General features: G+C 49.2%; 1 protein-coding gene across 2 annotated transcripts; it reads right to left on the bottom strand.

Annotated features, from left to right (window-relative positions):
• Positions 1-55,962: 55,962 nt before the first annotated feature.
• BMP7 (bone morphogenetic protein 7) lies at positions 55,963-140,537 on the bottom strand. 2 transcript variants are annotated; one of them, XM_055544637.1, is made up of 7 exons: positions 139,983-140,537; positions 107,845-108,037; positions 84,075-84,223; positions 65,669-65,866; positions 60,267-60,343; positions 58,312-58,422; positions 55,963-56,597 (listed from the first exon to the last, which is right to left on the bottom strand). In XM_055544637.1, the coding sequence occupies exons 1-7, from the start codon at positions 140,398-140,400 to the stop codon at positions 56,448-56,450; spliced, it is 1,296 nt and encodes a 431-aa protein (XP_055400612.1). In that variant the 5' UTR covers positions 140,401-140,537; the 3' UTR covers positions 55,963-56,447. The 2 variants fall into 2 exon arrangements, with proteins under 2 accessions (XP_055400612.1, XP_055400613.1); XM_055544638.1 differs by lacking the exons at positions 55,963-56,597; positions 58,312-58,422; positions 60,267-60,343 and adding an exon at positions 64,700-64,830.
• Between the last annotated feature and the right edge of the window lie 3,642 nt (positions 140,538-144,179).

The raw sequence follows: 144,179 nt of genomic DNA, 5'->3' as shown, positions 1-144,179 counted from the left end.
CCCTGGGTCAGGAAGATCCCCTGGAGAAGGAAATGGCAACCCACTCTAATATTCTTGCCTGGAGAATCCCATAGACAGAGAAGCCTGGTGGGTTACAGTCCATGGGGTCGCAGAGTTGGACATGACTGAGAGACTAGCACTTTGAACTCTTTTCTCTTATGAACAGCCTTGAATTCCTCAGGAAAGTGGCTTTAAATAACAACAATTCCTAATGGAGCCACGGGCATGGGATTAAGGAGGGGAAATGGAACTTTGACTGTTTCTGTAATAATTTAGTCCTTTTTCAAACAAATCCGGAAGTCAGTAACACAGATATTCATAACATTAGTATCTAAAGTATTTTAAAAAGAGACAAAGCATGAGGGCCACATCCTGGCTTTAACAAGGGTCCTGTGCTGCAGCCTGGAGCGACCCCAACTTCCATCTTTTCAACCCGTCATAATGACCATCCAACCGCAGGAGCAGGCATTTGAGTTTTTCCTTATCAGTTTTAAATGTCAGTGTTAGTCAACCAACTTTTGAAGTTACTCATTGAATAGGCTAACAAACACATGAAAAGATGCTCAACATCACTCATCAGAGAAATGCAAATCAAAACCACAATGAGGTACCGTTTTATGCCAGTCAGAATGGCTGTGATCCAAAAATCTACAAGCAATAAATGCTGGAAAGGATGTGGAGAAAAGGGAACCCTCTTACACTGTTGGTGGGAATGCAAACTAGTAGAACCACTATGGAGAACAGTGTGGAGATTCCTTAAAAAACTGGAAATAGAACTGCCATACGACCTAGCAATCCCACTGCTGGGCATACACACTGAGGAAACCAGAAGGGAAAGAGACACGTGTACCCCAATGTTCATCGCAGCACTGTTTATAATAGCCAGGACATGGAAGCAACCTAGATGTTCATCAGCAGATGAATGGATAAGAAAGCTGTGGTACATATACACAATGGACTATTACTCAGCCATTAAAAAGAATACATTTGAATCAGTTCTAATGAGGTGGATGAAACTGGAGCCTATTATACAGAGTGAAGTAAGCCAGAAAGAAAAACACCAATACAGTATACTAACGCATATATATGGAATTTAGAAAGATGGTAATGATAACCCTGTATGCGAGACAGCAAAAGAGACACAGATGTATAGAACAGTCTTTTGGACTCTGTGGGAGAGGGACGGGGTGGGATGATTTGGGAGAATGGCATTAAAACATGTATAATATCATATAAGAAACGAATTGCCAGTCCAGGTTCAATGCAGGATACAGGAAGCTTGGGGCTGGTGCACTGGGATGACCCAGAGGGATGGTATGGGGAGGGAGGTGGGAGGGGGGTTCAGGATGGGGAACACGTGTATACCTGTGGCGGATTCATGTTGATGTATGGCAAAACCAATACAATATTGTAAAGTAAAAAAAAAAAAAAAAGAAAAAAAGACATCTAGTATCCAGAATATGTAAAGAACTCCTACAACTCAATAACCGAAAGAAAACCATTTCCCTAATGACAGGTGATGCTGAGTGTCTTTTTAGGTGCCCATTGACCATGTGTATATATTCTTTGGAGAAATGTCAAGTCCTTTGCTCATTTTTTTTGTGTGGCCAAAGTCAGTGGTAGAAGGGCAATTTCTCAGGAAAAATGGGACACTTTCACCATGGAAAGAAACCAGGGAAATGAACACTGCACAGAAAAAGAGTGGATTTGTGACTCTAACTGTGAAATAGGCTGTAATACCAAGCAAGATGACATTTCTTATTATTTTAATTGAAGGATAATTGATTTACAGAATTTTGTTGGTTTCTGTTGACGTATGGCAGAAACCAATAAGATGACATTTCTTAATTGAGACAGAATTCACATACTATAATACGCATCATTTTAAAGTATACAATTAGTGGTTTTCAGCATGTTGACAAGGCTGTGCAACTCTCACCACCATCTAAATCCAGAACTTTCATCACTCCCCACAAATAATGCCTGTACCCACTAGCAATCACTCCTCATTTCTCCTCCTACCCCCATCCCTACCCCCGGTCCCTGGTGCAACTTATTATTTTATTTTTAACTTTTAATTTTGTATTGGGGTACAGCTGATTAACAATGTTGTGATGGTTTCAGGTGAACAGCGAAGGGATTCAACCATACACATACATGTATCACAACATTTTAAATCCTGGTAAATGGCATCACAGATAGTGTGAAATTCCCATTGTGCGTTTGAAGGATGGACAATAGCTGAAGGGACCTGCCATCAGCACCCGGTAGACACACTCTCCCTTCCTGATGGAAACTATTCCTGGCTTAAGTGATTTCTGGGGTGAATGCCAGCCATGAGGACTTGGCAGAGTGTAATAAAGTGAGTCTCTTAGGAACCAGCTGTTCAGAATAAAAAACGAAGTCAATCAAACTGCTATTCAGATCAGGTGCAATGGTTGACTAGATCTCTGCATGGTGAGGCTAGAAAGAAATCATACCTTGAGACCTGTGCTGATCTAAGAAGCCTGGAGGCAGGAGCTGAAAGTCAGATAAGGGGCTCTTAGGGGAGGGTATATAGAGAGAGGGCACTGAAGTCAGGTCGTGCCTTTGTGCGACCCGAAGTCATTTCAGTCGTGTCTGACTCTGTGCAACCCTATGGACCATAGCCCACCAGGCTCCTCTGTCCACGGGATTCTGTGGGCAAGAATACTGAAGTGAGTTGTCAATTCCTCCTCCAGGGGATCTTCCCAACCCAGGGATTTATATGTCGATCTCCTTGTGTCTCCTGTGTGGGCAGGCAGGTTCTTTACCACTAGCGCCACCTGGGAAGCCTGATGTCAGGTCGACCTGAATTCAAACCCACCACTTGCCTGTGTGCGACCTTCACTTCTCTGGGCCTTAGTTTCCTCCTCGATAAGGTGGAAATGTTCATACCACCCATCCCAAGGGGAGCAGACAAGTTCACGAGTGGCCCTTGCTCTATCAAGCCCTCAGTGCCTGTTTATCCTCACCTCTGTAGTCTGCTCTCCTGCGTTCATTTTACAGATGAGAAAACGGAGGCTCAGATACAGGTGAAGAGCATCAAAGAGCACCTGCCCATTTCAAGAGGGCTGTTCAAAAATAGCCCAGCTCACTATTTCTGTGAGCACTTCCCTGCCTTCTCGGGGTGGGGTGTGGCCGGGTTATTTGCTTTGACTGTATCCTCTTTTGCCTCACATCTGGCTACTGGCCACAACTGAGAGAGTGGCTGCTCTGTCTGCCTGGGTCCCTGGGTGCCCATGGTGAGCACTGTCCCTCTGCTGCTCTGCGATGGGCAGGTGTTATGGATGAGAGGTACACTTTGTAGTTTGAGTTATTTAGATGTGGGACTGTTTGTTACCACAGCATAACCCATTCCACCCTAATGGACAGTCACGTGATCAAAAGCTGAGATTGATGCCCCTGTCCATCTGACTCCCAGTCTCAGTCCCCAGCTCCCTGCCTTGATAAAGAGTTTGAGGCTTTCTCAGGCTCCTAGCTGGCGCTTCTGAGGCCTGGCATTGGCAAGTGCCCCTGAAAGTCCACTAAGTACCATGAAGAAAGAGCAAGCAGACATAATTTTAGGATGACCCCTTAGCATAGTCATCAGCATCAGGAGCTGGGCCTGTGGACAGATATGTTATGGGCCTTAAGAAGTGACCTTAAGAAGCGCTTCCCAGGTGGCACTAGTGGTAAAGAACCCGCCTGCCAATGCAGGAGACATAAGGGATGTGGGTTTGATCCCTGGGTCAGGAAGATCCCCTGGAGGAGGAAATGACAACCCTCTCCAGTATTCTTGCCTGGAGAATCCCCTGGACAGTGAAGCCTTGGGTTACAGTCCATGGGGCTGCAGAGAGTCAGACACAACTGAAGCAGCTTAGCACGACCTTAAGAAAGGAGCTGGTTCTCAGTGGGCCTGATCCGACCAGATGAACCCTGGAAAGAGACAAGATCTTTCCTGAACAACCCACAGAAAGAATTTAACACACAGGAGATTCTCTATTGGCAGCTTTGAAAGCAGAAGGGGCCATGTCGCCAGGATGGGACTGATGGCCAGTGAGGACACAGGGCTTGAGTCCTTCCACCATCAGAGATGGATCTTGCTACAACTCTGTGTGCTGGAAAAAGAAATGAGAGCTTCTAAGGAGAAGACAGGCTGGCTGATACCTCAAGTTCAGCCTGGGAGACATTGAGAGGGGGCCCTGGTTATACTGTGAACTCCAGTCCTACAGAAATGAGAGCAAATAGGTGGTGCTGTTTCAAGCCGCCATCTGTGGCCATTCATTATGCAGCCCTGAAAACTAAAACAAAAGCATATCCTTTCACAGTTCCATTGGGCTGGAAGGAAGCTCCCCGAGGCCCCAGGCTCCCCACTGTCCTCAGCCTCCCTTCCCCCAGCGCACCCCGAGACCCCTTCCCCCTCCCCTGCTTTCCTTCCTGTTTCTGTCCTAATTCCACTTTCATCCCCTTCTACCTGCTCCACAAATGGGTTGTGTGACACAGAGCTCTCCTTGCAAGGAGTGGGAAAAAAAATGAACTTAAGCTCCCAAATGCAGGCTTGTAGTCAGAGCTGGACATACCAGGCCGGGTTGGCACAAGGAATGCCAGCTCCTTGCCAACATAGTTGAAAGAGGTTTTTTTAGTCTCAAACAAAGCTCCCCCTTTGAGGATTAACTGCCAACAGGGAGTTCTTTGTTTTGAGTAGAATTTAAGATGATTGCTGAGATAGAAAAGGGGAGAAAGGTGACACCTCCAAGACTGCACCGTGTAAATCCTGGATCATGCAAAACATCATTTTTTTTTTCTTTAACTTGTTGGCAAATATGGCCGTGTATCATGCCAAGGCTCCAAGACGTCCGTCTGATGTGGGGCCCTGTCTCTGGTCTCCAGTTTCATGGCAGGTGATCACAGTTGAGATACAGACGGGTGGGTCTGGACATAGATGGGTCCTTCTCACTTGTCAGCGTTTTATGTTGTTAGAGAAAAAGGAAAGCAAATCTTTCAAATAACGGCCCTGGTGTTGTTTCCTCAAGGTGGAAAACTCTGCAGGTGGGAGGGAAGTGTGGGTGATTCCGACACGGGGCTAAAAGCTTCTGTTCACAAACAATCCCTGGCCTGGTGTTCATGGCTGCTTATAATACACCACCTTGCGCTTTCCGCTTTGTGAACGGAGCCTGCCAGGGTGAAGGGGCTGCCTGGTCACGGCACTCTCACACCTCAAGGCTTGGCTCCCATCTGGCTCAGAATAAACTCCAATGTCCTATTCTTGGGCCAGTGTCCTCATGACTCGACTTTCCTGCTGCACCTCTGATCCACCTCCCAGCGCTCTGCTCCACCCAGCCACTGCTGTGCTTAGAGCCTAGTGAGCACGTTGCTGCCCCAGGGCCTTTGCACAGCTGCTTACTCCACTGGGGATTTTGTTTCCCCAAATATCCACCTGGCTGACTTTGTTTTGAATTTTTTATTTAATGAGTCCATCTTTCATTGTATGTAAAGCTTTTCTCCTTCACTTGCAAAATAAACCTAACTCCTATAGCGGGAGGGAAAGATGTTCTCCATTTTTTGTTTGTGTTTTTTTTTAATGAAACTTCATATCTTTTATTTACTGAGCTAGAATTTATGTGTAGTAAAAGTAGAGTTTTATTTTGTTAGTAAATGTACTTTTGACAAACACGGTAATGTAACAGCCCCCATAATTGAGATGCAGAGTTCCACGCCCCCTCCACCCTGCACAAACTCCCTTGGTTGTGTGTGGTCTTCATTTAACCTTCGCATCAACCCTGAGAGACCCCCAGGCTGTAAGCACCAGGCAGGGGTTCTGCCCTCTTGTGCATTCTGACCACTGCTCAGCAGAGTGCCAGGCATATGGTAGCTGGTCAATACATGTTAGTCAGATGACTCAGTGAATGACATTGGTATATTGCTATGACCAGTTTAAAAGTGAGGACAGAGGTTTATGGAATATAGGTATCATGACCGATAAGACACGGACCCGGGAGGTAACCACAAGTCTGTTGTTTGCATTTTCAGCCCCAATCAGAGGCTCTCAGATCCAGAATTCCCTAGTGTGGGACTCCAAGGTCCACCTGGACCAGACCACTTTGCACAGCCTCGTAAGAATCCAGCCTAATTGCTTTGAAACCCTGACCCTGTCTCCTTTGCTTCTCAAGTTTATGGACATTCACGTAAAATATGCTTGGGGTGGGAACAAGGCCAGCTGACCCTCCTCACTACAAGGAAGAGGAAGGAATCCTAAACTGGGACTCTGCATCTTCATGTCCAGTCCTGACTCAGACATGATTTGCTGTGTGACCTCATGTGAGTATCTTGGCCTCTCTGGGCCAATGACAGAAAACCCTGCTCACACTGGGTTAGGGAAGGACAAGGGAGATATTTTCCTGGCTAATCGGGGTGTTAGGAAGTATACTGATATACATATAGCTTGATCCAAGGGCTCTGACTATATCATCCAGACTCAAGCTCCCCCCACTCTTTCCCTAGGTGTGTGTCTGGTGTGAGAAGGGTGCCAGGTACCCGCCCACCCCTCCCCATTTCTCATTCTCCAGGTGGCCAGCTCCAGCTTATATCCAGCAGAGGCAGGCATCTAAGAATCAGAGTGGAAGTGTGCAAGGCCTCTCATGGCCTAGGGCTGGTACCGCATGCATAAGACTTGTCCAAAGCTAGTCACAGGCCAGCCCAGATTCCAGGAGGCAGGACAGACCCCACCTGTTAGTGGGAGGTGCCACCCAGTCACAGCAAAGGGTGAGGCTAGAGGGAGTGATGGGGAATGGGGCCACTTAAAAAATCTACTGCAAGGAGGAGGAATTTGAGAACCTGCCCTGGGACTTCTATTTCTGTCTGCACCTCTGTCTGCAGGAGAACCTCCAACACACATCACTCATGTTCCAGGTCTGATCACTCTGGGAAATCCTTCCTCTGGCAAGGTCTCCCTGCCCTTGCCTTCTGCTGCATCCTCTCTCATTCCTTTGCTGGGCCAACTTGACTCTCTGCAGCCAAGGAAAGAGCCACAGGACCCCTTCTGGGCTCATGCCTCCACAGCCCTGGAGGTTCCCGGCCACTGGGCCAGTTCGCTGCTGGCTCACAGGGAGCCAAGAGCATCTCTCGGCCCGACTCTGATTTTTTCAGCCACCGAGTCATAAAAACTTCTGTGGAAATGGCAGGGAGAGCCCAGAGCCCTTTCACAGGGCTGGTGTCTGGGCTGGACTGAGCAACGGGGATCTTTCTGGATATGCAGTAAACCCTGACCTTTGGTTCAACCCGGCTTAATGAGTGTGTGAGGCTGACAAAGGGCCGGCAAGGTCCCCAGAGCTGCTTTGGGGTGAGGCCTCTGGCTGTGGGGCGGCCCCTCCCCGTGATCTCAGTGCCCCCTCCCAGTCCCCACAGAGCTGGGGAGGGGGGCAGCTGCGAGGCGGCAGTTTGGGGAAGTGAATGTAGAGATGTGGAGAGCTGGGGAGCCCGAGGTGACGTCTGGCAGGCCTATGGAGGGCTTGGAGGGGCCGGGGGCCTCAGAACCACTCTCATTAGTATTCATGGTGTGCCTGTTTCGGGGTGGGTCTCAGTCACGTGGGTGCCCCGCTGGCCTCTCACCAGCTCCGCCATATGAGCAGATGGCTTAACCTCTCTGTGTGCACAGGGGTCATTGTCAGGAAGGGGTTAAGGCCACCCACTGCCAGGGCTGCTGTGAAGAGGAAGAAGAGGCCTGGAGAAGTGCTCAATAAATATTAGACCTAATTGTTCTCGTGGGCTCAGGCACACCTCGGGAAGCTGGAAGGCGCGGGGAAGAAGCCCACGCCCAGCCTGAGCGATGAGAAAGCCGTGTTCTCATTCCATTCTGATGCTGAGAGGCTGGGGAGACACGCCCTGGAAAAGAGGACTCACCCCCTCTATCAGCAACGAGAGCGGCCAAGAGAGGCCACGAGCTGTGCCCAGGGCCACCCGGCTAGAGGGTGGGGCCCAGTCTCAGGGTACAGACAGCACCCAGCGACCAACCACCCACCGGGGCCAGTCAGCAGACTGGAACTTCACCTCGTCCTCTCAGCTCATGGTCACCACCCCTCGCTGTCGCGTGGATGAGGAAGTGGGGTCTAGCAGGGCAGGAACCCTGCCTGGGCTCTGGAGTCTGTGAACACGTGTCTGGGTACTGAGCACTTGCTTAGACGAGGTTCCTTGTCGGGAGTGGGCTTCAGGGGTCGAAGCGACTCAGCTCCTGCAAATGAGTTCTGCTCCCGATTTAGAAAAAAATCTTCAGAAAATGGGAGCTTCCACTTTTGGGACCCTGGGACCAGAAAAAGCAAGATGGCTCCTAGAGACAGCTTTCCTTTGACCCCCCATTTCATCTTCCATGCACAGGTCATGATGGTGATGATAATGCAACAATAGAAGCAGCAAGAGCAGCTACAATTTTTTAAAATTAATTTTTATTGGAATATAGTTACTTTACAATATTGCATTAGTTTTTGCTGTACAGCAAAGTGAATTGGTTATACGTGTGTGTGTGTGTGTGTATCTAATATATATCCCCTCCCTTCTGGCCTTCCTTCCCATGCAGGTCACCACAGAGCAATGAGTCGATTCCCTGTGCTGTACAGAACGTTCTCATTGTGTGTTTGTGCTCAGTTGTGCCTGACTGTCTGCAACCTAATGGACTGTAGCCTGTTAGGCTCCTCTGTCCATGGGATTTTCCAGGCAAGAATACTGGAGTAGGTTGCCATTTCCTCCTCCAGGGGATCTTCCCAACCCAAGGATCAAACCCACATCTGCATCTCCACCATTGCAGGCAGATTTTTTTTTTTTTTACCACTGAGCCAGCGGGGAAGCCCGTGTTCTCATTAGTTATCTGTTTTACATATAGTATCAATAGTGTATATGTGTCAATTCCAGTCTTCCAATTCCTCCCACCACCACCCCCATCTTTCCCCTTGGTACTCATATATTTGTTCTCTACCCCTGTGTCTCTGTTTCTGCTTTGCAAATAAGATCATCTGTACCACTTTTCTGGTAGCTCAAACAGTAAAGAATCTGTGTGCCATGTGGGAGACCTGGGTTCGATCCCTGGGTCGGGAAGATCTCCTGGAGAAGGGAATGGTAATCGCCTCCAGTATTCTTGCCTGGAGAATTCCATGGACAGAGGAGCCTGGCGGGCTATATTCCATGGGGTCGCGAAGAGTTGGACTGAGCGACTAACACACTACACCATTTTTCTAGATTCCACATATATATATATTACTACATGATATTTAAAAAGAGCTACAGTTTGCTGAGACTTGACTTGATGTGAGCCAGGCATTCAGTATTCTATCTGCATCATCCCTCTTTCCCCCACCTCAGCCGCAGGAGTGAGGTACTGTCTTTAACTCCCATTTTACAGAAAGGGAAACTGAAGCCCAATGCAGCTAGGTCATTGGCTCCAGGACCTCAGCCAGGAAATAGCAGAGTCGGACTCAGAGCCAGATCCCCACACCCCATCCTGCCCTGCCTGAGGCCAAGGGCCTCACACCCCTCCCAATGCCCAGGAGGTGCTGATGAGAACTCTTTCCAGGGTGTGGTTCTGCAGTTCGCCTGGCCCCACTCTCGGAGCTGAAGGTGCAGCCGTAGAGAGTCATGGGTTGTGAGGTGGCTGGGAGCGTAGGTTCTGTAACAGGGTTGCCTGGGTTCCCGTCACCTACACTCAGGAGCCACTCCAATCCTCCATTTTATGAAATTCATAACAGAGATGATGGAGCCGTTACGAGGATCAGAATTGCACTTGGCACATGGTAAACGCTCAACAAATGGTTATTACCTAGTCTGGTCTGTTCTCACACAGGGATAGTGTGTGAAAAGTCCTGGAGGCAAAGCAGAACACAGTATCCTTGGGGAAGGACAAGCAGCTAAAGACAGGGCGGCCAATGGTGGACTTGCTCGGGCCGTGCCCTGGACATTATCTTAGGGCAAAGATGAGTCCTCAAGGGTTTGGGCAGGGCTTGGATGGGGACATGTCTGTGTGTTTAGAAGTCCACCTGGCAAGGCTGGCAGCGGGGAGAGGGGAGGGGAGACAGCTGGGGTCGTCCAGGAGAGACAGGATGGTGCCCAGGACCAGGTGGATGCTGGGGATGCGGAGATGGGGGGCCAAGATATGTCTTAGACAGGAAGCCACAAGCTACTTGATCTTATTTGCTTATCGTTTAAGCACCTGCATTTTCACTTATATTATGGTTGACCACTATATAAACACAGGCCAACGTTTGAACTGCGTGACGTCACCAATATTCAGCTATGTTGGTCAACAGAGACAAGAATGCCATATTGTCTGACCAGGCACATCACTGGTTTCCAAGAATTAGCTGGTATTCTCTTTTGTGACTGTGCTACTTTTAAAAAAATGTCCCTTCTTATGAACATCTCTGGTATTTTCAGTTTGGGTCTATTCTGAGCCCCGCCACACTGCATGGTATTTTTTCTGTTATCTTTGTGTGCCAGTCCCGTTATTTCAGAGCTTTCTTTACCATGTGTGCTCTGCTGGGCCTGCTGAATGCCAAAGGCCAGTGGAAGGGCACAAGTTGATTCTAAGATTTACCCAGATGCTTGCTTCCCTGGTGGCTCAGAGGGTAAAGAATCCACTTGCAACGTAGGAGACTCAGGTTCAATCCTTGAGTTGGAGAAGGGAATGGCTACCCACTCCAGTATTCTTGCCTGGAGAACTCCATGGACAGAGAAGCCTGGAAAGCTACAGTCCACTGGGTCACAGAGAGTCAGACACGACTGAGCAACTAACAGTTCCCCATTTCTGACCCCTTCATTCCCAGCCAGGAGCCCCTCCCCGCCTGACGAGGGGGCTCCAGGAAGCTGAACGCTCATCCCTGCCTGGGAAGGGATCATCCCACGTGTGAAGTGGAATGGCAGGCGCTGGAGCCCTGAAAGTTAAATTCCAAGTCTCCTGGGTTGATGGCTCCCTCCCAGGCCTCCTCCCTTTCTGCGTGGAAATAGGAGCTCTCCAAGGGCTGAAACACACTGACCTCTGCCCTTACACTGCCAGCTCCCTGCTTTGCTTCCTTGCACGCTCAGCACCTGTGGTCACGTGTAGATGTGATCTGGCCTGGAGGAGGGGGCTGAGGATGCAGCCAGGCACAGCTGTGAGCACGGAGGATGCACGGAGCCCACAGTCTTTGCCTCCTGTCCAGCTGGGTTCCATCACCATCTGGGAGTGAAAGGTTCCCACACACACACGTCTTTCACCCTGAGTTATGGGGGACCAGGGAGGGCAGTTCGTTTGGGAACTAAAGGAAAGGAGGTGGACACAGGGTGGCCAGCAGAGATGGCTGTGTTTGCTGAGCACCTGCCCTGGGGGAGGCTCTGGTTGCTGCCTCAGGGGGAGCCTTTAGAGTCCCAGGGGCTTCTGATGGGAAGGTTAGGGTTCTGAGTGCCACTGGGGCTTCAGGTGAAAGATTACTGGGACCCAAGCTGGGCAGAGCCCTTCAGAACTTTGGGGTGGGGGGTGACAGGGCGGGAAGGGGGAAGGCTGAGATGGGAGAGGATAAGCAGTGGGAGGGGCTGACAGTCAAACCACAGAACCCGACATCCACTGCAGCCAAGGCCCAGAGATGGGCACAGACCCTGGGTATCACCTGGACGGGAGGAATCCAGGAAATCCCATGTCTGTTTTTATTAGAGATGTGTATTTATATTCAAAATGAGAAAAAATTTATGTTCTCATAGAAACTCACACACACACACACACCATTTTTTTTTTTTTTTTTGGTGGCTATGCTGCAAAGCTTGTGGTAGGATCTTAGTTCCCCAACCAGGTATTGGTCCCAGGTCCTCAGCAGTGAAAGCTCTGAGTCCTAACCACTGGACCACTAGGGAATTCCCTCATGCACACCTCTTAACCATCCTGGACAAGCTCCACCATGAGTCAGACACACATGGCGTACCCTAGAAGGAAACGCCAGCCTCCTTTTCCATAACTCCCCTCCTTGCTGCCTGAAGCCCACATTCCAAGGAAGTCAGGAATTTACTCTTGGTCTGTCAGGCCAGGAGCTCCCCATTCACCCCGGGTGCTTCTGTCAGCGGTGGAGCCTACTTTTCTGGAGGCCTCCCACGGGCTGCTGTGTTGCAGGTGGGAGCACATGGGTCTCTGGTCACCATCTCTGTAGGCCAGTATCTGCTTATCTCACAGGACCCTACCTGCCCCAGAATAACAAACAAGAGGCCATATCATACCTAGAGGCCCTCTCAGTGCAGAACTGGGAACATTCCTAAGAAAAGAACTGCTTTTTTTTCCCCTGAGATTCAGAGATTATTCCACTGCCTATCACCTGCCCAGGAATCCTGCTTCCCAGCAAAGGTGCCTGTAATTTCAGCCTTTAAAAAATGTCTCCTGGTAAGCAGGAGACAAAAACAGTGACCGAGACAAAGAGCTAAAATATTCACCACCAGACCATCCTGTATGTCTATCAACAGGAAAATGATTCCATCAGAACTTGTTCCTGAAATGATTGTTTCCCGTGTACTATAGAGGTCTACTGAAAGCTACGTTAAAACAGCAACAGCTTCTCCTTTCAAAGGGATGCTGGAATGTGGCTGGCATTTGGGAGGGTTTTTTGGTTTGTTTTTAGTTTTTGTTGTGTGTTTGTTTGGGGTTTTGTGGTGCTATGTAGCTAAAGAGAGAGAGAAAAATGGGGTATATTAAAGCCTTAACAGGCGCTGCAGAAGAATCGCCTGCAAACTTGTCATCCCAGGCTTTGCTTTTTTTGTTTTGTTTGTTTGTTTGTTTCTTAGAGAGGCATAGAATGGGGTGGACTTTAGGGTTCAGTACACCTGGACTTCAATACAGATATTCTCTACACATCAGGGTTTTACAAGAGGACTAAATGGCCTGACACATAGTATTTGCTCAATAAATGGTAGGTGTTTTTTTTTTTTTAATCATCTTTGTGGTGATTAAGATTTATGATGTGGACATGTTTCTGCTGCATCCTGACATCCCCAAATTAATTCAAAATGATGTATTTGCCAGATGTTTGGGAATGAAAATTTGAAGAATGGGGCAAGTGAAGGGATCAAAACCTGGGACCAAAGTGGCTATCACTTACCTAGAAAAGCCATCAATCCACATAATGAAGAGCCACCAAAGAGGAGGAATGGGGAGATGTTAGCATTTGACACAGATGGTAAAGAATTCATCTGCATTGTGGGAGACCTGGGTTCGATCCCTGGGTTGGGAAGATACCCTGGAGGAGGAAATGGCAAATCACTCCAGTATTCTTGCCTGGAGAATTCCCATGAAAGAGGAGCCTGGCAGGCTACAGCCCATGGGGTCGCAAAGAGTCCGACACGACTGAGCGACTAAGCACAGCAAGGGTTTGACATGCCTGGACGCAGGTGAGAGGCTGGCTCCAGAGCAGCAGAAGGGGCTGGGAGGTTGGGAGCAAAGACGTGAGAATCTGAGAAATGAGGCTGTGGGTTGTAACCTGGACCCTTTCTTATGTTCTTTTTTAGATGCCGATGAATGTCAATTCCTTTCAAATAACTTTTGGTCCCTGGACTGTGCTTCCTCATATGAGACTCTGTTCTGAGACTGGGCCATCAGCAGGGGCCCAGTTGTTAGGGTTACAATGCTGATTCTTTTTAGCATACAGAGGTCACTCCAGATGATAGGGATCTGTTTTCAGGATACTCTTGCAGTGAGAAAGGGAGAAAACAGTTGTAAGAGCTGGCATACAGCCTGAGAAACTTGTTCAGGATTCCAGATGACTCTAGGGTCCTGGTTACAGGAGTTCACACGTAGAAATGGGCTTGTCATATCCCTCTCCTAAGGGGTCACCACTGTGAGTTGGTCACAGACTCCTCCTCTTTTGAAGGCTTCTTTTTTCAACTCCCTGAAATGATCTGGTTGCTTGGTCGTCACCAACAGTTCTGTGTGTCCCTGATGGGCATAGCTGTCTCAGGCAGAGGGACACCAGGATCCTGGTGGCCAGGCCACCAACGGCCTCTGCTGAGATCATCGTCTAGGCCTGTAGGGAATACCAGTGTGTGCCACTGACAGTCTCCTCTTAGGGTTGTTGGGGTGCCGATGACTGATAATTCTTAGCTGAGCCCCTCTCCAGGAACTACTTTCAGCCCCTGACAGCCACAACCCCCAAGGTCAGGCCCCTTCTTTGGTTGCCTGCCTCCAATGACTGGCCGAAGACAAGGAATAAATGTCCAAACCCATTGTCCATGTCCAAGACCATTCTACAGGGCATCCAACTCCAGAGTTCCCTAGGGGTCAGTGGGGACTTTGTTGTGACTGCATGACAACCCAACATCTCCCAGATACGTGGTCATCCCCAAAACTCTCCCAGCAACCTTCCCGCACAGGATCAGGATCCTGATCTGTAACCATCCTTACTCCAGCTTTTGAACCATGGTGTTGGAGAAGACCCCTGAAAGTCCCTTGGGCTGCAAGGACATCAAACCAGTCAGTCTTAAAGGAAATCAACCCTGAATATTCATTGGAAGGACTGATGCTGAAGCTGAAGCTCTAATACTTTGGCCATCTGATGCTAAGAGATGACTTGTTAGAAAAGACCCTCATTCTGGGAAAGATTGAAGGCAGGAGGAGAAGGGGATGACAGAGGATGAGATGGTTGGATGGCATCACCAACTGAATGGACATGAGTTTGAGCAAGCTCTGGGAGATGGTGAAGGACAGGGAAGCCTGGTGTGTTGCAGTCCATGGGGGTGCAAAGAGTCAGACACGACTGAGCAACTGAACACAACCAGCTACCGAGATGAGGTGGGTTCTAGGTTTGTCAGATTTAGTATATAAAAACGCAAGAATCCCAGTTAAATGTGAATTTTAGATTAACAGTGAATAATGTTTTAGTATAAATATGTCTCGTGTGACTTAGGGACTAAACAACAACATGTGACATTTGGAACATATTCACACTGTAACATTATTTGTTGTTGATCTAAAGTTCAAATCTGAGAATTCTTTATTTTATCTGGCAAATCTAGTAGGATCATGAAGTATAGAATATGGGGTCTAGGTCCACATGGGTCAGGAACGATGGCACATTCAGAGCAATGCACACTCCTATCCGACATGCAAATCAGCTTGGAATTCTCTTGTGAGAGATGTAGCCCTCACATGTGACCCTACTTTTCCTTGAAAGAATAATGAGAACAGTAACTACTGTATATTGAATACTAACTTTGTCCCAGACCATGTACTAAGCGTTTAAAGCTGTTCACCCAACTCTTAACCCATTTAATCTCCACAAAAAGCTTTTGAGGTAAATGTATCCATTTAGGGTCAAGTCCAATATAAATGAGAGAAAATTCAAACTATCAGTGGTTTCGAGAAAATTTAAAAATTCAGAAGTAAGCAAGGCAAAGCTGGGATTGGTAGACTCCTCACTCCTTCCTTCTTGTTCTACCATGTGTGACCTCCATTCCTAAGATCACCTTGATGGTCCAGGAGGGCTGCTGGTGATCCAGCCATTACATAAAATTCCAGCCAGCAAGGAGGAAGAAGCAACAAAGAAGGGCACGCTCCCTCCCTAAGCACACTTTCTGGAAGTTGCACAGCATATCAGTCTATGTCCCTTTTAGCCTAATTCAGTCATGTGACTTTGGTGTAAGAAAAGCTGCAATAGATAGTGTTTATTCCAGCTGGTTGTAGGACCAGGTAATAATCAGGGTTTTTCTTGCTAAGGGAGAAGGGGAGAAGCATAGTGAGAGATAATCAGCAGATTTTGCGAAAAATAGATACTATTATTATCCTCATTTTTGGATGAAATTGAGGCTCAGGTAGATTAAATAACTTAACCAGGGGGCAGCGGCCGAGACGAGCTACTCCACATTCAAGGTCAGGAGGGGGCGACCTCATCCAAGGTAAGGAGCAGCGGCTGCACTTTGCTGGAGCAGCTGTGAAGAGATAACTCACGTCCAAAGTAAGAGAAACCCAAGTGAGACGGGAGGTGCGCAAGAGGGCATCAGAGGGCAGACACACTGAAACCATAATCACAGAAAACTAGCCAATCTGATCACACGGACCACAGCCTTGTCTATCTCAATGAAACTAAGCCATGCCCGTGGGGCCACCCAAGATGGACAGGTCATGGTGGAGAGGCCTGACAGAATGTGGTCCACTGGAGAAGGGAATGGCAAACCACTTCAGTATTCTTTCCTGAGAACCCCATGAACAGTATGAAAAGGCAAAATGTTAGGATACTGAAAGAGAAACTCCCCAGGTCGTTAGGTGCCCAATATGCTACAGGAGATGAGTGGAGAAATAACTCCAGAAAGAATGAAGGCATGGAGCCAAAGCAAAAACAATACCCAGTTGTGGATGTGACTGGTGATAGAAGCGAGGTCCAATGCTATAAAGAGCAATATTGCATAGGAACCTGAAATGTTAGGTCCATGAATCAAGGCAAATTGGAAGTGGTCAAACAAGAGATGGCAAGAGTGAACATCAACATTCTAGGAATCAGTGAACTAAAATGGACTGGAATGGGTGAATTTAACTCAGATGACCATTATATCTACTATTGTGGGCAGGAATCCCTTAGAAGAAATGGAGTAGCCATCATGGTCAACAAGAGAGTCTGAAATGCACTACTTGGATGCAATCTCAAAAATGACAGAATGATCTCTGTTTGTTCCCAAGGCAAGCCATTCAATATCATGGTGACCCAAGCCTATGCCCCATCCAGTAACACTGAAGAAGCTGAAGTTGAATGGTTCTATGAAGACCTACAAGACCTTTTAGAACTAACACCCAAAAAAGATGTCCTTTTCATTATAGGGGACTGGAATGCAAAAGTAGGAAGTCAAGAAACACCTGGAGTAATAGGCAAATTTGGCCTTGGAATACTGAATGGAACAGGGCAAAGGCTAATAGAGTTTTGCCAAGAGAATGCACCGGTCATAGCAAACACCCTCTTCCAACAACACAAGAGAAGACTCTACACATGGACATCACCAGATGGTCAACACCGAAATCAGATTGATTATATTCTTTGCAGCCAAAGATGGAGAAGCTCTATACAATCAGCAAAAACAAGATCAGGAGCTGACTGTGGCTCAGATCATGAACTCAGTATAGTCAAATTCAGACTTAAATTGAAGAAAGTAGGGAAAACCACTAGACCATTCAGGTATGACCTAAATCAAATCCCTTATGATTATACAGTGGAAGTGAGAAATAGATTTAAGGGACTAGATCTGATAGAGTGCCTATCTGATGGAGGTCTGATGGACAGAGGTTCATGACATTGTACAGAAGGCAGGGATCAAGACCATCCCCATGGAAAAGAAATGCAAAAAAAGCAAAATGGCTATCTGAGGAGGCCTTACAAATAGCTGTGAAAAGAAGGGAAGCAAAAAGCAAAGGAGAAAAGGAAAGATATTCCCATTTGAATGCAGAGTTTCAAAGAATAGCAAGGAGAAATAAGAAAGCCTTCCTCAGCGATCAATGCAAAGAAATAGAGGAAAACAACAGAATGGGAAAGACTAGAGATCTCTTCAAGAAAATTAGAGATACCAAGGGAACATTTCATGCAAAGATGGGCTCGATAAAGGACAGAAATGGTATGGACTTAACAGAAGCAGAAGATATTAAGAAGAGGTGGCAAGAATACACAGACTGCTACTGCTGCTGCTGCTAAGTCGCTTCAGTCGTGTCCGACTCTGTGCAACCCCATAGACGGCAGCTTACAGAAGAACAGTACAAAAAAGATCTTCACGACCAAGATCATCACGATGATGTGATCACTCACCTAGAGCCAGACATCCTGGAATGTGAAGTCAAGTGGGCCATAGAAAGCATCACTACAAAGCTAGTGGAGATGATGGAATTCCAGTTGAGCTATTTCAAATCCTGAAAGATGATGCTGTGAAAGTGCTGCACTCAATATGCCAGCAAATTTGGAAAACTCAGCAGTGGCCACTGGACTGGAAAAGGTCAGTTTTCATTCCAATCCCAAAGAAAGGCAATGCCGAAGAATGCTCAAACTACGGCACAATTGCACTCATCTCACACGCTAGTAAAGTGATGCTCAAAATTCTCCAAATCAGGCTTCAGCAATACGTGAACCGTGAACTTCCAGATGTTCAAGCTGGTTTTAGAAAAGGAAGAGGAACCAGAGATCAAATTGCCAACATCCGCTGGGTCATGGAAAAAGCAAGAGAGTTCCAGAAAAACATCTATTTCTGCTTTATTGACTATGCCAAAGCCTTTGACTGTGTGGATCACAATAAACTGTGGGAAATTCTGAAAGAGATGGGAATACCAGACCACCTGACCTGCCTCTTGAGAAACCTATATGCAGATCAGGAAACAACAGTTAGAACTGGACATGGAACAACAGACTGGTTCCAAATAGGAAAAGGAGTATGTCAAGGCTGTATATTGTCACCCTGCTTATTTAACTTCTATGCAGAGTACATCATAAGAAACGCTGGGCTGGAAGAAGCACAAGCTGGAATCAAGATTGCCGGGAGAAATATCAATAACCTCAGATATGCAGATGACACCACCCTTATGGCAGAAAGTGAAGAGGAACTAAAAAGTCTCTTGATGAAAGTGAAAGAGGAGAGTGAAAAAGTTGGCTTAAAGCTCAACATTCAGAAAACGAAGATCATGGCATCTGGTCCCATCACTTCATGGAAAATAGATGGGGAAACAGTGGAAACAGTGTCAGACTTTATTTTTTGGGGCTCCAAAATCACTGCAGATGGTGGTTGCAGCCATGAAATTAAAAGACGCTGACTCCTTGGAAGGAAAGTTATGACCAACCTAGATAGCATATTAAAAAGCAGAGATATTACTTTGCCAACAAAGGTTCGTCTAGTCAAGGCTATGGTTTTTCCTGTGGTCATGTATGGATGTGAGAGTTGGACTGTGAAGAAAGCTGAGCGCCGAAGAATTGATGCTTTTGAACTGTGGTGTTGGAGAAGACTCTTGAGAGTCCCTTGGACAGCAAGGAGATCCAACCAGTCCATCCTAAAGGAGACCAGTCCTGGGTGTTCATTGGAAGGACTGATGCTGAGGCTGAAACTCCAGTACTTCGGCCACCTCATGCGAAGAGTTGACTCTTTGGAAAAGACCCTGATGCTGGGAGGGATTGGGGGCAGGAGGAGAAGGGGATGACAGAGGATAAGATGGCTGGATGGCATCACCGACTCGATGCACATGAATTTGGGTGAACTCCAGGAGTTGGTGATGGACAGGGAGGCCTGGCGTGCTGTGATTCATGGGGTCGCAGAGTCAGACATGACTGAGCGACTGAACTGAACTGAAGGTCACTCAGCTGACCGCCTGCCCCCAGTGCCTCTGCCTGTAATAACCACTGTCACACAATTTGATTTATTAACTTCTTAAATACCAGTTATGTAAGTAGGATTTGATGATTGTCAGATCCTGTTTTTTAAAAATATAACATTTAAACAAATCAGACATTCAAATATCAGCAGTTCATAAAACAATCGATGATTATAGCAAGTGCAGAAAAACTTGGGCAAAAAATGTTTATATGACACACATGTAGAGATGAAAGAGAAAAGACCAGTTTTCAGAGATCAGTAGTCCTACCAGGGAAGAGAAGCTCATCCCGTGTCCCAGGAGTCCGTTTAACTGGGATTATTAAAAAGAAGAAATGAGAGACTTCCCTGGTGGTCCAGTGGTTGAGACTTTTCCTTCCAGTGCAGGTGGTACAGATTCGATCCTGGGGAGCTAAGATCCCACGTGGCTCATGGCCAAAAAACAAAAACATAAAATAGGTGCAATATTGTAACAAATTCAATAAAGACTTTAAAAATAGTCTACAAAAAAAAATCTCAAAAAAAAGAGAGAAACAAATGTATAAATAGGTAAAGTGGCTGTGAGGGAGGAGAGGGAAGGCTTGAAATAAGTGAGAACACAAGTGTGAGCCCATGGGTGTGAATGAATATTCAGTGGGCTCTGTGGGTTTAAGAAATAGAGCTGAACAACACCCTGTGATGTCTGTGAACTCCTGGAACCCAGCAAAATGGCCTTGGGAATGAGACACTTCTCCAAAAGAAATATTATTTGTATTCCACGGTTCTAAAGCGAATAGCCCTTTCCCTACCCCAAACCAGAGGAAGGGAAAATTGAAACGTGTAATTGAGAAGCTGGGCTACAAGAGGCTGGGGGTCTGCCTCCCAGGTAAAGATGCCTGGGGATTTCTTTTGGTGGGTCTAGAGGCTGAGTCACTGTAATCATTGGAAGAAACATTCTGAGATTTCACAGCGTGGTTGCACTCCATCCTGCTAAGATTAGATTGTTTGCATAATCAGAGCTTCATAGAACGCAATAAATAAAATAGAGCTCCAAGGCTGTCTAGGCCTCCGAATTCAGCTGGGTCTCATCTTGGGGCTTACCCCTTCGATGGCAGTGGCTGCCTGGAGCGCTGCACCGAGCAAGTATTCCAGCTGAACTGAATTAAATGAGATGGAGTGCTCTGCTGCGATTGATTGGTTATGGTCCAGGGGAAGCCTGAGTGCTGTGTTAGAATTCTGACTCTGAACCTAGGGAAGCCCTTTATTTTATAGAGGATGTAAATGAGGCTCTTTGAGGAAAAGTAAATTGCTCTGAGCCTTTTGGTAACTGAGTAGGAACAGGTGATCATTTTCCCTGAATTTTAGTCCTATCTCCTTTTACTGTTAGCATCAGATGTTGTCAACTGGAATTTTCTACAGAACAACTGCTAGTGGACATCCTCATTCCACTCAGAGAAGAATCTCTGGGGCTTCCCTGGTGGCTCAGGGGTAAAGAATCTGCCTGCCAATGCAGGAGACAATGGATTTGATTCCTGGTCAGGGAAGATCCCCGGAGAAGGCAATGGCACCCTACTCCAGTACTCTTGCCTGGAAAATCCCATGGACGGAGGAGCCTGGTGGGCTGCAGTCCATGGGGTCACTAAGAGTTGGTCATGACTGAGCGACTTCACTTTCACTTTTCACTTTCGTGTGTTGGAGAAGGAAATGGCAACCCACTCCAGTGTTCTTGCCTGGAGAATCCCAGGGACGGGGGAGCCCAGTAGGCTGCCGTCTATGGTGTCACACAGAGTTGGACACGACTGAAGCGACTTAGCAGAAGCAGCAGCAGGGAAGAACCCACATGCCTTTGAGCAATGAAGCTCATGCACCACAACTATTGAGTCTGTGCTCTGGAGCCCGAGAACCGCAACTACTGAGCCCACGTGCCACAGCTACTAAAGCCTGGGTGCCCTAGAGCCTGTGCTCTGCAAACAGAGAAGCCACGGCAACAAGAAGCCCATTCACAGCAACTAGAAAGTAACTCCCACTCACTACAGTGAGAGGAAAGCCCACATAGCAACAAAGACCCAGTACAGCCAAAAATCATCCATAAATAAAACTATTTAAAGCGGAATCTCTGTCCTTCCAAGAAAGTTTATTTCACTTTTCTTTGATTTGTGTTCAGGTCTGAGCATGGCATAATTAGAAGATGGAGATGTTCAATACTGGTAGTCAACCTTACTATACAGGTAGTCAATACAGGTAGTCAACCCTGCTACTGCTAAGTCACTTCAGTCGTGTCCGACTCTGTGCGACCCCATAGATGGCAGCCCACCAGGCTCCGCCATCGCTGGGATTCTCCAGGCAAGAACACTGGAGTGGGCTGCCATTTCCTTCTCCAATGCATGAAAGTGAAAAGTGAAAGTGAAGTCGTTCAGTCGTGTCCGACTCTTAGCAACCCCATGGACTGCAGCCTACCAGGCTCCTCCATCCATGGGATTCTCCAGGCAAGAGTACTGGAGCGGGGTGCCACTGCCCTCTCCGACTTTACACCCTAGGGCAATATTAAAAGTAACCCCTGTGCGATGCTGTAACAAATAATCCCCAATCCTCAGTGGCTTAACTCGGGGTGGCAGGCTAAATGAAGGCCCCTCAAAGATCACCGTGTCCTAATTTCTAGAACCTGTGAGTAATAATACACAGCAAAAGGAATCTTACAGATGTGATTAAGGACCTTGAGATGGGGATTAGCCTGGATTATCTGGGTGGGCCCGAGTTTCCTTATAAGAGGGAGGCATGTGGGTCAGAGTCAAGAAGATGTGACTCGGAAAGAAATGAGAGAGATTTGAAGATGCCACATCCCTGGCTTTGCAGGTGGAGGCAAGAGCCATGAATGTAGGCATCTCTAGAAGCTGGAAAGACAGCAGATTCTTCTCTAGAGCCTCCAGGAGGCAACCAACACCATGATATTCAAACTTATGATCTCCAGGAAAATAATACATTTGTGCTGGTTGGGGCCCTTGAGTTTTGGGTAGTTTGTAATAGTAGCCATTGAAAATATACACACAGGAAAAGTTTACTTCTTGCTCATCTCTCAATCCAAGTTGTGATCAGGACTTTCTTATCGTGGGCTTCCATGATCCCTGGGGCTTCAGCCAGCCATGCACCATCCAAGAGAGAGGATGAGGGCAGGAATCCTATGGGAGGCCTAGGCTTCCCATATTCTTTATTTTATTTTATTTATTTATTTTTTGATGTGGACCACTTTTAGGCTTTGGGCTTCCCACGTAGCTCAACTGGTAAAGAATCCGCCTGCAATGCAGGAGACCCCAGTTTGATTCTTGGGTCTGGAGGTTCCCCTGGAGAAGGGATAGGCTGCCCAGTCGTGTTGGGCTTCCCTGTTGGCTCAGATGGTAAAGAATCTGCCTGCCATGTGGGAGACTTGGGTTTGATCCCTGGGTTGGGAAGAGCCCCTGGAAAAGGGAATGACTACCCGCTCCAGTATTCTTGCCTGCAGAATTCCATGGACAGAGGAGCCTAGTGGGCTACAGTCCATGGGATCACAAAGAGTCAGACATGACTGAGCGACTAAGCAGAGCACACAGCACATTTTTGGTCTTTATTGAATTTGTTAAAATACTGATTCTGTGTTATGTTTTGGTATTTTGGCTCAAGGTATAGGAGATCTTAGCTCCCCAAACAGGGCTCCAGTCCCTGGGGCTCGACCCACCCCTGCATTGGAGGGTGAAGTCTTAACCACTGGTTGCTGTTATCGTTCAGTTGCTGAGTCACGTCTGACTCTTTGTAGGCCATGGACTGCAGCACGCCAGGCTTCCCTGTCCCTCACCGTCTCCTGGAGTTTGCTCAGATTCATGTCCATTAAGTTTGTGATGCTATCTAACCGTCTCACCCTCTGCTGCTCTCTTCTCCTTTAGCCTTCAATCCTTCCCAAGCATCAAGGTCTTTTTCAGTGAGTTGGCTGTTTGAATCAGGTGGCTAATTGGAGCTTCAGCTTCAGCAGCAGTCCTTCCAATGAATATTCAGGAGTGATTTCCTTTAGGATTGACCAGTTTGATCTCCTTGCAGGTCAAGGGACATTCAAGAGTCTTCTCCAGCACCACAGTTCAAAGGCATCAATTCTTTGGTGCTCAGACTTCTTTATGGTCCACTGGACTGCCAGGAAAGCCCCTAGGTTTCCCATTTCCATAGGTTCCTCACCTGTAGTTCAAGACTTCCCATCTACCTGTTTTTTGCCCACTGTTTGGCCTCATGTCATTTTTCTTTTCTCCCAAAATCTTACAGCCTTACTGGTCTTCTCGGTCCTCAGATATGCTGAATGCACCCAGCACCTGAAGGGCTGTGGTTTCCCCAGCTCCTCAAAGGAAGCTTCCTTCCCCAACTGACCATCCCCCTCCTGGTTACTCCTTCCCTCAATGCTCTATTTGCCTGCTGCATGGCCCTTACTACCCTGCAGAATTTCCTTCTTTGCCTATTTGCTTATTCTGTTGGCTCTCTGTCTCATCTTCTGGGGAGTCACCACTGCGATTCCGAGTTTGTCTCTGCTTCACTCTGAGCCCCAGCTTGCCAGAGGTCAGCACACAGCAGATACTCCATCAATAATAGTCTGTGGGACTTCCCTGGTGGTTCAGTGGCTAAGACTCCATGCTTCCAATGCAGAGAGCCTGGGTTCAATTCCTGGTCAGGGAACTAGATCCCACATGCTGCAACTAAGACCCAGTGTGAACAAACAAATAAATAAAATATTAAAAAAAAAACCAATAATCTGTGGATTGAATGAATAAAAGTGCCAACAGAACTCCTTCTACCCTGGACTTGGGATGCCCAGGATCACCGGTGAATCTGACATCACAGAAGTTCAAGACTAATGGAAGGAAGGCAGGCTCAGCCTGCTAGGCACCCATTGGTAACAAGAGCTTATGCAGATGAACTTCTGGGGAGCTCAGTCTACTAATCTTCTGGAGCTATATGGGGAGCCAGCTCCTCTGAGCTGTGCAGAGGGATAGAAAGAGGGAAGGCAGGAAGAGAGAGGGACAACCAGACCAGGACTTTGCACAGGAAGGTTCAAGATGGAGCACATACAGAATATATTTTTGCATACATCCTGTATGTAAAGGAGAGTCAGCTTCACACCCCCAATGTCTCCCATACCCCCCATCCCTGTGTCAAAGGCCTCTTGATTCTACTGTCAAGAACAAGGCTCCTACAAGCCTGTGACTTCAAAGATGTCTGCACTTCCCTCAAACACTCTTTTGCTCATTCCCCAAGGGTCACAGGTCTTCCAAGACCTGAGTTTTATGGGCTGAGTTTTATGGTGTCCATTTTACTCCCACCAGAAAAAAAAAACCAAAAAAAACAAATGCATGACGTTGTGCTTTGGGAAATCTACTTGAACTTCTTGTAGACATGCCGTGCCCCTGCCTGGAGCTCCTGCAGCTCCGTGAGTGTTCACCTGCCACTTTCTGCCGGAGCAGAGGTGTCTGCTCCCACCTGCAGGAGCTTCACTGCTTCTCATCCGGATTCAGTCGGGAGCCAGAAGAAGCAGGGCAGGGGGTGTGCCTGCACCCTCACCCACATGCGTGGGGTTGGGTAGGGAGAGAACATTGCTTTTTGAACCGATGAGTAATTTTCAGAAATCTGTAAGGCGTAGCCCTCCAAAAAAGCTATTATTGCAAATCTCTTTATCACAGAGAGAAAATGGAGTCAGTCAAATGTTAAATAGCATGGCATTGCAGACTTTCTGAGGCCATACTCTGCAGTCATGAAAATGATGTTAACTATGTTCATTTACCTGGAAGGACATCTGTTTTCTGTCCAAAGGGAGGTGATGGAGGGGTGAATGGTGACTATGGCAACTGCTGCCATGGCCTCACCTACATGCTCTTGGCCGTCATGCCTCCTAAGCACGTGACCCCAACAGGTCCCGATGCAGCACCTGCAGGTACTCCTCAGATGTGCCGGGTGACCTCTGGGAGCAATTCTCAGGCAATGATGGACAGGGACAGGTGGGTAAGCAACTGGTCTTTCTCTCCAGATAACCCTAAGGCATGTCTGACACTCTCCTGAGGTGGGGGCCCCAGCAGGATGGACCTCCACCTGCCCACCGCAGGACACTGCTCACTTCTGTCTCCCCAGCTAATCTGTGCTGGGATAAACTCCCAGGTCAGTCACTTGCCAGGCCAAGCCCAGCAGCTGGAGAAAGTAGGGTTTGCAGTTGAAAGTTGTGGGGTCCCCTGGCATAGGGACAGAGAGGGGTACATGCCTGTCTGCTGAGGGGTCTTGCCCCAGGGGGATTTGGCTCAGCTGGAATGGAGACCCTGCCAACACCACCCAACTCAGGGCTCAACTAGAGTCTGGGGAGCTGGAGGCTGGCACCTGGCCCCACCCTGAGAGTCAGACTGGCAGGTGTGTGGTGGGCCCAGGAAAGAGCACAACACTGTCATCCCAGGCAGTTCCAAGTTAGGGGGCAGAGATCACATCCTATAAAATGCTGGGCCATGGAGTAGATAGAGCTGCTGGACAGGGGCTACTCACTAGAGAGACTGTGCTGTGTCCTCCTCATGGAGGCCGAGGGTCATACCTGGATAGTTTGCTTGGCCGCCCTGGACGTGGGACAGAGAAATGCCATCTGTGTATTTTCTCTATTGTTCCCCAAACAAATTCACACCAACTGAACGATGACAACAACATCAGTTCCTGCTGATAAGCTGCTGTTCTTCAGCAGGTCAGGTGTCAGGCAGGCGCTGGTCCTCCACTCAGGTCTCAAAGGCCGAAATCCAGGCAGCAGCTGGGTGGGGCTGAGCATTGTCCTAGAGGCTCTGGGGGAGAATCTGCTTCCGGCTCATCAGGTTGTTGCCCAGATTCAGCTCCTGGTGGCTGTCAGGCTGCAGTCCCCACTCCTACGTGGCTGACAGTAGGGGGCAGGGGTTTTCTCCTCAAGGCTCCTCATGTTCCTTCTCGTGCTTTCTAGGTGGCCCCTCCAGCAGCAGTGGGTCAAGTTCCTCTCCTGCCTCAAATCTTTGGCTTCCCACCTGCCACACCTCTGACTCTGGCCAGAGAAAGTTCTCTGCTTTTAAGGGCTCATGGGATTAGAGTGAGCCTCCCAGAGAAGCCAGCATAATCCTCTGTCTTAACATTTGTAAGCTTGTCATGGATCATACCACCCTCACAGGTTCTGGGGCATTGGCATCTCTGGGACGTTGGCATCCACAATGCTCTATCACAAACAAATGCTGATACAATTCCTGGTCTCCTCTCTCATCTCAAATGGTTCTTTACTCACAGACTTTGTAACTGTAAACCTGAGACAAAGGGCCTCAGGGGGCAGGGGAGTCAGGGCTGCTTGGAACTGAGAGCAAAGGTGAAACTTTCTGATAAAAGCAAGGTGCACGGGAAAAGAGCTTGCCTTGTTCTCCTGCTCAGAATGCCATCATGCTAGGATGCTTGACTTGGAAGCTCAGCAGCCATTTTGCCACCATGAGACAGCACCAAGCATGGGGATTGCAGGCCAGATGGAGGCCAGGCTGAGGCTGTTGCTGAAGAAAAGGAATCAAACCAATCTTGGAAGCTTCTATCTCCACACAATTGGTGGGGTTACTAAATCTTTTATTTAAGGTACATTGAGGTGTGTTCTAGTCTTTGCTGATAAAAACATTTCTAACAGATATGAGTGATGGTTGCGATCATTTGGAGTATTGCTCAGCATCAATCACTCCTCTCTCCTGCACTCTAGGGGCAGAGTATCCCTCCTGACTTGGTTGACCATGGACCTGGCCATGTAATTTGCTTTGGCCAACGAACATTTGTGCATGTGACATAAGCAGTGGCCTCCAAAGTGTGTGCAGGCTTTGGCTAGCACTTGTGCTCCAGTGACCCACCTGGAGAAGACTAACCTCAGGATCAGCTGCTGCCCCTTCAGTTTGAGCCTCAGAGCAAACATACATGGAGCTGAGTGAGCCCAGTTTGAGATCTGCAACCCAGCCCAGCAGACCCCCAGACTGAAGCAGACCCCAACAGAGCCCAGCCAAGGTCAGCTGAGCTATATTCAACCCATCTTTGTGCTGCAACCCACTGAGTTTAGGGATTGTGTGTTACACAGCATTGTGGCATCAATAGCTGACTAACACAAAGGGCTGTCCCCTCCCCTTCCCTAGGACTCCCAATATTAGGTAGAGGTGAGTGATAGAACCTCCTTTTACTTTGAGGATCTGAGAACACAGAAAAACCTATGCCAATCATTTGTAGAAGAGGATTCAGGAACAGCCAGCTCCTGGCATCCTGAGACACACAAGGGGAAGCTGCCTCAGCAACCTCTGTTTGGTGTGCACGGGAGCTTCACAGAGTTCCTTTAGCTCCAAACCCCACAGCATCCAAAGAAAGCTTGCTGTGGGTCCTCGGGCTGCTCTGCTGATGTGGCCCAGGGACCCAGGACCCTGGAGAGGCTTTGCTCTCAAGATGCAGACTGCACAGGTGTGGCCATTGAGAGCAGAGCCCAGGGCGGAAGGGAAGGGGGCAGGCTCAGCAAGTGCCCAGGACAAGCAGGATCAGATCCTACTCACTCACTTGGGGCTAGATGGTCCCCCTCAGCTCTGCTCCAGGGAAAGGAGGAGCCCAAACCCCTCAAGTTAGGTTTCTGCTCCCTGGAACAGGGGGCTTAAAAGAGAAATTAACTTCAACCAGAGTTATCGTCCTTGCACATCATAGACAGTAGACTCAAATTCACATTCATTATAGACAGAGAGGGGCTCCAAAACCACTGCAGATGGTGATTGCAGCCATGAAATTAAAAGATACTTGCTCCTTGGGAGAAAAGCTATAACAACCTAGACAGCATATTAAAAAGCAGAGACATTATTTTGCCAACAAAGGTCCATCTAGTCAAAGCTATGGTTTTTCCAGTAGTCATGTATGGATGTGAGAGTTGAACTATAAAGAAAGCTGACTGCCGAAGAATTGATGCTTTTGAACTGTGGTGTTGGAGAAGACTCTTGAGAGTCCCTTGGACTGCAAGGAGATCCAACCAGTCAATCCTAAAGGAAATCAATCCTGAATATTAATTGGAAGGACTGATGCTAAAGCTGAAGCTCCAATACTTTGGCCACCTGATACAGAGAACTTAATCATTAGAAAATATCCTGATGCTGGGAAAGATTGAAGACAGGAGGAGAAGGAGATGACAGGAGAAGGATGAATGAGATGGTTGGATGGCATCACCAACTCAATGGACATGAGTTTGAGCAAGCTCTGGGAGTTGATGATAGACAGGGAAGCCCAGTGTGCTGCAGTCCATGGGATCGCAAAGAGTTGGACACTACTGAGCAACTGAAATGAACCGACTGATAGAGAATTTACTTAGTCCCTGGGTGAAGAGGTCAGCTTGCTTCAATTTGTGCATCTCAGTTCCTATTGGGCTAAACCAGGCTTGGCAAACTAGGGCTTGTGGGCCAACTCCACCCTGTCACCCGCTTTTGTAAATAAAGTTTTATTGGAACAGCATTACCCATTTATTTACATATTTTCCAGGGCTGCAAAAGCAGGTTGAGTAAATGCAAGATGGGCTGGCCTGCGAAGCTGGAAATGCTTATTATCTGGTACTTTGCAGAAAAAGCTTGTCCACCCCTGAACCAAACTGTCCCAGACTATCTTGCCAGCTCCAAATTCTAAATCCTCACCAACTGAACTTTGCTTCCATTAAAGTAATTCAACAGTGCACACAGCATTAACAGGAATAAAACTGGCTTTATGAAAGGAAACCAAACCCTTGAGTGGGCCAGGGAGCTATTTCCCACATACCACAAAATTCTGCAGACTTCCCCCTCCAATTAGCCGACGGGATGTGTCAGGGGCCTGCCTGGATCGCACGGCAGTGGGACCCCACTCCTATCCAAGAAAAATGACTTTTCCTCTTACAGTTCACATCCCCTCCCGTCCAGCACTTCTTTGATCCTCCCTCGGCCCCGGGTTCTGCAGGAGAGGCCAAAAGAAGAGGAGAAGTCTCTTTCTTGAGTTCCACACGGAAAGCTGCTCTGGCCAGACCCCACCCAGCGCTGCGGAGGCCAGCAGAAATCCGATGTTTGTGTCTATTAATCATAGGCAGAATCTGCAACTCGAGCCCGTGTACCAGAAATGAATGGAAAAAGTGCAACCTGACCACAAAAGTATTATTTTATAAATAAGGCCCTTCAGTAGTGGTTAATTGGACACACGTTTTGCAAGATTTGGGGAACGTTAAAACTATCATACTCACATTGACAGTCTGGGTTCGTGTTACAGCGGTGGCCATTTTCTGGGCCCTGGCAGGCCCCAGGTTGCAAATTCCAGCTCCAAGACTTATTTTCCCTGAAGGATGTCACTTCTCCACCCCCACCCTTAAGCAAAAAAAAAAAAAAAAAAAAAAGATCAAGATGGACTGAGTGTATGTTTAACAGCTCTGTAAATCACTTAACATACTTGAATCTCATCAAAATTCTGCCAGAAATGATTTTCATGAAAGCAGATGGCCTGATTTGGAAACTCATTTGGTACGCTTTATTTTCCACCAGATTTCGATGAGTTCCTACTGTGTGTCAGCCCACGCCATGCACTGGGAGTAAGTGAGGGAGTTGTGTCTAATACCTGGATCTACAGCCAAGAGAAAGAGAAAACTGCAGGGGTGGGAAATAGGAGAGAATGTCCAGGAATACAGAAAACCAGCTGCAAAGATCATGAGATGCAGATCAGGCCCCTGTGTGTTCTGGGGCCATTTAAAATTCACAAAAATCTCATGGAGACAGAAGATTGAATTCAAGACAAGTTCTGAGTACTGTCTCCCACTTTCCTCATGTTCTGTGGCTGATGTGGGAACAGTGCAGGGACTTGGCCACACTAGAGGGACAGCTAGAAGGTAGGATGACAGGTTGAGAGGCCAGAAACTTCATACACTTTATCATTGATTCCTCAAATGACTCCAAAAGGCAAGATCAATTATTATACCCAGTTGTCAGATGAGCAAGCCAAGTCTCCTGAGTTTCTCAGTGCTGCCATCAAAATGTTCTTGGGTGGAGAAGAAAATGGCAACCCCCTCCAGTACTCTTGCCTGGAAAATTCCATGGATGGAAGAGTCTGGTGGGCTATAGTCCATGGGGTCGCAAAGATTTGGACATGACTGAGCAACTTCAGTAGTTCCCTGGTAGAAGAAAATAGCATGTAAGTTGGGGACTTGGAAGGTCTTTCCATATCCACCTGCTGCAAAAGCAAAATTGCTTTGAAACCTGAGTTTTTTACAGAAGAATTTTATTTATTTATTTTTAGCTGTGCTGAGTCTTCGTTTCCGTGCTCAGACTTTTTCTAATTGCAGTGAGTGAGGGCGGCTCTCTAGCTGTGATGTGGGGGCTTCTCGTTGCAGTGGCTTATCTTGTTGCCGAGCACAAGCTCTAGGGCGTGAGGGCTTCAGTAGTTGTAGTTCCTGGGCTCTAGAGCACAGTAGTTGTGCTCAGTTAGTTGTAGCACACAGACTTAGGTGCTCCTTGGCATGTGGGATCTTCCAGGACCAGGAATCGAACCCATTGTCTCCTGCATTGGCAGGCGGATTCTTTACCACTGAGCCACCAGGGAAGCTCTGAAGTCTGATTTTTAGTGAGTTGTTTTTTTGTATTCTTCTCTCTAGTGTTCTTGCCTGGAGAATCCCAGGGACAGGGGAGCCCGGTGGGCTGCCGTTCATGGGGTCACACAGAGTCGGACAGGACTGAAGTGACTTAGCAGCAGCTGTAACATTTCTCAGTCTGTTTTTGCATAAAAACAATGTTTTTAATGGTCTATCAGTAATTCCAGAAATTTCCCCTGAAGCAAAATTTTAATAAAATTAACTTTCCCAGAGGACGTGCCTCATTTCTTCAGGGGCTTTTCCAAATCCTTCACAGCTGACTTAATCTGGAGAGCAAACATGCTCCCCCCTAAGAAGCTTGGTTAGAGAGCAGGACTTGTAAACCAATGGCCACTGGCCCTCTAGTTTTGTTTGGCTTGTGTGGTAGTTTTAAGTTTTCACACACATATACATGCACATCCAGATTTCCAGGGGCTCTTGAAAAATAGCTCTTATGTGTCTCTGAGTACTGGCAGTCCCTTCGGGCTGGGCATGGGTTCTGCAGTTTACCCAGTCCCCACCGCTCCCTTAGTGTCCTGTACCCAGACAACGTCACTGACTTATATACTTGTTTGGACTCTGGAGACATTGGATACAGGTTCTTGTCTTGGAACTATTGGCATTTAGGGTTCAAAGAGCTAAAGAGCCACTAGGTCCTCCTTGGAAGGAAGAAAGAAAAGTCCATCACAAAAGAGCCCTGTAGGGCCATGCCAGGCAACATGGAGGAAGGAAAATAGCCTCCGTGATGCTCAAAGAAGTCGTTTTATTTTCCACTCTACTTCTGATGCTGCTCGGGGTGATGGATTAGAGAAGCTCCTTTCCTTTGGTTGGGGGGGAAAAAAAAAACCAGAATGCAAAAGAAAAAGCCAGTGTTCGATAAAACGTGGCGGCATGACGCAATAGTGCTTGGAACCCGTGGAGTGGAGCTGTTAATTGCTTCCTTCCCAGGGACGGGATGCTGGTTCGCCCCCTCTCATGCACTGGGATGTGTTTGTCAAAGAAAGTATCAGCCTCCCATAACTCTCTGAAATGATACAATACATCACTTGAAAGTAAGCTAGGATCAACACGTTGTTAACCGTTTGATCTCGCAAGTCAGAATTAATGATAGGTATTTTGCACAAAGAGAATAAAATGAATGTTAAAAGCCTATTTATGTTAAGTAAAGACATTCCTGCTGCATCAGGGTTGAGTTGGAGGCGATTTCCTGCGGCACAGCTGTTCCACGTTTGTTAGTCTGCGGGTGGGTGGCAGCAGCCAGTAATCAGAGACAGACTGAGGGTGCGGGAGCTGGTCTGATGAGGGGACAGGAATCTTCCAGTAGAAGATCCCAGGGACCGCCTGGGAAAGGGGGGCCCCCAGGCCGTGCAGAACAAACTCCTTCAGAGCTTTGGGAAGAGTCGGGGATCAGTTTCTTCATCTGCAAAATGGACTTCATTCGTTCATTCTAAAAATACTCAGAAAGCCTGGGCTGGGCATGCGCGTTCTAGTGGGGAACAGAACCAGGTTCCTACCTTTATGGATCTTACATTCTGAGCAAATCTATTTTAACAGGTAGAGAAACAAGAAGATTTAGAAATAATAATAATTTTAAAACTTCTAGGGGCAGGAGAGAGAAATTGGGAGATTGGGATTGACATATATGCGCTTTTTTGTTTTAGTCGCTGAGTCGTGTCTGACTCTTTGCAACCCCATGGACTGTAGCCCTCGAGGCTCCTCTGTCCATAGAATTTCACAGGCAAGAATACTGGAATGGATTGCCATTTCCTTCTCCAGAGGATCTTCCTGACCCAGGGACTGAACCCATGTCTCCTGTATTGACAGGCAGGCTCTTTACCACTGAGCCACCAGGGAAGCCCATATATAAAACAGATAACTAGTAAGAACCTATTGTACAATAGGAACTCTACTTAATACTCTGTAATGACCTATATGAGAATAGAATCTAAAGGAGAGTGGAGATAGATATATATATATATAGATATATATATATATATGTTTATGTGTCACTAATTTTGCTGTACTGCAGAAACTAACACAATATAAATCAACTATACTCCAATAAAAATTAATTTAAAAAAACCCTCTAGGTCATGATGATGCTAATAAGAGAACAAACGGAATGAGATATTCCCTAAAAGAACCAAGATTGGTGGTCAGGGACTGAGGAGGTGATGCTGGAGTTGAGCCCTTAATTCGTGTAGGTAGAGTAGCCAGGCAAACACTCAGCGGCAGAATGTTCCATCCGCTACTGAAGCCCATGCAAAGGCCCTGAGGCAGGACAGGGCTTGGGGATGTTCAAGCTACAGCAAGATGCTGGAAGGTGCTGGAAGCAAGGAAGGGAACAGAGTGGAGGGAGAAGATGCTGGAGAAGCAGGGACAGTAATGTGGAAGGCCCTGGACACCAAGAGCCTGGCTGCTGTGTCAAGTGCTGTGGAGACTCCACTAGAAGAATTTCAATGGGAGCATAATGAGATTTGATTTTCATTTAAAAAGTTCTTTGACCCTGGTTGGAGACAGGGCGGGCAGTGGAATCAGGAGAGCAGGTTCAGGTTATTGGCAGGGACACTCCAAATAACTGTTTTTTTGTTTGTTTGTTTGTTTGTTTGTTTTTGCAACAGCATTCAGTGCTTCTAGGGAGTTAGAGGTTAGGATTTAGGAAATGTTTAGAAAAATCCCATAGCATGGGGGCGAAGGCTCACACAGGAGAGGCTCAGTACACACAGAGTTGACTTCCTGCACAAGCAAGCCTGCTTCTTGAGCTCCTTTCTCCCTCTGACCACGACAGACCTTGCACGGAGACCCTTTAATTTCTCAGATTCATCAATTTGCTGTAACTGCCCAGACAAATGAGAGGTTTTCTGGAGAGGATCAGGGACCATCAGGGAGGGCTTCAAAGCTGGCTCAGCTCCTCTGCATGGACTGAGTTTCTTGTCCACTGGACAGCTCCTGGGGTGTGAAGGCCAGGGAAGGGGAATCACTAAGGTCCTAGACAGACACCCCATCAGAGATCCATCCCCTAGTGGGAGCAAGGAATGGCCACCGAGCAGCAAAGAAAGCAACTGGTCTCATTTCAAATGTTCCAAGTTAGTTTTTTCATCAAATATCGATTTGAATTAAGTTCTATTTTCCATTAAAAATAAGATCTTTATATTGCAAAGAATTTTCACCTGTTCAAGTGAATCCTGAATCCATATTCAACGAACGCTGTTCTGAACACCCCTGCTGGTGAGAACGTTTTAGGTAGGGCACAGACCTTTCAGATTTTTTGTGTTTACTTTTAACTGTATTGGAGAAAATATAACAAGCACATCAAACACATGACTTAAAATTGCTTATGTGTGTGTGTTAAGTCACTTCAGTTGTGTCCGACTCTGTGCAACCATATGGACTGTAGCCCACCAGACTCCTCTGTCCATGGGATTCTTCAGGCAAGAATACTGGAGTGGATTGCCATGCCCTCCTCCAGGGGATCTTCTTAACCCAGGGATCAAACCTGAATCTCATGCATTGGCAGGTGGGTTCTTTACCACTAGCGCCACCTGGGAAGCCCTGGAATTGCTAAAGTCAAGGCTAAAGTGGGTATTTAAGTGAGGAAAAAGAAAGCAGGGTTACAGTTGATTTATATAAAATGCCGAATAATAATTTGGTTATTTTATGGGTACAAGTAAAAATCATGGAGTGACTGAGCCTGGGGAACTCTTGCTCAGCAGATGGTTGCAAATCTAGAGAACACACTTGACACGTGCTATTGTCTCCAGGTGATAGGTGACAAAACAGGTGATAAATACATATCTCAAGTCATATATCTGGTTACATGCCAGGGACCAGATGATAGATTTTTTTTTAACCCTTGGTTCAAGGGTTAAGCCTCTACTGGGCTAAGAAGTCACCTGTTACAACATGTGATTTTTGCAAACTCACCCCAATATAGCATTTCTCAAGATGGTGACTGCAGCCATGAAATTAAAAGACGCTTATTCCTTGGAAGGAAAGTTATGACCAACCTAGATAGCATATTCAAAAGCAGAGATATTACTTTGCCAACAAAGGTTCGTCTAGTCAAGGCTATGGTTTTTCCTGTGGTCATGTATGGATGTGAGAGTTGGACTGTGAAGAAGGCTGAGTGCCGAAGAATTGATGCTTTTGAACTGTGGTGTTGGAGAAGACTCTTGAGAGTCCCTTGGCTTGCAAGGAGATCCAACCAGTCCATTGTGAAGATCAGCCCTGGGATTTCTTTGGAAGGAATGATGCTGAAGCTGAAACTCCAGTACTTTGGCTACCTCATGCGAAGAGTTGACTCATTGGAAAAGACTCTGATGCTGGGAGGGATTGGAGGCAGGAGGAGAAGGGGACGACAGAGGATGAGATGGCTGGATGGCATCACTGACTCAATGGACGTGAGTCTCAGTGAACTCCGGGAGTTGGTGATGGACAGGGAGGCCTGGCGTGCTGTGATTCATGGGGTTGCAAAGAGTCGGACATGACTGAGCGACTGATCTGATCTGATCTGAAGGCTTCTCTAGAAGCAGAGAAAAACATGATAAAATGTGATAAATACCACTTTGTTCTTATTTTGCCTTCAATAGCAAGTGACTCTCAACCAAGGGTGACTTAGCTTCCAGGGGACGTGGCAATGTCTGGAGATGTTTTGGGGTCACAGATGGGGGTGAGGATGCGGTGGATGGAGGCCAAAGTGATGTTTACCATCCTCCCAGGCCCAACTCAGCCCCCATGGCAAGGAAGGAGTCACTCCAAATGTTAGTCATGTTCAGGCTGAGAAACACTCTAGGTCCTAATGAGGACCCATCTTACTTATTTCATGAAATCAAATCTCAGACTGAAGGACTGGAAATTCATCTCTCTATTGCATTACTAACAATTACCCAGAAATTAACATTTTGTTGGCTAAAACATGGGGACTGTTTTCTCATGAATAGCTCTCATATAATAATATGACTAATAAGAGCAAATGTTTATAGAGTCTTCATGTCATACCAGACATGGGCCTGAGGACTTTGCATGTAATCATCACCACCATCCAATCAGGCACGGATAGAAGAGGACTCTGAGGCACAGAGAGGTCAAGCCACTTGCCTGAGTCTCCATAGCTTCTGCCTCAGAGGCAGGATTTGACCTCAGTCATTATGGTTCCCAAAAATGGCGTGACTATGCTGTTGTTCAAAACAGTATTGAACATATAGCCTAGCATGTTAGAGTAAGTATTTTCTATGGGATGAACTTTTAAAATGTTGATTATTAGATGGGGGGAAGTGCCACACAGAAGACTTCTGTTTTTCCTGAGTTGGTCTTCATGAAGGAGAACGCACCGCTATTCCAAGTTATTCCCTTCTATTGTAGTTGCTGTTGTTCAGTCCTTAAGTTGTGTCCAACTTATTGTGACCCCTTGGACTGCAGCTCACCAGGCTTCCCTGTCCTTCACCATCTCCTGGAGCTTGCTCAAACTCATATGCATTGATTTGGTGATGCCATCCAATCATCTTGTCCTCTGTTGCCCCCTTCTCCTCCTGCCTTCAATCTTTCTCAACATCAGGGTGTTTTCCAATGAGTCAGCAATTGCCCTGTTTGGCCTTCATTCCTTTGGGTCCTCAGGTGCCATGTAAACTGAATGGGAGTGGTTCATGGAGACGGCTTTTGTTCAGCTTCCCAGACCCAGGACAGATCATCAGTTTGCTTGAGTGGGATATTCAGGCTGGATGGTGAGCGTAGAAGATTCTGGAACTGTGCAAGTCTTATCATTTCCTTCCAGGGAGCTAAGTTCATCTAGTTCTGGTTCTATTCCAGGCACTATGCAAATGCTTCCTGGCTGCTATTTCATCCCAGTCCCAGCTCTTTGGGGGTAAATATTGTTCATTTTTGTTTTTTATTGGGTAGAGTACACTTAACAAAATTCAGAACTTTAACCATTTGAAAGCATGCAGTTCAGTGGCTTTTCATGCATTCACAATTTTGTGCAGCCATCACCACTGTCTAAAGCCAGACATCTTCATCTCTCCAAAAAGAGACCTCATACTCATGAAGAAGTCATTCCTTATTCCCCATCCCCCAGGCTTGACAACCACTAGTCTACTTTCTGCCTGTGTGGATTTGCCAGTTTTGGACAATTTCTATAAATAGGGTCATACAATATGTGACTTTTTGTGTCTAGGTTCTTTCAATTGGCATCTTGGCTCCAAGATTCATCCGTGTTGTAGCAGGTGTCAATGCTTCACTCATTCTCATCACTGAATAATATTCCACAGTATGGATATAGTGGAGTAGACAATGGCATCCCACTCCAGTACTCTTGCCTGGAAAATCCCATGGATGGAGGGAGGAGCCTGGAAGCCTGCAGTCCATGAGGTCACTGAGGGTCAGACACGACTGAGCGACTTCACTTTGACTTTTTAGTGTCATGCATTGGAGAAGGAAATGGCAACCCCCTCCAGTGTTCTTGCCTGGAGAATCCCAGGGACGGGGGAGCCCGGTGGGCTGCCATCTATGGGGTCGCACAGAGTCGGACACGACTGAAGCGACTTCGCAGCAGCAGTATGGATACAGCACATTTTGTTCATCCATTCATCAGTTGATGAATGTTTGGGTAGTTTCCCCTTTTTGGCTCTTGTGAATAATGCTTCTATGAATACTCATGTACAAGTTTTTGTTTGAACACCTGCTTTCAATTCTCTTGGGTATGAAATTGAGGAGTGAAATTTCTGGGTCCTGTGCTAATACTATGCTAGATAAAGTCTTAAGCTCACTTGACAAATGGAAAATCTCATGGTGTAAACTTGCCCAAGATCACTCAGTAATAAGCATTAGGGTTGGGATTTGAATGCAGGCCATGAGGCCATAGCCACTGGGCTCCCCTGCCTGTCATAAAGGAGGCTTGGAAGAAATTGCACACAGATCAAATGACACAAATGCTCATTTATTTCTGTTAACTTTTATATCCTTTTGGTTTAATTTTATTTCATTATAAAATTAATCTTTGCTCTTTGTGGCATGACAAATTATTTTTAAAAGCAAGTATATATTTTTAAAAGTCCACATGATTAATGGCCCATATGCTTTAACCCTTTAAGGTTATTTTTAACATAAGTAAACACAGTGATGGCATGATACCCTAACAGAGTGGTGCTCAGCTTTAATCAGTTTAACCCTGGGAGGGAAGGTTGAGCCTCAGTGGCCCTGGGCTGTGCCATCCCAGGAACCCGAGTGATGGGGACTCTGTGGGCCTCAGCTGAGCCATCCCAGGAAGCTGAGGACTGATGGCCAGTGACGGTGGCCCTGAACCAATAGCATCAGGAGCTGGGTAGTGCAGCACCGTCTGACTTACGTTCGTCCTCAGATAAGATGCTATCTTCTCTCACACTTTTTTCTTTTCTTCTTCCAAATGCCTATTTGAAAACTACTGGAGAATGTCCTCTCCCCAAAATGAGGTAGAGAACATTTGAATCAAATAAATACATACATGGGGTCCAAGAGTCAGAAGATTCAATACAAGACAGAATCAGAAAGAATCCTGAGGACACAGGGGACCCAGGCCAAGAGAACACTGAACCCATCTTGTCAGAGAAGTCTTCAGGAGTAATTTCTTCAAGAAGACAAGCTTAACAGAACACCCAATGTCCCTGAAGATTTTGAAAAGAGACTTAAATAAATAAGTGTTTGGATTCGAATTACTGTTATGTATATAGAAAATTCAACCAACATAAAACATTGAAAAATCATTTCAGTCCAGGAAAAACAAGATACACTGGAAAAGACAAAGTAATCATAATATACTACCTTTGAATATGGTTTACCTTTGAATAGACAGCATGCTCTTGTTTAGTTGATAAGTCATGTCTGACTCTTCACAATCCCTCGGACTATAGCCTACCAAGCTGCTCTGTCTGTGGGATTTTCCAGGCAAGAATGCTGGAGTGGGTTGCCCTGTGCTTCTCCATCCTTCATATTTTTTTAGATAAGGAAAGTGAGGCTCGGACAGGTGGGCTGACTTGGTGTAGGGAATTGGCTGGTCTGGGAGCCAATCCAGCTCTTTCTGACTATAAAGCCAGGGAGGTTTATTTATTATTTACTCTCTGCCTTTATATTCATCATTGCACTTGATTCACAGCAAACCTGTGAGTAGGTACTTTCATCATTTCGATTCCTGGTCAGGGAGCTAAGATCTCACATGCCTCATGGCAAATATATATGTGTATATATATATAAAGCAGAAGTAGTCTTGTAACAAATTGAATTAGGACTAAAAAATGGCCCACATCAAAACAAAACAAATCTAAAACCACAACAAAAAAGGAGGTCACACATAAGCACAGATACCTCTGTTTATTTTAAATTGGTATGTAATACTATGGTTTTTGAGCACTGATTCTATGCTGAGTGCTAACAGAATATACTGTTTAGTTTAATCTTTCAAGCACCCCTGAGAGGAGAGTACTACCCATGAGCAGATTTAGATGCAAAATTGAAGACTTGGGGTTCTGTCACCAGCTATGGCCACACAGTCCTGAGAGTAGGAACTGGATTCAAACCCAGGCACCCACACCCAGAAGGCACCCACATGGAGGCGCTCCCTGGTCGATGGCCACAGAGCTCTAACTCCTCTACCACGGCCTGTGGCTGGTGGCTGGGGTCTGTGGGTGCATGGCGTGGCCCTGTATTGTCCCTAGAGACTCATGCCCTGCACCAGCACACCACCTCCACCTTTAAATGTTTTTCAAAATATTTAGCAACACACAGCCTGAGTGTGGTACTGGCTGTCCCATGGGCGAATGCTGTCCCTTTAGACGCTGGGCTGGGGGAAGTGCAAGAGGCACATTCAAATGGCTCCTTGCCGACTTGCAACTTTTGGCTGCAGCCAAAGTGAAGACCAGCTCAATTCTTCTTCTTCAAGAGCAGGCAGGTGCCAGGATTTCCTGTGTCTCCCCAGGTGCTGCCTGCAAGCCCTGACTCCCAAGCCTCTTCAAATGCAGAGCCCCAGGCGGGAGGACAGAATCTGGAAGATACTGGGATTGTGAACAGCTTTGGAGAAGTAGCCAAGGGGATATGGGTTGGGATGGGAGTAGGGGGTAGGCTCTGATGCCTGGCCCTCCATGTGCAGGGCAGATGCAGGACGGGAAACAGGAACCACATCAAAGTGGTGGGAGCCCAGGCCAGAGTGGGTGGGAGCTGAGGAAGTGTACAGCACGCTGATAAAAACTCAAGCCCCACAGAGCCACCTCCATCTGCAGGCATGGAGCCTGGACCAGAGGCGTGAGCAGCAGTGATGTCGGCAGGTCCAAGATGGCACTGAGAACTCAGGCTTGTTGGTCAGGGGGTCACCATTACCAGTAAAGGAGCCCGAGGGAGCATGTCCTGCAGGGGTTAGGATCACAGGCTGTGGATCCAGAGGGCCTGAGCGCAAACCATAGCTCAACCAATTGCTAGGATTGTGGTGATGATTGCAAAACTCTGTGAATATACTCAAAATATTGACTTGTGTGCTTTAAGTGGGTGAGTTGTATGGATGTTATGTTTAAAAGCATTAGTCACTCAGTCATGTCCGACTCTTTGTGACCCCATGGACTGTAGCCTGTCATGGTCCTCTGTCCATGGGATTCTCCAGGCAAGAATGGTGGAGTGGTTTGCCATTTCCTACTCCAGGAAATATTTAATTATACTTAAAAGGTGCTTTTTAAATTCCAAAGTGCTGGACAGTGGCTGTTATGATGATGATCACAGCACAGCACTCACATGCATGTGCTCACAAACTCACATTCACATCGGCACACACAGTCCTGGCTGCCTGAGTGCCAGATCTGTGCCACTCCCCTGCTGGATTCTCCCTGTTTATTCTTCATCTTTAGGAAAACACATCTGCTGCCAAGTCCTCCAGGGAGAAGCCCTGAATAAATACACCAACTAGGAGGAATCCTTCCTGCTGCAGAATTCATCCTGTGATCTGCAGCAGAAACTGGTCATCAGGAGTCTGGTGGGACACATGATACAGACACTCCAAACTCTCCCCAGGGCAGGGACAGCTTGCTGACCTTATCAGGAGGTGCCCAGCTTTCTTGCCTTGGTTCAGGCTGCAGAAGACTGCTGGCTGAGGAGACTGGTGCCCAGATACGGGGCTCCCCAGAGGAGTCAACATTCAATTATGTTGTGGAGACTCAGTTGGGGGCATCTCTTCTTGTCCTCTCTCTTTCTCCCTCTTACCCCTCTCTCTTCCCTCAGTTTTTGTGTGTGTCCATCTCTGACCCTCGGATTCTCTTCCTATCTTTTCCCATTTCTCCTCTCATTAGCATGTTTGTAGCTACTTTCATAGCTACAAAATGGCTGCTGTACCTCCAGACATCACACCCACGTTCCAGGCAGGAAGAAAAGGCAAAAGGAACATTAAGCAATGCCTCAAAATATTTTGCAGGTATTTATGACAGAGACACAAATCAGTAAATGTTTGAATGCTCCTTCTTTTACCTAAGCACCCCAGAACCACCACCACTAAAGAAGATTTTTAAATTTCACTTGCTCAATATTTTCCTTCTTCTTTCCTGCTCTATAAAGTGCTCAGCCTATTCCGAGGCTTCTGTGAAATAGAAATGGGAGAATAGATAGAAGCAGAGGAACTGGCAAAGCAGGAGGCACAGGAGGGGGAGAGGGAGGGACTGACCCAGCTTGGGAAGTCTTGGCAGATGTGACAGTTCTGGTACTTAAGCCCTGTGGGCTTCCACCAAGCCTGCACTTACCCCACCCACAACCGGCATTTTAGCTCATTCATTCATTCTTTCTTTCTCTCAATCCCCCATCGATCTCTCCCTTACTGCAACAAGAACTAAGGGGTTCCTCTCTCAGACGGTGATGTGATAACCTTGGACTTGTGAGCCTCCCCCAGAAGACTGTTGGCTCTTTTGGTTCCTTTGAGACTGGGAGTCCAGCATGCTGTCTGTTAGACAAATGAAGGAATGCAGGGATGTGCCACAATGCTTCTCAGAGAAGGACCCTGGGTGGAAAAAAAAAAAAAAGCTCAAATAGTCAGAAATTTTCTCCATGTCCCCTTGATGTTGGAATCTTGCTGTGATACTCTGGTCTGGTTCTCCTCTATGGTCAGGACCCAGGAAGCCTGATGGGACCATCTTATAGCACCTGTTCTGTTACAAAGCCTGGAGCATCACCTTGAGGGGATGGAGGCAGGTAGACATGCCTCCACACTGGCCAGCCTCTTCCCTCCCACAGGACCTGCGGGGCAAGTCCTTGCTTGGTCCTCATTTGTTACTGGGTGTCAACGTGTCAGTGCTGGGGGAACCAGGATTCCAATTAACTGTGGTCTCACTTGGCTGAAGGTTGGCTAAAGACCTGCTCTTTCCTGTACCTCCCGTCTCAGGTGGTGGCAATCTACACCAGGGTGGGGATAATTTCCACCTTGAGCAGGTGGGTCCTCGAAGAATGATAAGCCTGATAACTGTAATAACAGCAATAATAACACCAGTCATCGTGTACTTACGATGTTCCATACTCCAATGTGCCAAGTGCATGGTATTTATTTTTCTTTTTAATTTTCACACCAGCTCTATGATTATAATTATATCCATTTTGCAGATAAGGAAACTGAGGCTCGGGGAAGCCAGATAACACAGCCAATAAGTGGGTGGCGGTGGGACTTAATCGGAGGGGTATCCACCATCAAGGCACACATTATGGTCCATGCTCCCCACCAGCCACCCTTCTGCCTGCCCTCTACCGACTGCCTGGTGTTGCACTTTCCTTGCTCTTCATGGGAGTTAACGTACTCTAAAGCTAAGCTCAGCTCATACAAATATTTACTTTTTAATTTTAAATGCTAGTTTATCCAAATGCATGTGTAGTTGGTAGAGTAGAGGGTGTGTACGTGTGTGGTCAGTCACTTCAGTAATGTCGGACCCCTTATGACCCTGTAGCCTGCCAGGCTCTTCTGTCCATGGAACTCTCCAGGCAAGAATACTGGAGTGGGTTGCCATGCCCCTCTCCAGGGGATCTTCCCCACCCAGGGATTTAACCTATATCTCCTCATCTCCTGCATGGCAGGTGGATTCTTTATTGCTGAGCCACCAGGGAAGAAGCAACTTACAGAGTAGCAGTGACCAGGCAAAAAGTCACCTTCCCTGTGTCTGTGCCCAGGGATGAGACTGGGGTACAGAGGAAGACCTGCTGACTCCCCTTCCATCTACACAGGCTGTTGCTCTAGAGACAGTGAGAACATCACTTCCAGCTCTGCTAGGTTGTGAGTAAGCCCTTCCAAGCTCTTCCATGGAGACTGTTCATCTCTAGCCCTAATGACCAGCCTGCTCTCTGCATTTCCAGGTCTTGTTTGGACTGGAACAATTTAAAATGCTCTCTCGTAATTACAGAGGTTGTGCAGGCGGGGGCTGAGCCTCCGGGAGGCCACTGGACCTGCACGTCTCCGCCACAGCCAGCAATTTCAGTAATGATAGTCATGCCTGCCGTTTATCTTTGGGGTTTCCAGAAATACAGGGACTTCTCCAGACACTTGTGACTGTCTGTGATATGAGTGATTCAGTCTGCGTCATCCTCTGAGGCCGTGAAGACCACCGTCTGGACAAGCCAGAGCACTTTCAGTGGCCGTTCAGGGAACATCAAACTTAGATGAATTCAGACAATTGACAGGGTGAATAAGACTTCAAAGCTGCAGCTGGAGAAAGACAGTTTTTCCAGGATTCAGGGATTTCCTGGGATGTACAACTTCCAGTTTTAAAACCAAGAAAGTCCTGGCCAAAGCAGAATGATTTTGTCACCCTATTCCTGGTGAACCCAGGGAACTGAACATACATTTTTCTTTGCTCCGTCCATAAACTGTGTTAAAAAGGTAAAAATAAGTTTTAAATAAAGATATGACTCAGATGGTAAAAAATCTGCTTGTAATGTAGGAGACCCAGGTTTGAGCTCTGGGTTGGGAAGATCCCCTGGAGAAGGGAACGGCAACCCACTCCAGTTTTCTTGCCTGAGAATTCCATGGACAGAGAGAGGAGCCTTGGTGGGCTACAGTCCATGGGGTCGCAAAGAGTCAGACACAACTGAGTGACTGACACTTTCATTTTCACTTTCATATATGAGAAGAAAGAGCTGAAAGAGTAAAAAGAAAGAGTAGTTTCTTCTAGAAGGCACTAATGTCCAGATTTAAGGTGCCCATGTCCCCATAACAATAAAATTCAACGTGATGAGTATTCAATTCATCTGTATCCCCACTGCAGGTAAGAGCCAGTGCTGAAGAGGTGGGTAGGTCACAGCTGATCTTTATTATAAATCTGGTATTATAGTTTAGCTCTTTATTTACCTCTGCACAAACAGAAGCTAAATTTAATAAGTAATAAAAGGAGAGTTTTCTATGGGTAAGAAAAGGAAGAAAAGGAATTAATTTTGTATACATCTGCAAAACAGGGGGTGGTGGCAGGGTGGTCTACTTTCGAGCACAGCTGGATTCCGCAGCTCAAGTGATGTCACCAAGGGCTAGGATGGCTATGCAACACAATTTGGGACGTTTGCAGTTTTAGCCCAGAAGTATCCACACTCCAGGGAAAGCTGTCTGTCCCAGGCATGCTGGGCTGGTTGGTCACCCCTGCAAGAGCCCAGGTTTTTTGTCTCTCTGCCCTGTCCTCCTTGGGGTCAGCATCTCGCTCAGATCCCACAAGGCGGCCCCTCAAACGTTTGTGTCAGCCCATGCCGGGTGTCTGCCTCTGTTAATGTCACTACCTTTTTTTTTTAATATTAAAAAAACCCTCTTACTCCAATTTTATTTTAAATCTTCCTATTTTTTGTGCATTTAAGTTTTTTGTTAAGCTTCCCAGCAAACCTTTTTTTGGGAAGCAGTCCATCTATAAATCCTGTCAATAAATACATCACTCTCCTTCCCACAGCTGTCCTGGTGGAACCAGTGTTCACAACAGACCCGCCAGGATTCCCAGTGGGATGGGACCCACTGAGCAAAGTGAACTCTAGCCTGAATGATTGCATTTGCTCCTTTAGAGCAGTCCGTGAGCAGGACATTAGATACTTGTGTGTGATTGTGAATCCCTCTCAAAAAATTAATTAAAATTAATTTTGAATTAAATATTAGTTCAAATTAATTTTAAATTCATTCAAAATTAATTCAAAATACCAAATTCAAAATTCAATAGAATAGCTCATCAGCATATGTAAAAGGAAAAAAAAAGATATATCTAATATTGGTGAGGGTGTCCAAAAAATGGGCTTCTTACCCATTGGTGGGGAGAACGTAGCTTCAGTCACCTGGCAGAATCAGCCAGAGCAGAGGATTCACAGATCCCGTGACCCAGCTCTGCTAGTTTGTTCCTAGTGGGAGACCCACCAGAGTTAAGAGTGTTCACAGCAGCATTTTCTAATTAAACAGAAACTGGAAACTACCAAATGCCCATCAACAGTAGGATGGATGGTCACACAATTCAATATTATATAGCCATGAAAATGAAACAAACTGCTACTAAGCACAGCAAGATGGGTCATAATGTTGAGAAAAAGAGGCCAGTGTTGTGAAACAAGTATTATACTATTTTGTTTGAATAACTTTCCAAAACTGGCAAAACCAACCCATAGAGTGAGCATTTCAGGCAATGATTACTCTGCGAGGTGGGGTGATGATGTGAAGGGCGCCTCTAAGGATCATGATCCCATTGTTTGATTGATTTCGGGTGCAGAGACTCACTTTTGGTTCATATTGTGAATATCCTGCATAGCTATCATACTTTGGTAGAAAACTGAAAATAACTACATGTGCATAATCTTGATCATGTTTCCCTTGTTCAAGGGTTGTGGGGACCAGGCTGAGAGTGACCCCCCCATTATCCCGTCTCAACTGAAATGTCACCATTCACAGCCCCATGAATTCTCTATGGACCCCGTCACTATCTCTCTGGGGGGTGCTTTCTCTGGCTGGTGGGTTGTCACTCGCTTGTCTGTTTCCATTGGTTATTGTGTTGTCACTGCTTTGCCTCCTCGCCTGTTGAGCATGGGAGAAGAGGAGGCTGTCTTCCTCCTGCTCTGGGCTCTGTTTCCAGAACAGTGTCTGGTGCAGAGGCAGAACTGAAGCTGAAGCAGTCCTTGTAAGGGCTGGATGTTGAAAGAACTGGTCAGGCATCTGTCCACAGAACAGAGGTATGGAAGTGTGTGCAGTGTTCACATCCAGGGAGAGAAGAGCATGGAATAGGTGGGTGATGTTTTACCTTTTCCCGTATGCAGTTCTTTATTTTCAAATCTGGGATCAGGAATAATCACTGTTAACCAAAGGAGCATTCTGAGGATGAGTCGTAGGCAGCCAGAGAAAGGCTTAAGGAATGACATTGATGGCGAGCACCCCATTACCAATGGTAGGGACGGGAGGTCACAGCTGAGCAAAGGCTGGGAAGAAATGCCACCTAGGTGAGTCCACCCTGCGTCCCTGGCACTCACAGGCCCTGTCTGGTTGAGGATATCTGGGCAGAAGCTGTGGCAGGTCTCTATACACATGTGACTCTCTGTGGGTGTCACAGACCAGGCACGACAGACTCTGCCGATGTCATGCCTGCACACGCAGGCCTCTAGCCTGCCGGACTATTTATACCCCTGGAATGTCACTGGGCCCCCAGGAAACAAAGACCCCATCAAGGTCACGGCCGCTGCCCTGTCTCGGCCCTGGGCATCCGAGAAGCCCCACTCAGGGTTATCACCAGGCCCCTCAAGATAAGGAGACTCCGCTTGGCCCCACTAATGGTATTATTTTAGGGACCACTCAGAAGGACAGGCTGGGATGGAGGCCCGGGTCATCTGTCATCCTTGCCTTCATCAACACGCAGAACAAGAATGGAACAAAGACCAGTGCTTGTTTGAAGGGCTGGAGAGGCTCCGCTGAGCTGGAAAGTCATTCTACCCAAAGACACTTGGGAAAGGCATTTGCTTAGAACAACTCTCCATCTGCCCCGGATGGCCCCAACCCCTACCCACAGGCCAAGTGGGTTGCCAGGTGGAGGGGCAAAGTCATTGCTTCCAAACTCAGGGCTGGACAAAAGGCCTAAGATGATTTTTGCTAAAACATCCTAAAGTTGATCAGATCTGGATTCAGTTAGAAGGGTCAGAGCTCAGATATGTAGTTTCTCTGTTGGCTTTAGCTATCCAAACCATTTTTATTCAGCATTTCTATAACTTCAATAAGTTGGACATGCACACGGAAGCGTCAAGGACAAGGACATGGGCCTCTGAGCAAGTTGTGACAACATCTCAACCCCACCTTCACCCCCCACTATCCCTCACTCCCACCCCACACACAGGCACAAGCTTTTCTTGGAAATTATTTAGTCTGTTAGTCAGCTCATGGCATTAAATAATGACGTGAGTTTGGAAGAAGACGGATCTGAGGTCAGAGTCATCCTTCTTAATCTCCCCCAGTCCCTTCCTTTCCCAGAGCAGGAAGAGAGGAAGAAACTTGAAAATCAGAGGGTCACTTTCAACGCTCCATTAACACATGCTCCTGGGTACTCCTGAGAAAACATCTCACAGATGATCCCAAATTGTGACCCAAACACCAAAGAGGACAATCAGGTAGAGCTGACAGACAGCCCCAAATCTAATCTTGATCTGAACTGCCAGGCCCCAGGGGCCAGGGTTAAAGCCCTCGCCTACCAGGAACAGAACCCAAGTCTCCTGATTCCCAGCCTGTTAACAACATTAAAGACATTTATTCACCAAACCACATCAAGGAAGCTCTGCTGTGTGTCAAACCTTGGGTTGGGCATGGGGGACACCGCAGCAACCTAGAGACCAAGATGGACAACAGCCACATAAATAAGGGAAGCATTCAGTTCGTCAGGTGGCAATGAGCTTTACAGAGAGAAAGCAAGCAGGAAAAAAGAGAGGGAGGGCCAGGGCAGAGACTGCAAGTCACCCACAGGCATGAAAGGAGGCTAGTAGGCAAGTTGATTTGGGACAAAGACCTGAAGGAGCTTAGGCAACCACCTGCAGCTGTCTGGAGGAACAGCTTTCATGGCTGGGTGGTGGGGTGGGGTCGGGGGTGGGTGGTGGGGAGCAGGCACAGCCAGTGCAAAGGCCCCGAGGCGGGAGTGCACACTTGGCATGTGGAGACTGGCAAGTGGGGTGGTGCAACTGCAGTGGAGTGTGTGAGGGGAGGGGCAGTTAGCAGGGGTTACAGGAGGCTGATGATACCCCCCAAAGACGGCCAGGCCCTAAGCCCTGGAAGCCGCAAATATATCACCTTACAGAAGGTGTGACATATGTTGGTTTGTATCAACTACTTTCCCTCACAATACTTCTGACACCAAATGTATGGAGGGCTGGGGTGGTTTCTCTCCACATCAACCAGTTCTCCAAATCTCTTGTTGTTCAGTCACTGTCATGTCCAACTCTTTGTGACCCCATGGACTGCAGCATGCCAGGCTTCCCTGTCCTTCACCATCTCCCGGAGTTTGCTCAAATTCATGTCCATTGAGCCAGTGATGCCATCCAACCATCTCATCCTCTGTTATCTCCCTCTCCTCCTGCCCTCAATCTTTCCCAGCATCAGTCTTTTCCAATGAGCTGGCTCTTCGCAACAGGTGGCCAAAATGTTGGAGCTTCAGTTTCAGCATCAGTCCTTCCAATGAATATTCAGGGTTGATTTCCTTTAGGATTGACTGATTTGATCTTCTTGCTCTCTAATTGTCTCTTGAGTCTTCTCCAGCACCACAATTCAAAAGCATCAATTCTTCAGCGCTCAGGCTTCTTTATTGTCCAAATCTCTGGATATCAACAATTCAATCCAATTCCAATACTATCTCCCCAGAGAGAGCACAGACCCCAGAGTTTAAAGATTCAGGCACCAGTTGGAAACTCCAGGTTGTCACCTGCACTTCTATAAACCAGGGGTTTCCACAGCCCCTCTTTGGGTTCAATAATTTGCTGGAATAGCTTTTGCAGGGGTCCCCAGTCTCTGGCCCACAGACTGGTACCTCCTGTCAGATCAGCGGCAGCATTAGATTAGAAATAAAGTCACAATAAATGTAATGTGGTCAAATCATCCTGAAACATCACACACCTCAGTCCATGGAAAAACTGTCTTCCATGAAGCTGGTCCCTAGCGCCAAAAAGTTTCGGGACCGCTGGGCTACAGCACTCAGCAAGGTGCTTTACTTACTATTACCAATTTATTATAAAGGATACAGCTCAGGGTCAGCCACTGGAAAGAGATGCTCAGGACAAGGAGATGGCGGGGAAGGAGCACGTGGCCCCCAGGCCTCCTGAGTTGCCACCTTTCCAGCACCCCCATGCACTCACTCACCTGAAAGCTCTCCAGCTCCTCCTCCAGGTCAGGGCCGGGGCTGAGAGTTCCAACCCCCCAATCCCAGGGTCCTTTCCTGTGCTCAGTCTAACTAGCTCATTTGCATAAACTCAGGTAGGGCTGAAAGGAGCCAGTTATGAAAAACCTAAACTTCCTATTCTTCCCATCACTCAGGAAATTCCAAGCCTCTTACAAGCTGTGTGCCAGGAACCAGAGACCAAATCCAAATATTTATCTTTTATTATGTCCTGCCTTGCAAAGGATTGAGGATGTTGAGATGGGGAGATTTCCTAGGTTGTGTGGGTGAGCCCCGACGTCACCACAGGGTCCCTGGAAGAGGGAAGGAGGGGGGCTGGAGAGAGTTGTCAAGAGATGCATAGATGTCCCAAACGTCTTCGTTGAACAATGACAGTGGCAGAGGGTGAATCAGACCCTGGGTAGTACTCCTAAGGTCTCGTTCCGTCCACTGGACGCAGGGCCAGCTATGGAAGCCTGGGGACCCCGAGCAACATGGAAGCACTCAGAGGCTGGGCTGCCACCCGGGCCACATGCCCTCCCTGGGGGCAGCTGATCGAGTCTTACAGCACTGGCCATAGGACATGACCATGGCCACGCTGCCATTCTCGCAGCCCTGAGGCAGGGCCAGCCCCGGGCCCGCATGCCATGGAGTGGGGGGCTTGAGACCTGGCTCCACTCGGCTACCTCCTCTGCCACCAGAGAGCCGTGGCCAAGATGGGGCGGGTGGAAGGACCCAGCGCCAGGGAATAAGGCACTGCCCGCCTGGCCCAGGTGCACTTCGCCTCTGTCCAAACAGCTGTCATGACTCCAGAGACTTTGGAGAGCTCTGTGTTTTTCCCCTTCTATTTTTATTTCCTCAAATCTAAGCCCAAGAGAGGCCGGTGCCAGAATCCTGGAGGGATGTGAGCCAGGAGGACCCGATCCACAGGCAGAGGACACCGTGTCTGGAAGAGGTCACTGTGAACATCCCTGGAAAAGATGGATGGCCTCCAATCTGGGGCTCCGAGAAGGCCTGGGTCCTGGGAGAGGGCAGGGGAGGTTGCCCGAGGGGGAAGACCCTGCAGCTGATTAAATAAGGGAGCTGGACTTTGAGCTGGCGCTGACTCCAGGCCCCTCTGCCCAGCACACACGCCCTCTGTGTAATGAGAATTCACCCCTTCTCAAATAAACATTGGTAAGAAGGCAGCCAAGGTCTTCTCCCAGGGGTGGTGAGAGAGCCTGTTCTCAGCTGCCTCTGTGTGTCACCTTGACCAGGTGCTACTTCCATCTCAAAAGTAAGATAGAGAGGTCTGAGTGCTCACCCCACTTCCACCTCTGCATATGAGGAGCAGAAGAGGCTCACCTAGGGCAGGAAAGATTCAAATGCCACTTTCTCCTGGAAGCCCTCCTGTATTGCTTCATCCAAGCCCCTGCCCCGGTCTTCCTATCGCGTCCTCTCTTGCTCTCAGCACGTTTCATGACCCTGTCGCAAGGCCTGTTTGCAGCTTTATCTTGCTGCCTTCATTGCTGCCTGACACTCTTCTCTGGCTTCCTGGCTGCTCCTCTAGCCTGGCAAACAAGTCCTTCCTCAGGACATTTGCACACGCTAATTCTTCAGGCAAAAATGCTCTTCCCCATGGTGACCCCATCGCCTTTCCCTGACCACCCTTTCCGAGAGCCTGGCCGCCGTCACCACCCTCCCTTCCCTTGCTCATCATTGTTGATTTTAGTTGCTGAGTCCTGTCTGACTCTTTGTGACCCCATGGACTGCAGCCCGCCAGGCTCCTCTGTCCATAGGATTTCCCAGGCAAGAATACTGGAGTGGTTTGCCATTTCCTTCTCCAGGGGATCTTCCCGACTCAGGGATCGAACATGCATCTCCTGCATTGCAGGCGGGCTCTTTACCACTGAGCCACCAGGAAGCTGCTGCTCATTATTACTCACCACTAAATGGGAGGCACACCAGACACTATGCTCGCTACCCACGGTACTCTTAGGAGCCTACAAAAATATTTTAATACTTTTTTAAGGAGAAGATAAAAATATGATGCAGCCTGATTTATATTCATCTTGATACCAACACAGTCATGATGGAAAACCTGTGTTATTTTGTTTGGAGGAAGAAGCCCAGGTGGCCACGCTGCGGTGCCAGACACTATTGGTTTCCTGTGCCCCGGGAGGACACATGCTTCCCTAAGCAGAGGCTGTGCTTTGCTCTTGTAACTCCAGAGGACACACAAGGAACTAGTGAGTGAGTAAATGAAGGCTTCTGGCCAAAAAGGATGCCTGTGCTGACCTCAGAGACACCTTTGTGCCTGCAAAGGGAACTGTGGTGTGGCCATTTTTGTTTATAGTCTTCCCTCCGCTCCACAGCTGACCAGCCTTTCCCCTGTGCCGCATCTGGGTCCAGCATGCCTTGGTGAAGGCTTGGAATGGGTGGGGGAAGCTGGGCTGGGCTCCGACAACCCCCTTCCAGTTGTGGGGCAAGGAAGGAACTGCAGGGCTCACACAGCAGCACTCACGGCAGCTGGGGGCACAGTGAGGACCACGGAGGTTGGCCAGGATGCCCAAATTCTGCAGCAGGAAAGCAGGTCAAGGTCTCAGGAGAGGGACAGGCAGCTTCATGATGAGGGCTGAATGGTGGTCCCCTCAAAAGACACATCTGCATCCCAATCCCTAGGATGTTGGAATGTGACCTGACTTGGAAGAAAGGTCTTTGCAGACGTAACTAAGGATCTCAAGGCGAGATCATCCTGGATTATGTGGGTGAATCCTAAACCCAGTGACGTGTCCTTCTAAGAGACACACAGAGGAAGGAAGGACACAGAAACTTGGAGAAGCCATGTGAAGACAGTGGCAGAGACTGGAGAGGTGCAGCCATGAGCCGAGGATGTCAGCAGCCACCGAAGCTGCAAGAAACACAGCAGGTGCCTTCCCTGAAGCATCTGCAGGGAGTGCGGCCCTGCTGACACCTGGCTGACACTTACAACCTTTCAGAACAGTGAGGACACATTTCAGAACAGTGAGGACACATCTCTATCATCCTTTGTGATGGCAGCCTTGGGAAACGGATACATTCAACTTCTCCAAAAGACATGAACAGAGGGAAGGACTCAACATGTACAAGTGAGAATTTTCTGAGCACATGGCCCCACAACCACTGCTAACCCTCCCAGCCTCCCAGCGAGGTCCACACATTGTCATCATCAGGTAACAAAGTAGAAATCAGGTCAGGTAAGCTATACTGTATAGCAGGTGGGGCTATTGGGCCCAGCCAGGGGGGAAGCTAAAGGTTCATCATCATAGTCACAGATGAAGTCCCTCAAACCACTTGGAAGTGAAAAGGAGACGCAAAACCTGAGCTTGTGGTCCAGGAACTCAGCGCGCATTCAGGGACAGATGCAGGGAACTGGGGAAGGTCATTTGGAGAGTCAGGGCTGGGGGCCAGGCTTCCCCACATTTCACAAACAGACCTAGGAGGCTCTAAGATAAACATAGGGTCGAGCCTAAGTGTTGGGTCCCAGGTCCAGCAATTATTAGCTGGTGACGTTGAGTAAACACCTTCACCTCTTTGTGCCCTCTTAGAATGGACACTGACAACATCACGCCAAGTGGTGGTAGCCATGGTCCCTGACACAGGTGCTCAGTGAGTGGGACGAGGAGATGAGGCTTCAAGGTGACAAAGAGCAAGAGAGGTGGGAACCAGGAGGGAGTAAGGTGCAGGCCAAAGATGATGTCACCTGCGGCGCTTCAGCCAGACACACCTGCCTGTAGGGATCCAACTGGCAGTCTATGGGGAAAGTGAGCCAGAGAGGAGCAAAGGCTTGTCCTCTTCCCCGTGAAGTGTGGCTCATTCAGTCCAGCTTTTTAAAAAATTACTTATTGATTTAATTTCGGCTGCACTGAGTCTTTCTTGCTGCGCAGGCTTTCTCTAGTTGCAGCAAGTGAGGGCTACTCTCCAGTTGCAGTGCGAGGGCTTCTCACTGAGGTGGCTTCATTTGCAAAGCAGGGGCTCCAGGGTGCACGGGCTTCAGTAGTTGTGGCCCAAAGTCTTAGTAGTTGCAGTACCTGGGTTGTGGGGCACGGGCTTAGTTGCCCCATGACATATGGAATCTTCTTGGACAGGGGATCAAATCGATGTCCTCAGCATTGGCAGGCAGATTCTTAACCACTGGACCATCAGAGAAGCCCTCAGTCCAGCTTTTACTTTCCTACTCTTAATAGAGACATGGGCACACATCAACAGATAACCTACACTTTTAAAAACAGCAGCTGACATTTGCACCTTCCTGAGCTAGACAACAGGGAGCAGTGAAGACTGCGGCTATAACTGCACTTGGGCTCCAGCCGGAGCCGCCACGCAAGAACGGGGCCTGGGAGAGGCCAGGTCTGCCAACTGCTCAGGAGAAGCCAGAATTTGAGATTTTTTTTCACCCCAGCCTTCTGATTTTCAAAAACGTGTTGGCAACAAATTCACTTTTTAAAAATGTATAAACACCATGCACGCAGGAGGAATAAGACACGTCTGCAGGCCGCATCTGGCCCTCTGGTGTGCGGCTCTGGTCTCCAGCCTGGAAGCAGAACAAAAGCTGGATCATGCATCGGGACAATGACAAGAGGGTTTGGAAACCAGGGGCTGGAACTTGTTAGGAGCGGCTGCTTCATTTGAGGCAACAGGGAAAGAGCAGGCAGCCGGGCCAGGGAATGAGCCCAGATTCTAACATCCATCAGGTGACCTCAGCATGCACTTCAAAGCGGAAAGGGACCCGAGCGACTGCTCCACACTGCATGGCTGCGGGCTGCTGCGTGCGCAGCAGGCCCCTGGCTGCCTTCGCCAGGCCCGTTGGGGGCCATCCATGGCTCAAGCCGGGAGCCAACAGCAGCCCCCAAACCGCTGAAATAATTTGCACTGGACAGTGCTGGGCTCTGGGGCCTGCACCGCTTTAAAGTTTTGGGTGTACACTCCCCCTACCCCCATTACTAGTTCTTTCTCTTTCTTGTGCCTCTGTTTTATTGGGATGACTAAATCTTTCAACTATGTTAGCAGTAAACACAGCTAATTTACCCCCTGCCTCTTTGAAACAGCTGCTGACAGCTGCACTGTACTTCAATCAAGGACCTTTGTAGCCAAGCCTACCAAGTTCTCATTCGTTGTTTGGTTCCATCTCTCCCGCCCGGAGCCCCGCACAGCTGTACCGAATACTGATGAGCGTCCCTTTCTCCCCCAGGCCTGGATGATACACAGCGTGTTAATGGTGGAGGCTAAGGCAAAGAGTTCTCAGCAGACCAAGAGAACTCCAATATCCAGGCATTCAAAGAAAAAACAACACAGACATACACAGGCCCAAAACCAGAACCAAATGTCTCCTTTTATTGCAAAGTCAAAACCCTTTTATTTTGTCTATATACAGCATTTTCTCTGAGGACTGCTCTATGCAATGGCTGAAGGTACATCAGTCTGACCATTTAATAAATAGTCTTAAATAAGAAAATAAACAGGTTGGAGGAAAGCAAGCTTGTTGTCCTGAACAAGGGATTGGAGAGGGTCTAAAATGAGCTTCAGATGACATAAATAATTTCTTTGTTTTGTAACAGCTATTTACAGGTTTCAGTGTACAAATGATGCTAGGGGTGTACGTGGTGTGAAAGCTTGCAGCAAGAGGGAATCTCACCAAATCCCCAGATCTGTCAACAGACAAAACAAAATGTAACAAAAACAGCGACTCTTCCCCATTGACCAGGCAGAGTGAAGGCTGCAGCCCAAGCTACTGAAGAAGAAAAAATAAAAGAAAATTAAAACAGGGCCCCGTGTTTCCAGGAACTAACTTAATCAACATGGAGAGACAGTTCTGCACTAGACCAGATCCAAGGGGCTGCAGCTGTCACCTGGATAACCCTGGTTTTTGTTCACAGACAGCCTGGTGGTCTCCAGGGCCCATGGTGCAGCTGGAGGCTGGGGACCTTCTGGCCAAGGTGAGGGAGGCATGTGCCAAGGGCCATGTCAGAAACGGTACCTTCCAGTCAGGACACTCTCAAGACAGCTTCCTCAGCCTTCCATTTGAGATGCATATCTGCACATCCTGCTCCCAGCAGACCTCCCACTGTGTCACCTTTCCCTTGCTTCCAGGGGCTGATTCTTTTGCAGGGTCCTCCCGTAGGGGTCTGCGAATGAAAATCGGTGACTACAGAGGCCCTCATCAGAGCCCAGACTCTAGGATGCTGCTATCAACGGCCAATAGAGGAGTCTGCTTGGGGGATGGATGACCCTCCTGCCCATCCACCCCTGTTAAGAGCTAGTGTGCTTCTTAAAATAGGGCTATGGTGGCCCTAACTCAGGATTGAGCTGCAAGTTTTGTCCTGACTGCTTTTCTCCTCCAACTGCCACCTCTCACTGACTTCCTACTGGGGGGAGAGCTGGAAAACCAATTCCAAGTGTCTGCCAGTACTCTACACACTTATCTTAATTTCTGCCACCAGGCACCTGGCTGAACGATGGAACCTATTTATCCTTCAAGTTCAACACACTCCCAACTCCAAGGATAAATTTTCCCTCTCCTTCACTGGACAAATCTTGGCATTGGGGTGAGTCTACATAAACAGTGGGCCTGGGCAAGCCTCAGAATGAAACTGGAATGGCACAGAAAGGGGGCCTCCACTCCCTCTGCCAGCTACAGCTTCTGTTTATGAAAGCAGAGTAAACCAAGAAATGGGGATAAATTGTTTAGGAAAATATATCTGTACCATCCTAACCATTTTCATTCATTCGTTTTATTGTGACATTTATTACAGGGACTTCTGCATTCATCTTCCTCTCACACAAACAAGAGCGTGCCCACCCTTGGCCACACCCCCTTCCTCCCGCTGCTGGTGGCTGGGCTGAAGGGTGTCGTAATTACCCCTGGGAACGAGTTGGTGCACGGCTGAGACTTCACAGCCAGTGATCGGGGCCCAGCAATTTTTCTTGATATATATATATTTTTCCTGTTAGGTTTTGCCTGCAGCAGCTTGTAGGATCTTGTCTGTAGGATGCTGATGAAAATCGGATCAAAAGCCATCTGCCTCTCAAATTCCTTAACACTCCTACAGCATTATAGTTGGGGAGAGGGAATGGGAAGGCCTCACAAAATGCAGATGGTCTGCTGGCTCCTCGCCGAGGAGGTGGGAGGTGCTGGACGGTGAGAGACCCAGGATCCAGAAAAACGTGTCTCGAAAGCGTGTGACTTCCGGGAAGCGCTAGTGGCAGCCACAAGCCCGGACAACCATGTTTCTGTATTTCTTCAGGATGACGTTGGAGCTGTCATCGAAGTAGAGCACAGAGATGGCATTGAGCTGAGTCGGAGCACAGCAAGGCTTGGGCACTGTTTCCGGGTTGATGAAGTGCACCTGAAACACACCCCAAAACGGTTGTGGTGAGACCTGGAGAGTCACTCCTCCCTGGCCTCCATATTCCTGTAAGGAACAGGTACTGCTTGGACAGAATCCCCACTGCTGACACTCACTGGGCACTCCTAGTTCTAAGCACTTGATGGCTAACTAACTCAGTTCTGGGGTTATCCTGGACTTACAGATGAGAGAACCAGAGCATACTGGGTCACATGGCATACAGCTAGGAAGATACTGGGGGCCGGGTCATTCTCCCTCATGAGGCTGTCCTCTTTGACATTCCAGGATGTTTGACAGCATCCCTGGGCTCCACTTCTAGAAGTCAAAGGCACTCCACCCCCACCCCTCAACTGTGACAACTAAAAATGTCTCTGGACTTGCATGCCAAGTCGCTTCAGTCGCCTCTGACTCTTTGCGACCCTGGACTGTAGCCCACCAGGCTCTTCTGTCCATGGGATTCTCCAGGCATGAATACTGGAGTGGGTTGCTGTGCCCTCCTGCAGGGGATCTTCCTGACCCAAGGATCAAACCCATGTCTCCTGCAGCTCTTGCATTGCAGGTGGATTCTTTACTGCTGAGACACAGAGGAAGCCAGACATTGTCAAATATTCCCTGGGAGGCAAAACTGCCCCAAGTTGAGAACCCCTGGGCCAGACAAGGGTCGGCCTGCAGGTCAAACCCTGCTCTGCCACATGTTTTTATAAATAAAGTTTTGTTGGCATGCAGCCACAACCATTCATCACACAGCGTTTGTGGCTGCTTCTGCATTATAACAGCAGAGGTGAATAGCTGCAACAGAAACTTATGACTCTTAAAGTTAAAAATATTTACTATCTGGCTGTTTTCAGAAAAAGATTGCTGGCCTCTGGATCAGGCCTGTCCTGTCCAAGAAAAACAAATGCAAATCACAAGTGTAATTTAAAATGTTCTAGTAGCTATACTCTACAAAATGAAAAAGAAACAGGTGAAATAAATTTAAATAATATACTTTAACCCTGCATTTCAAAGCTATTATCACTTCAATATATACTTAACATAAGTCATGAATGAGATATTTTACATTTTTTTATACTAAGGCTTCAAAACTCAGTGTGTATTTTATAGTTGCAAAACATCTCAGTTGAGATTGGCCACATTCAAGTATTCAAGAGCCACATATAAAAGTGGGTACCATATTGGATGGTCCGAGTCTAGGCTATATTAGATGATTCTGCCTCAATAAACACCCTTGAATGGCTGAGCCACGAAATCAAGGCTAGGAGGCAAAGATGTGAACTCTAGGAGGGGACCAACTCTCAAGGCCGCCTCACCTGTAGGAAGCCCAGACATTGTGGAGTAGGGGATGGGGGAAGCCTAAAGAGGTGGATGCTGACTACCAGGAACAACGCAGACTGAGGCAAGGCCAGGACAACTGCCCTTAGGCACAGTGATGTTTATTTATGATACTTTTAGGAACTGTTCTAGCTGCTTTTAAAACTAGGAGAAATAAATGCACTTCAGGGTTGAAGATCATACACAATGATTATACTTATATGCTGTTAAACATACTTTTTATGGAGGAAGGGCCCAGGAAAGCAATAGGGCCCAGGGCTCCAGAAACTCATGATATGTTAGAGACCTGCTGTGGCCCCAGCTTGTAGGGACATGAGGCTGGATCTGGTGGCCCTGCTGCAGCAGCGGGTCACACCCCGGGCGGTACGCAGGCCACACTCACCAGCGTCTGCACGATGGCGTGGTTGGTGGCGTTCATGTAGGAATTCAGAGGGAAGGCGCACTCCCCCTCACAGTAGTAGGCGGCATAGCCTTCGGGTGCGATGATCCAGTCCTGCGGGGAGAGAGCAGAGAGCGTGAAGGGGCGTGGTCAGGTGAGGGGCGTGGTTAGAACAAAGTGAGAACTGCAGGGTCCCACCCTCCAGGCCGAAACCCTCCTCCTGCGGGCCAGGTTCCGAAGCTCCCAGAGGTCAAAGGCATAGCCCACCTCCTTCTGGGCGGCTGGGGCTCCTGCAGAGGCAGAAGAGACAGGAGGCAGCCTTTCTTGGTCCAGTGCGTGAGTGCTCAATCGCTTCAGACTCTGAGACACTATGGACTGCAGCCCGCCAGGCTCCTCTGTCTATGGGACTCTCCAGACAAGAATACTGGAGTGGGTTTTCATGCCCTCCTCCAGGGGACCTTCCCAACCTGGGGATCGAACCCGCGTCTCCTGCATCTCCTGCACTGCAGGCAGATTCTTTACCTACCCACTGAGCCAGCTGTGAAGCCCTTGTCCCAACAGACAATAAAAATAAGGGAAAAACCAGGGGGCTGGGCTGAGCCCAGAATGGACGCTGGGTCTTCACTGGAAGGTGGCACAGACAGAGGTGACCGAGGGTATCAGTCTTACCCCTGCTATGTGGTAGCACATGGGCGGTCTGTTAACAAAGCCTTCAGACCTCTCTTCACCCAGCACAGCGCCTGATACATTGTGCGACTCAACAAAGGATGCTTTGTGGTCAGGTCAACACAGAAATGGCGCTCTAGCAATAACTACACCCCTCAGGGACTCAAGTGCACCTGGGGGCTCCATTCCACACTAGAACGTGAGCAACCCCTTAGACTGTGGATGGTATCCTAAGACTGAAGACAGAATCCCAGGAGGGTTCCAAGCTGTCTGTGTGCACAAGAGCCCTGAGAGCGTATCTGGGAACACTATCCTCTGGGAAGAATCTGGACCCTCCTACGGAAATACAGGCTCTGTGAGGGGAGAACAACAAAACCAATGGCCCTGGTAATTTCATGACAACACCCTTTCCAGGGATATTTGGGCTTCATGAAGGCAGGCACCTTGCTATGCCCAAAGCTGCATCTCCAATGCCTAGAAAAGGGCCCAGGAGGTCATAGAAACTCATCAACAGTTGAGATACTCTTTTTCTAGAATTCATCCCTTGCCCTTTGCCCTGCTTCAGCTAAATGGTTCCAGAGGGGGTCAGCCATGGTCCTAGGACATGATCCCAGTCCTACAATACCTGATTGGTTCAGGAACAAGCACCTAGCCTAAGCTGGGCCAATCAGCCCCTTCCCTGGGAATCTGAAGCACAGATGGGGGAAGGAGGGGCAGACAGATACCACAGAGGGTGGGGGCCCGCCCTCCAGGTGGCTGGATTCCAGCACATGGACTTGGCCATATCTGAGGGAAGCAGCCAGTGCAGGGTGCCAATGGGGTTCACGTGGAGAATGAGGTTCACAGTCCACAGTGTTTGGGCTTCTGGTTCTAGCCTGAGTCTCTAGCAGAAACCAGGTTTCTGCTCCTGGGTTTCATGAGGCATCCCTGCAGCCTCTAGTTAGGACATGAGGCTTCCCAGGTGGCTCAGTGGTAAAGAATCAACCTGTCAATGCAGGAGACGCAGGTTCGATCCCTGGTCAGGAAGATCCCCTGGAGGAGGAAATGGCAACCCACTCCAGTATTCTTGCGTGGGAAATCCCATGGACAGAGGACCCTGAAGGGCTACAATTCCATGGGGGTTCAAAAGAGTTGGACACGACTTAACGACTAAACAGCTGGAATCTCAAGAGATGAGAACCAGGGCTCACTGCACATAGGGGACCCAGTCCCACCGCCATGGTGGGGAGCACAGGGAAGCCCATCCCAGAGGTTCCCAACACCGAGGCAGACCCAGCCACCCTCCCCCTTACCTGCCAGCCCAGGTCCCGGAAGCTGACGTATAGCTCGTGCTTCTTACATGCCTGCCTCTGGTCGCTGCTGCTGTTTTCTGCAGTGATGGGGAGCAGAGGTGAAGTACCATGGGGAGGAAGAGGAAACACACACATTAATGCTTCCTCAGTCTAAGGCAATGGCACCCCACTCCGGTACTCTTGCCTGGAAAATCTCACAGACGGAGGAGCCTGGTAGGCTGCAGTCCATGGGGTTGCTAAGAGTCGGACATGACTGAGTGACTTCACTTTCACTTTTCACTTTCATGCATTGGAGAAGGAAATGGCAACCCACTCCAGTGTTCTTGCCTGGAGAATCCCAGGGATGGGGGAACCTGATGGGCTGCTGTCTATTGGGTCGCACAGAGTCGGACACGACTGAAGCGACTTAGCAGCAGCAGCAGCAGTCTAAGGCAGTGGTGTGACCCCAAGCAAACTTTGGGAGCTGGACACAAAGGTCATTCAAGCATCTGTAGCCTCAAAACTCATTTCTACCCCCTGAAAATGGCCTCCATAGCCTCCATCTCTCACACAGTCTTAGTTCACAGCTATCCCTGGATCCTCCTGTGCACGCTGTTTTCTCTGGTTTGGTTGCTGATGTCTGCCCAGATTCCATGTGGGAATCCATGTCCATCTGCATCCCGTCATGCCTGAATGGGGGCGTCATGCCTGAATGGGGGTGTCATGCCTGAATGGGGGCGGGGTAGGGGGTGTGCTGCTTCCGCTCAGCCTCACCTTGAGATGCTCAGCCCCATGGAGGGAGGCAGGAGGAGGCACAGACAGGGCCTGGGACAAAGCCCCCATCACCGAGAAGACATGAGAGGGCAAAAAGTCAAGTCCCATTGACCTTTCAGAAAAACACAACACTGAGGTTTCTCTGCGGAACGAAAATTATGCACTGGGGTTTTCCAGAAGTATGTAGAGTTGGTAGGAATTTGGGGTTTGGAACTGAGCACTTGTAAACATGCAGGAATATCTGTTTCTCTGTCTCTCTCCTTTTGTCTATCTCTTTCTCTGTCTCCCTTTCTCTCTGACACAAACACACACTCTGCTGCTGCTGCACAATCTTCCCTGTACCCAGGAGCAAGAGGGATTCATTTTTTTTTTTCTTAACCACAATCTCTCTCTCTTCCATCTAAAATTTCCCATGGGCTTTCTATTGGCTTTTTTGAATATTCCTAATTTTACACACATCTTTATATCTAGGGTTGAGAGAAGACATTTTCAAAAATGTACAAACCAGTGAGGAAATGACAATTGATTATGACAGAATGGCCTATAAGTTTCTAGGAGGGAGGGATCCTGGTCCCTAGGAAACACTCAGAACCAGGGAGATGATCCCAATGAGGGGGGCAGGGAGCACCGGCCTTCGGGTGTCTCAGGCCCTTATTACTTGGTGCCCAGTATGTCATTCATTCATTCATTTGTTTGTTTGTTCATTCACACAAATTGTTACAGAGCATCTATGGGTTTGCAGATACTGGTTTGGGCACTGGAGCTTCAAGTGTGAATGAAGCATCGAGGGGCTTATCTTCCAGCAAGGGAGGCAGACGATAACCAAATGAGTAAACACCGATTACGTTGCATCTAGACGAGCATCAAGGAGGAACTAAGGGAGGAGAGGAGGACAGGAACAATGTGCTGGGGGCTCTGTGCTGTGGGTGCTAACCAAGGGCCTTCAGAGAAAGTGGTGCTTGTGTAAGAACCAAAGGAAGTGAGATGGTGGGCCAGGTAGGAGATTCCAGGATAAGGACAGGGTGGGATGGAGAGGAGGGTTAGAAGTCAGCAATAACCAGGACAGAAGTGGTGGTGGGCAGAAGGACGGGAATGAGGCGGCGATGCTGGGGTCGGTGGTTGGCAGTGAGGAGGGGAAAGGTCTGCACTGAGCTCCATCGCTGGGGGTGAGGGAGGTTAGGGAGGATGGAGCAGGAATGGGAGTCCTGGGCCCCTCTTCCTCACCTCAGGACCTAACCTGAGGGCTGAAAGAGAGCGAGAACACCAGCTATGAGGGTAGCAGGGCTGCTGAGGGCCTGGTGGTCATTCATATGCAAAGATCAAGGCCAAGAGACCCCTCAGAGGGGAACCGAGCAACCTCCTGGACCATTCGCACTGTGCCATCTGGAAGGCACAGACACAGTGGAAATCCAGGAAGGCCTCCATCACTGTGACCACGCCTGTAACCCCAGGCAGCAACTTCACAAGGCTTCTTCCCCTCCTTCCCTGTAGACAGGTGGAAGGGAGAGGGGAGAGACAGGAGCAACCTCAGCTGTGATGCTGTGTGAAGGAGCCTGAACAAGACAAAGGTCTGAGCACGTTCGCCTGGGCCAGGGGTGTGGCAAAGAAGCTGTGTGTTGAGAACTAACATTGCTGGCTGTTTGGTGCCCTGAGTAAAGAAGAATCTGAAGGTACGTGCAGGCTCACTGAGAAGAAACTGCCTTAATTGATTAGCAATGTCTAATCAATTATGAGTAGGGGCCTCAGTGCCAGTTTCCCCAACCCTGAAAACAAGGCAATGATATTTGGCTTAATGTTGAAGCCCAAGGCCCCACACGCCAAGGCCAAGAGCAGCTCCTGAAGCTAGCTGTGGGCATGTCAGTATGGGCTGGGCCCTGACTCTGCCCTCAGGGACCCCAGACACCTGGCTCCTCCAGGCTCCCCTGGAACACAGCTGCCCTGGGAGGAAGTGGTCAGAACTATTTCACTCTGACCTCTTCTTAACAGAAAGACAAGGAAAAGGAAGAAGAGATGCTCAAAAAGTGGACTCCCAGCTGGCCTGCCCTCCTGCCCTGCCCCACCCGCCCCCAGCAGAAGCGGGCAGGCAAGCAGGAGCTGCTTCATCCACCTCCGCAAGCCCCGCCTGAGCAGCTGCCTGGACTCAGCTCCCACCCCCACGGGTCATCTGGTGAAGATGGCTAATGACCAGGGGAGGGTCCAAATGGGGGTGGGAGAAGGAAGCGGAAGGGAAGTGAGGATCCCAGCTTCTCACCCCAAACCACACAGTCTGAAGAGCAGTTGAAGGCCTTTGGGGGGCAAGGCATGTCGGCAGAACATGTCCAGTCCCTCCAGCACACACAGGGCTCCCATGGGAGAGAGGCTTCTACTCGTGTGCCCCTGCGGCAGGATTCTTAGCCCATCACGGGAGGTGTGTGTGTGCTCAGGTGGTCGGTCATGTCTGACTCTTTGTGATCCCATGGACGCAGGCCCACCATGCTCCTCTGTCCATGGGAATTTTCCAGGCAAGAATACTGGAAGGGGTTGTCATTTCCTCCTCCAGGGGATCTTCCTGACCCAGGGATTGAACCCATGTCTCCTGCATTGGCAGGCAGATTCCTTACCACTGTACCATCTGGGAAGCCATTATGGGAGGAGGTAAAGCACTTTCAATGGGCATGTGCAGGCAAACACGCCCTCTGAGATTCTCGTTTTTTAAGACTGTGGTGGGGCCCAGGCTTTGGTATTTTTTTTTTTTAAATTAAACTTCCAGGCAGGATTTAAGTGAACTTCAAACAGGACCAGGAAGTAGAACTCTAGAGCAAGAAAGCAGATCCTAGCCAAGGTAGAAGAGCTGTCATGTGTGGTAGTGAGGGCCCCATCCTGGGGGTTATGTAAGTGGAGATGATGGCGGTTTGGTAAGGATGTGGTGGGGGAAGCTGGGTGTGCAATTCTAAGACTTTGAGGGCAGTCCCTCCCCTTTCATTGTGTTGGTTAGACCATACACCTGTACATGGGAGACATGGGAGATTTTGCAAGGCTGACATTTGCCAGCACTTCCTGCCTGCCTGACATGGAAAAGCCTCTAACAAGTCTCCCTATGCTGACCCTCCCCAAGTGCCCCACCCTGCTCCCCACCATTCTCAGAGCAGCCAGAATGAGCTGCTTATCAACCCCACCCCACATCACAGCTTGAAACCCTGCAAAGGCCTCCAAATTTGCTTTGGATGAAATTCAAACTCACGATGTGGCTCCCAAGAGGACACTTGACTCTGCTTACTCCCCAGCCGCACCCTCCCTGTCCCAGCCACGTGGCCTGCCCTCCACTGCCCGCCAAAGCTGTCATGAAAACTCCCTTCACTTGTGCGTCCCACTGTCTGGAGTGCTGGTCTCCAGCCCACCCAGCCTCACCTTGGGGGCACCAGCTTGCCCCTGAAGAAGTCTCCTCTGAACCATCCCCTAAAGGGTCCCTCGTCACCATCTCCTGGCTCCCAGGGCTGTGATCAGTATGCCTGTAAGTGACAGCCCCCTTTTGCCCACCTTGCATGAACTGTGGGCCATGGCTGGGCTTTCGCTGTTGAACCCCAACCCCCAAGAACCTGGCATAGAGCATGCTTAAAATACAAATGAAGAGATTTTGTTGCTTTTTTAATTTGGGGGATCAGATTTCACTTGAGCAGCCTAAAAAAGAGTGGATGCACCTGCCAGAAAAGAATTCTTACAAAATCTCTGCACACAAACTCTGGAACCACACAGACTCACTGGAGTCCATCTGGCAGGGCGCCCTGCTCTTAAAAAACATCACCAATCACAGTAACTGTATTTTTGCTTTTCCCTGAAAAGGAAAATGAACAGCAATTTCAAAATTCTGGAAATGACCTTCCAGGTAAGGCAGAAGAAGCTATTGACAATATATGTGGATCTGAGGGTGGGGGCTGCTCTGCCACGCCCCCTCACCCTTCTAAACACCCCCACGCTCCTTTCCACATTTCCTCCCACCAACCCCAGGCCTTTTCCAGCTCATGATGAATCCAGAGCTGGGAAGGCTCTACAAGAAAATCTTACCACCCATGTTCTGCTGCTGCTGCTAAGTCGCTTCAGTCGTGTCCGACTCTGTGTGACCCCATAGACTAGCAGCCCACGAGGCTCCCCCGTCCCTGGAATTCTCTAGGCAAGAACACTGGAGTGGGTTGCCATTTCCTTCTCCAATGCACAAACCCATGTTCAGCAAGTGTTAAAGTTTGCCATGAGTTTCAAATGCATTTCACTTGAAGAAATAAAATGAAAGATACAGCACCTTCCCTTCACTTTTTCTCCCTGCCTTCCTCAGGACAATGGGGTGAAGTCTTCCCTCTGTGTATGTTTTCATAGTTCTCCTTTATTTATTTGTAGCTCTTGTTTTGTTTGTTTAGAAATTTCACATGATTTGGCATCCTGTGATACTCATGTTCTGCTACTTGCATTTGAAATGAATTTATGAGACAATTTACACAATGAAGGTGGTGAGCTCTGGACAGGAAGGGATTCTGTGGGTGGTGCTTCCTGCTGCATGGGTTCCAGAACCATCTGTGGAGCACATGCATGGATGTTGAGCCACCCCCGGCTGAAGTCCTGCAGGGGGCTCCCTGTGGGCTCCTGGGGGTCCGTGGAGTAAATCCCCCACCCCGGTGTACCTGCGACGTTGGCCACCCGCAGGGCTTCCTGGTTCTTGGGCGTCTTGGAGCGATTCTGGCTGCGCTGCTTGCCCCCCGTGGAGCGGGTGCTGCGGAGGTGGACTTCGGTGGCCTTGAAGAAGGCCACCATGAAGGGCTGCTTGTTCTGGGGCCCCTGCCGCCCGATCAGGCCCGCCAACTTGGGGTTGATGCTCTGTCCTATATGGGAAGCAGTCAAATGCACAGAACAGGTGGTTAGTGGGAAGGGCTGAACAGATGTCACGTTAGCGAACCTCACAATGTCCATCCATGTACTTGCCACTCCTCCATCACCAGCATGGCCTCAGCTCTGACTCTACACCGGGTTGTCCTAGGAACTTGGAACACAGTGGGAACACACAGAGAGAACTCCCTGGCCTCTGGGCGTGCAAACTGGTGGGGAAGGCAGACAGGAATCATGCAGGGCAGGGAGCCTGTGGTGATGTGTGCGCAGAGACAAACGGAGCCGGGAGGGGTGTGACACAGTGTGACTCAGCGGCTCCTGACTGAAACCCCCACCTGACGCCCAAGGGAAGAGGGGAGGGGTAGGTGGGCAGGCAGTGGAACCTCTGAGTCCTAGTCTGACACCCCATCCCTCTTCACCTGGGCCCAGCCACATCTGGAATCAACTTCACCAGCAGGACAGACAGCCTTGGAGGCAGGACAGGCTCTGGCCCTAGGCCTACCTTCCTGGGTTCACATTCGGCATCTGCCATTCGACACACAGATGCTCCCAGCAGACCTCTGCACACTGGAAGTGCTCATTAGATTAGATGCTAGCTCAGGACAGTGGTCTAGGAGATCAGACAAGCGACATGAGGGCTGAGCCCAGGGGCCCTGTCTCCATCTGAGAGGTCTGGGGAATGCAACAGAGGCTGTGCACAAGCACTGCTCGGTGGCAAAGAATCTGAAGGAAGCCAGAACAAGAGGAAGAGGGATGCCAAGAGAATTGGCAACCCCGGATACTGGGTGAGAAGGCGGGTGAGGCAGTCAGGGTGTTCTGTGCTCTGAGGGTGGGTCCAGTGTGATGGGGGCTAAGAACAGGCTACCAGCTGCAGCAACAATGAAGACATTGGTCAATACATATTTAACTCATTATTGAGACGTATTAAAACGTGTTGTTACTCCAATGTTAACTGATCAGAGACATCTCAGTATTCACTTACATAACAAATTGCCAGTCACAAGTGTTAATTTCTGCAGAAGTTTCCCCCGGTCAATAACTACTACCATGCCCAGTGGTGATAAGTATTCCAAAGGAAGATAAAACAAGAAGACAAAACAGCTCAGAGAGGCTGAAAACTTGCCCAAGGACAATGAGCTTAGAAGTGAGGGAGCTGAATTTGAAACCAGGGCAGGCTGCTTAATCATGACAGATATGGTCCCTGCAAGTTTGGTGAAAGGGGTTGGAGGCCAGTGAAGGCACTGGGCCCAGTCACTCTGGAATCAACGTTCCTTGGTGCTCTCCAGACAGGCCAGATGTCCACAAACCCAGACGCCCAAGGACCAGCTCAGCATCAGGGGCATTTGCTTTAGCTGTATTACAGCAAATGTTCAAAACAGCCCCCCCACCCCCACTACTTCACCTTAGTCCCTCTTAACGCCAGCTTTCCTGCATTCTTTAGCAGGGTTTCCTCGAGTTCACGCATCTATAATTTGAATGATTCTATAAAAGAAACCATTAAAGTCGAGCCCCTAGGAACTGTGCACCACCCCCCTCCCCCCGGAAGGCTGTTAGGGCAAAATAAAAATGCCTCCCTGAAAACCTGATGCTGTTTCAGATCCACTAAATGCAGCCACTGTACCTCTGAGGGAGGGTGTCTGGCTCGCTTTGGCCACTGGCAGTACAGCCAGGTCCAGGGTCCCACAGCCTCAGCTGAGAAATGGGCAGACAGAGGGAAGACGGTCTCCAGGTGGCTGAAACCTACATCTGCTGGTGACCAGCCCATGAGGAAGCTGCATGCTGGGGCCTCTATTTCCTCATCTGTGAAACAGGGGCAATGCCAATTGTCTCATCCATGCCCTCTCTCCCCCACCCCATTTCTTGCTACTCAACTCAATTTTTATTTAGGCAGCTGTGCCTTAAACTCACTCCAGCCTGGCCATAGCGGGCGGGGCCTGTATTCTAATACTCAGCAACCAACCCCCCAACTATAGTGATTGATTCAAGTGAACCCATTGAGCCAATGAATGGAAGTTTCCAAGTGTAGGGTTCAGAGCAACCTTCTCTGTCCCTGGACAGCATTGAGGGAGGAAGGAGAGCCCAGAAACAGCCACCATCTGGCAACCATAGGTGGACTACATCACCAAATGGGGCTGGGCTGGTGGAAGGAAGAGCAGAGAGAACAACAGACACGTGATTTCTGGTGCTATCACTGAGCCACTGGATCAAACCAGTTTTAAAGCTGGCCGGATTCTTGCCCCAATCACCCAAATGAATAAACCTCTTTGTTTAGTCCGAGTTGCCATCTTAGGGTTTTTCTTAGCCCCTTTACTTAGAGGCTTGGGAACTAGAGAATGGGGTAGCAAGTTATCTTGGGCCTGGCGGACCACAGGCACTCAGAGGGTGGGTATGGACTATTCCCCTTCTGTCACCAAATATGAGAAAAGATTAAGGCTTGAAAGGTAGAAACTGTGTCACCACAAAAGACATTCAGCTTTAAAAGCAGGAGTATGGAAAACCACAGTGAAATGTCACTTTGCTCCCACTAAGATGGCTAAATAAAGGCAGACAAAAAACAAATACTGGTGAGGATGTGGAGAGAGTAGAATCTTCCTATGCTGCTGTTGGGGTTATAAAAATGTTGCAGGTATTTTTGAAAAACAGTTTGGCAGTTCCTCAAAAAGTTATACACAGAGTTCTCATACAACCCAGCAATTCCACCCCTAAGTATACACCCAAGAGAACTAAAGACATAGGTTCACAAGTGTTCACAGCAGCATTATTCATAACAGCCAGAATGTGGAAACAACCCAAATGTCCATTAGCTAATGAATGGATAAATAAAAGGTGGTGTATCCATACAAAGGAATATTATTCTCCATTAAAAAAAATGAAGTACGGATCCATGTTACAGCATGGATGACCTTTGAAAACGCTGTGCTACATGAAAGAAACCAGTCACTAAACATCACATACTATATGGTTTCATTCATATGAAACGTCCAGAATAGGTAAATCCATAGAAACAGAAAGTAAATTTATGGTTTCCAGGAGCCTGGGGAAGGAAGGGCATGCAGTGAGTGCTAATGGACAGGAAGTCACTTCTGGGGAAGACCACCAGACAGCAATGACTATACAAGAAGGTGAGTGTACTAAAAACCACTAGATGGTGAATTCCACGTTCTGTGAGTTATAAGTTAGTTTTTTAAAGTACAAAAAAGAAAAAAAAAGGACAAGGACTTCCCTGGTGGTCCAGTGGTAAAGAACCCGCCTGCCAATGCAGGGGAAACTGGTTTGATCCTTGGTCCGGGAATGTCTCACACCCCTCAGAGCAGCTAAGCCCATGTCACAACTACCGAAGCCACCTTGCTCTATAGCCCGTGCTCTGCAACAAGAAAAGCCACTGCAATGAGAAGCCCCGGCACCAAAACGAACAGTAGCCCCCACTTGCCACAACTCGAGAAAGCCTGCACGCAGCAGGTCAAAAATAAAGAATACATAAATTAATTCATTAATTTAAAAAAAAAAAACAGGGGTAGGAATGATCCATCCACTGAATGCTGGGAGACAGTTTTTGTTAATAAATAGTATAAGGATGCCTATCACAGTGCCTGACACTCATGGATTTAATGACCATTTATTAAATGAACAAATAAATGCCTTCCATGCCAACAGCGGATGGAGCACTCAGAGTCCATCCAACCCTCTACTTGGGCCCACAGAACAGATACCATGATGTCACTTTATAAAGAGAAGAAAGGTTACACTATGAAGGCCTTGCAACAGGTCAGTGGTGGAGTCAGGATTTGAACCCTGTTCTGTTGGAGCCAAAGGTCAAGTTCTCAGCTGTGACATCAGCATGTCAAATACAGAGCTGCAGATACCCCAGTCTCCCTCCCGGGCTGCCCTGTGTGCTAAAAAGACGTCAAGGTTCCCTAACACAGGGTGGAGGCTGACGTGAGCTTAGAGGCTCCCTTCACTCAGGGCCACACCTCAAAGAGCCACCCAGGGGTGGGGGAGGAGACAGCTCTCTCCCAGACTCGTCTTCTCCCTGGTGTTCCTTGAAACATCAACTATGTGACCCTGGTAATTGGGAAGAATGTGGAATGAAGGACTCCGAACTGGGTCTGTCCCCTGGCTTCCTCTTGGGGTTGTTGTTGTTCAGTCGCTAAGTCAATGTCTGACTCTTTGTGACCCCATGGTCTGCAGCATGCCAGACTCCCCTGTCCTTCACTATCTTTTGGAGTTTGATCTATCTATTGAGTCAGTGATGCTGCCTAACCATCTTATTCTCTGTCACACCCTTCTGGTTTTGCCTTCAATCTTTCCCAGCATCAGGGTCTTTTCCAATGAGTCAGCTCTTCACCTCAGGTAGCCAAAGTATTGGAGCTTCAGTATCTGGCCTTCCAATAAATATTCAGGGTTGATTTCCTTTAGGAGTGACTGTTTTGATCTCTTTCTTGTTTAAGCAACTCTCAAGAGTCTTCTCCAGCACTGTGGTTCAAAAGTACCAATTCTTCAGCACTCAGCCTTCTTTATGGTCCAACTCTCACACTGGGACATGATTACTAGAAAAACCGAACATTTGACTATATGGATCTTTGTCGTCAAAGTGGTGTCTCTGCTTCTTAATATGCTGTCTAGGTTTGTCATAGCTTTTCTTCCTGTTAGGGTGGGAGGTTATGAAAACACTACCTAGTGATATGCTGTCCTTGCTGTTTCACAAAAAAACTGGTTTGGGGGCAACGTACTGTGGACATCTTTCCTTGTAAATGAAATGCATGTTGACCTCATCTCTTGTGGCTGCTGAGGGGTCCTGCATCTGCAAATCCCTTTGCCTTGTCCTCTTCTGTCCCAGGTTTGAACAAACAACTTGCTTATTCATTTAGTGGTTCAATCAATGATTCATGGAGCCCCCACTGTGTGCCAGGTACTGTGCTGTGCTGATGCTGGGCATAGCACCAAGCAAGGTGGCAGCCCCCACGAGCTGAGCAGAGAGGGAAATGCGCTCAGGGACGAGCGGGGACTGGTCAGCGGTGAGTCACATGAGGTCTCAGTGGGGGCTTGGGATCATGTTCTAGGTGTGACAGCAGCCCCAGAGGATGTGGCAGGGCCAGAGTTCCGGGGCAAGAGGCCCACTGGGGCTGGTGTGTGGGGAGCAGATAGAGTGGGGAGAGGGGAAGCCAAGTGGGGGTCCAGAAACAAGCCCCCACCCACCATGCCCTCCCCTGGACCCCCATAGTGCTCAGGGAAGCCTCTCTGGGCCCTGAACACAGATTGTCCTCCTACAAATAATCAATAACTCAGGGCAGGGATGGTCCTCTGCACCCACTGTTCCCACACAGGCCAGAGCTCTCAGACAGGACCCAAAGCACGTTTCACCAAAACTCTGGCCCACAGGCAGGAGAGATCAGAGGCAGGACTGGTCACCAGCCCTCAGGCTGCCTGTCTGCAGGCAGCTAGATCCTGACCAGTAGGCCACCTGTGGTGGTGTCATACTTAAGCACGTCGTACTGAGCCCACCCAGCATTTACATGTTGAAACTTTTACCTTTTACTGCATTTTACAGTGTGTGAAAAAACCCTAGTCCAGTTAAAGGGATTTTCCAAAATTCATACCCCAAAGTTTGCTAAGTCTGTAATTCCGTAAATAGTTTGAGCCTTTCCTTCTAGTCTTTTCTCTTGTTACCCATGCACATATTTGATAAAGTTGGAATCATACTTTGGGGGAAAAAAAGCATGTTCACCAAGAAGGTGATCACAAATACAGCCGCCTCTCTATCCAGCACTGGGCATTTGGGCTGATGGTTCTCTGGGGCACTGTGGTGGGCATTGTAGGCTGTGTTAGCAGCATACTTGGCTGTTCCCAAAATGCATCCCCGACATGTTTGCAGACCTGGCCACGTGTCCCCTGGGAGGCAAAATGTCCCAGATTGAGAGCCAGCAGTCATGTATACCCTCCCAAAAGTAAGTCAGGCAACACAGACATGCCAGAGGGAAGTCACTGTGGTCAAATTTTTTGATGTGAAACCCAGAGACGATGTGATGCTTTGTTAAAGCAGGACAACTGGATGAGGGGGTACAGCAAGGAGTGCCAACCAGCCACCTAAACAATCCACTCATCTATTTACAAATATCCCTGGCGCCCACATGTCCCGAGCCCAGCACGGCTCTGTGCCCGGGGGTGGAGGGGTGTTCCGACAGGAACAAGACAGGTCTAGGCTCTCATGAGGCCGACAGAAGGAAGGGCTGCCAAGTGACAGGCAGAACATGATACGGTGTGATTCCACAAGGGAGCAAAGAAAGTTAAAGCATATACCAACATATGTGGATATGTACATACATAAAGTTTATTTTTGTTTTAATATCCCCACAAAGGGCAGAGAAAGGTTATATTGGGGGAGAGGACGCGTGGGTTGGCTGGGAGAGGAATTCCTTTTCATTTTATGATGTTACAATATATGGGCTTCACTTAGCACTTGCAAGTATTTGTTTTATTTGTCTCTAAATGTCCAGGGCAAACCACACTGAATAGAGAGCCAAGCCAAACGTATTAGGCAGAGGGATTGAGCTGGGTGACATTCATCTAGGCAAAAGAGACACGTCTGATTTTAACATAGGTCTGTATCTTTGGGAAAGATGAAAAGGATTTATATTCTAGACAAGTGTTAGTGCTCGTGCTCCATCACACAGGGGTGTCCAACTCTTTGGAACCCAGAGACTGTAGCCTGCCAGGCTCTTCTGCCCATGGGATTTTTCAGGCAAGAATACTGGACTGGGTTGCCACTTCCTCCTCCAGAGGATCTTCCCGACCCAGGGATCAAATCTATGTTTGCTGCATCGACAGGTGAATTCTTTACTACTGAGCCACCTAGTAAGCCCTAGATAAGAGTTAATAGGTTTAAAAAAAAAAAAATCCTGAAGATTTGCCCAAGGATGGGGGTTATCAGATTTTGCAAATAAAAGTACAAGATGCTCAGTTAAATTTGAATTTCAGATAAATGAATAATGTTTGCAATACATGGGACATACTTATATTATGCAGTGATTTGTTGTTTATCTGAAATTCACATTCAACCAGGCCATTCACATTGAACAACCATCTGTGTTTTATCCGCCAAGACATGCTCCTTTAGTCAAGATAGAAAGCCTTTCCCGGCATGTGATAGTGACTGACTCCGCCACAGACTATAACAACCACAGTGGGGAGGCCTCCCACCCACCCAACAGGTAGGTAACAACTCTGCCGATTGCTGATTTCTTCATCCTTAGAAGAATTCATGGCTTGCCTGTCTATGGGGTATTCTGTTTCTCCCTCTTGACTTTTCTTAAATTTTTGTTTTCAAATTAATGTATAGGCTCCAACATTTTGGCCACCTGATGTGAAGAGCCAACTCATTGGAAAAGACCCTGATGCTGGGAAAGGTTGAGGGCAGGAGGAGAAGGGGGCAACAGAGGGTGAGATAGTTGGATGGCATCACCGACTCAATGGACATGAGTTTGAGCAAATGCTGGGAGATGGTAAAGGACAGGGAAGGCTGATGTACTACAGTCCATGGGGTTGCAAAGAGTCGGACGTGACTGAGTGACTGAACAACAAAAATCGACCTTCTTTTGGTAAACAGATCTGTTTTAATGTGTGTATGGGTTCATCTCAGCATCACTTCTATCAGGATACAGGGCACTGCCCACACCCCAAAGAATCCCCTTGTGCTGCTTAATCTCAGGGCATCCAACCAGGGTTGAGCCTGCCCCGTCCAGGGGACAGTGGCAGTTCTTACAACTTGGGGCAAAGGATGCTGCTGGCATGGAGTGGGTGGAGGCCAGAGATGCTGCTAAACATCCGACAGCACAGAGGACAGCCCCACCCCAAAAAACACACAGAAAATGCCAACAGTGCCAAGGAGGAGAAAGCCTGCTTTCTTGTCACTCCCTTCCCTGACTCCCAGACTCTAGCAATGACTGACCTTTTTGCATCCTTACAGGTTTGCACTTTCTAGACATTTCATATACAGGCACACCTAGTTTTCTGTGTCAGCTTATTTCAACCCACGTGTCTCTGAGATGCTCTCATGGTGCCATGAGTTTCACGGTCCATAGTGTGGATGCATGAAGTCTGGTGATGCATCAGCAGCTGAAGGACACGTAGGCTGTTTCCAGCGTGGGCGAGCATAAGCGTCATGAGATGTTTCCGGACAGGTTTTGTGTGGACCTACATTTTCATTTCTGTGATGTGAAGCAGAGGTGCAATCCTTCGTGTTGCCCATTCCCCACACTCTTTGCACACTCTCAGAGTCCATCAGGGCTGGCATCATCCCGCCTGCCATCTGGAGAGGCCAGGGAGGCTACAGAGCGGCTCTGCTTCCCTGGCAGGGCTGGGTCCACTGCTAACACTAACCAGGGATGGCCAACTAAAGTCCATGGGCCAAATCCAGCCCTCTGCATCTTTTTGCAAATACAGTTTTGTTGGAACAAAGCCTTGCACATCCATGCACACATTTACCATCTGCTTTAGTGCATATATTTACTACCACTCTAATGACCAAGTTGAGGAACCTCACAGAGAGCGTCTGACCCACAAAACCAAAACATTTATCATCTGGCACTTTACAGAAAGAGTTTGCTGATCTCTGGACTAAATGACCCAGATCCATATAATTCTAGACTTGAAAAGAAAACCATAAAATGTCCCCATGAGATAAGATGCCTTTACTGTCTATTATCTGCCAAGGAAAGGGTTCCTGGAAGAGTGGGCTCTACCCATTGCTGGTTCACAGCAGATTATTGAGTATGTGCTTCATGCCAGGCACCGTGTGGAGCCCATTCTGTGTACAGCTCCTCAGGCAGGACTACTGACTACTGTGCTATGCGCTGTGCTCAGTCGCTCAGTTGTGTCCGACTCTTTTCAATCCCATGGACCGTAGCCTGCCAGGCTCCTCTGTCCATGGGGATTCTCCAGGCAAGAATACTGGAGTGGGTTGCCATACTAGGGGATCTTCCCAACCCAGGGATTGAACCTGGGTCTCCCGCATTGCAGGCTGATTCTTTACTGTCTGAGCCAACAGGGAAGCTCACTGACTACTAGCTATTCCATTTACAGATGGAGAAAGATGACTGGAGGCTACAGACTTGACCACTGAGCCTTCGCTGAGCGCAAGTGGCTGGAAAAGCAGAAAGGAGAGATTGCCCAGGCACGGACACAGACCACTTCTGGGGCCTCCAGGAGTTGGAGGGATCCATGGAGGCTCGAAGGGGAGATCCTTACAAGAGGTGGGCCAGGTGGGCAAGGGTGTGGATGTTGGACTCTGGGAAGTGATTTGAGGACCAGGGATGAGCCAGTGCATCAGGCCACGGCTGGCAGGTCCCAGTGGCCTGAGCAGAAATGGCATGCCGAGCCCAGAAGAGCCCAGGAGCAGACAAGAAGCACAAGATGGGCCTCCCAGGAGAGGAGGGAGCACAGCTCAACTGCAGAGAGTGGTGGCATTTTGGTTTTCTTGTGGCTTCTTTGTTTTCCAGGCCTATAGCTATTGGGTGCCCTTCAGAGTCCCAGAGCATTAAGAATGCTCCTCCTTCATTGTGCAAAACACATTAATTCCAGCCACTCCTCTTGACGGACCAAGGCCTAAGTGACCAGTGAGAACACAGTTAATGTTTGTGACATCTCCTTACCCCAATTTCCCAAGGCCACCCCAGCTGCCATTGCCCACCAGCCCTGGAAGGACCCACCCCAGCCTCCCAGTCATCAAGGCCTCTTCCTTGGTTCTCTCGCTCTGGCTTCTGAACAAACAGGATGTGAAGCAATCGCAAGGACAAAGGCACCTGGGAGCCAGCTGTGCCTCGGGTGGACTGCTCGCCAACCTCAGCTTGACGGGGCTTAGTCTCCTCGGCCTCCGTGGGCGATTGGCTCACTCCTGGGGCTGTCCCCAGCTGCTGCGGCTGGCGCCACACTTGCACAGCATATGCCCTCAATCAATCCTTTAAGTGCCTCGCAATCCCATTTGATCCCATCTGGGATGATCAAGAATAGGGATATGTACTCTTGCGGCCCTGGAGAGAAGCCCGAGGCCCTTTATGTACATAGAAGTCCAGCACGAGCCCGAGTCTGCCTCCAGAAGGCAGAGGTGGGTGGGTGGGTGAAGAAGGGGCCCTTCTGGTCTTGGAGCTCTGGGGCGGTCAGGAAGCTGGAGGTCCCCTACGAGAGAGTATGAGAGGGGAACTGAGACCCTCAGATTATATTCTTGGGTCAGGGATCCAGGGCTGAACAGTGCTGCCCTCCCGAGCTGTCAGTGATTTCTTAAGCAGACAAGGGAAAGAAGGAGGATCCTGTAAGTAAGGACAAGAGGTTGGAACAGATGTCTTGGGAACAAGAGTAGGTGCTTCTGTGTCTGCAAAGATGTAAAAGTCTCCAGCCCAAATCAGTATTCACTTCGCTGTTGCTTGGCGATGGGAGGCAGTATCAGGAATGCCATGTGCAGGAACCTCCCCGAGCTGTCCTCAGGATGGGAGAAGCCTTATCTTGTTCAAGCTGGAGCAGAGTCTGCAATAGCCCCCTGGCCCATCAGAGCTCTACACAGATGTTTGTTGAGTGAATAAATGTGCTTTCAACGTAGGCCAAAAGGCCCTTGATGGTAGGAAGCTGGTTCTGACCACCAGGTGCTGGGGCTCAGAGGGTTCATCATCACTCCCAGGCTGGCATGCAGGCCCAGGGCTGACTTGACCATCAGGCCCTGTGGTCAGGCCCATGGTATTTTTAGGGGCCCAGGAAAACATCCTAACGTCTCTTAAAATCATAACACAAAACATGGGGTTTTTAGGGCTGGACACAATGTTTTCATTTTTAATCCAGCTAGGATATATTCATCGTTATACCCAGATTGTTATAAACATAATTTTTAATATTTTTGCATGGAGGGAGGAGCCCTGGCCACTTCAGTGACGCTGGCTCCTCTAGTTAGTCCTGTGGGAAACCCACTGTCTTCTGGGTCCTTTTTCAAACTCTCTTCTCAGGAAAGGAGATTTGGAGAGAACAGCCAGGCAGAAACCAAGACGCTTTAGGGTCCTGGGTTCTGTCTGGATGGCCAGCTGTGCATCCAGCAGGAGCTTGTTAATGACACACTGCCCCCAGGTGTGGCTGCTGGTGACGTCATTCCGTGGACAGGGTGCTGGCCCAGGGCTCAGCATTTTACATGAATTCACTCTTTTCTTCCTCCTAGCCATAATCATGCCCAAGGAACAAGGGACATGGATGGCATCAGGAGGTTGGACTGAACTCCCAAAATCACATGAGGCCTCCCTGTGGAGCACCAGGCTCCTGGGCCCTGGAGTGAATGTAGGAGCCGCAGGCCTAAACCCGCTCTGTTCCTGCATGAGATCCCCTGGTCCAGGCAGGCTGTGAGGGTTCAGCTCTCAGCAGCACCTCCTGGATAGCCCCCTTGCCAGCTGGCAGGCCCTCCACTCTAGTGTCAGGGTCTCTTCTGCTCAGGGGGCCTCTTCTCCCCTCTCCCACCACCCCTGGGGGGTGGGGGACCTGCCCAGCCTTTGTGGCTGTGGTGGGGGAGGGGCTTCCTGTCCTCGTCTGTGCAAGGAGGGACAGTAGACACCAGCCCTCCTTCCTGCAGCATCCCATCCTCAGAGATGAGATGAGGCTCCCCACTTGGTTCCTGATGAGCCCCAGGTGCCCGAGGGGTTTATGGGCTTCTCCCACAGGGGCTTGCTGGCTGGCGGAGGCCCCAGCTGTGCACACTCTCCGACAGGAGGGCTGCAGCTGGAGGAAGAGGAAACAGATACACGCTTCCTGGGTGGTCTCAGGCGGCATTTGGAGACCCGGGCTCACCTCACCTCGCACCAAACATCAGGAAAGGAGGTCTGTAACCCCTGTACTTCACAAGGATGAAAGTGAGCTCACCGTAAGACGCTGCACGCCTAGCTCAGGGCCCCATCCCCTCTCCTCCCAGATGGGGCACTGGGAGTTGGGCACGGGTGCCACGCCCTGGAACTCATCCCCTCCAGGTGCTGTCCAAGGCAGCGACCCTCACTGAGTTCATGTTACAGCTAGTGGTCCCAGGGCAGGGACCAGGCTGTTTCCACAGGCCATGCAGGGCTGGCACACCTTATTTGCCCACTAATCTGCCCATCACGTGGACCCCAGCATTCATGGACTCCCCAGCAGGCCCCGCTGATCTTTCACCTGTGTAGGCATCCAACATGAAAAGGTTTGAACTCACGTTTAGATGTGGCCAGCCTAAACAGCGTACCCCAAAACACAGGGCATGACTTCACCAGAATCTTATCACTGGGCCAGATTCCAAGTTACTGAGGAGCTTGTGAGAAAAGGCAGATTCCTGGGCCCATCTTCGGGGACTCGCCATCAGAGGGTCTGGGGATGGAGCCTGGGAATCTGTATGTTCAATGTGCCTGCCACCCTGAGGATTCTGATATAGAAGGAACCCCGTGGAGGAAAAGTTTCCCAGCCAGGAGCCTGTGGTCTCAGAAATGCTGGGCTCTCTCGCTTCTTATCTCATCCTCCCTTCAAAGATCCAAAAACTCACATGCCCAGCTGCCCACTGAATATTCTGCCCCTCCCAGATGGTGTGGGTGGGTGGGCCTTCTCTGACTCTGGCAACCAGACCAAACTTGCTGCCTCAGTGTGCACAGCACCTGGACAAGTCAGGTCCCAGGGCGGCAGCATCCATGCCCGGCCCCAGGGCCCCATTAGGAGGGGAGGAGGTGAGGCACCAAGTCAGGGGCCCGGCATCGGACCCTTACCCTAACTCTAGACAGCATCTTGCGGCCACTAGGCTATACTCCTCCTGCATGGAGGCAGCTGATGGAATATAGAGACTCAACACCCCTCAGGGGCCTCAGTTCCCTCGCCTGTCCCATGGAGATGTTAATAATAGCATCCACCCAACTGGTAATGGAGAGGATTATAGGAGACAATGGCAGAAAGCACTTACTTTGTGCTTAGCAGCTACCACATGTTAAGCAATTAAGCTTTTCACTGGCATGAGCTCATCTAATCCTTCACAACCACCCTGAGAGGTGGAAGCTATTATTAACCCCATTTTCCAGATGAGGGACATTAAGTGACTCATCCTGTGTCATGTGGCTAGAAACAGCAGAGCTGGGACTCAAACCTGAGGAGTTAGCCAGCTCCTGAGCCCAGGCTCTAACCATCGGGCTATGACACCTCAATAAATGCCAAGCCTCAGCAAAAGGTGGGGGACAAAGACCCTGGGTGTGGGGGAGAAAGGGGTTGGCAGGCTTGACACTGGGTTGAGTGTCCCTTAAGAGAAAAGCCAAACCTAAGCCATCCTGAGCCAGAAGGGTAGGCAGGACAGAGGAGCACCAGACCCACTGAGGTCAAGTTAGCAGGTCAAACCCATATCCACAAGTTCAGGGAAAAGGTCACTCTGAAGAAAGCAATCAAGTCTCCCTCAGCCTCATTTGTGCCCCATACCCAATATGTTCCACAGGGACTTTTAAGAACAAAGAAGACCTGAATGAACCTATTGCCAAATAAGTTTGGAATTCATCTACGCTGTTGACCCTATCAGGAGATTCACAATGGGCATTGGCAAAATAAAGGCTCTGATAAGTCCTGCAGTGAAACCTGCTTAGTTCATCCAGCCTAGCCTTTCTTGCACGTAACTGGTCATGATTCCTCACAGAACACGGTTTGAGAAATTCTGGTAGTGGCAAACTCCTTCTATAAACAGCATTTCTGCAAATAGTATTTCCAGATTTCTGGGCCACAGCGTCACTCTGTTGTTACAGCACGAAAGCAGGCTCGGGTGATGGCATAAACCAGTTAGTATGACTGTGGAATACTAAAACTTTATTTATGGACACCAAAATGTAGATCTCATATACTTTTATGTCACAAAATAGTCTTTAAAAATTTTTTCTCAGCCATTTAAAAATTTGAAAACTATTCTTAGCTCACAGGCACCCCAAAACAGCTTGGAGGCTGAATTTGGTCCACCATGCATAGCTTGCCAATCAGCTATAGAACAACAGGAAACTACAGTACCTTCTAGGACCCCACTATAAAGTGTTAGGGGCACGGAAAGGGGAAGGAAAGTTTAGGGTGGGAGGGAAGCTCGGGAAAACCGTCAGTAGGAAGAAGACTAGACTGGAAAGAAGACAGGCGTGGCCCTAAACTCTGTGACCATTCCCATATAGCATGTGGCCATAGATAATTCTGGAGAAAAAATGATAAAATGTATCTATGCTGTCTAAATCTACTTGGCAAAACCCAGCATTAACCACAGTAAAAGAAAAAGTAAAAACTGGAACAATATTTACAGCTCAATCACAAAGGACCAAATGTCCCTAAAATGTAAAGCAGAAAAAGCCCAATACCCTCTGCAAGCAATGGGCAGAGGAGACAGACAAGGAGGAAATGGCAAATTTAGAGGAAGGGCTCAGCCTCACTCAGAGGAGAGAAAAGCAAAGCAAAACTATGAGATCCCATGTGTCATCTATCGGATTAGCCAAGACAGGTAGGTTTGAAAGCTGATGAAGAATACGCCTGCCACTGCGGAGGATGCATGTTTGATCCCTGGGTCAGAAAGATCCCCTGGAGGAGGAAACACCACACCAGTATTCTTGCCTGTAAAATTCCAAGGGCAGAGGAGCCTGACAGGCTACAGTCCATGGGGCCACACAGAGTTGGATACGACTGAACAACTGAGCATCTTCCTTCCAACAAAGAAGGGGCACCGGTGCCCTTGTACAAATGGAATGACCTCTCAGGAGGGCAAATTGACAATACTGATCAAAACTACAAACAGACAATGTCACTTTTAGGAACTGTTTCTAGAGTTACACTCACTCAAGGGTCCAAGGACATATGCACTGCAGCCCTGTTTGTAAGAGTGAAAGACGGGAAACTCTAGACATTCATCACAGGGGGACTGGATGAGTCACTTTTGGTGGTAGTAACAACTTCTAGGACATGTGTATTACGAGTCGAGTCCTCTTCTCAGCCCTCGCTACTCAAAGCACAGTCTGGGGACCAGCAGCTTCTGCATCACTTGGGGGGGGTGGTGTTTGGACCACAGCCTCCTTTTGCCCCAGACCTGCTGAATCAGGACCTGCATTTTCACAAGAAGCCCAAGGGATTCCTGTGTACCTCAGGACATGATTTTTATTTATTTATTTTTCTGGTATTTTCTTTTTTTTTAATATAAATTTATTTATTTTAATTGGAGGTTAATTACTTTACAATATTGTATTGGTTTTGCCATACATCAACATGAATCTGCCACAGGTGTACATGTGTTCCCCATCCTGAACCCCCTTCCCACCTCCCGCCCCGCACCATCCCTCTGGGTCATCCCAGTGCTCCAGCCCCAAGCATCCAGTATCATGCATCTAACCTGGACTGGCGATTCGTTTCATATATGATATTATACATGTTTCAATGCCATTCTCCCAAATCATCCCACCCTCTCCCTCTCCCACAGAGTCCAAAAGACTGTTCTATACATCTGTGTCTCTTCCTGTCTCACATACAAGGTTATCGTTACCATCTTTCTAAATTCCATATATAAGCGTTATTATACTGTATTGGTGTTTTTCTTTCTGGCTTACTTCACTCTGTATAATAGGCTCCAGTTTCATCCACCTCATTAGAACTGATTCAAATGTTTTCTTTTTAATGGCTGAGTAATACTCCATTGTGTATATGTACCACAGCTTTCTTATCCATTCATCTGCTGATGGACATCTAGGTTGCTTCCATGTCCTGGCTATTATAAACAGTGCTGCGATGAACACTGGGCTACACGTGTCTCTTTCAATTCTGGTTTCCTTGGTATGTATGCCCAGCAGTGGGATTTCTGGGTCATAAGGCAGTTCTATATCCAGATTTTTAAGGAATCTCCACACTGTTCTCCATAGTGGCTGTACTAGTTTGCATGGGACCTAATTAAAATTAAAAGCTTCTGCACAACAAAGGAAACTATAAGCAAGGTGAAAAGACAGGCTTCAGAATGGGAGAAAATAATAGCAAATGAAGCAACTGACAAACAACTAATCTCAAAAATATACAAGCAACTCCTGCAGCTCAATTCCAGAAAAATAAATGACCCAATCAAAAAATGGGCCAAAGAACTAAATAGACATTTCTCCAAAGAAGACATACAGATGGCTATCAAACACATGAAAAGATGCTCAACATCACTCATTATCAGAGAAATGCAAATCAAAACCACAATGAGGTACCATTTCACGCCAGTCAGAATGGCTGCGATCCAAAAGTCTACAAGCAGTAAATGCTGGAGAGGGTGTGGAGAAAAGGGAACCCTCTTACACTGTTGGTGGGAATGCAAACTAGTACAGGACATGATTTTTAAAAGTCTTCTGTATTAACTCACTCAACCTCAGAACAACCCAATGGCCCAGGCCCTCTCATTACCTGAGTGCTGGAAATGAGGAACGGAGGCTCTGGGACATGAGGGAAATTGTCCAGTCACACAGTGAGAGAGCAGTAGGGCTGCATTCACTCCACATGCACACAGACACACAAGAGCCTTTAAAGAACGAGAAGCACTTTAATGGCAGAAAAAGACCAGCCTCCGAGATACATTGTCAGGTGAAAAAAGCAAGGTGAAGGACACTGTGTAGACTATGCCAGTATTGTGGGGGGAGGAAAAAGCAGACTCTATACATTTAATAGCTTAGATGCCCAGAAGGCATCCTTGAAGTGAAAGTAGCTCAGTCGTGTCCAACTCCTTGCGACCCCATGGACTATACAGTCCCTGGAATTCTCCAGGCCAGAATACTGGAGTGGGTAGCCTTTCCTTTCTCCAGGGGATCTTCCCAACCCAGGGATCGAACCCAGGTCTCCCGCATTGCAGCTGAGTCACAAGGGAAGTACCCAATAACTCGGACATAGCTGCCTCTGGGGGGCGGAACGCAGCAGCTGGAGGAAGGATGTCAGAGGGAAACCATTCAGTGTTGCACACATCTGGAACTTAAATTTTGAGCCTAGAACATGTATTGTTAATACCTATACTAAAATATGGGCTTCCACTAGTGATGCTCGCACATACAACATCTGAGCCGTGCTGACGCAGGCCCCTCAAACTCAGGACACAGGACATCCTGGGGTGTCTTGGGCTTTGTAGGATGTTTCATGGTATCCCTGCCCTCTGGGGGGCAGAACGCAGCAGCTGGAGGAAGGATGTCAGAGGGATGTCAGTAAAGAATCCTCCTGCAATGCAAGAGACCCAGGTTCGATTCCTGGATTGGGAAGATCCCCTGGAGAAGGAAATGGCAACCCACTCCAGCATTCTTGCCTGGAGAATCCCATGGACAGAGGAGCCTGGTGGGCTACAGTCCATGGGGGTCATAAAAGAGTTGGACACAACTGAGTAACTAACACAACATAACACACTAAAATATAAATTTTTTAAAACTGGTATAAGAAAGATGTTGCACATCCTAAAACCACCCCCACTTCGTAAGAAATAGACTTTGTGGAAGGAAAAATTGGCACAGCCAGGCCCACCCTACTGCTCCACTTGCCTTCTTGTCTGCCCTTCTCAGAAAACACGGCCATGGCATGTGGGAGAGATGCTGGGGGAGGGCAAACAGTAGCTTCTCCAAGTATTCGGGAGTCGGCACTACATTCAGTCTCTTGGAAGGGGGTTCATGCCTCACACCTGTGCAATGTCCTTCACTGGGGTGATTTTGCCCTGCAGCGGACATCTGACAATGTCTAGAGACATTTTTGGTGTCACAAGTGGGAGAGGCTATTGGCTTCAAGTGGGGAGAGGCCAGGGATACCATGAAACATCCTACAAAGCCCAAGACACCCCAGGATGTCCTGTGTCCTGAGTTTGAGGGGCCTGCGTCAGCACGGCTCAGATGTTGCATGTGCGAGCATCACTAGGGGCTCAGCTGCAGTGCAGGTCAGATAGGGCAGGCCTGGGATGGGCCAGAGAGTCTGCATTTCTAACGGTGGGGCCACCTGTGCTGCTTTGGAACCACACTTGGAGCAATGAGGCCTTACCAACCCAGCTTTGGCCAACAGTATAAATGCCATATGAAAAAGGGGTAGAGACTGCTTTCATTTGGATTAGAATGCTCGATAGGAAGTGCTGATGGGGTAGGGAGCAGAGGAAACCTGGTCCTAATAGACATGAGTTGAGGTCCCCCCGGGGTCTACAGTTGCGGGCTGCATCAGCACGAGCTGGGGTGCTGGCCGGGGACTTACCGTCCAGAGTCTCCACCGACAACTGCAGGCCCAGGTTGTGCCGCGGGTTGACCACCCAGTGGTTGCTGGTGGCTGTGATATCAAAAACGAGCCAGCCCTCCTCTGAGGCCCAGAGGGTGCGGCTGTCGAGCAGGAACAGGTCGGACTCCCTGCAAGAGAGGAGAGAGACGCAGGCTCCAGGTCAGCAGGTTGTGGCTCGGTCACCCCGGTCAGCCAGTCAGCCACTGGTGCATGGGAGGACTGTGTGAGTGGGGGAGCTGGCAGGAGGTCCGCCAGCCCCTCCCCCAACAAAGTGCATTCATCAGACCAAGATCCAGCCATGGAGACCCCTGATGGGAGACAGAGTGCAGAACGGGGGTAAAGAGATACACACAGGAGACAAGGAGCTGCTACGAGACAGACGTGCCCTTCAGATTTGTTGGGGGTGACAAAGGATGCGATGGTTGGATGGCATCACTGACTCAATGCACGTGGGTTTGAGCAAGCTCCGGGAGATGGTGAAAGACAGGGAAGCCTGGTGTGCTGCAGTCCATGGGGTTGCAGAGAGTCAGACACGACTGAGTGAATGAACAACAACAATGTTGAGGGGATACTAGTGGGACAGAGCACAGGAAGGCAGGAATCCCACCATCTCCATGGCTAGAAGTCTCAGGGAACAGAAGTTCACCCTTGTTCACTTATACACCACTTGCCAGGCACTGTCCCAAGAGCTCTACACATGTTGTCTCATTCAGTTCTTACAACACTAAATTGTGGGGGTATTACCATCTCTGATGGATCCACGATAAAACCATGACTTGCCCAAGGTCACTTAGCCAGGAAGATGCTAGACTGGAGCTTCAGCCTGGCATCTGAGCACCAGTGCAGAGATGCTCCTTATTTCCACACTATATAATTTCTTCATGAGGCCACCAAGCATTAGGAAGTGGACCCCCAGCAAACATCATTATAAGGATGGAGGGTGAATGGATGAAGATGGATGGATGGATGGATGGAAGATGGATGGAAGGATGGATGGATGGAAAATGATAGATGAATGGAAGAAAGATGGATGGATGGATGAATGAATTTTTACACTCCTAGATAGTAGAATTCTAGTATATAAGATATCATAATGTCCCTTTTGCAACTTTTAATTATAAGAATTCAAAACAAAAATTTTGAGTCCTTTGATAGCCAGTTAATATATTTGAGCTCCTATACTGTACCAGGCAGTGGGTACAGTGATGAACAGCATCCAACCAGTTCCTGCTCCAAGGTATTGACAATCTTTTTCATGTTGGGGGGAATCTAATTTTCCTGGGAAATTACATGGCTCAGTCAGTAAAGAATCTGCCTGCAATGGAGGAGACCCAGGTTCAATCCCTGGGTCAGGAAGATTCCCCGGAGAATGAAATGGCAACCCACTCCAGTATTCTTGCCTGGGAAATGCCACGGACAGAGGAGCCTGGCAGGCTACCATCCATGGGGTCGCAAAGAGTCATACACGACTGAGCAACTAAACCACCACCACCATGCACGTGATTGAGATACGACTTCTGAGCTTACGGACAACAAGCGGAGCCACAATACAAGACGGTGACTTGTCTCTTAGCCAACCAAACCACAGTCTCTTGTGACTGTAGGACACTCACTGCCTCTGTAATACAGAGAGATCAGACTAGCAAGCAAGACTTTTTAGAGCCATAGAACATTTTGAGGATGCTGTTCAACTTTCACGGCCAAACCGAATTAAGATAAGGAGACAATCTTCCGTGACCCATTTACTTCTATTTTTTCTCGGGGCCCTTTCAGATGTAGCTTCAAAAAACTGACTTGCAGAAGGATGTTCACCCAGATCCCAAATGAGAATTTCCACTCTCTTCATCTCCAATTTGCCTTGATGGCTTTCCTAGCTATGGAGAGTTACCAAGACTGTCAACGAACCAGCTCGCTGCTCTCAACAATTAACAGATGAGAGAAGAAACACACTCCGAAACAATCCCCTCACTCGCTCAGGCTCCCAGGGCCCCAGCAGGAAACCGCCACACTGCAGCACAGAAGTCATCAACCTGGGTGGCGACTCTGCCAGAAAATTGTTATTTGCAGGAAAATGTGACCAGATATCCGGATAGGCCCTGATGGACAGTAAAACAATGAATAGTAACTCAGGGAACAGAATCAGGCCTTTGGAGAGAGAACGCTTTGCCAAACGATACTAAACATTCTCTTATTACAGCCGGGACATCGAGGGCCAGATGTTACAGGCGAGCGTTGACTCATTGTGAATCAACGTGCATGCGAGCGCAGTCTCCCTCCCCTGAGTCCTGGTTCGCAGTGTGTTCCAGCCTTGCTGAGAAGAGCCAAGCCTTAGTGGAAGGCATTGGAACAGGACAGCCCTGTAGAGGTGGGGGAGTGGGATGCTCACACAGGCTCCGCTTTGAGACGGAGGGCTCAGCCCCAGGTTGGCCCCATGAACGGGACAGGCGAGAAATTACTCAGCAGCTACATCCAGACAGATGGCTGGGAAAGTGCGAATTTCTCGACACCACCTGGAGCATCTCATTAGAAATCAATGGCTCTTACACCAGGAGGAATGAACAAGCCCTTTATGACATGTGTATTCACCACGAACACACCGACCTTCCTGACTCAGCCCAGGTGACAGCAGAAGCTGGACATGTCAGGGTGGGGACCCCGTGTGTGCCAAGTCACTTCAGTCATGTCCGACACTTTGCGACCCTGTAGATGGTAGCCCATCAGGCTCCTCTGTCCATGGAATTCTCCAAGCAAGAATACTGGAGTGGGTTGCCATGCCCTTCTCCAAGAGATCTTCCCTGCACAAGGGCTGAATCCATGTCCTTCACAGCTCCTCAACTGGCAGATTCTTTGCCGCTAATGTCACCTGGGCTTCAGGGAACCTAAATGCCCTCTCTCCCCTTTGCCACTGCTGACAATCTAGGTGCTTTCTGTGTACCAGCTCCCTGATCTCCAACAATCAGGTTACTGTTCCCATTTTATACGCAAGTAGAGTGAGGTTTCGGAGAAGGTAATGGTACCCCACTCCAGTACTCTTGCCTGGAAAATCCCATGGACAGAGGAGTCTGGTAGGCTGCGGTCCATGGGGTCACTAAGAGTCGGACATGACTAAACAACTTCCCTTTCACTTTTCACTTTCATGCATTGGAGCAGGAAATGGCAGCCCACTCCAGTGTTCTTGCCTGGAGAATCCCAGGGACAGGGGAGCCTGGTGGGCTTCCATCTATGGGGTCGCAGAGTCGGACACGACTGAAGCGACTTAGCAGCAGCAGCAGAGTGAGGTTTAGAGAGGGGAGGACAAAAGTCCACATTGATAAACCTTGAAAGTGAGAGAACCAGGACACAGTGCTGGAAGCGTGACCTGAGGACTTGGGCACTTGAGCCTCGTCACCTCCTTAACGCACCCTCTCACCAAGGGGCAAGAGATCAGGAGCGTGTTCAGTCCTGCATGATGCATGTTATTGTCGCAACATTGTGGGGAGCAGAGAAAATATTAAAGAAGGGGCGTGGGATCAAATCCAGGCAGCAGGGAAGGAAGGAAGCAAATAGGGCAAGCCAGCTGATTGCAGAGCCTCAGTTTCCTTCTCTGTAAAATGGCCAGAATGTCCTCTCCTGCAGCAGGTGAGGGAGCTGAGGGAAGACTACTCTAAGGATAAACTCCCAAGGCTCTTGGAGCATTTCTATAGTTACTCCAAGTCATGCCAGTGTTGGTGCACAGTCCCTGCTAGACAGCAAGAAATTCTAGGATGGGGACTTTATCCTGGTTCCAGTCCTTATGTGATTTCCTAAGATCCTCAGAACAATAGACCACATGTCCACTCAAACAACGTTCACCTTTGACACCAACATTCATCAAAGTGTATCAGGATGTTCACAGTCATGCATTGTCTGCAATCGTGACATCAACAATTCCTCCTCTCCCTCCCTATGCGCAGCACTCTCATAAATCAGGAAGTCTGCTCACACCTCTCACATCTGCAGTGACCATCTGACTTGCTGCGGACCAGTGGGAAGGAGGCCCTGCCATGTCCAGGGCAAGAACGCAACAGGCTTCTCGGATCTGCTCTGCTGCCCACTGGACTGGCAACCCTGACTCATCTACTGGAGAGAAGGCACGGAAGGGGAACAGGGCAGCAGCTGTGGAGGAGGAGGGTCTATGAGGGGAGAAAGAGACAGAAACCAAATCAGCCCTCACGGGAGGTGCATCTAGGGTGTTCCGGCCCCAGCCAAGCTCCCAGCTTCATTGGGGACTACAACAGACACTACCAATAGTAGAAAAACTGCCCGGCTGAGCCCTGCCCAAATTCCTGAGCAATTAAACGATTGTTGTTCTAGCCACCGCATTGTGGGTGGCTTGTTCACCACAGAGATAGAACCCAAACAACAGTCACACTGTTCAGAACAGAAAAATGGACAACTACCCTTAATCTATTGAGAGGGACAGACGAGTGAAAACAGAGAGCACACCCCACTGCTTCACAGCTCCATCAAAGCATGTACTTGTTGACAACGGGGATATATGGTATTAAGTAAGAAGGTGTCATAAACAGGATGTGTAACTTGCAAATTTCTGGGAAAATATAATATGCTAACATTGGTTAAGAAAAAAGAAATAGAAAATTTGAGTCAAGTTACTAAATATGTACTAGTGAATTGAAATAGGAGTAAAACACCTTCCCCAATCCACACCCAGATGCTTTGATACTGTATTTTTACCAAGTTCACCAAATTATTAAGAGAAAATTGCTTCTTATAAAAACTGGTCAAGAAAACACAAGAGGCAAATTGAGAAGCTATACTGTAAAGCTAGCATGATTCCAAAGGTGGAGAAGGCCAATTTGAACAGACATTTCTTTAAAGACACACAAATGGCCAGGGAACACACAGACAGAGGGTCAACATCATTAGCCATTGCTGCTGTTGTTTAGTCGCTAAGTCCTGTCCAGCTCTTTGCAACCCCATGGGCTGTAGCCCGCCAGGTTCCTCTGTCCAAGAATTCTGCAGGCAAGAACACTGGAGTGGGTTGCCATTTCCTACTCCGGAGAATCTTCCTGACCCAGGGATCGAACTAGCGTCACCTGTGTCTCCGGCATTGGCAGGTGAATTCTTTATTACTGAACCACCAGGAAAGCCCCTTAAACAGCACAACTCTGAATATACTAAAAACTAATGAATAGTACGTTTTACAAGGTTGACTGGATGATGGTATGTGAATTATATCTCAGTGAAGCCATATTTTAAAAAGTGAATAAAGCCAACCTAAGTTCAAAATATAGAGCACAGTGTCACGATGCTAACAGCTTTTTCTAATATGGCACACCTATACGTGGGGAACCTAAACACAAATACTCCGGAGCTGCAGCAACAGTTCCTTCTGAAGGGTGTTTCTCTCCTCTACACACACATCAACGTTGGCTCAAGTCAGCAAGCACCATCTGTTTCTGAAAGAAGTGAGACAGTACGAGTTTGAATATTTCCATGTTTTACTGGGTCAGCGGAGCAAACCCCGGCACGGTGGCTGGCCTGGCTTCACCTCCTCTTCGGTGTGGGGACAGTTCTGCCCACTCCTCCAGGCTCATAGAGGCAGCCGGGCTGGTGAACAAACTTAACCTTCCAATGAAAGAAACACCAGAAGACCCCAAAAGCAGATTTCTCCCCTCCCGAAACCCAGGCTCCCCCAAATCCTTGTTCTGTGTGAGGCACAAACCACCAGTGATCCCAACTCTGTGGCAGGGAGGGGTGTCAATATTTAACCACTGGCCTGGGGATAGAGTGGGCTTCCCTGGTGGCTCAGATGGCAAAGAGTCTGCTTGTCATACAGGAGATCTGAGTTCGATTCCTGGGTCAGGTAGATCCCCTGGAGAAGAGAATGGCAATCCACTCCAGTATTCTTGCCTGGAGAATTCCATGGACAGAGGAGCCTGGTGGGCTATGGTCCCTGGGGTCATAAAGAGTCTGAAACAACTGCGTACCTAACACTTTCACTTTTCACTGGGGTCAGAGTACTGCTGGGGCTTGCAGGCTCCCCCTCCCAGGGACACCCAGGAGAGCACCTGAAATCTAACCCACAGGGGGAAGCAGGAGGAAGCCCATGCCATCACCTGACCCAGTTTCCAGCATCTCAACCCACCTCCCTCTGGAAAGTCCTACTATGACAGAAAAGTGGATATTTTAAAATCTCCAGCGTAGGAAGGTGGAAAGTCCTTTCCTTTCCGCCCCTTCCCTGCCTTTTTTTTTTTTTTTCCGGCCCTGTGGTTCCTTAGAGACTATTTAGAGACTGTGATCTCAAGGAGGGCCTTTGCCCACAACCCATTCCTGGGGCAGTGGAGCCCCACGCAGGATGCAAGATGCCAACCACTCCACCCAGGGCCTCGGAGAAATCATTAACACTTTGCACACACTTAGCTCCTGGGAACACAAGCCTGAAAGTGGCAGGATGGGAAGCCTGAGGATTCCTCTGGCCCCTGGGCTCTGCAGGGAGGAGAGAGAGCTATGGTCCAGGGGCTGTGAGTGCATCTCACCTGAGGACAAGTAAACCCTGAGGAAGGACCCTCAGGGTGAGCAAGACAAAGGAAAGCATCAGATTCGAGGGGTGAGGCTGTCCAGGGAGGTCATTCCTTGAAAAGTGTCTCCTGAGGGAGGCCAGAAAGGTGAGCAGGGCTGATGAAGCTCAGGGAAGGAAGCGTGTTCCAACAGAGGGAACAGAATGTGCAAAATCTCATGAGAGAGGCAACCGTGGAGGGGCTGTGGGAGCTCGGTGAGCACAAGGGCGGGTGGTGGCACGAACCTGCAGGGCAGCCTCCAACCACGGGAAGGTTCCGATGCTGGGAGAGCTGGGTGGCTGGCAAGTTTTAAGCAGGGAATGGAAATAATTGGCTTTGGGTAGACTCTCCGTAGGGCTTCCCAGGTGGCTCAGTGGTAAAGAATCCACCTGCCGATGCAGGAAACTCAGGTTTGATCCCTGGGTTGGGAAGATCCCCACTCCAGTATTCTTGTCTGGAGAACCCCAAGGACAGAGGAGCCTGGCAGGCTACAGTCCATAGGGTTCACAAAGAGTCAGACACGGCTGAGCAACTAAGCACAGCACACAGACTCTCCCTCAGCCCTGTTCTGACCCTCACCCTCACCCTATGGCTCTTTGGGAAACTGCAGGGCTGGACATTTTACTTTTAAAACCCTACATGTTGTAAACGGTTTCTGGGCCTCGCGAACACTCCTCAGAAGGCAGTAAGCGATGGAGAGGCCAGAGCTTTCCCAGACTAATTCGATGTCACGGAGGGGGAGCAGGCGATGGCGCTGCTAAGGATGAGTCAGGCTGGGAAGGCAGCAGCCCCGCCACCATGCACCTGGAGTCGGCCCAGCCGGCAAACATCAGCCCTGCAGGGAAGCGGGGAAGGAGATCAAAGAAGCCCACAGAGGAAGTGGGGCGTGGCTGCCCTGAGGCTCTCGGTCCTGGGAGTGCCCCTCTGGGCAGGGGAGGACCCAGCCCAGATCCCAGCACCCCACTGGGCTTCAGGGAATGCCCCATCTCTCTTCCAAGTCACCCAGACAGTCCCTGGTGACCCCAGGACGGGAATATGAAGTCAGGGAGGTCCAAGGCTTTTTTTAAACATTTTTTTTTCTTAAGGCTGTGCCTATCCAGGAAGCCTAAAATTAAGTCATTTGGGGGAGAAAGGTGGAAAAATACACACACTAAAGCACAATATCCTCCCGCAGCCAGAGCACGAGTCACCAGCCCACAGCTTCCTCACCGCCAGGACTGTCTGTCTATCTGTCTCTGTCTGTCTCCCTCTTCTCTTCCCTTCCCCATCCACCTACCAGGGCATTCACAGGAGGGTCAAGGACACTCCTTCCCAGAGCCCACGAGGCCTATGTTATCAAAGTCAGGACACAGATCAGCAGCCATTAAGGTCTGGGTCTCTGTTGCCCCGTTTGCAAGAGGAAGGGTTGCAATTTGCCAAGCTCTCAGAAACAGTCTCCCACAAATAAAGTATTAAGAGAGGAAAATGAACAGGTTGAAGACCACAAAGTTCTGTATTCAAATAAGACCAGAAAGCACCAAGAGCAAGCACCAGAAGGCACTAAGAGATTTCACGATGCACATCAGCTCTTGAGAGGCTCTGAGAGATCCTGGACTATAAAGAAACTGTATATAGTTCTTTGGACTATAAAGAAAGCTGATCACTGAAGAATTGATGGTTTTGAACTGTGGTGTTGGAGGAGACTCTTGAGAGTCCCTTGGACTGCAAGGAGATCAAACCAGTCCATCCTAAAGGAAACCAGTCCTGAACATTCATTGGAAGGACTGATGCTGAAGCTGAAACTCCAATACTTTGGCGACCTGATGGGAAGAACTGAGTCATTGGAAAAGACCCTGATGCTGGGAAAGATTGAAGGCGGGAGGAGAAGGGGATGACAGAGGATGAGACGGTTGGATGGCATCATCGACTCAATGAACATGAGTTTGAAAAAGCTCTGGGATTTGGTGATGGACAGGGAAGCCTGGCACACTACAGTCCATGGGGTGGCAAAGAGTTGGACATGACTGAGCGACTGAACTGAGAGATCCTGCTGCAAAGCACTGTCTCCTCTGGCCATGAAGAGTGATTACAGAGGCTCTGAACTTAGGTACACATGCAGATCATGGGGGCCGGCAGTGGAGAGCGATGAGGACTGGAACTAAAAATGGGATGCAGCTACCAGCTGGAGAAAACAGCCAGGAGGTCTAAGTGGAGCTCAAGATTCCCCCCAGGGTAGATCATACTCTGAGGAGGTCAGGGATGTAGGATTGTGAAGTAGGGCTTTGGATCCTAGGAAAGTTGAAATCAAATCATAGCAGAGTGATCCTGGGAAGGCTCTTTTGTTTGTAAAGTGGGGATAGCAATGAGCACTATTCTAAGGATGCATTAACTGAGTACAGTTGAGATGCCTGCATGGAGCTGAAGGCTCAAGGCTCCGGGATACAGCAGAGCTCACTCACAACCACATCGTTCTGCCCCTCCAAGAGGCAGCAGTCTTAGAACAGGCCTGGCATGGAAACGGCCCATTGAACCCCATGATACCTAAGAGGCAAGTCCTGTTGTCCCTTTCACAGGAAGGAGAGTGAGGCTCAGGGGAGCTTACAGAGCTCCTGGGGTGGAGGGAGAGCAGCCACCTAGAGGAAGCTCAGCATCTTCTTTCCACCCTTCTGGCCCCTCCCTGATTCCATCCCCAGCAGCCCTGCTGGGCCTTCAGAACCTCCATTCTGAACAGATCACCGCCCTGCTCTAAGCCCTTTATTAGCTCTTAGAATAAGAAAGCCAAATTCCCCAGTGTTTCATGAAAAAGGAGAAGCTGTAACTGCTGGTCCAAACTGGAAACACTGGGGAGAAAAAGGAGGCACTGTTGACTCCAGGGGGGCATTCTGTCACCCTTCCTATAGGCTCTGGGGGGGTCTGGTCCCCCTCCCTCTCCAACACCTTCTGCCACCCCACTGTTCTTCTGTCTGCCCCCCAGGGCTCCAGCCACCCCAGCCTCCTTTCAAACTTTCATCTGGGCCAGATTCCGCCCACTCCAGGCCATGGTCCATGCTGTTCCCACTGCCTGGAACACTGTTCCCTGTCCTTTTTCCCCTGTCACACCTGGACACCCTGCAACCCCCCAGGGAAGCCCCTGCCTGATGGGCGCATCCTCTTCCAGCCTCACGGCCTCTCCTTTGCAGCACTCAGATTGGAGCTGAAATGTGCTCGTATGGTTCTCAGGTTTTCCTCTCACTCCAACACACTGTAAGCTCCTCGGCGGCAGGAACCAGTCCTGCTTTGCTCACCTCTGTTGGAGTCCCAGGATCTAGCAACCAACACAGCACACAGTAGGTTTCAAAGACCTTTGAATGAAGGTGCTGCTAACTGGAGTTTCGTTTCAGGCAGGGAGGTTTTCTGGTGTCACTTTCTGTAGTTTTATGTTACTCAAAAAAAGGAAGAGTGAGTGTTGTTTCTAATGATTCAAGTGCCTCTGGGCTTCTCTGGTGGCAAAGAGGTAAAGAATCCGCCTGCAGTGAAGGAGACATGGGTTTGATTCCTGGGTCGGGAAGATCCCCTGAAGGAGGAAATGGCAACTCACTCCAGTATTCTTGTGTCGGAAATTCCATGGACAGAGGAGCCTGGTGGGCTATAGTCCATGGGGTCACAAAGAGTCAGACACGACTGAGCAACTGAGCGCACACCCACACAGGTGTCTCCAGAGATGGATTTACCTCCACCTCCCTGGGCCTCAGGCCACCATCCACTCCATACCCACCGGGAGTCTTCTTCCAGCTCAGGGGCACCAGGCTGCCTGGTAACACAGGCTGGTCCATGCCCAGGCACCTCCACGTCCCCCACCTTGCACAGGGCCTGCCTGGGTAGTCACAGGGTGGCCAAACCGCCCCCAGCCCATCCCAGTTGGAGGCTGCCTGGCCGCCTAGGCTTCACCTCCTCCACTTCTGTGTCCTCAGCCCTCAGTCAAGATTAGCTCCTTGATCTGCATGTTGTCAGGAGAAAGCCAGAGGACACAGACGGGCAGGGGACCTCGACTAGGAAGAAAGTCAACCTCCAGTTTATTTTGGGACCCAACTCTTGTTCCTGCTTACTTAAGATTCCAGGGTTTGGGCCACAGAATTCCCAGAAAACTGGTGGTCTGGAATTCTGTTCACCCTGGGTATGATCCCTACAGAAACCAAACACTGAGAAGTGAGCCATGCTGGGGATTTCAGAGCTCAGAGGTGAGATATAAAGGCCCCTGGGTGCTCCCAGAACAACCAGGCCTTGTGGGGCACGTTGTGGAGCTCTGAGACGGGAAATCCCACGCGCCAGGCAGCTGCCTGCGTCTGGCATCCCGGGGGCGGGTGGGCGAGATGCCGAGCATGGGAGACTCATCTTTCGAGACTTTCCCCAGTTGCTCCATTTCCTCCAGCCTCCAGTTCCAGCCCGAAATAGCACAAGGTAAATTCAGCCTCCTTCACGCACACACTCAAGGAATAAACAAACACACTCATGTTGGGTCATCTTTCCTACCTTTTTTTTTTTCCCAAAAAAAAAAAGAACCACAGGCTGTTTTAAGATTCCAAACCCAGACGCAAAAAAAGTTAAGTGAAGCTGGGAAAAAGGAAATGAACTCAGCAATGGAGTTTGCAGACAGAGCAAGTGCTGTGAGGACCACAGTCCAGGTTTTCAAAAACAAAGACCAGATCGCGATGCAGAGCAGGGAGGGGTGCTAAGAGGTGACAGGGAGCGGGCAGGCTGAGGACACACCCCTGTGCCAGGCATCACACGTGCCTTATGCCACTGTACCCCTGCCAGCCCTACCAGGTGGGCACACTTGTCCTCTGTTACATTTTGTCCCTCCCCTAGGAGAAGATAAACGGTAAAGTATCTGCCTGCAATGGGGGAGATTCAGGTTCGATCCCTGGGTCGGGAAGATCCCCTGGAGAAGGAAATGGCAACCCACTCCAGTATGCTTGTCTGGAAAATCCCATGGACAGAGGAGCCTGGTAGGCTATAATCCTTGGGGTCACAAAGAGTCAGACACGACAGAGCGACTTCACTTTCTTTCTTTCAGGAGAAGATCCTGAGTCAAAGGCTTGAATGCAAGTGGTTTCTCTGAGAAGTGACCCCAGGAACCACCAGGAAGGGGGCGGGAAGTGAGGCAGGGATGGAAAGAGGTCAAAACATGGAACTGTGGGCATCTGGGGCTCACACCCGCCAGGCGCCCCCGGACACTGTCTGAACACAGCTCTGCATGGTACTTCCTGGGGCATGAGGAGGCTGGAGTTAACATCCACTTGCCCTTGCCCACCTGCGGCGGAAGGATGCTCCGAGGGCTTGACTCTGCAGTGGGTTGCCTGCATCCTGGGGTCAGAGAAAGCCCCGGGGCAGGAGAGGGCAGTGCCGAGCAGAAGCATCTAGACTGCGGCTCCAGCCAGCCGTCACAGGGAGGAGGCCTTGTCCCAGGTCACAGCTGGCAAGGTCAACACAGCAGGAGTGCCCATCCTGGGCAGCCAGGGACTCCGTCCCCGTGATGATCTATAGCGGGCACCTGTGGGCACAGGACCTTGGAGAGAAGACCCAGGGATGAAGGGGAAGCTGGTGGGCGGTCCCTCTTACAGGAATCAAGACTACAGACCTCATGGATTCTTCTCCTAGGAAGAAGGAGGGATGTGCCGCGAGCCCTGCACGTGTGAAAGTCACTCAGTCGTGTCCGACTCTTTGTGACCCCATGGACTGTACAGTCCATGAAATTCTCCAGGCCAGAATACTGCAGTGGGTAGCCTTTCCCTTCTCCAGGGTATCTTCCCAACCCAGGGATCGAACCCAGGTCTCCCGCATTGCAGACAGATTCTTTACCAGCTGCGCTACAAGGGGAAGCCCAAGAATACTGGAGTGGGTAGCCTTTCCCTTCTCCAGGGGATCTTCCCAACCCAGGAATTGCACCGAGGTCTCCTGCATGGCAGGTGGATTCTTTACCAGCTGAGCTGTGAGGGAAGCCTGCCCTGCATGTGTAATGCTGGGAGACGTTTTCCAGGGGCTCTGCTGGAAGACGCTCTCCAAGGAGACACCCCATTCTTCTTCCTTCGACAAGGACTGGCTTCTCTGGGAGCTGCTCCTTCGAACGCTTGTCCCACCTGAAAACCTGACTCACAAACCACCCCGCACCCCTATTCCCCTGGCCTGTGGACCCAACCCTGGAGGCAAAGGTTGAGCCCAAATCCCTCACCCACAGCATCAAGGGGAAATGAGACATCTGCTTTTGGACCCAAGTGTCATCTTTAAAAGTCCCTAACTAGGCTCTGAGGAAGAGCCGACAAAATTTAAAATCCTACCCCCTTTTAGGCTCTCATCATCTAGTTTTCACTCAAGAAGAGTAACCACAGGATGTGTGTCAGGCACCAGGGGTGCGATGGTCGAAGGCCCCAGAGGCCACAGGCTGAGGACCCGGCGATCTTGACCACCTGCGTGCAGATTTGGAGGATGTGGGTGTCAAGTTGGATTTTGAAAGAGGTCAGGTTGAGACAGATGAGCAACAGTAGCAAAGGATTATGACTAAGTGCTCTGTCTAAAGCTGGTTGATTGTCAAGGTCACCAGGAAAAAGCAAGGCATAAGAAACCCACAGGCAAGAGGTGCCCAAGGAGACGTGACGACCAAATGTCACGTGATGTCGTAGAGCGGAAGACGACACTGAGAAAAAAACAGGAAAACCTGGGTCAATTATTGACTTCAGTTCATAATAATAATGCGTCAACATTGGTTCCTTAAATATAGCAAATGCACCAAACTCATGAATGTCATTGGGCTTCCCAGGTGGCACAGTGGTGAAGAATCCATCTGCCAGTGTAGGAGACACAGGAGACACAGGAGCAGTCCTTGATGGGGAAGATCCCCTGAAGGGGGACATGGCAACCCACTCCAGTATCCTTGACTGGGAAATTCAGGACAAAGGAGCCTGTCAGGCTGCAGTCCCCCGGGTCACAAAGAGTCACACATGACTGAAGCAACTTAGCACACATGCATACACATGGGGGATCTTAGCTCCCTGACCAGGGATCGAACCATACCCCTGCAGTGGAGGGCAAAGTCTTAACCACTGGACCACCAGGGAAGATCCACTCCTCTACTTGCCTCCAAATGCCCAAAGCCCTGGGCACTATCGAGGGCAAAGAAGAAAATGGTGCTGTTGTAGGCTGGCAATTGGAAGACAAAGGAGGAGCCAATATTTGGAAGCATGCTGAGCATTTACCCAAGTGCCAACTTCCACCCTAAACTTGAAATAACCAAGGGCTTCCTTAGTCACGGTTGACTCCTTTAAAACATCCCCTTCCTGGTGAGCCTGCATTTCCCATCCTTACTGAGTTCACATCTGAACAGGCACTTTTCTTCCCAGCTACAGATGACCGCTCATGACCAAATTGAAAAATATTAATTCTCTCTGTCTCCTGCCAAAAAGGCTAAAGCAATTACAGGCCCTGATATGAAACACAGATGTTAATACATTTGGAAAAACAGACTCCTATGGACGAGCAGAGGTCCAAGTATGAAGTGCTTTTGGAATTAAAGCGCCGGGATCAAGTTATACAGCCAGCCCCCAATACTGAAGCCCATTCTTCCAAAATTCATTCCAGCATAGGGAACCCGGGGCCAGGGCATACAGGCTGACATGTCCCCTAGTTGCAAACAAGAACCAACCCACCCCTGGGTACCCACTGGCACACAAACTCAAAATAATATAATTATAATCATCAGAGGGAAACCTCCCTGGGATCGAAAAGTATTATAATTATGGGCAATTTTCACTTTTTGGAAATTGGGCTCAGATGCTGAAGAAAGATTGCAAGAGAGGTGTTCTCAGGTTTCAGTTCTGGAAGAAAGAACACATTGGAAGGTTTGTGAGGATGGACGGGCCCAAGGCTGGATGCTCGGGAAGCGAGAGAGGGGCACCAGCAGGTACCTGTTTCACATAGCCTTGTGCCAGCCGCTGCGCCTGGTGCTAAGACTCCTCGTGAAAGACGCTGCTACCGTCAGTCCATTCAGGAAGCCCACGGCTAGGAGGCTCGATCCCTCTAGCTCCATTCATGCTTATGTGTGTTGCTGAGCACCTACTGTATGCCAGGTTCCAGGCACACAAGATGGAACAGTGAGCAAAGCACACCAGACGCCTGTCCTCATGGAGAGTTCGTCCCTGGCTCTGCTTCTGGGTCACCGTGATGGTCTCCACACTCCCACTCAGATCTTCGCTGATGAGGCTCATGGGGGCTCACGAGCCGCCCGAGTCCATGCGGATCCCAAACCCTTGGTCTTTACTGACTGTCCCCACAGCATTTCTGAGACAAGCAGGGCAGCTCTTCTGTCCTCTCAACCTCAGTTCCCTTGTGCAGAAAATGTTACTCTCCCATTACCCAATTCCTAGGACTGCCATGAAGAGAAAGGGGTGTGTGTATCCACCAGCAGAGGAGGAAAAACAGATATGATCGGGGACAGATACAAACGTCCTTTCCTTAACCCCTGACCCACTACTGTGCTTCCATTCCCTTGCCTGCAAAATGGGGTGAATGGTGGTACCCCCCTTGGGGGCTTGGGATGGGAAGGACGGTGACAGCGCACTGCGTGCTCTGAGCAGTCAGCTTTGTCATCGTCACCGTCGGGCAAAGACAGACAACTCTTCTCTCAGTTCGGAGAGGCGTTACCCAAACCGGAGCGTGTAGATTACATCGCGAATTCGGAAGACATCGGCCAAACGAACAAGATGTAAAGAAGTGGCCCTTTCTATGAGGTGGGTCTGCAAGGGGCTGCCTCATGGGACACTTGATCACCTTGACCTTCGCATTCATTAAGCATTCAATCCATGCAGTGACAGGAACAGGGCAGAGAAGCAACTCCTTATAAAGGCTCCTCAGCATCTCTATTTGGAATCTCCTCTCCCAGAAAGGTGTCTCAGCTGCCACCTGCTCACTCTGGGGAATCCGACACCAGCAAAGCATTGTCCAGGGAGAGGAGGCAGGGCAGAAGTCTCCACCCTCACTGAATGGATGACAGGGCTCCCACAAGGTCCCTCAGATCCTCAAAGAAGCAGGAAAGAACAAGGACCAAGTCCACTCTGGGGATACTCAGACTTGTTACATCAGAATTCTGAGGGGGGTGGAGGGCGTTGGGGGAAGGAGGTGGACCCAGCACGTGAAATTTTACTTGATGCCTGGTTTTGAATTCCACCTTTAATGTGTGGCCTCAGGAAGGTCATCTGACCTCTCTGTGCCCCAGTGACCCCATCCACAAAATGGGAAAATAAGACATCCTGAGGATGTCATGAGGACTTAGAGAGGGCAACTTGGAAGCACTCGACGCAGAGAATTTGCCACCACTGACTTGTGTCTTGCCCTGTGAAGCCAGTTTGGGGATGAGTTACAAAAGGAAATGGAAGGCACAAAGGCTTTAAAAGGCACCAAGGCCCACACTGGCCCTGGTCCACAGGACAGGAGGCCAACAGACAAGTGGTCCTGGGCTGCAGAGCAAGGCAGGCCAACTGCGACTTGACCAGCACAACTTGAGCCAGACACAGCTTGTTCCACTCAGTGGGGGGACCGCTGGATGCAGGTTTTTTTCCAGTGCGATCCCTTTGGGCACGTGAGTAGACCCCAAGAGCCCCTGAGTCCTGCTGAAGCTGCTCTGAGCTGGGATTCGGAGGAGGCCCTGGAGGAAGGTGGCCAGGAGTGCCTGGGTGCCCTGGACCAGGCTGCTGTCCCCTGACTTTCTAGGACATTTCAGCCATGCCTGGATAGCCAGTGCTCCCTCTTTGCCCTCTGGGAAGCTGAACCAGCAACTCCCAAGAAAACAGCTCAAAAACCAGAGCTCACACCCTGGGGCGGAGGTGCTGTGGTGCGAGGTGAAAGCCAGGAGACGCAGAACCAGGCACGTAGGCCCTCTGTGGGGGCAAGAAAACTTCAGGAGCTCCCGGAAACCTCTACAAGCAGCGCCCGGCAGGACCTCTCCATTCAGCCTGCCCCTGCCCCTGTGCCACGGAGCAGTCAGTCAGTCAGGGCCTGGGCCACACTTGGGCTCAGTCCTCTGGGAAGGAGACAGTCTTCTCTGAGAGACCGAGCCAAGAGGAGTCCAGGGGCCTGGGCTAGAGGAAATCTCTCCCCCTTGCTCTCCTGGGCGTGTGTGGCGGCCCACAGAGGAGGGAGAAGAGAGAGCTCAGACAACTGTTCTCAGTTTGGGCTACACAGTGAATCACCTGGGAGTTTAAAAAATCCTAATGCCCAGCCGTACCCCAAACCTCAATCGTGTACTGAGTATGTACATACTTTGCGACCCCTTGGACAGGGCTCCTCTGTTCATGGAATTTTCCAGGCAAAAATACTGGATTGAGTTGCCATTTCCTCCTCCAGGGGATCTTCCTCACCCAGGGATTGAACCTGCGTCTCCTGCATCGGCAGGCGGATTCTTTACCATTGAGCCGCCTGGGAGGCCTGGTTATAAAGGTGATTCTAATGAACAGCCAAGGGTCAGGACCACAGCCGGGAACTGGGAGTCACCCTGTTTGAGCCTCTTTCCTCCAAGGTGCTGCTGTGACCAAGAACGCAAGCCCTGGAATCCAAGAGGCCTGAGGCTGAGTCCCAGCTCTGCCCTGTTGGAACTGTGGGGTCTCAGGTAAATAACCTCCCCTCTCTAAGCCAGTCGCTACACCTGGGAAATGGGGATATCAAGTCTCTGCAGGGTCATCTCCAAGGTCCTCAATGAAGGTGAAGTGCCCTGCGATGCGACCATGTCCCTCTGTCCACTGCTCACAGTGACTGAAGTCAGATAAGAAGATAATGAGCAGTCTCATTACCAAGTCCTGACACGACAGACTTGGGAAGGGTCTGATGACCCACTGCCCTAGGGCTGCCCCAGGGCATGGAGACTGCAGTGCTCTGCCCACAACACCCCCCGCCCCCAGCTCCCCATAGTAGGACGTCCTCTCCCCCAGCAGTTCCTCTCCCAGTTCTGTGCATCGCTTCCCCGGGAGCTTGTCAGACACACAGAAGCTCAGGCCGCACTCCAGCCATCTGACTTGGAACCTGCATTTTCACCGTGTCCCTCTGAGGTCACCCTCCCGGCAGCCAAAGTCCCTGAGACACACTGAGGGACATTTTTTATCCTGCTGCCAGCTTCATCTTGACTTTGGCAGTGATGGAGTCCCCACGAGGGGGTTCTGCTGGCCGGCTGCCGCCAGGGTGTCTCACTGACCAGCTGCATCTCCTACAGGTGGGGCAGGTCTGCAGGGACAAAGCGTGGACCCACAAGGAGAGGGGAGGGGAAGGGGGAGGCTGGAAAATGTCCAAGTTCCACAAATGAAACCCATGAGCTTTCGGGACCAACACCTTCACCCTGAGTTGGAACCAAAGCTAGAGCCAAAAGGGACAGAAGTGGCACCAGCTCCTGAAAGCCGAGCCCTACTGCCCAGCCCCTGGTCCAGGGTTCAGAAAAGGAGGGCAAGACTAATCCCTTAGCACCTCCCGCCACACCTCTTCCCCAGCAAGGCCACTGAAGCCAAGGCCACCTTCCCCAGACCTGCTTCTCAGCCCCCACTCCCCCTACAGCAGGCCAAGGGCGGCCCCAACACGCTTCTCCAGCTGCAAGCTGAGCCCGAGGGCCATGGAAGGCCTCCAGCTCGGCTCATTATCGGAATTTAATCTGGATTCCAAGAGATCAAGAGGACTCTGTGGAAAGTGGCTGCCACAGGGGGAGAGACGCTGAGGCCGACCCAAAGCCGGCTAATCCCCAGCACCCCAAGGGCTTTCCTGGAGCTCAGGCAGAGCCTCGCCAGATGTCCCAGCTCCAAGCTCCGCGCAGCTGGGCGGTCGGTGTCGGGGAGGCCACGACTCCCTTAGCAGAGAGAGCAGACAGCTACACAGCGAGGCGGTGGGGGTGGGAAGAGGGCTTCTCTCAGGGTCAGATCAGCCAAAGGCCTTCAGCTTGAAGAGGATGCATGACCCAGGCTGGGGAAATGCAAACTAGGGCTCCACCTCCAAGCAAGCTCAGGCCTACATCCCTATCAGATACTGCAGAATTAAGGGATTTAGCATAGATGGTAAAGGCAGTCCCACCCCCAAAACCCAGAGTCCTTCATTTTCCGAAGCAGGTCTCTGCATTCCCGGCGATGAAGGTGAGGATGGTAGTGGTGATGGTGAGGATGGTGATGGTGGTGAGGATGGTGATGGTGGTGAGGATGGTAGAGGCGATGGTGAGGACGGTGATGGTGGTGAGGATGGTGATGGTGGTGAGGATGGTAGAGGCGATGGTGAGGATGGTGATGGTGGTGAGGATGGTGATGTGGTGAGGATGGTACAGGCGATGGTGAGGATGGTGATGGTGGTGAGGACGGTGATGGTGATGCTTCTAATATCTGCTAAACCTTCACTGAGCACTTACTGTGTTCAAAGTAAATTTGTCAACTCCCTTTATCCTCACCACAAGCCTGGGAGGTAGGTTCAGTTATTATCCCCATTGTACAGAGGAGGAGGCTGAGCCTCTGAGGGGTTACTGCTTCCCAAGGCCACACTGGTACAGAGTGTCGGGATTTGAATCTATACTCTGGTTGTTTTTTTTTTCTTTGTTTGGCCATGCCTTGCAGCATGCAGGATCTTAGTTCCCCAATCAGGGCTGGAACCCACGCTGCACAGTGGGTGTGGAAGCACAGACTGTGTGGAAGCACAGTCTTAACCACTGGACTGCCAGGGAAGTCCCCAAATCTACACTTTAAAGAGCTGGACTGTCCTAGCTGAGGAATTTATGTCATAGGATCATTTTGATTCTGGATTCAAAAACAAAACCCACCCAGAAAAAAAGAATCAATAATTTTTTGAAAAAATTGTTTAACCTTTTAACTTTTGAAGAATGAGGGCCTTGCTTCTTTCTTTCAAGTACTATGGATAAGAAGTTTGGAAGTCTAAAGCAAGCAGCCCCTCCTGCCCACTGGCTGCCTCTGTCCACTCCCTGCTCTACATTATGCTTTGCACCTGCTGTATCATCCTATGTCGCCTCCTCTGTCTGAATCTCACCTCCTCGAGGGGCAGGGACTGGGGTCCGGTCACATCCACCACTACCCAACACACAGCAGGTGTTCAAACGCCTGCTGATGGAGAACTCGGTCTCCCAGCAAAGCCCCGAGGCCCCTGAGGCAGGAACGCAGAGCTGGGCTGAGTGTCCCCAGAGATGGCCTATGGCTAAGCTGCTCATCAAGACGACCTGCCACGCTGGCCACAGAGCCACTGACAGCTGTCCTGCCCATTCCTCTGCCAACCACAGTGACTCAGGCCTTCTCTCTTTCCTGGGCCTCCGGATTCACCCCACGGATCTCAGGCAGGGGTGAGGAGGTGGCCATTTCAAACTACGACGGAAACAGGTGCCCACGAAGACAGCAGGTTGACACAGGCAGAAAGACGAGGAGCTGCCGGCAACCACCGCAGAAGCCAGAGGCTGGTGTTTCATCTAAGCGAGGACCTGGTGGCCCACCCCACCCCGGCATCACTGCCTCCCTTGTGTCCTTCCAACACCCCATGCTTGCTAGTCTCTACCTCAAGACAGTGGCTCCTACAGTTCCCTGAGACACCCTCTCCTCACCCCATTTCAGATCCTTCTAGTCATTCAAACATCCCCAGCTCAGCAAGCCGTCTAGGAACACCAATCGCCTTATCAGGCCAGTGGGTCTACTTATTTGCTAAGTTGTTGACTGCCCATCTTCTTCACCCTATTATGGATGGAACTGTATCTCCTACAAACATACACTCCAGTCCTACTGCGGGGACCTCTGATTGGGACCTTCTTTGGAACTAGGGTCTTTACGAATGTAATTAGGTAAGTAATGAAGTCGTGCTGGAGCAGGGCAGCCCCTAAGCCAAGATGACTAGTCTCTTTATCAGAGGAGGAGAGGCATGCAGAGAGCACACAGAGCTGTGTGACAACAGAGGCAGAGACCAGAGCAGTGCGACTGAGAGCCAGGGATGCAGTCAAGGGCCAGCCTCTTCCAGAAGCTGGAAGAGAAAGGAAGGATCCGTTCCTGCATATGTTAGAGGAAGCACGGCCCTGCTGCCACCCGGATTTCAGACTTCCGGCCCCCAGCTCTGTGAGAGAGCACATTTCTATTGTTCCCAGCCACCCCATGTGTGGCGCTTTGGGAGGGCATTTAAAAATGCCCGATGGGAACTTCCCTGGTGGTCCAGTGGCTAAGACTTCGCCTTCCAACGCAGAGGGTGACAGTTCAGTCCCTGCTCTGGGAGTTAAGATCCCACATGACTCATAGCCAAAACAAAACAAAGCATAAAACAGAATTAATATTGTAACAAGTTCAATAAAGACTTAAAAAAAATTCATCCACATCAAAAAAAAAATTGAAAATAAAAAGTTGCCCAGCTTTGAGACAAGGTCCCTGCCCCCATGAGCTGGGCTGGTTTATCCTAGTGGTTTAACAGAGGTGGTTGAATAAGTGAATGGCTGGACTCCCATGGATCTCTCCAAACGCATTGGCCTCTGTGTCCTGTGGGGGAAGCTCGTGCCCACCAGCCCCCTCTTGCCATCACTGAGTCTCTGCTGCTCTTCCCAGCACATGGACGGGAGGGAGAAAGCCCCGCAGGTGCTTGGGGCACTAGTTGGGGTGCTCCTCACATCAGGGGCAGTGCCTGAGGACGCTCCAGTCCTGAAACAAGCTCCACCCACATCAGCAGCATCCCAGCTGACCCCAACGACCCGGCCAGGGAGGGGGAGCACATTCCTGCCTGGAGATCTTGGAGGAAGAGCCACCCAGGCGACACCAATCAACCATCTCAGCCCCGCTCAGCCAAACCCAGTTGGGGCAGCCACATTCCTGAGGTTAAACCTCTTGATGGAGGTTTCTGAGGCAGGTTTGGGGAGCCTGCCAGAAAGCTGGGCTCGAAGTTTGCACAAGTGGACCGATCAAGTGCCATTAACCAATAGCCTCTGGGAACCTGCCTCACCCCCAGTATATCAGCCTTCACTAAAAAAAAAGTCAAACATATGCTCTTGTTCAAGAGCCCCAGGAGCTTTGTGAGAGTATGGAGCAGACATATGTCACCCTTGGGGAAAGAACTCAATGCTTCTTGTTGTAATTGGGTCTGGGAGCCAGGGTCCAGCCTGCCAGGGTTAACTGGGGCTTCTGAGGGCCTTCAGCAAGATTTCGAGGTGAATGACAAGGCTGTCACTGCCTGCCCAGAACCACACCCACATTCCCTCCCCGCCAGAAGGGTCTGTCATCCTCTCCAGCAGGGGGGCAGTATAGGAAAGTGCAGACAAGTGGGGACCTTAAAATGCAGATATAGTCCACACTGAGCTGCCATTTGTCACCCATCAGACAGAGTGACAAAGATCAGAACGGTTTGATAAGACCACGTTCGGGAGCCCATAAGGGCCATAGGCTTCCTCTATGCAGCTGGTGGGAGTATAAACTGACATAACCTCCAAAGAGAACAGTTCAGCCAAATCTATCAGAGTTACTGACGTGTGGGCCCTCGACCCCACAATTCTGTTTCTAGAACTGTATCTGACTGATAGGCAAGTGTTGGCCGCACAGCCCATGCTGTTTATAATTCATAAAAATTGAGAGCTCAGCGTGTGCACACAGACAATTGGCTAAATACCTTCCAGCACAGCCCGCACGATGGGAGATGCATGGTGATGAGAAGAACAAGGATACCCCTGGGTAGTGATGTGAAAGGATTGACAAGGTTCACTGTCAAGATCATCAAGGTTTAGCAACAGACGTAGGTGCAGGAGACACTGCATGATGAGATACCATTTGTAAAAATATTTAAATGCACAAATATACTTGCTGATTTGAAAGAACTCAAGAAACTGGGGGCAGAGACAGTTAACTAAGGCAAAACACTGGAAACACTCAAGAAAAACTTGGTTTTCTAGTATTTAAGATGACCCCACCAAGTGACAGGGCTTGCCAAGCCAAATGTGCTAACAGGTTCCCTTTCCCACTGAAGAGGCCAGGACAGTCCAGCAGAAAGGAGGCACCCACACTGTCTTCCTTCCATTTATTACGATGAGTGGTAGGGAGGGGGAGGTCTGACATCCCAAGATGTCCAACACTCAGCCACTGGGTAGCACGACCTAGGTCGCGTCTACCTCCGGACTTCAGAATGTCCCTGTTAGGGAAATGTTCCAGCTCATTCTCTTAACCTTCTCACCCCTTGGAGGACTTTGAAACAAAACTAAAAGGTCTCAAGAAATTAAAGTCTTTCAACAGAAGCTTCCGGTCCCTGACCTCAAGATTCTTGGAAGGCTAAGAGTTCTCTGTCTGTTTATTTTTCATTTGTGGATTTTTATCCCCTAAACATTTCATTACAAACAGCCACTTTCATTGGTGGCGTTACATCACATGTTGGGTTTCAGTGATGTGTGGGAGATAGGCAGACTGTCAAAAATGCTTCTTCCTCCTCTTCATCCCCCTAAAGACACACTGACCCAGACAGACGACCCATAAATATCCATAGGGGGCCACGCAACCGCAGGCTATTCCTAACCCAACCTGCTGATGGTGATAGTTTTAAGAAATAGCGACATACACCATTGTTGTTGTTTAGGCACTAAGTTGTGTCTGATTCTTTGTAATCCCATGGACTGTAGCCTGCCAGGCTCCTCTGTCCATGGGATTTCCCAGGAAAGAACACTGGAGTGGGTTGCCATTTCCTTCTCCAGGGGATCTTCCTGACCCAGGGACTGAACCCACATCTCCTGCATTGGCAGGTGGATTCTTTACCACTGAGCCACCAGGGATGCCCAACCTACACCATACACTTTCTCTAAAAAAGATAAACAGCCTGGCATGTGGTTGGTGCTCCCCCAGTCAATCCAAAAGGAAATCAATCCTGAATATCCCTTGGAAGAACTGATGCTGAAGCTCTAATACTTTGGCCACCTGATGTGAAGAGTTGACGCATTAGAAAAGACCTTGATGGTGGGGAAGATCAAGGGCAGGAGGAGAAGGGGGCAAGAGAGGACAAGATGGTTGGATGGCATCACGGACTCAACGGATATGAGTCTGAGCAATCTCCAAGAGATAGTAAAGGGCAGAGAAGCCTGATGTGCTGCAGGCCATGGAGTCACAAAGAGTCAGACACGACTGAGTGACTGAATAACAATAACATGGGAAGTAGCCACGACAGACCGTGCCTCATCCTCTGCCGCTGCCTCCTCTCAGGAGGAGCTCAGGACCCCGCCCAGGCCCCGGGATGGTACCCACCTGCCCAGGTGCTCTTGCAACACCTGGTAGACACTGATCCGGAATGTCTCATTGTGGAAGTGTTCCCGGATGTAGTCCTTGTAAATGCGGAACTCAGCTGCAGTCACAGCCTCCCCTTCTGGGATCTTGGAGAGATCAAACCGGAACTCCCGGTGGTGGTAGCGCGGGTGGAAGAACTCTTTGTCATGTTCCACTGGGAAGGGAAGGAAACACACATGGGTACCAAGAGCTCATTAGTGACTGGGTTTCACTCTCCAGCTCAGAGTCCAAGCATCATGCCTATGCTTGATAGAGACCTGCCCATAACTGGCAACCCCTGGTGATGACTGCCTGTTCCAGGCCAGGCCAAGCCGAGAGTGGGGGTGTGGACCCCCAGTTTACAAATGAAGACAGCTAAAGAACCCAGAAGTACAAAAATGTATGTTTGCCCATCGTGTGCTCTGTGATGGGTCTCACACTGAGCACTCTTGGCCATCACGTGATAGAACATGAAGGTAGGATCTAGCCCCATTTTACAGATGAGGAAACTGAGGCTCAAGGAGGCCAGGTAACTTGCCCAAGATCACAAGTTAGGTGAGTGGCTGAACTCTGAAACCCACACTCTTAACCTTTATACTCCCAGGAGCCAGGTGGCCTGAGACTAAGTATCAGTTGTGCCAGTTGAGGTCTTAGCCAAGTTACTTGACCAGTGTGTGTACCCCTTCCTCCAGGGTTAACACTGGCCTTTTCTCATAGGGAAGATCACAGGAGGCGGCATTTAGGACAGAGCCAGCCAAATGGAAAATAACTGCATTTGTCATAGTTACAGAGCCTCTCAAATGAGCGCTGAGAGAAACAATCACATAAGAGAAATAAACTGTGCATGCAAGTATTTACATAGTTCAGCTACGATAGCATTATTTGAAAAAAATTACAATAGATCAAATGGAAAAGAAATGTTTGAATAAGCATGATATTAACACAGGTACAATCACTTAAATCACAGGCAATGAAGAAAGAAACATAGACATATAATCACAAATACAGTTTGCTGCAACAGGTGTATATACAACTTTTTTAATGTGCAAAATGAAACGTATTTTAACTGCTAAGACAGTTAAGATATCAGGGTTGTAAGACTTCTTTTTTAAAAAGATAAATGAATAAATTGTCCAACTAAACTTCTTTAGGATCCTTGGGATGACTTTCTAAGCGAATTTTTTTCATTAATTATTTTAAGACAATGAGAGGCATGAACCATGACATTATTCTGTTCTTCCTGAAACCCATAGAATCTGGTGATTTATCAAAGTCAGAATAGTCATTTCTTAAAAGAAGAGCAGTGACTAATTCAAAGTTCAAACCAAATCCCAAATCTTACCTTCTCAAGCTTTCCATTTTATATAGAAACCACTCCACAGTGTGAAATCTACACAATTTCAACCTCAGGGATCAAGACAGTTTAACAGTCACCACTAAACTATTAAGGAGGGAGAAACCTTTAGGGAGAAAATTGTGTCTTTACACTCTGTTGTTAAATTACTGTAGTTGATGACCCAAGACTTGAGTTAAAATAAATGTCCAGAGTTGATATGTCCCTGAGTTCATTAAGAAAAGCTACCTAAGGAGACCCAGAACCGAATCCAGTTTTTTTTCTCCCACAGCCCCTTGTATTCCAAAACACCACTGACTGAGAGAGCTCACACCCATGAACATAAAACTGTAATCTTCAAAAGATTAAAAGGATCCAAATCCCTGAGACCAAAAGAAAAGTCCAAAGAAAGTGGATTATGGAAAAACCATCCTGACAGTAACCAGCCTCATGACGGTCCCCAAAGCCAATTAATTCTACTGTCCTTCTTTGATAAAAGCCTGAAATAATTACCCCAAAATTGGCCCTGGGAGGGGAAATTCTGAGCTGGAGGGTGTCAATAAAGGGTAGAACAACAGGAGGCCCCTCAGCTGGGTGTCTCCTCTCTTGACCTTCTGCCACGTCAGCCAAGACCTCTGCCCCACACTCAGGTCAAGCCTGATCCCCAAGCATCAGTCAGGAGTGTCTTGCCTCCTCTCCACGCCTGGGGTTCCTCCTCTCAGCACCTGGGGTGCCACCTCTCAGCATCTGGGGTTCCTCCTCTCAGTACCTGGGGTGCCACCTCTCAGCATCTGGGGTGCCTCCTCTCAGCACCTGGGGTTCCTCCTCTCAGTATCTGGGGTGCCTCCTCTCAGCATCCTCCCATTACAGTCACACAAAACATACAAGTGTGCCCCTTGCTAAATTAGTGTGCTCTGCACACGTGGATTATGATAAACAAATGCAGTTCACATTGCTGACTTGCAGAGGGCAGCAACATTTACAGGGTACCTAAGTGGAAGTATTCAGAATAGAACAGACCTGGGTTTGATCCCTGGGTCAGGAAGATCCCCTGGAGGAGAAAATGGCAACCCGCTCCAGTACTCTTGCCTGAAGAATCCCATGGACAGAGGAGCCTGGCGGGCTACAGTCCCTGGGGTCACAAAGAGTCAGACACAACTGAGCGACCAAGCACACCACGCATGGTCAATACATAATAATACACAAAGATAAACAGATACCATACATCCTTATGGGGCTTCCCTCATAGCTCAGTTGGTAAAGAATCCGCCTGCAATGCAGGAAACCCCGGTTTGATTCCTGGGTCAGGAAGATCTGCTGAAGAAGGGACAGAATGTGTAGACATCCTTATACACATGAGAAAAAATATAGAAGATACAGTATTTCTCCTGCTCCCTAGGGGATCATTTCGTGCCGGGACACAGCTCACTGTGATGTCACCGGAAGGTGCCACATCCACACCATCTCTTTCTCTTGGAGAGCCTCTTCATGGCTCTTCCAATCAAGCCATATGGTCCCAAGGGAGCCGCCATCTTGTCCCATGACCCCCTTCTCCAGAGTTGGGGGATGGGAGAGAATGAGCCCTTCACTGGGCCAAACACAGGATTTCTTTTATTTACTGGTACCTGGTGGGAAAGAGTCCTGTTTGTTTTCTCTGCCTTGAACCCTAAGGATGCAATGTCCTGGGCAGACACTCATCAACACTGCCTCACAGAGAAAGCTGATCTGTGAGAAAGAAGATTCTGGATGGGGAGGACAGAGCTCAGAATTGAGGGGTATGCCTTCCAGGTTCAATCCCCTGGCCTAGTGGTCCCCACACTTCCTGAAATTCAAGGTTTCAGTCCTAATTTGTGAGTCCCATGGAGATCCTTCCAACAAGACTCTTGTAAATTAATTAGAGTCAGGTGGCTGTCCTTTGCAACCAAGGCAGTTCTGAGCAAAACAACCGAGCCCAATTACATATAGTATAGCGTTAGCCACTCAGTCATGTCCAACTCTTCGCGACCCCATGGACTATAGCCTCCAGACTCCTCTGTCCATGGGATTCTCCAGGCAAGAATACTGGAGTGGGTTGCCATTTTCTCCTCCAGGGGATCTTCCTGACCCAGGGATCTAACCAGGGTCTCCTGCATTGCAGGCAGATTCTTTACCATCTGAGCCACCTGCAAAACCTGCCGAATTATATACACAGCTGGAAATGGATGGGCAAGAAACATGTCCAGGTAACAGTGGGGGTGTCCAGGTGGCCATCCACTGTGAAAGCTGCTTTCTTCAGACGCGGATAATGTACAAGTACAAGCTGACCCCCTGACCAGCTCTGGGGCCAGGGGCAGTGACTGTCTCGATCCTGAACCTCCACTGTTCCGCACAGCCTTAGGCCTAGTAGGGCTCCATTAGTCTACTGGATTCAATATATTAATCTTCGTGTGCATATAATAATTCCCGGCTAGTCTTAGTCAACAATTTTTTAAAATAGCATACATACAGTAAAGCACACAGACCCTAAGTGTTCATGAAGTTCTTTGAATTTTCTCAACGCAAACGCCCCCCAGAGCACAACATAGCACATTCATGACTAGCACCGAAGACACCCCTGCAGGGCCCCTCCCTAATACCAGACCCTCACTTGTCCCCAAAGGTGATCGCCATGCAAACACCCGACAATACAGACTCACTTTCCCCACTTGGGGTTTCCCCACCAGCATCCTCGTCCTTCGATCAACCATGTGTGCCCCCCACCCACTTTGCGGCTATGTGGAGCAGCAAGTCACTCATTCAGCGGCTACACTGGATGTCACTGAATGCACAGGCCACAGCTGACTCTTCGATAGGCATCTGGGTAGTTTCCACTTTGGGACCATCACAACTGGGGCCATGATGAACATTCTTGCTTTTTGGTGAACACAGTTCTATGGGGTAAACACCTTGAAGCAGGGCTGGGAATGCACAGAAATCAAAGATTTGTCAAAGGTAAGCATTTTGAAGAAAGGGGCATGAAGAAGGGTCCCCGCGTGTTAGCCTAGAGTGCCTGGAGTGCAGTAATGCCAGCAGTGGATATAACCGGGAGGAAGAACCCCACAGGTGAAGCAGGAAGGAAGAAAACACATGTGGAGGCAGACAGGTTAAACTCGAGGTGATCTGCAGGAAATCCAAGTGGGAAAGTTGACTGGAGTTTTGAGAGTCCAACTGGGGACTACTGAATTGCATTTATGGATCACATTTTGTGGGAGAAAGGCACACACAAGAGAAAGATGTAGTGGCCTCGGACCACTACAGCATGAGAGATGGAGAACATAGCTATGAGAAGAACTCAGTCCAGGGGAAGAAACAAGACTAGAGACAGGCAAGATAAGACAACCAGCCTGTGGCCAGACTCAGATAACAGGGGCAGGGTGACCATTCACGGGATTTGGTCATCAGCTGCTCAGAGACACCAGGCAATGGTCATGGTCAAGACAGCCATGCAGAAAAGGCAAAAAGAGCAAGACTGTGGCCAGCTGCACACGAGAGACATTTGCATCGTGGAGCGGGGAGGCGGGACGGTGCGCCCATATAAGGCTGCCTCCACTCCCTCCTCGAGCAGCTCTCCCAGCCAGGGCTAGGAAGACTTGATAAACAGTAGTAATCATGTTAATGGCCCAGCTGCTCCTTCCAAAAACTTTATGGTTTTTAGAAAAAGCTTAGTTAACTTTCCAGACTATGCGATCCTTTCACTGTTCCCTAAGATGCTGCTAATCTATGAGAGGGGACCCAGAACTGTACAAGCAAAGGAACACTTTCCAAGTAAAAACCGTAAGTCCAGCATCAGAAGTCTGTTCCTCCCTCAGGAGCTCGGTCTGGACCACACAGTTCCAGTTATGGGCCGGGGGCAGACCCTTGAACCCCTTTCAAGAGGCTCTGAGAACCAGCAGAACCAACCAAAGTCCACAATATAATCAGAAACTAGAGCTGAGTTTTCAAAGACTCCTGACTGCTGAGGATCCCCTGGCCCAGTATCCCCACCCCCCAAGCCGATTTCACTCTGAAGCTTTCAACCCCATCTCCTTCCTGTCCTAGGGGGATATGATCCATTCGGAAGATTCTGGCACACGCCAGAATTCACTGGAGCTGATGTTACCAAGGCTGCTGTCACCTGGTGATTTACGGCCCTGCAGCTTCAAGGATGTGAAATTCGATGATGGCTCTTCATTCATTCCAAGATTTACATGGCAAGATTAAGGAGCTTGAAAAAGCCGCCAGAGGCATACCATAAATTGGGAGTTCTAGAGAAGTGAACAGGCATAGCAACGAACATTACAGGAAAATGCTCTCTAATAACATGAGCGTTAATACACTCTGCTGCTCTTACAGAAGAAGAGAGGAGATGGTCCTAAACATAGTGAAAAGCAATATCGTGTAAAAGTCTAAAATGATAAACCCTGCCACGAAAATATTTCAATGTCTCCTTACCCCACAGTGTACTCATTCTACAAGAACTTCTTGACTGCCCAATATGAGGGAGAGAGCCCTGTTGAGAGAGAGGAGAGAGACTAGAGAGAGCTAGAGGAGAGAAACTGATAGAAGCTCACTTGGATTGTAACTCTGACACCCACTCAAACCCCAAGCTAGGTAAGAGCCATCATTTTTTAATTTTTATTTTTAATTGTGGTAAAAATGCAGGGCTTCCCCCGTGGCTCAGCAGTAAAGAATCCATCTGCAACACAGGAGACGTAGGAGACATCAATTCGATCCCTGGGTCAGGAAGATCCCCCCAGTGGAGGAAATGGCAACCCACTCCAGTATTCTTGCCTGAGGAATCCCATGGATGGAGCAGCCCAGTGGGCTACAGTCTACACGTCGCAGAGTAGGACACGACTCAGTGATTGAGCACTCTTGCAGGCACCAACAGCACGCAAGTGTTCTAATTTTTCCACATTCTCTCACCAACACTTATTTTCTAATGATCTGTTTTGATAGTAGCCATCTTAATGATGGGAGGTAGATGGTCACCAGTCTCAAAGCCCTCCCACTGGCCTGAATGCAACATCACATGTTACACATACACATTTCCTCAAATTCTTATAAAACCCCTGCTCAGAAATAAGCACATGCATCGTGTCCATTTTACAGATGAGGTCACTGAGGCTCAGAGTGGTAAAGTTGCTTGTCTATGGCCACACAGCTGGTCTGAATACTTCACCACTCAGCCACACTCTCTTCCCTCATGCCAGGAACCACTGCCAACCTCTTAGCCGGGGAGACACCCCTAGGACTCCCCTGGCAGTCCAGTGGTTAAGAATCTATGCTTCCGTTGCAGGGGGCGCAGGTTCGATCTTTGGTTGGGGAACTGAGATCCTTCATGCTGTACAGTATGACCATAAAATTAAAATTAAGAAAAAAGACCTCCCTAAAGTATACTTCAGGCTCTCAACACACATGACATGATCACAACAGTAATCTCCTTAAAAGCTAAATTCAGAGTGAAGACTGCATCCTGCTCAGGTCCCTCTTTGTAAATTTCGCTCGTGCCAGAGTCACCCCAAGGGAGGCTGACAGCTTGAAGGTAGGGTAGCATTTCCCCGTATCCCCATCATCCTTCCCCAGCCCCCCAAATCAGGGGGTGGGCCCCGCCTGGCAGAGGGCACACAAGCAGCATTGTCTCCCCTGAACCGCCTCTTCAACTCTCGAACTTTCCACCAAATGCTTTGGCTGCCAATAGGACCACCTGGAGCCCCAGCGCCGGGCGCTCCGAGAGGGTCTTCAGAGACACTGCCTCCTTGTTAGATGCCGGGGGCTGCATCCCAGGATGGGGGGCGCAGAGGCGAGCCCACTGGCAGCCAGGCTTTTTGTCATAAGCGTGGCAGCCGCACAGATGTGGGGTGGGGGTGGGGCAGGGAATTACTGTACCGCAAGATTAAACACTCCGGTGTCAACATGTGTGCAGTGTTGCTCGAACAATGTTATCATTGTGAATTGAATGGACCAAAGGGTTTAGGGGATGGGGTGGGGAGAAGGAGAAAAGATGGGTTTAATTATCTCTAGGGCTGAAGCCAGTTGTTTGCCTAAAAAGACCCAGACGCTGCTAGAGCTGCAGAGAAAAAAAGGGCTATAAGCTTCTATCGACTTTTCCACCATAAGCTAAGGCAGACACCCTTCCCCCATGAGTACCCCATCTCCCCAGGGGGGAACCCACCCCCAGGGATCTCTAGGTCCCCACTCCCTCTCCATCCTTGGCTAATTGAAAATGAAGGGAAAGAATGGCAACTAGTTACTATTTCGACTAAACTAGTGATTCTCAGCCTGGGGCAATTTTGTCCTGCCCTTACCCTCCTCGAGGGCTATTGGGCAATGAATGCCTGCATTTTTCCCCCTACTCATCCCCTGTAACAATTTAGGGAGTGTGTGCTACTGGCATCTGGTAGGTAGTGGCCAGGGACAGGTAGTGGCCAGGGACATTGTTAAACATCCTCTGAACTACAGGGGATGGTCCAGCCCCAACTGTCAACCAGACAGAGTTGAGAATCCTGGAGCTAACAGACACACAAGCCTCATGAAATCTTGGTTTCAGTCCCAACTGGGCTCTCATCTGTCTAGGTGGAACCTCAGGCTCAGTGGGCCTCCATTCTTCCCTCTGTAACAAAGGAATGGATTTAATTGTTCTGAAGTCCCATTTCACTTCTGTTGTGTGTATGTATGTGTCAATTACCCAGTCATGTCCACCTCTTTGCAACCCCATGGACTGTAGCCCGCCAGGCTCCTCTGTCCACGGAATTCTCCAGACAAGAATACTGGAGTGGGTTGCCATTCCCTTCTCCAGGGGATCTTCCCAACCAGGGGACTGAACCCAGGTCTCCCCCACTGCAGGCAGTCTTTACCCTCTGAGCCACCAGGGAAATCCTCACTTCTATTAGGTTGTACCATAAAGAGTTGGGAACTTTCTATCGATTTTGACCTATATGTGGTTCAACCTAAACTTTAATTTTACACCTTCACTGTCCAGTAGGGTAGCCACCAACTACATGTATACACTGGGCACTTGCAATGTGGCTGGTGTGGCAGTGTTTATATTTCTTTCAGAGTAATTGGTTTAAATTGAAACAGCCCCATGTGCCCAGGGGCACCCATACTGGACAGCAGATACAGAAAAGCTCAATCATGGTGGAACTTACAGAAAAATTCAACCATGGTGGAACTTTCAATTGGACAGCATGGCTCTGCAGCATCAGTGGGCTGGCTTCTGATAGTGACATGATGATATAGAGCTTATCGCTAATAAGGGTCAAATACATGTTCTCAGAGATACACCAGAGGTTGCTCCTCAGAAAGTTCCCAGGGTGAGAAATTGCATGGATGGGGTCGCAAAGAGTCGGACACGACTAAGCGACTGAACTGAACTGAGGGAGAGCTTGGACTTCCCCCGTGGCTCAGCAGTAAAGAATCCGCCTGCAATGCAGAAGATGCAAGAGATGAGGGTTCCATTACTGGGTCAGGAAGATCCCCTGGAGAAGGGCACAGCAACCCACTCCAGTATTCTTGCCTGGAGAATCCCATGGACACACTCTTCATTTTCATGCATTGGAGAAGGAAATGGCAACCCACTCCAGTGTTCTTGCCTGGAGAATCCCAGGGAGAGGGGAGCCTGGTGGGCTGCCATCTATGGGATCGCACAGAGTCAGACATGACTAAAGTGACTTAGCAGCAGTAGCAGCATGGGGGAACTTAATTCCAGAGCTGTGGGAGAGGCCTGGAGTGCACACAGATGGGTCCCAGGCTCTCAGTTCTGTCTATAAAAACAGGCATGATGACGCCTGCCCCAGTCACAGGGCCACCTGGGAGCTTGTCCCTTGGTGAGTGACTTCAGGCTGGATAATCATCAGACCCACCAAGTTCAGGGGCGTGGGGGCAGGGGCACGGCACCAAGATCCCCTCCCCTCCACTGTGCGGGCCATTTACCCTCCCTGAACACCTCCTCCCCTCCCATCCTGTTCATTTCCTTCCTAGGAATTCATGCTCTGCATTCGTGATTGATTGGCCTGTTGACCTGTTTGTTAACCGTCTTCTAGCTTTTAATTTCTAGAGTAAGACCTGGGAGAGGGCACAGGGCATATGAGGCTTGAACATGGAGCCAGGATGGGGTTTGAATCCAGGCTCTGTCACCCATGGGGCCCTTGGGCAAGTTACTCTTTGTCTGTCAAATGCGAGGATGAGGAGAGAAACCCTGACTTCACTAGGTTGGCATAGGATTAAAACAGACCACGGATCCTCAAGCTTCAGTGTGTTCCAGAATCGCCGGGGAGCTTGTTAAAACACAGACCACTGGACCGACTCCCAGTCTTTCTAAGATGGGAGATCTGGGGTGGGGCCCAAGAACCTGCATTTCTAACAGGCTCTCAGGAGACACTCATGCTGCCAATCCTCTGCCTATGCGATTTCCCAGACAAGAATAGTGGAGTGGGTTGCTGTTTCCTTCTCCAGGGTATCTTTCCGACCCAGGGATCGAACCCATGTCTTCCTGCATCTCCTGCACTGGCAGGCAGACTCTTTACCACTAAGCCACCAGGGAAGCTGGGCTCCCTTAATGGGGTAGAAAAGCCCCTCGCGGCCTTGCTCCGCTGGAGAAGCAGCAAAGAGTTTGGGCTGAGATGGGGCCTGACAGCTTGGGTTGACTTGGGTTCTGCCAGCAGTGACTTGGGACCTGCGAACCCATCTCCGTGAGGCTTAGCTTCCCCTTCGATAAGATGGGGACACAAAGAGGCCCCCAGTTATGGGGCCGTGGTGAGAATTCGAGGAGACAGAAGCCAGCAATCATGGGACATGGCAGGGACACATGCCAGACTAGAGCAGGCCCCAGGAGTGGCTGGGGTGGGAGAGGCACCACGAGAGCCCGCGCCCCCCTCCCCCAGGACAGGAGGGTGCCTGCCCAGACCTTCCTCCAAAGCAGGCAGAGACTCCTGGGTCAGCTGGGCAGGCACAGCTGGTTTAAGGTATTTTAGAGGCAAATCAAATCAAATGAGAATTTATAATCCTTCCTGAGGTCTGGGTTCCATCAACCTAAACTCATTAGGCCCGAGCAGCGCAGGTGCAGCTAAGGAAGAGATTGTTCCGCGTTTCCTTCACGCTGGGCGCCCATCTCCCTTTCAAAATAAGAGTCTTCTCTAAAACCCCACATACTTGGAGCAAAACTCTCATTACAGAGGCATCAGCTTCCATTTCTGCAAATAGGATAATCAAGAGACCTGCATAAGCCAGTCCGGGGACTGGCAGGTGGAGTCTGGCAGAAACCAGCAAACCAAAACCCCCATTGAGAGGACTTCCTTGGTGATCCAGTGGTTAAGACTTCGCCTTCCCGTGTAGGGGTTATGGGTTCGATCCCTGGTCAGGGAGCTAAGCTCCCACATGCCTCATGGCCAGAAAACCAAAACATAAAAAACAGACACAATATTGTAACAAATTCAATAACGACTTTAAAAATGGTTCACATTTTTAAAAATCTTAAAAAAAAAAAAAAAAAAGACCCTCATTCATTTCATGCTCACATTTTAACAAACTGAACTTGCCTTCCCAAGCTGAACTATCAAAACATCCTGAAAACTGCATTGCTGTCCCTTGAAACTATTTCTGGTAAGTGAGGGAAAATCAGAGATCAAACCAAACAATGGTTCTGAAATTACAGTGTCAGTCCTCTGGTGAATGTAACTGCAAACAGATTTCCAATGTGAGTGTCCAGTTTACATGAATCAGGTCTGAATAGGGGTCATCTTTCCAACTCATTGGAAATGATTAGTAGGATTTAAGAAGTACGAAAGGGCTTCCCTGGTGGCTCAGAGGGTAAAGAATCCGCCTGCAATGCAGGAGATCTGGGTTCGATCCCTGGGTCAGGAAGATCCACTGGAGAAGGGAATGGCAACCCACTCCAGTCCCATGGACACAGGAGCCTGGTGGGCTACAGTCTATGGGATCACAAAAAGTTGGACAAGACTGATTGACTACTGTGCAATCAAATGGATAAAGATTTAAAACAGGCAAAACTAGTCTATGTCATTAGAGGATGGGACAGCAGCTGCCCGTGAGTGAGGGTGCCACAGGGCTCCTGGCAGCTAGTCATGTTCTGTTTCTTGCATCTGGGCACTAGTACTCAGATACCTGAGTGTCTGAAAGTGTCTCACTTTGTGAAAATTCCTAACTCCTCTAGATTTGTGCACTTCTGTACACATGCTACACTTCAACAAAATTTTGTTAATAATATCTATCAGCTGGCTATATTCATCTCCAGTTCTACTCAAGAAGTATTTGTCACCATAGTTCCCCTATTTTAGGAGGTGTGATTAATTTAATACCAACTCTTTGGGGAAAAGATACTAATATTTTTATTGATTTTTTTTATTTGGCTATGCCAGGTCTCAGTTGCAGCTTAGGATCTTTAGTTACGGCATTTGAACTCTTAGTTCCAGCATGTGGAATCTAGTTTCCTGATCAGGGATTGAATCTAGGTTCCCTGCATTAGAAGCATGGAGTCTCAGCCATTGGACCACCAGGGAAGCCCCCACCTTTATCAGTTTTAAGACTTCTTGGTTTCAGAAACATCAATAATCAAAGAAATGGAAGATTTTACCTAAAGCAAATAATTGGGAAACGCTTGCGTGGCGTCTACTGCCCTGACCTATGACCCTATGACAGCAAAGCTTTATTCACTTGTTCTAAACCCATCCTTGAAGCCTGAGGTGCAGCTCGGGATCAAGATTAAGTAACTGGACTCCCAAATTCAAATACACTTTCTGGGCCAGCTGATGCTTCTCTGTGCTCAGTTTTCTAGTCTCCAAAATAGGGGGGACCACCTGAAATGGCTCCTATGGGAATTAAATAAGCAATAAAGGCCAAGAGGAAAATGGGTGCTTAGCACCCTTGACAAATGTTAGCTACTAGGATTATTACTATTTTTATGACTAACTTAGCAATAATTGGATAGTATACACGCCTCCAACTCCCCAATCTAGCCACAAAGGCTAACTCTCAGAAACCTTATTTATGTAGCATGGTCTACCTCCTAGACCTGACTGATTCATGAGTGAACATGTAATTCAAGCTGTCTAAGAGTCCCTAACCAGGAACTTTAGTTGGGTGCAGTAGCTCAATTGAGTCCTCAGGAACTCAAGTTTCTTCTATCTTTTTGCCCTGCCGTTGTCTGCATGTTGACATTTAGTCCTTAGGCTTGTTGCCTAAGGGTCACAAGATGGCTGCCATGGCTCCAAACATCCCGTCTTCACAGGACCACATTCAAGGTAAGAAAAGGATAGCGTGTTCTCTTTGTTTATCTGTCACTCACCAGGAAGCAAAATATTTTTCAAAACCACCTCCCACCCCTTTCTACTCCCAGCAGATTTCCTCTTATATCTCACTGGTTAGACCAGCATCTCATGGCCATTCCAACCCACTAGGGAAGCTGGTAAGGCAAATATGTGGCTAGCCAGAGAGCCATAAATACAAGTTGGTGTGGGTGGCATCTTTCTCCCAATAGGCAGGGTGCCAGAGGAATATAGTGAGGCAGAGATGACAGACATAGAGTGAATAACCCTTGGGCTCTCTAAGGACCTGTTGCTGTTATGTCCTTTCCAAAGTCTTGTTGTTGTTCAGCCATGAAGTCTGACTCTTTGCAGCCCCATGGACTGCAGCACACCAGGCTTCCCTGTCCTTCACTGTCTCCTGGAGCTTGATCAAACTCATGTTCATTGCCTCAGTGATGTTATCCAACAATCTCATCCTCTGTCTCCCCCTTCTCGTCATGCCCTCAATCTTTTCCGGCATCAAGGTCTTTTCTAGCGAGTCAGCTTTTTGCATCAGATTGTCAAAGTATTGGAGCTTCACCTTCAGCATCAGTCATCCCAAGTCTTAGGCATGCATTGATTTTCTTTTTACTCTCCTTAAGCTAGTTTGAAGATACATTTTTTGTCTGCAACCAAAGAATTCTGTTACATATAATGTTATTCACAGCAAACACATACTCTGCCCAGAAAAAATTTCTTAAAATACCTCTACATCCTTTCCCCCTGATCATCTCTTCCAACCAGAAGCCTCTCGTGTCCATCTCTCTTGGAAACAAGCAGAAGTAACCCATGTGCCCGGAACCCACATATGGGAAAAAGTTCTTACAGGCTTTCAGGATACAAACAGGGTTTCGACCAGGATGGGCAGGCCTTGGGTCCGAGCAGCTCTCTACCCTCGGCTCATAAACAATGACACAGATTCTTAAAATGTCTTAAGTCTCTTGATCTGCTCTTCCTCTTCCCAGAGGGAGATAGGAGCCTCCTATCCCACAAGCAGAACTCAGTCCAAACCCTACCTGGCCTCTGCTTCCTTCCAGGGGACAATGATGCTGACCATCTCAGATCACTTTTAAGACCCTTGCTACAAGTCTAAGGAGATGGTGATAAAGTAGTTTTCAGCAAACAACTGGCTGTTGGCCAGAATCCCACGGAGTCTTCAAAATCAGGGTGAGATGTGCACCTATTTACAGGTTTGAGTTTAAAGAGAAACTGAAGTCTCTCCAGAGGCTACAGAGGGTCTGGTTGAATTAATGCCAACATGCAATCCACTTTCTGTATATATTCACTGTGGCACAGTATTATATGGAGACTTTGCAACTAATTTGTTAAATATGGAAGCAATATATTGAGCATGTGCTCAGTCGTGTCTGACTCTTTGCGACCCTCTGGACTGTAGGCTGCCAGGTTCCTCTGTCCATGGAATTTTTGAGGCAAAAATACTGGAGTGGCTGCCATTTCTTTCTCCAGGGGATCTTCCTGACCCAGGGATTGAATCCCTATCTCTTGAGTCTCCTGCATTGGCAGGCAGATTTCTGACCACTGCGCCACTTGGGAAGCAACCAGTTTAGGGTTCCAATTTTTCTGGGCATAGTGCAGAGTTGAGTCAAATCATGTGCAAATAACCTGTGTAAATCCAACTATACATCACATAGAAAAAACAAAGAGGGAGAGAGAAACAACTTAGATTATTAATATTTGAATGTGGTTACCCAATGACCACTTCCAACACACTTTCCATCCCCACACTTTCCCTCTTACTGTGTGGGCCAGAAGCCACTTTCATACCTTTCCATCCTTCCTTGCAGCAAGATCAGGTCTTGTGAACCAGTTTGGGCCAGGGGACTTAAAGAGACACCTTCTAGGGAAAGCCAGGAGACAGGCAAGCAAGGAGAGCTCTTTGGGCCCTTCCCCTTTCTCTTGCCTTGAATGTGGGAGTATATGAAGATGTGATGTCTGGGGCTGCAGCAGCCATCTTGTAACTGTGAGGTTAGCAATAAGGCATCTGAGGATGGTGAAGGCAAGGAAGAAAGTTCATGGATTCCTGGATGATATCACTGAGCTGCTACCCCAAACTTGGAATCATGTCACTGAAGACTTGCTGTTATGGGAGATACTGATATGCTTTTGGAGCCGAAGCCACTGTTAAGCAGGTGTATTGTGACTTAGAACAAGTCCTAAAAGAGACATCATTCCTGTCCACAGAAGCAAGGAGTAGCCTTTGGGAGGCATATATCTTGCAGTACTTCCTATTCATGAAAGTGGTGCGAGAGGTGCTAGTGTTTACAAATAAGTGTGTTGGTAAAATACGGCACTAAACTAAAGCTACTTGTGTCATGTCATGTGTCATGGAAGAAGCACAATCTATCCCAACGCTGGGAGAAAATCCAGCAGTAGGGACTTAACATACAGAGTGTGTCTGTCTCCAAAGTGGCATCTTCCTAAGGAATTCCAAGGGTAATTTTCACTCTGCCCAATTTCTGTCTGACCCACTACCTTTAGCCTAGCCCCTACAAAAGGGCAAATGCAGCCTCACACTTTCAAAATGTCTAGGCCTCGTCAAAATCTATAATGGGAGATGAACAAATAATATAAATATAGTTTTTCAAATGTAAAACTACTTAGGTGAATGTACTCAGTCGCTCAGTCCTGTCCAACTCTTTGGGATCCCTGGACTGTAGCCCACCAGACTCCTAAGTCCATGGGAGTTTTCAAGCAAGAATACTGGAGTGGGTTGCCATTTCCTCCTCCAGGGCATCTTCCCAACCCAGGGACTGAACCCACATCTCCTGCACTGGTAGGCAGATTCTTTATCACAGAGCCACCAGGGAAGCCCACTTAGGAAAATGCAGAGTCTTCAGTGTGAGGACTAAGTTGGACCTGGAGAGGAACTGACAGGCATCCGCAATGAGGACAAATCAGGACAAAAGGCCATCACAGAAGGACCATGAAGAGACTCTGCAGCCAGTCTGGGCTCCAGAGGCAGTCCCAGGAGCAGCCCCCATTTACTGAGAGATCATTGCTTTCATCCCATTTAATCCTTGCTGCCCTGGGCCCTAAGCCATCCATGTATGAGAGAAACTGCTATGAACTAAATTGGCTTGCGTGCATACATGTTCAGTTGTGTCCAACTCTTTGCGACCCTATGGACTGTATGTAGCTCACCAGGGCTCCTCTGTCCATGGAATCTTCCAGGCAAGAATACTGGAGTGGGTTGCTGTTTCCTCCTCCAGAGGATCTTCCCAACCCAGGGATTGAACGTGGGTCTCCTGTATTTCCAGCATTGGCAGGAAGATTCTTTACCACTAGCACCCTACAGGAAGCTCTGGGCCCCCCTAAATTCATATGTGGAACCCCAACCTTCAACAGAAGAGTATTAGGAGGTGGGGTCTTTGGGACATGATGAGGTTTAGCCGAGGTCATGAAGGGCTGGGAAGGCAGGCAAGCGGCATCACTACCAGCCGCTAATGTTACGTGTGGGGCACCTGCTGCCATGTGGGCACCGTGCTCAGCTCTCTTCCCAGATCCTCACAACAGCCCTTATAGAAAAAGGAAGAGGCCTGAGCTCTCTCTCCATCTTGGGAGGACACAGCCAGAGGGCAGCCATCTCCTTCTACAAGCCAGAGACAGAAGAGAACCCAGCCAAGCAGGCACCCTGATCTTGGACCTCCAAAACTGTGAGAAATAAGAATGTGATGCTTCAGCTCCCCAGGCAGCGCTGTTCTGTTCTGAGAGCCCAAGGCAACTAAGACAGAAGCTGGGAACTGGAGCATCTGAGTGCTTCAGTCACTCGCATGAGGTCACACACCTTTCCCTGGGACTCCAAGCCAGGCAGACCTGCTGTCCCCAAAGCTGAGCAAGTGACTTGTCACCCCCAAGCTCCGGTTTCCTCACACATAAGAATAAATGTGGAAATCGTGCTTTTTGATGAGTGACTGGTATATGGGTAGGTCCTCACTTCAGGGGGAGAAATGTCAATCACCTCAAAAAATGAGGTGAGACAAGGAAATGCTGGGCTTCCCAGGTGGAGCTAGTAGTCAAGAACTCGCCTGCCAATTTAGGATGCATAAGAGATGCGGGTTTGATTACTGGGTCGGGAAGATCCCCTGGAGGAGAAAACGGGAACCCACTCCAGTATTCCTGCCTGGAGAATTCCATGGACAAAGGAGCCTGGCGGGCTACAATCCATGGGGTTGCAAAGAGTCAAACACGACTAAAGCAACTTAGCACACACACACAGGAAATGCCACCAAGTCTGACATGGACAGAGTTCAGAAAAAAAGGTATAATTTTACTGTAAAAGCCTTATTCATTTTTAAAAATAGGCCAGTCCATAGTCGTGTTTGTGTCGTAAGCTGGAGGGCTTACCATCCAGCTAGTCCTGACCATCGGGTGTTTCCTTCAAACTCCGCATCGATAAACACAGATTACCATCAGCAAGAAGCAACTTTCTAGTATAACAGGATCCATAATAAGAAGGGCAGATTCCTGGTTTGCCTCATGCTCAGTCAACAGAGACCAGCTTTGCACTTCACCACAGTGCATCCAGCCAAGGGGAGGACCACCTGACCCCGGGTCCCACAGCGCTCAGCAGGTGGGATATGTGTCTACACAGCTCCCACCCTCAGAAGGAGGCAGCGGTGCATCCCACTGCCCCACATGCCAGGCAGAGGAGCAGGAGGACCTGCATGGGCCGGCCAGCTCCAGAGCGGTCCGAGTTTTGGCCGGGCAAGTAACAGCATCACTACCAGCTGCTAATGTTACATATGGGGCGCCTGCTGCCCTGTGGGCACTGTGCTCAGCTCTCCACCGCCACCCCCCACCCCCAACCTTGGAGGGGACAGATCCTCCCAGCAGCCCAGGAGGCAGGCGCCAACACGAATTCAGAGGAGGAAATGGGGACCTAGAGTCTAGTAACCTGCCCAAGGTCATAGAGCTAACAAGTAGCAGAGGTGGGATTTAACTCATGTCCGACCCCAGAGCCAGTCTTAGCTACCACCCGAGGTGTTTTAGGAGATTAAAAAAAAAAGATGATGGGGAGGGGGCTGCTGGGATGAAGTAAATTTAGGAAAAGCTGTGCAGTCTATTTGATCTCCTTGATGGGAATTCATGATGCCCGCCCCACACGAGGGGCTTCCCGTGGCGCTAGTGGTAAAGAACCTGCCTGCCAACGCAGGAGATGTAAGAGATAAGAGTTCAATTCCTCGGTCAGGAAGATTCCCCTGGGGGAGGGCATGGCAATCCACTCCAGTATTATTGCCTGGAGAATCCCATGGACAGAGGAGCCTGGCAAGCTACAGTCTATAGGGTTGCAAAGAGTCGGACACAACTGAAGCATGTATGCATGCACACCCCACATGAGAGATGCCAGAAAGTGCTCAAATCTGTTTAACTAAGAGTTTGTTCAAACTCAGAGGAGCCCCTCCAACATCCTGGAAGAGAAAGCGTATCTGTGCATCACTGGATGTCCACAGAAAACAAAGGAGGCAGATAAAACTGGGTTTTTCCTTTTTTACTATTTACCTTTCCCCAGGAAAAGGGTTATTGATGTTCTAAAGCAGGAGTCAGTAAACTTCTATAATGGGCCAGATAAAAAATATTCTAGGCTTTGGAGACTGTGCCATCTCTGTAGCAACCACTCAACTCCGTGGATGGAGTATGAAAACAGCCACAGACAAGACACAAACAAAAAGAGTCCCAATTAAGCTTTATAGATACTGGAGCCTGAATTTCATCTCATTTCCACATCATGGAATATTCTTCTTTTACCACTCTTTTTTAAAAAATGAGCAAGTCATTTTTGCTCACAGCCTGCACAAAAATTAGCGGGTTTCCCTGCTTTATTTACTACAGCTCTGAGCTGCCTTGAGAAATAGAAACTACTGCTTCTGTGCTCCCAGCACCCCCTTGCCCCTGGCAAGTTACCTGCTGGAGGGAAACAAGGTAAGAGAGAGTAGTGAATAGTGAAAGTCACTCAGTCATGTCTGACTCTTTGCGACCCCATGGACTGTAGTCTGTCAGGCTCCTCTGTCCATGGGATTCTCCAGGCAAGAATACTGATGTGGGTTGCCATGCCCTCCTGCAGGGGATCTTCCCAACCCAGGGATCGAACCCAGGTCTCTGGTACTGGTAAGGCAGATGGTAAGGCAGATTCCTTACCCATCTGAGCCACCAGGGAAGCTGCAAGAGAGTTTTGCCCTGTTTCCTCCAGAGCAAAGTTTGGGGAAGGAAACAAAGAGACCAGTTCTAAGTGTGTATTCAATCATTTTTTAGTATCACTGGGCAGAAGGTGCTGTAAAAATATTTTGGCTCCCAGGAGACTTTAGAGATCTGACCTCCTTTTCATCTCCAGGGTGTTTCAAATCCAGGCAGAGCTGGGATCCCAGGACAGGGCTCACATTTTGATTGCAATCTGTCTTCCTTTCAACTGGAAAATGATCCATCAGTCTTGCCCCAACTCATCACCATGGGCAGATGGGTTTGAAGCAAAAGTTCTCAAGTCAATTTCCAAGTTTGAGGAAAGGTACCCTAAACCAGGGCTTCCCTGGTTGGTTCAGTGGTAAAGAATCTGCCTGCCAATGCAGGAAACAAAGGTTCGATCCCTGAGTCAGGAAGATCTACTGGAGGAGGAAATGGTAACCCACTCCAGTATACTTGCCTGGGAAATCCCAAGGACAGAGGATCCTGGTGGGCTACAGTCCAGAGGGTCGCAAAAGAGTCGGACACGACTTAGCGACTGAAACAACGACATCAAGCCTAAACCAGTGGTTCTCAGTCAGGGGCCATTCCCCGCAGGGCACCTCTGATAGATGTTTGGAAACATGCTGTTTGTCACAACTTCTGGCAGCTCGCGTGTAGGGCTCAGCGATGCTTCTCAACATTCTACTACAGCACACAGGATGCCCTCCCCCACAACAGAGAAGAGTGAGCTGAAAACGTCAGCAGTGCCGAGGCTGGAAACTCAGCTCTAAAGCTACCTGAAAAGGCTGCTTCCAAGTTCCTAGGGTGTTTGAGGCACATGAGACCCAGAGATTTCTGGATTCCCTTCCCCATCCCCCGACCAGTATATTAAGACAATTAAGAGCTCAGAGGTAAGTAGGTATAAGGCAAGTAGCTTCATTTATTGTTTCCTCCTAAAGGAAATGACCAACCAGTGCCTCCACCCTATAAACATTTACTAGCCCTGGAAGGTTCTGAGGCCCCCACTGCCATTTTTAAGGGCTTCTCCCTCGTCAAATGTTAGGTCAAGTCAGTCAGAAAAAGGAACCTGAGAAGGGAAGATGCGGGGGGAGCGTGGGGGGTGCATTTCACAAAGTTCAGGACCAAGAAGAAAATTGAAAGACCTGATACGACCCACCCACCCGCTGCCTTTCTTGCTTATAAACAGAGGACTGCTTTACACAGGGCATCTCTTGAAGGGAGGCAGAGAGAGTTTTAGAGGTCTCAGGACACTGCCACGTGGGGCTTTCATTTGCTGGCTGAGGCCCCGTTGGGTTAATGGCTCTGTGGATTGATGAGTTGTTGGTCTTCGGGGCATGATATCCTGAGCACACTCTAAGACAGCTCCCCAGGTCCACACCGCCAAGAGCCACCTCAGGGCTGAGCTTCCAGTGAGGACTTTTCTATATCCAGTGGGAGAGCTTTCTGGTTCACTGGGGCTTGGAGAAATGTAATCACAGAGAAGAATGCAGAGGGTGGTGGTGGTTTAGTCACTAAGTTGTGCCTGACTCTTTGTGAAACCATGGACTGTAGCCCGCCAAGCTCCTCTGTCCATGGAATTATCCAGGCAAGAATACTGGAGTGGGTTGTCAGTATCCCCTTCTCCAGGGGATTTTCCTGATCCATGTATCAAACCCATGTCTCCTGTATTGCAGGCAGATACTTTACCGTCTGAACCACCAAGGAAGCCCCGAATGCAGAGGAAAACGTAACTAATATCTAGGTACCCACAACTAAAAACTTGCTGTTCAGTCACTAAGCTGTCTCCAACTCTTTGCAACCCCATGGACTGCAGCGCACCAGGCTTCCCTGTCCTTCCCCGAAACTCCACTTTCTCCTGGAGTTTGCTCAAGCTCATGTCCACTGTGTCTGTGATGCCATCCAACCATCTCATCCTCTGTTGCCCCCTTCTCCTCCTGCCTTCAAACAACTAAGAATTAGCAGGAGTCAATACCATGGTTGCTTCCTTCCCCCCCCTCCCCATAAAGTTCTTGTTTTAGAAAAACTTTAGATTTATAGAAAACTTGCAAAGACAGTATAAAGTTCTCGTGTATACTCAATCAGCTTCCCTCAAGATTCACATCTTCCATAACTGTGGGACACTTGTCAAACCTAAGAATTTAACATGGATGGATGACTATTAACTAGACTCCCAATTTTTTTCAGATTGCATCAGTTTTTCCATTATTGTCCTTGTTCTGTTCCAAGATCCAACCCAGAATAGCACACTGCACTTTCCAATGATTTCTTATTATTAAAACACATTAAAAAAATTGCTTCTAAAAATTATTCATTTACTTATTTTTGGCCACATTGGGTCTTTGTGGCTGGGCACAGTCTTTCTCTAGTTGTGGGGAGCAGGGGTTACTCTCTAGCTGAGGTGTATGGGCTTCTCATAGTGGCGGCTTTTCCTGCTGCAGAGCACAGGCTCTACAGTGTGAAGGCATGGTTGTGGCTTGTGGGCTCAGTAGTTACGGCACGTGGGCCCCAGAGTGCTGGCTCAGTAGTTTGGGGCACGGGCTTAGTTGCCCTGCAGCATGTAGAATCTTCCCAGACCTGGGATCGAACCCATGTCCCCTGCATTGGCAGGTGGATTCTTAACCACTGGACACCAGGGAAGTCCAATATTACTTTTCTTTTTTTTGGCAGGGGGAGTCCAGTCTTATTATTAAAATAATGGAAACAACCAGAATAGTTGAAGTTTATTTAAAATTTCTCCCCAATCCCATCCCTTTCCTGCCTCCCTAAAGGCAGCTGGTGTGAGTTCTGTGGCGTTGTTTCCATAATATGTATTCGCCCAACGATAGATGGTATTATCTGGTGATCTTGTGTGTGTCTATTGTGACACCATGAGGAATGCTTACACCCTAAACATCCTCCTATACAACTGGCCTTCTCTCTCTTGACACTGTTTTGAGTCTAAGTTGATACATAAAAAAATAAGTTCTTGCATTTCCCTTCTGTTTCATTACACATGTATAAATAAATTTATCACAAATTTATTTCTCCAGTCCCCCACTCATGGACATTTAGACTGATGGTGATTTGATGTTATTACAATCAGTATGCAATATTTATTTCCATACATGTGGTAAAAACTACTCCTCCTTTCCATAAGGTGTCTTGAGGTATTGCTATTAAAATATCAGTCCCTAGCTGCCTCTGGAATTTTCCCATCAGTGGGGTGTGGGGTGCACATAGGAACCCCAGTACATAGGCACTCAGGGCCCTTGACCCTGTCAATAATTCTTAATGCACAGAGACAGAACAGAGGGGAGTTTCCACAGCAGGGTGGAGAGTGAAGGGGAAGGTGTGAGTTGCTTATCTTTATTTTCCTCTTCAGAGCACAGAGCCACAAAGGCAAGGTCAAGGGCTGAGAGGCTGTTCTGGTGGTCTCATCACCACTGCCCGTGTGCTCCATCTCCGCCCTTCACACACCTCCACTGGGCCCCCGGAGGAAAGCGTGAATAGGTTTACATTCAGCAAGAGCTGGATTCAAAGGCCAACCTCACCACTTCCTAGCTCTGTAAATTCGGGGCCCTTTAGCCTCTTCCTCCTTAAAATGGGAATGATACGACTTGTTATGCAGAACCAGAGAGAGTGGAACCAGATAAGGGAGGCTGTTATAAATCCATTAGTGCTACAGAAAGATCTCAACCCTCCCACATTATCACTATGATTTATTTCAGTGATGCATTTAGATAATGAAGGAGTCCCTGACATTTAGTTTCTAGATTCAGCTTTGCAAGACCCTGCCTGGAGACCCTGCCTGGACAAGGAGGTGTCTCTGAAGGAAAAGCTGGACCTCATGATAAGGCAGTCACCTGCACATCCCGGACAAACACCAACCAGGAGGGCAAGAACCTCTTGAGCCAAGATGAGTGTCAGGCTCCTTGATTCTCTGGCTACTGAACCCGAGGGCAGCTGAAGCATGCTTTTGCTGAAAGACAGGTCCTAAAGAGGCGAGTCATTTTACAAGGGAAGCGAGAGAAGCGGTTATTCTTGTCCAACCACGTGAATACTTCAGTGATTGGGACACTTCCAGAAACACTGTTCTCCAAAATGGGGTGCAAGGATTTAGGGTAGGCAAGAGGGATGCAGTGGGACACAGGGCGGGAAACAGCATACTCTCAACTAAGTTTCAAGAACTGATGAACGTCAGGGAAGATGGAGATTCAAAAAATCTCTGCATAACTAAGTGGATGAGATTGAAAAATACAGACCTTATTACAGTAAGGCGGCCAACAGTTCACCTGCTCCATTCCCATAATTTCATCTGGTGAGAGCACCTTCGCTTACATCAGTGTGCTCATCATGAGTGCCATTTCCCAGTTGTCTCTTTCCAAGCTTGGGGTGAGACTGTCATCTCCTGCCACTTTGGGTCAGGTCTGGCCATGTGACAGGCTCTGACCAATGAAATGTGGGCAGAAGCACCCATGTTGCTTCCAGCTGGAATGAGGAAAAGCCCATGGACAAGCCATGCTGTCTTTCCCTTTGGTACTGTAACTGGTGACATTCAAGAGGGTGGCATTCAAGAGGGTGGCAGCTCTATCAGCCTGGAGTCCTGAGCACCCTCCCTCCTGGCCGAAGTGCAGAGCACCCTGCCAACCCACAACGCACCCATAACAAGAGAACAACAAGGCCCTGTGATTTCAAACTACTGAGATTCGTGGGGTTCTTTGTGAACTCTTGATGCTGACTAGACCAAGGATCAAAATAATCAAAATTTAGGACCAGACCTTTAGCTCGCTGCCTCCAAACTGCTGAACTGCAAGTTTTGAAAGACTAAACTCCATCAAGTTGAAAATTTTAGTGGTAGCAAAAATTACATTTGTCTGGCTAATGAATTAAACTTGCAATCTTTGCACTAATTACTAATGATGCATTAGTTAAAATGTGTATTAGTGAACATCAGAATTTTGTATTTTTTTATCTTTAGTGCCTCCTACTTAGATTTCTCTTTTAGTCTTTGTTTTATAGAGTACAAACCTAAAACAGGAGTAATTATATGATCTATTTCTTCTTTGGGTGCATACTCAAAGATTTATTAGTAGGGATTCAGTATTAAAAAACACTCAGGGGGACTTCCCTGGTGGTCCAGTGGGTAAGACTCTGCACTCGCAATGCAGGAGGCCTGGGTTTGATCCCTGGTCAAAGAATTAGATCCCACATGCTGCACTAAGACCCATCGCAGCCAAATAAATAAATATGAAAAAAAAACACACACACTCAGAAGACACTGCCTTAGAACAGCTCTACGTCTTTCAGGCATACAAACTGCCAATGTCTGAACGCTTTCTGTGCTGTAAGAATTCTGCAGGGCAGGGCAAGAGTAGGCTAGGAAGAATGCCTGAGAAAGCAGTCAAGAGGAGACTCCTTTATTGAAGGCCAGAACACAAGTCATCGAAACTACAGAATAACCTGCCTGCCTTTGAGTGCGTGGTTAAACCACTGGGCAGACGAGCGCAGGGACCATTCTAGGTAGATGGCCATGCTAAGTGCTTGGGTTCTTTTTTTCCTCCAAACTACGTGAAAGCAGGAGAGAGGCTGGCATTACAAGATGGTACAGGCCTAACTTCAATGTTTAAAAACGTGCAAGTCCGCAATTTTGGAAACACTGCAAGTTTTTATTCACAGCCAAATTTAATTAAGCCAGACAACAGAAGATTGAAACTTGAAAGCTACTCTGGGGAGGTAAAGAAGTGAAAGAATAACACGTGACCTCAAAGATGTGGGGAACCTTAATACTCGCTAAGTCAAGAGTTTTCAAATGGTGTCAAAGGAGCTGAAGAGAATTTATGGGAAAAGTTGGGTGAGAAAGCCCACCCTGCGTCTCAGGCCCTGGAGACCCCCGCCGTCCACTGATCTCCAGAGGCTTCCAAACACACTGAATCCACTCAGGGATGTGTTATCCCAACCCTAGCTGGGGGAATGCAGCGGGGCGGGGGTGGGGGGCAGCCTTGCACCTGCTCCCATAAAAAGTGGGGAAGTTGTACTGGTCTGTTAATGAATGCTTTGGGCTTGTCACTCCCTCTAAGGAAAAGACAATTTGTACTTTGACCGCTTTCCAGGAAGGGATGGGAAGAAATATGTCAGTAATATGAGTTTTTGAAATAAAAAAGTTTTTATTTTGGAATAATTTTCGATTTACAGGAACGTTGCGTGGACAGTACAGACAGTTCCTGTGCAGCCCTCATTCAAGTTTCAGGTGCCCGAGGAAGAAAATTTTTAAATAGCCATTGATGCTAAAATCGAGAGCAAGTCAGCATTAGGCTCTGTGTGTGTGCTCAGTCACTCAGTCGTGTCCGGCTCTTTGTAACCTCATGGACTGTAGCCTGCCAGGTTCCTCTGTCCATGGGATTTCACAGGCAAGAATACTGGAGTGAGTTGCCATTTCCTTCTCCTAGGGATCTTTCCAACCCAGGGATCAAACCAGGGTCTCCTGCATTGGCAGTTGGATTCTTTACCACTGAGCTGCCTGGGAAGCCCCAGCATTAGACTCTATCTATCCTCAGGTAAGTTTGATGTGCTCTAACTTCACTGATCTCTAAAGAAGAAAATGAATGTGTGAGGGGTATATGGGTGTACACAAAGATGTACATCTTTAGGGCCATTTTCTTCATATCCCTAAAACAACATGGGTGGTTTAATCTTGGTATTTTAAGATCAAGTACTTAAAAACTGAAATTTGGACTATTATACCAACGTGAATGGTGATCTGGCCACCAAAACAGAAACAAGGTTCACCATTTATTGTGCATCTACTGTGTACCAGACTCTACCCACACGAGATTTGATTTCGTCTTTATGAGGGTCTGTGGAGGAAGAGATGCCTATCCAGCTTTCTAAAATGAAGAAACAAACTCAGAGACATTAAGTAACTTGCTCAAGGTCACACAGCTAAAATGCAACCATAGTGGAAACAGACACAGGGGTTTAAGCCGTGTCTAAAGAGAATCAGTGTGGATGCCGTGCCGTTCTCTCTCGCCAAGTCACACCCTCTGCTGTCACCAGGAACTTCCGCTACACGGCAGTGAAGCCCCCCAACCCCCCACTCCATATATCACCCAGAATTAGCTGCAAAGTGTCAGGAAACTTGGCCAGGCAGCCCCAAGCATCAGTGAGGGCTGGAAGCCTTCACCGTGAAGCCCTTTATAGAAAGCCGCAGTTGGCAGCCCCTGCTCCTGCATGGGAACAAATTAACATTGGCATTCCAAACACAGGAAAGGAAGGAAATTGGAAACACAGTTTATACTTGGCCAGCTCTTTGAAATACTGTACCATGCTACCGACATCAATTAATGAAAAGCAGGGTTGTGCTGAGAGGCTCTGGTTTGCAAATGCATTAACACACGTTAAACATGTTTGTACAGGAACCAGATTATAAGCACCCTGGCTCCAAAACAATAAAGCAATTACCCTAAAACTGGTGCTCTCAGAGTTGTCATTAATTCAATCCACTCCACTCGGATCAGCTAAGGCTTTTCTCGGCTCCCAGCAATGCCTCCCGACACAAATGTTGAAAGGACAGCATCGCACATGCTACTCTGAGTTTCACATAAGTAAGTGTCAAGCTTCATGCACTGCTAATATCCCCCCAAATCATAAACACTCCACTTTGGGAGGGGGGAGGTAAAACACAGAGGCAGCCCTGGTATTCATCCACATTGCCATTTCACGTCAGGTTTGGGCAACTTTTCCCCGCAGAAGGTTAACTGGGAAGTATCTGTTCCACATTAAGAAATATCGAGTCACATTTTTTGTCAAATAATATTTGTCAAATGCCATTTGCTGCAAAACCCAGAATTCAACTGCAGCTGAACACACAACTAATACTGAATGGTTCACATAATAGCTGTGGTTGTACATGGGATCATTTGAGCGAAAGCACCCCCCTTCCTCTATAAACTGTTTCAGGAATTGGAAAGAAAAGCCTCTGAAGCTCTGGAATAAATAAAGTACTGTGCCTTGAGCCGCCCGGTACAAAGGACCCAGCAGGCCGGGAGAACAGACTCAAAACAACCAGGAAGGCAGAGAAAAGATTTTAGATGACGGGGGCAGGGGTGAATCGCGGCAGGTCTGGCTTGCAGAGTCAGCCTCGGCTAGTTTCTTGAAAGACTTGCACCTTCACACACTGCGCTTGTGGGTCCAGGCACCTGTGAGCACATCCTGGAGCCAGGCAGCAAACATCCCTGATGTGGCCGGTGCCTCACCCAGGTGACATCGCCGCTCACCGCCATGCCGATCTGGTATCCTTCACATTGTCGGAGCAATTTGGGTGTGCAAAGCTAAATGCATTCTCCTTTGCACCACAAATTAACAGTTTCTATGTAAATATTGGTATTTCCTCACCCCAGGAAGGCGAGAGGAGGCAAAATGACACCGGCGCATTTGATTGAAACTAATTAAAAGCAGAGGGTCAAGCAATTCAATATATTGATTTTACCAGTGGGACTTAAATCTTCTATAATAAGTGTACACAGCTGCAGTGTTCTCCCACCGCCACGTTTTAAAGGCTAATCCTCGCATTCCTTCTGACAATAACATGACAGGTCCCACACATCCCTGCCTGTGCCCTAACCCCGGTGACACTGCCAGAGCGAATTAAAGCAAAGCACTCCAGCATCCCCCGCCACAAACCAGCCATGCTGACAGCCCCCAGCAAGGTATGAAGAGGTGGTCACCAAAAAATGAACGGGGTCAGCCGCCTGGTCCAGAGGGCTCTCCATTCAAAATCTGCAGCTGGTTAAATGGGCGGGCAGGCTGGGGAAGGGTGGAGACAGGGAGAGTGTTAGGACACTCTGATTCTCACAATGGGCCAAATATGACCTTACCCAATGGGGGAGGGGGGGCGGGGGATGATATTAAAGCGATACGGGTGATCAATCAATTTAGATGAGGCTCTCCCTGGAATGAAGTCATCACTCTCTCCAAGTTCAGCAGACATGTGATATTCGCTCACATCGCAGGCACGCCGGTGGTCAAGGGATCGCGGGCCAGCTGTGTTTATCTCGGCAGAGGCTTGACAGGCAGCGACGCGATGGAAGGCCCCGACCCAGAGCTCACAGGAGCTGCATCTCAGAAGCTGTTTCCTCTCTCTGTGCATGCAGAGAACCCCTCTCTGCTTCTCCAGGTCTCGTCTCTCACCCTCTTCAAGGGCCACCCCGTAACCGAGTGACAACTCTGGAATCAACCACTCTGGAATCAAAACCACAAACAGCCATGCGAGCTGGCATCCAGGGCTTGGCCTTAACCTGCTCTGATTCCAGAAGGGAACTACAAAGACGATCCAAAAAGTTCAAATCTGGGTCACATATATCCTTGGGAGGAGGGTGGGGGAGAAGATCTTTGATTTATATAAGCAGGAAAATGAGGTTTAAAAGAAGTGATGTTGAAAGGGTTACTGAAAACACAGCTGTTGGTACGCTCCTATAGCAAAGGCACTCTGCAGAAAAGAGAGAAAGAAAGAGAGAAGGAGGGAAGGCTGGGTGACATCTATATTAACCTCTGGCTGCTCACCAGTGAAGGCCGGCGCTTGAGCGCTGGAATGCGGGACAGCCCTTTCCAAATTTTAACACAAGCCAGGTTACAGCTGCGAGTGCCTGCAGCCCGTGCTCCCTCGGCAAGCACTCCCTGAAGGAAATTTTTAAACTGTAACTGAATCTTTTTCTAATACTCTACAGTGGTAGGGCCTGTTCTGAAGGGGCAAAAGGAGAGATCTTAATGCCAAACACTTGTCAACAAAAAGGATCACCAGATGGTATAAAATAAAAGTAAAACGGAACGGCCTTCTCCCTGTGCCTCCTCCCTGTGCCTCGGCTACATTAACAAAAGCCACTTCTAGACCCTGAGCCCAATAAGGACAGGTTTCTAACTTCCTTTTTTTTTTTTTAACCTTAACTTCAAAGATGAAACAAATTTTGTTCCTTCATAACCTGGACCAGAGACAGACGTGTACCACACACCCCCAGTGCCACGGTTTCTTTAGAAGATTCCAGAAAGAGTTGCTGAATTTCTCCAAAGAAAGAGGGTGGGGGGCAGCTATAGCCAGATTCGGTTTGCAGAACTCACATTGCCTGGGGACAATTTAAGAGTGGGTAGCCTGTTTTGAATTCCAAAATTAAGTCTACACAGAGGAGTTGGGGGCTTGTTAATCCAAACCAGTTTACAAATCTCGCCATTGAACTTAAGAGGCCCAGGCTGGGAAGATGCAAGTCTCCGTCTGGCAGTTCAGCTAGCGTCACACGGGCTTTATTGTACAGGCTGGTCTTTGTCACAAGGTGCGGTCTGAGGTCCTCATTCTCAGCACCTGGTTTTGTCATAAATCCTCCTCTAGTTCCCTCTCTGTTTAGATCCCACTCCAGCCTGGCAAAAAGCTTGAATTCTGAGGAGAATGACTTGCAGGAACAAAAACCAGTCTGGCTGCAGACAGAGGGAAGAAGAAACGTACCAGGTCTGCAAAAGCCTTCAGAATTCAGGCTGAAGTCCCCCAAGCACTGCAGGACAGCAGGGGTATGCAGTGATGGAGAAGAGGGTGGTGGAAGGAGGAGGGGGCTTTGGGGCAAGGATCGGGTGGTGGAGGTCAGTCTGCCTTCAAGGTCTCTGTCGACAATCCCCAACAGACCCCTTGGGTCCCCTGCATGATAACAAGAGGTAGCTGCATATGAATAAATGACATTTTCTCACTTTTAGGTAAAGTGTGAGACTAAACACACTCCTTTAGAAAACTTTGTATGTTACAAGTCAATATGAACTGCAATCCAAGGAAAAGCTGTGTGTTTTCTCTCAGCCTCCAAGCAAATCTCCTACATGCCTCCCTCCAACCCCACTGCTACCCCCAGCCCCTCCTGAGCAAAATCTCGGAACCCCTACAGAACAGAAGAGATCGGACGTTAGTTCCCATACGCTGCGGAGCAGAAATTAAAGGGCAACCATAGAAACATCTACAGGAAGCGTCTTGCCCAAATGCAGTCCAGGTCTTCACCCAACTAATTACCTCGAGTTTTAGGGGCCGAGAAAGAAAGAAAACAAGGTCAGGGCACTCTGTTAAAAGCCACTCTGCCATCTAATTTGGAGTGATGTTCCAGAAAGCAAGACCTGAGAAAGTCAGGACTATCCCACAAAGCCCAAAGCCAGCCCGACTGATTAAGAGGCTCAGACAAGCCAGTCTTTGTCCTTTCAAGATGAAAGAAATGTGGCTAACGGGTTGAAAGGTGTGTGTACAGCCAGAGAAGGAAAACCACCCAGCTGTGGCCTTCCCAAACAAGTTCCAGCTTGCTCCCCACTGCCATGCGGGAGCAAACAGCCCTGCCCCAAGTTTCCCAGAGGTGCCCAGTTGGCAACCTGGTCCTTTTCTGGCATGCGGGGAGCCCGGGTCTGGCCAGGCTGCTGGTCCGTAAATCGTAGGGTCCTTTCCAAAGCTCTGGGTTTGCAGAGCCCTCCACAGAAGCCAGGGCTTACAAATACCTTTCGAATGACCTCAGCCAGGCTCTGAAGGCCACCACCGGGACCTGCTGCCTTCACCGAGAGTCGCTGGTACCCAACAGAACAGAAAAGATACCATAAATCCCCAGCCTGAGAAAGGGCCCTGGTTAACCCCTGGCTTCAGGATGGCTACAGAACTCTGCTTTAACTGATGTATTTATATGTACATATTTGGGATTTTTCTTTAGTTTCTGGTATAGGTCACAAATACACGTTGGGGGGGGGGGAAAAGTCACACAGACAGAAGTGCAGACAATGAAAAAATCTGGCCTTAACTCCCAATCCCTAAGGCCCCAACCCAGTTCTGCCCTGCCGCACCACCCCCCACCCCAAACCCCAGTGAAATCTATTTCCAGTCCATGGTGTCTTTCCCAGTGGGAAAGGCTGATATACCACATGTATGTAACCTCACTGATCTGCACCTTGCTTTTTTCCACCTCATACATCTTGGAGATTGTTCTAAATCAGGACATATGGGGTTGCCTCATTCTAACAAGCTGCCTAGTATAATTTAAACTTTCTTGAAGTCATTTTGGCATCTAAACCTCCCACCCCTTGCTCTCGTTGGAACTCGTTTCACTATTTGATTTGGGGCTATTATTAAGGACAGACAATGGCGTCCGGGGAACTCCAGGGACCTTATCTGGTGCAAGAAGCGCTAAGGTTGATCCGCGCTTCCCGCCACCCTCCATCCACGCCCCGGGTGCCCCGCGAGGGGCTTTAGGACCATTATTTCCCTGTTGACACAGCGCCGGTGGGCGTGAGTTTGCTGTCTTGACTTCGTACGTATTTTCGCAGCAAGTTACACATGTAGAATGAAAGCGGCTCAGGAAACAGCGCTATCGGGGCGTGTTATCTCAGAAACCAAATATTTGATCATCAGCCCTACAGCGCGCAGTTGGGGGTTAGTTTGAGCAAGCCTGGTGAGTGTGCGTGCACAGATGGAAGGGGAGCACCGCGCCCCCGCCGCAGCGCCAGCCTCGAGGTCCCCGGGGTCGTCGGGGCTCTGGTCAGAAGCCGGGTCCCCTAGCCTACCCCGGCGGCGTCTGCTGGGAGATCCCTTGCCACCCATTAGCCGAAAGCCATGGTTTGCGCGCCACACGTGATAAACGCTGAAAACGGATTCTGCCGGTCCGGGACCTATCATTAAATATTTAAAATAGAAAGCCCGCAATGGCCATGTTTCTTCCCCAGCTCCAGCCAGGAGAGCTGAGAGCGAGGGGGGCGCCCAGCGGTCAGGAACGGGGCCCCCGCGGCGCCCGGGGCGCGCTGCACGCTATGGCGGGCGCACCGGGAGGAGACAGGTAGGGCTAGCTAGGGCCGGGATGGGAGGCAACGCCCGAGATGCCAGGGCCGGGCAGAGCAGAGAGGGGCTCAGAAAGGGCGGGAAGGCAGCTTCGCGGAGCAGGGCCCTTTAAATCCAGGTAGCGCGGGCCGAGCCGGCCGGGCACAGCTCACATGACCGAGCCCCGCGCTTTGAACTGAGCCGCGGCCCGCCCGGCGCCTCCTGCCCCAGAGGTGCGGCCACCGATTTAACCCAGAGAGGGCTTCAGACCGGTCCTCACTCCCCCCAAACTCCCACAGGCCAGATGAGCCCGGCTCGCCCTACCTGCGGGGCGCGCGGCTAGGGTCCACTAAGGCAGGGGAGTGGGAGACCCTTGGCTGCAGTTTTGCTAACGACCAAAAGTGGAGAGATGGGCGGGCTGGATGTTAAGAAGCGTCCCCCTCCCTGTCCCAAAGCGACTCCTGACCCAGAGGCGCACCCCCTCCCTCCCGCCTCCACTCACCGAGGTTGACGAAGCTCATGACCATGTCGGCGTCGGTGAGGAAGTGGCTATCTTGCAGGCTGGCCAGAGGGGGGCCTTGGGTACTGAAGACGGCCTTGTAGGGGTAGGAAAAGCCCTGGCCGTCGGGCCCGCCGCCCTCCTCCACCGCCATGGCATTGTACAGGTCCAGCATGAACATGGGCGCCGAGTTGTGCTTGCCCTGGAGGTGGGGGCGCGGGCGATGGGGCAAGCCCAAGATGGAGAGGATCTCGCGCTGCATCTCTCGGCGCTCCTGACTGCGGAGGCGCCGGTGGATGAAGCTCGAGTGCACCTCGTTGTCCAGGCTGAAATCGGCCAGGGCGGAGCGCAGCAGGAACAGCGGCGCCCAGAGCGCCACGAAGCTGTGCGGCGCCGCGGCGCGCAGCGAGCGCATGTGCATCGCGCCGGCTCTACGCGCGACCCGGGCTCCGGGCACCCGGCACCGGGGCCCCGCGCCGCCCCAGGTGGCAGAGGGGGGCAGGCGGCCGTCCACGCCGCTCGGTCACTTGCTGCAGATGGGTCCCGCTGCGCCCGCGCCGGACATGGCCCCTCCCCGACCCGCTGCGCTCTGCCTGGACCCCCGCCCCCGGCTCGGCGCTGGCCCCGGGGCCCCTCGCCCCGCACTCGTCCGGGCGCACCGCGGGGCTGGAAAGCCGGCTCGAGCGAGCGAGAGAGCGAACGAGGAGGCGGGCGCGGGTGGGAGGAGCAGCTAGCAAACCCAGGAGCCGGGAGAGCGAGTGCCGGGGAGGCGGCGAGGCGGCTGGCGAGCGGGCGCTCCTTCCTCTGGCTCCTCTCGCGCTCTTGCTCTCGAGCGGCAGGGACCCACCCTCTTCCTAACTCCGGCGCTCAGAGCAGGGGCCTCAGGTCGCTCACCCAGCCCCGCGCGCCCTTGATCGCACGAGAGGCCGCCTCAGGAGCCTTAGAGTGGTACGCGCTGGGGCCTGGGAGGAGGAGGAGGAGGGGGAGGAGGACGGGCTTCCAAGGGCCCCTCCCGCGCCCGCGGCCTCCCACCTGCCCTCGGCCCCGCCCTCCCCCCAGCGGCGCCCAATGGGTTCATTCATTCCTTCTAGTGCGCTCTACAAATATTTACTGAGTGCGCGCTGGGTGCCCAGCGCCCGGCTGGGCGCCGCGGGGATGCGGAGAGGGGAATCCGAGCCGGCCCTGCCTTCTCCGGACTCGCTGTCCGGACAGGGTAGGAGGCCTGAGCGGGACCCGTGGGATTCGCGCTGCGGTGGAACAAGCTGGAGGAGATCGGAGGAAGCTCGGGGATACGGAAGGCTTCCTGGAGGAGGTGGCACTCGAGCCCTTCACCTTTCTTGCCCCTTCCATTTACTCCAGACACGCAGATCCCTCCCTGAACTTGTTGCCAGTTTGCCTTTGTACTTGCCAGTCTTTCTGCCTGAACTCTCTTCCTTACTTGTCTCTGTCCCCACCCCAGCCATCTGGCCAGCCCTCCACCTCCAGGTGCCACTCAGGTGCCACTTCCTCCCAGACTAGCGCAGATAAGGTTCCTTCCCCTCCTCATCCCCACACACCTGTTTTCTTTAACCCCTCCTCCCTCCCCTGTCTGGAATGACTGTTTGAGTTATTTGTCCTGTTTTTATTGTCCTGTCTCCCCACTAGCCAGGGAGCTCCCTGGGGGCCCAGGCCTGTGCTCTCTCAGATGCCCCTGAATCCAGGGCCTGGAAGCCACTGTTGCTACACAGTCATGATTGTTGAGTGATTGAAATTTTGTGGGCTAAAGAATTCCTCCCCACCTCTGAGACTAGATAGCCTGGCCCGCTGGCCTTGCATGCAGTTCACGTCTGAGCCATAGACCTTGTCACACGCTCCTGGCCTTCTTTCTTCTCTCCCCTCATTCATTCATTCCACAGATGACACTGAGTTGCCCACTTGGGGCCCAGCTCACACTGAGCACGGCATACTGGCACCCCACACAACTCAGAACTGTGGTGGGACCTTGAGTGAACTACTGCTCTTTGGAGCCTCAGTTTCTTTACCTGTAAAACCAGGAGCAAAATCACACTTGACCCAGAATGGCAGCACCATGGGTCAAGTTCAATCTCACCTCCTTCCTTTCCTGCCCCAAAGAGTGTGTCAGTCTCTGAGTTGTGTCGGAATCTTTGTGATCCCATGGACTGTAGCCCACCAGACTCCTCTGTCCATGGGATTCTCCAGGCAAGAATACTGGAGTGGGTAGCCATTCCCTTCTCCAGGGGATCTTCCCAACCCAGGGATCGAACCCGGGTCTCCCGCATTGCAGTCAGATTCTTTACCATCTGAGTGACCAGGGCAAACCCACAAATCAGTGGTTCCCAGATGATGGGCTAGGTGAAGGGTGACCACAGGGAGTCTGGGATGAAAGGTCAAGGGCTAAGTTTGGGGACAGTGGTTTCCTTTGAGGGGAGGGGTCTGGCTAAGCCTCACTTCAGAGAGGCAGAAAGCTCCAAGGCTGATCAAAAGGAACCTGATCTTCTGAGTTTTCTGAAGGAAAGGTGGTTCTGCCATGCAGCCCTCTTTGGGGGCTTTTGGACAAGATGGCAGTGTGAGGGGCCACATGGGTGGAGGTAGGCAAGGCAGAGTCCAGGTAAGGAGAAGAGAAACACAAGGCTGCAGGTCCTAGCCATTCAAGGGGCATCCTGGCCTTGTTACCCAGGCCCCAGGCTGTGAGATGGAATAGGTCCTGGGCCTCCTGGCCCAGGGCTGTGCCTCTGTCCTGTCAGTAGGGTGCTATGAAAACCCCCTCCACCTGCATTTGTCCATCGACTTGTTTTTTCAACAAATGTTTGTTGAGTACTTCCTGGGAGTCAGGCAGGGTGGGCTTCATGGGCATGTGACCTGGTAGGAAGGGTCTCACACTTGGCTTAAAGCTCTCCCGTTGCCATATTGCAGCTCTTCATGATACATGAACAAAGGGGCCCTGATTTCATTTCGTGCTGGGCCCTGTGAGTTATGAGGCCCATCCCAGTGCCTGCACAGCGCTGGGCTGGAGGGGACAGGAGAGAGCAAGCTCACATGGTGGCCTCCACCACCTTCCAGGCCAGGGGAGACAAAGCAGGAACCTTACATGTGGTTTGGGGGTGGGAGAGGAAGCAGTGCTCGGCCATGGATTCTCTCAGGCAGGACACAGCATGCTCCCACAGGGCATGTGGGAGGGTCTGGGGGAGTGTCCTAGATGGGCACAGTGGAGGGTGAGAAACAACACAGGGACCAGCCGATACAGTTGGAGCAGCACTGGCTGGTCCAGTGTCCACTTGGAGCATGTGCGGCCCAGCTCACAGTGGCCTGTGATAAGTGGCAGGAGTGAACAAGTAGGGAGAGGTGGAGGCAGGTGGGAAGGGGATCTCCCAGGGGAGATGCCTTTGACCTGAGTCCTGGAAAGATGAGAAAGAGAGGGCTTTCCCAGGGAGGACCAGGAAGCTCAGCACAGGCCCTGCAGAAAGAGGAGCGGCCAGCAGTTTCTGTCTCCCCAGGGCTGCCTGTCCCCTCTGCTTAACCTGGAGCTGGCTTTCCAGGGACAAAGACACTGCAGCGGCTGTGCCACCTCCAATACCAGCTGAGATAAAGGAGGTTGTTTTCTTCTAAAAGCTGAAATACTACTCCTTTGCAGCAGCTCTCTCTGCTTTAAATCTGCTGACAAATCTTTTTGGGGTGAGGGATTTTAACAAGCAAGTGAGGCTAGGGGTGGGGACCCCAGGTATTGGTGCCAAGAGTCTAAATCTGAAAACAACTGATTGGTCAGCATCTACCCTGTCCCCCAAGGAAAGGCCCTGAGGCCCTGAAGCAAGGCAAATAGATGGGGAAAAAGTGGAAGCAGTGACAGATTTTGCTTTCTTGGACTCCAAAATCTCTGCAGACGGTGACTGCAACCATTAAATTAAAAGATGCTTGCCCCTTGAAAGCTATGACAAACCTAGACAGCATATTAAAAAGCAGAGACATCACTAGGTCGACAGAAGTCCATCTAGTCAAAGCTATGGTTTTTCCAGTAGTCATGTATGGATGTGAGAGTTTGACCATAAAAAAGGCTGAGCACCGAAGAATTGGTGCTTTTGAACTGTGGTGCTGGAGAAGACTCTTGAGAGTCTTTTGGACTGCAAGGAGATCAAACAAGTCAATCCTAAAGGAAATCAGTCCTGAATATTCATCGGAAGGACTAATGCAGAAGCCAAAGCTCTG

This window comes from Bubalus kerabau, chromosome 13 (genome assembly GCF_029407905.1).
Source record: "Bubalus kerabau isolate K-KA32 ecotype Philippines breed swamp buffalo chromosome 13, PCC_UOA_SB_1v2, whole genome shotgun sequence".
Lineage (NCBI taxonomy): Eukaryota > Metazoa > Chordata > Mammalia > Artiodactyla > Bovidae > Bubalus > Bubalus kerabau.
This window is presented reverse-complemented; position numbering and strand designations above follow the sequence as displayed.

What these genes read in the sequence shown, in the direction of transcription:
- BMP7 (XM_055544637.1), bottom strand. Translation starts at nt 140,400, where the DNA reads ATGCACATGCGCTCGCTGCGCGCCGCGGCGCCGCACAGCTTCGTGGCG. An exon ending in CATGAGCTTCGTCAACCTCG is followed by an intron (nt 108,038 to 139,982) that starts GTGAGTGGAGGC and finishes TTCCCTTCCCAG; the next exon opens with TGGAACATGACAAAGAGTTC. An exon ending in GCGGGTGGCCAACGTCGCAG is followed by an intron (nt 60,344 to 65,668) that starts GTACACCGGGGT and finishes CCATCACTGCAG; the next exon opens with AAAACAGCAGCAGCGACCAG.